The 144,179-nt window shown below is 35.3% G+C and overlaps 1 protein-coding gene across 1 annotated transcript; it reads left to right on the top strand.

Moving 5' to 3' along the window:
- Positions 1–40,138: 40,138 nt before the first annotated feature.
- LOC145680866 (methyl farnesoate epoxidase-like) lies at positions 40,139–115,317 on the top strand. Its single transcript, XM_081752001.1, has 9 exons — positions 40,139–40,288; positions 63,878–63,988; positions 65,515–65,760; positions 81,598–82,013; positions 90,211–90,328; positions 98,467–98,647; positions 100,984–101,101; positions 111,304–111,445; positions 115,085–115,317. The coding sequence occupies exons 2-9, from the start codon at positions 63,898–63,900 to the stop codon at positions 115,267–115,269; spliced, it is 1,497 nt and encodes a 498-aa protein (XP_081608127.1). The 5' UTR covers positions 40,139–40,288; positions 63,878–63,897; the 3' UTR covers positions 115,270–115,317.
- The last annotated feature ends 28,862 nt before the right edge of the window (positions 115,318–144,179 follow it).

Raw genomic sequence — 144,179 nt, forward strand, 5'->3', positions numbered from 1 at the left:
TTATTATGTGTGACTTTTAACACCCTCTTTTCTCCTCTATAAGGGAATCAAAAGCATCAGGCTTCTGAATGGAGTCATAAATTATCGTAACCCAAAACAAACTCAAGCATATCGAGTTGCTTAGAAATCAGATGGATTACTTTCGTGGCACCTACACCAAGCCCAAGCGTGCTACTTGTTATGAAAACGGAGAAGGAGGGGCTAGTTGTGTAGGAACTAACTTCAGAGAATTCATCAGTGTCTCGTTGCTTTCTTTCGTGGTAGTTCGTTTATTCTCCAAAATTATAGTTGACAATGTCTTTAAGCAAACCGAGTACATCAGAAGTTTTATTTTCTGTCTTCCTTTTTCTTTTTCTTTTTCTTTTGCTACGAAGTCAAGTTCGAAGAATTATTTTTTGTGTTTACACTTTTTGGAACCCATAAAAATAAATTTACAAGACTCAGATTCAGACAAAGACGAAATATTAACTGACATAGACGATAGTGAAAGTAGGGTTAAAGATAAATGTTATCATTTCCCCTGGGAAAGTTAACATGTAAGTAATTTAGTTGCTATATATACTTCTAGGATGCACAGTCAAAATTCTTGAGTTTGCTGGAATAGTACATTTGCATTGTGAATAATGTTGCCAATGTATGTGTCATAATCTCAACTGGAGGAAGAGCGAGAAGGGAAACGGGAGCCCGAAATCCGGCAACACCGAGCAGAATATCGTGCTCCATTGGCCACTGCCCGTGATGCTTTACATCTGAAACACACAGTACATGCTAAGACACATCCGTGCTCTACAGACTGTGAAAATATGCCTTATTTGTGCCACAGTTTTAGCACTAGCCTGTTTTACCAACTTCGCCAGTCTAAAATGTCTTAATAAGCCAAGTCTTCCTACACCTTGTCATTTCATTTTCCCACCTTTCAGACAGTAATTCCAGCTGTTCGCAAACACTATAAAGTTAATGTGTCCGAGATGCTAGTTTTCAGCCGTCTGACCATTACCAATTCTTATGTATCGATTGTCGTCCCAATTCTACGCACAAGAACAAGACTGATTGATCGGTTGAGAAGGGTTCAGCTGTGTTCTGTGACTTATATAAGTCCAACGACTTCACTAAAGAGGTAGTGGGTGGTAATAATGATTTGACTAGTGAGTATATATTCCCAAATGTGTAACCCGTCTTCGAGGCGTACAACTATTTGTCTGATTGTTGTCCATATTGTGTAGTATATAGTTGATCATCACATTTTCGTGACTTCGTCCAGCAGACTGTGTCACCCATCTCTGAGACTTGCACACAAGCACACATTTAAAGCATTTTGTATAATGCGAAGTACAAAGATTCATATTGTTTAACATAGTGGTTTCATGTTATTCCAATGTATCGAAGTTAGAGGTGTTTTACTGTTCTGAAATTAAATGAATTTATATGCAGTGTGATCGTGTAACAAATCTATGCTATTTATTCACAGTGTTTTTCTTGATTTTCAATTTTCAGAGACACAAGCATAGTGAATGCAATTCCATATGTCAATACTACATTGATTATTTAGTAGCGATCACTGAGTGTAATTGAGAACACATTTCTATTACTACATAAATAAAAGCCAGATTTGACAAAAGAAAAGAGTTTTGTTAATGAACATATTGAAACTATGTATTTATTTCAGCTAAACTACGATAATGGAGTGCAGCTCTCCATTTATCAACTTAAACCTGTGAAACCTATAAACTTTCCTATCAGTTTAATTTGCCTATATTATGGAGTAGTCGGCAAAGTGATGTAGGAAATTAACACTTTAATTTAACCACTTGTGTACCGTTAAGTTTGACTACATTATAATAAGTAACTTCCCGTTTTTCTAATATTGTAATATTAAAAATTGAGGTATATTTTGGTTGCTTAAATAACAACTGTTCTTACTTACAAATTGTTATACGGTATGTTTATACAGTATAACAAATTGTTATATAAATTGTTATAAAGTAACCTGTGATTTGCCATTAGCTAGAAACTTGTGAACTATTAAGCCCTTTAGATTTTCTTAGTGTATTTTTGTTCTTCAGAATCATTAACATATAGGTGGCTAACTTACAACATACAAACAATTTGCATGGAGGAGATAAGGAATAAACGGTGGACAGAATGAACAACATTTAACGAAATTGTCGTTTCATGTTATGCTTTAATACATTGCAGAAACATTGGTGTATTCGTCCTCCTATAGTAGAATTAAAATGATCTATTTGAAGATAGTGGCATTCAAATGAGTTCTAATTATCACACATACGCCACAAATTATAGCTGACGATAGAGCATAGAAAGAAAGAATACTAGAAAGACAGAGTTCCGTATTCTTTGTAGGACTGTCATCACGTAAGGATAGGTCGATCCACTTTTAATAATGCAGCGCTGATTTTGAAAAGCTTGGAAAATAATAATAATAATAATAATAATAATAATAATAATAATAATAATAATAATAATAATAATAATAATAATAATAATAATGCTAAATTAGTACTAAGGACCCGCATAAAAGGAAAGTTAATGCTCTTATCAGAAAGCTAATATTCCACGTTCTTTGTGGGCGGAGCTGTCTTCACGTGAAGATAGAACCTATGTATTTTTAATATTTACACACAAGCGTTCAACTCTGAAAATCAGAAACGATGCCAAGTTTCATTGAAATACGAAGCTGGAAAATGAAATTTTCAACTTTTGTGCTGCAAACAAATTCTATACAGCATTACTTCGAGAGGCTTTTGCCTCCCAATTTGTTCTTAACACTGAAGTTGCAAATTTCATATTCCGATTTTCGAATTTCAATACACAGTGCAATCAATATGTTGCCGGAGTGTAATCATTGGAAGAAAAATAAGAAAACTGGTATTATTTATTATTATTATTATTATTATTATTATTATTATTATTATTATTATTATTATTATTATTATTATTATTATTATTATTATTATTATTATTATAGTTTGTTCATTTGAGATAGGCTCCACTTGAAGTAATACAATGCTGAGCAAATATTTTAAAGTTTTTCATGACCTTGGAAAACTTTTTCCTGATATCCTGTTTAGCTGATCTGTCACGTCATTTTGAATCTTATTTATGGTATCGAATTTTTCCCCACTTTAGTAGCAACATCATTTGGGGGAAAAATATAATCGGACGGAGACAGGTTTGTAGTGTAAGGGGGATAGTGCAAGCTTGTGATATGCTTTCGAGCCAGACACTGTTTAGTAGATACTGATATATTCAGTGTATCTACTATTAAGTCACACATCACTTTTCAATCTTCTTTGACCATTTTGGCGACAGAGGCAATGCTGTCATCCATTCGGGTTGTTGAGGTCCGACCACTGCGCTCATGTGGCCTTTGCTGACACCCCTACCCGCATGGAATTGTTCGTTCTACTCAAAAGCGATTATTCGACTTAATGCTCCATTGCCATAAACATTTTGAATCATTTTTAGCGTGTGTGTTGCAAAAATATCGTCTTCACAGCAGAATTTAATCCATACACGTATCTTTTCCCCCTTCACATCTACTTCACACTTTAGCCCAGACTAACAAGAGTTGTGTGAATCACACGTCCTGTTTTCTAAACTACTACAACTACACTAACGCCAATTTGCACTCTTTTTATTTGTGCCTACCGGTACGTAATTCAAACATGTTTCCCCTAATAACTTTATTAGGACAGCAGTGAAGTCAGTCCGGAGATTTATGGAACACATTGTATACAATTTGACATAATTTCAGATCTCTGCCCGAACGAAGCGATTAATGCGGGCCTCACATTTATGCATATAGTGGAATAAACAAATTTGTCTCCTTGTGGCAGATAATTTGCATAAAGATAATAACAAAAGAAAGTGACCTTAGATAGATCGTGCATAATTTTGCATTTATATTGTAAACTGACACGTGCGAACGAAGTCTATAATTTGTTTCACAATATGATGAGTTGTATACACAATAAAGAAGGAAGTTTAAAATTTTCTCAGTTGACACGCTCAACATTTATCAATTCCTAGGTCACACTCTTACGTGAAGACATAATATCTAATTTAACGTTATCGATACTACTGAAAGAACTCTATCTAACAGAATCGTAATATCAATTTATTAACAATGGCGACCATTCTTGCCTCCAAAGAAAGAAAAAACACTCTAATATAGCAAATTCATAAGTTCGTTGCGATTAGGTAGTTACATTGTATATTACGTAATTTATTACGTTCAAATTAATGCATATTTAAGGACACGCCAAGAAATGTATTTTCATATTCTGTTAGCGACCCATTTTAAACTCTGGTCACATTCATTTCTGATCTATTCGGAAAGTTGAATGCCAATTTATCTTTAGGAAGTGCCTGCTTCATTATGATGATCTGCCAACCAGTCGCAAGATTCAATAAAAATGTTTGAGTCTGCTCTTTGGGTTATAAGCTGCATACCTGTTTATAATGTGATGATCTGTAAGTCAGTAGTCTTATCAGAAATCTATTTTAGTGAGGCGTGCCTAAAAAACAATGTATCTTGCGATCTGAAAGAATCGCGATAAGTGTTCAGATTTGGAATCAACCATCTTCGTTTAACAGGACTTTCCAATCTCATCATCTTTTCGACACCTGAAATCTACGTACAACCACTTCAACTACATATCGAGACAGGAGAAGGCTTTTGTAAGTAGTCACCAAATTACGTTGGGCTGCCTTTCGATTTACTACAAAGTAAAGTATTTCAAAATGGCTGTGAGAGATTTGGTGATATAACGTAAATCACGATTATTGATGTTACCCTCTGTTCACATGACCTGGCTTGACACTTCCTTGTGTTCATCTCCCTCACAAAGCACTTCTTTAAATGCCTACCTTTACGTACTATGTAATTACATTTCTACTGAACTGAATGAACTTCATTTCTACCTACCTCCTTGCGGTGGAGAGATAGTAGCAAATAATGTGAAGCTTCTTAGGCCTTTACTGTTTACTATTCTGCATCGACTGCAAACAAGAAAGGTGAGGAGTATTAGATTCTCATGGGACTGAATCATATTGTTCATTGAAGCTAAACGTTCTGGAGTACATTTTCGAGGCTTTGTTTGTTTTGCGATGCTAATATACAACTTACTTAATGAAGTTTACAATTTCGGAATTCAATAACACATGATTCTTCCCCTTTTTTGCTCTCTCTCTATGCAAGCATTTAAGTCAAATAACAATGAATATATTCGAACTGCAATTTAAACTTGTTAGCCTTGGAAATTATACTGTGAAAGAAAGTATGAAAGTCACTGAAAGCGACGTGCGTGTTACACGTGTAATTCAAATAATAGAATTCATGCACCACTACGGCAGTGCTCTCATCGCTTGTTTAATCTCTACAGTGCAACACACGCTGATTATCACTGGAATACCACGCCAGCCAAACCTCCACTTTTAAAATTAGTAGCTAATAGTAAATTTTCAAACCGTATAGTATAGATTTCCAGCGGGAGATACAGCCTGGTTTTCAATTCCATTTCCCGAATGAGATGCAATTTTGGATATTCCTCTTGAATATCTGGTTACCAAATGCGTCTTCAGCGTGGAATGCCGGGATTCGATTCCCGGTAGCAGAGTTACGTTAAAAAGTAGGTCTTAGTACTGAAAATAACTAGTCGAATGGATTCCTCATTTGCTTTAAAGACGATGAAAGTCAAATGCACATAAGAATTTCAATGTACCATGAAAATATTATCGTGTCTCTAGTATAAATAGTAAAAAGTCCCTTACCATCCGTTGTAAAATGAAAGTGAGTGTAGATAGCCGGAATTGGTAATTGTACGAACACGTTAGGCCGAGGAGGTACCTTTATGGTGCGTGTCAGGTGAATGGCCGCCATCTTGCTGCCTGTCATTTTGAATCTCCCTCGAAAGGTTTAAATGGGGAGATTGATCATGTGATACATGAAATGAGGTTATAATTGTAACTGAAACTCAATGGTGTAAACATATTTAAGATACTGTAATAACTTTGAAGCCATAAGCTCATGAAACTCAGATTTATCTCCTATTTCCAGGTGTTAACCATGCCATTAGCCACGTAGAACGAATGGATATCGTCAAGATGTTAGATGGTAGAAGTGTTCGTGCTGTAGCTTGTGATTTCAGTGAAAGGCATCCTCAACATGCTCCAATTCCAGCGGCACAATTACAGTCAAGTTTGAAGAGAGAGGTGCAGTCGAGATTCGTCACGATCAATTAGACCCAGAACTACCACTGACGAAGGCACCACTACGGCAGTGCTCTCATCGCTTGTTTAGTCTCTACAGAGCAACACACGCTGATTATCATTGGAATACCATGCCAGCCAAACCTTCATATGCAGAGTGTTGCAGACGTATAAGTGGTAACCTTGTAAGTGGTAGCTACCCCCACCAAGTATAACTCTACAAATTGTAACATCTTTCCAAAGATGTTACAACCTTACAAGTTGCAACATCTTTTCGTAGAATGACCAAGATCGAAGTGTGTAATTTTGTGAGTGGCCAGTGGAACAATTGCGGTAAGACACCAACTTTACAATACAAATTTTACATACCGATGAAGCAAATTTTTATGTTATGGTGCAGGTAAACAAACAAAATCTACGTTACTGGTTTCCAAAAAACACCAAGTGCACAGATTCGTATAAAATAGTTGGTTCAACGAAAATTATGGTATGGGCAGGGATCTGAGGGACACATATCATTTTCCCTCAGATACCATTCCTGACACCTTAACTAAAGAGTGTTATGTAGATATCAGCTTTCCCATATTTTACCAAAATGACGGGGCGCCATCTCATTATGAACTGCAGGTCCTCAGTATCTAGATAAACAATTTCCTGTTTGTTGCATTGGTGAAAGTGGGCTAGTGGAATGGCCTGTAAGATCATCTGATTGATCACCATTTGACTTTTACCTTTGAGTACACCTAAAGGCAATGCTATATGGCAAAAAGATTAGGTATCTGGATTATTTGGAGGAACGGATGCATGTGCACAAGTCACATGTAAGACATTGCTCCGTATTTATTGACCTTAAGAGAATGTCCTCAAACTACAAAACACAACACCGCCAGGACATTAAATACATTTTTAAGAGGTAATCTGAATGTCATGTGCTTATAGCTTCAAGGATACTACATACTTATGGGAAGTCTATTTATGCTCTTGAGTTTCTCTTAAAATTCTAGTAATGTTTCATATATCATATAAACCGCTTCCTATTTTAACTATTAAATGAGATTCAAAATGTTGGCTGGCAGACGCTCACTTGACGCGCACCACAACATTCCCCCTCGGCCTAGTGTGTACCTACAATTATTAATTTCGGTTATCCGCACTCGCTTTCATTTTCTAAGGAGTGGTAAGGGACTTTTGACTCACTTTGTATACTACCGATACCACAGCTACCTCACCAAGGAAGGATCCGAATAGAATACTCGAGTTGCCGAACATATATCAGATATGAAATAGGATGTGAAATTATGTAATATGAAAATCTATAGCGGCTGAAAACAATACAGAGAAGCATCACAGCCGGAAGAAATATGGCCGATCGTAGGGCGAAACAATACAGAACGCTAAGGAATCACTCGTTCCGCGCGAGAATGGTCTCAGAAATTAAGATCCAGTAGCGTAGCTAAATTTTTTCAGGGGGGCCAATGGAGGGCCCAAGAAAATTTTGAGGGGTAATCTCCAATGAATGAAAAATTCTATTCACATAAATAAATACACACACACACACACATATATATATATATATATATATATATAATGTGTGTGTGTGTGTTCAAGGTGGATGTTTTCATCTTTGTTGTTCATGATTTTACTCTTTTACAGTGAAAATGTAAGAATTTACTACGTCAAACAACTAGGATATATTAATAGAATTGAATGAGTCATTGCGATTTGCGAAAAGGCCATCCCACCACATTTTCATGTTAGTGTAAAGTCGAGACGTATGCGAAGAAACGCGCATCCCCTGTGAAAAGACGAATTGTATGGCCACATTATGTTACATATCCTACACTATTGCCTCAATATCATCAATGCCATTCTACACATCGAGCTTGCAATCCAAAGTTCTTTTTTTTTTCTCCTCAGCAGTTTACTTTGGTTGATATATGACCTTTTCGGAATGACTAATTCAATTTATTTCTAATATAAGTAAGTAGTTATTTAACCCTTAAGTACTCGCGTGGGGTGTTTACAGACCCCCAACCAGGTAACTTTTGTGTTGCTAGCTAGAAGTGCTGATGAAAAAATATTAAAAAATGTCTCAAAACGAGTTCAAAAAATCTGATTACAGCAAATACTTTTAAAAACATGTCTAGAGTTACGATGCATTGTCTTCATTATTTAAAAAATATATTTTTATTGTAATAAAACAAATATCAATTTGGGGGGTCTACTGGACCCCCGCGCGAGTACTAGTGTCACAAAAATGGCGCGAGTACTTACGGATTAATCACTGAATTTAAAATATGTGTGGCTTGCTGATTTAAGTGGGAGCAGAAAAATACACTTTTACAGGTAAAGAAAATAAGTTATAGGTTTCTGCTTCTACTTAAAAGAGGATCGTTCTATTTTTGTGGTCAGCAGCAAACTTATCAACAACGTCTTCAAGACCTAACGATTTAGCAATTTTTTTTTCAATATAAAATAATTCTAAGTTTTTCAACCTATCATCACTCATTGAATTGAGTATATGTCTTTAATGTTTTCAAACATGAGAATGGCCTTTCACATGTAGGACTAGAAACTGATATAGTCACAGAGATGATATCTAGCTTGTAGGTTTCTAGGAATGCGTTTTTGTGGCCGCAAAGGTCAACGAAATTCATCAAGGAATCAACTTTAGTTTCTTTCTTTTTCATACAACTTTCATACGCTACACTACGTTGTAATTTAGACAGTTTACACTGTTGGGATGTAGAGTGGTGATTGATCTAATGATTTTGTTACATGATTCAAGCGCTCAGTGATTGCTTTATCAACAGTAGGCAGAAAAATATCTCTTAGTATATTATCTTTAGAAATTTGGTTTTCTGCCTCCAATCAAAGAAGAGATTCTTCAAAAATAAATTTGTGATATTTTGATGGCGAATACCTAGTTCGTGTCCACAAGGAACCCATATAGTCTATCTGTTTCCGGCTCTGGAATTTTAAGACCATTTTCTTTGCATATCTCCAAACATTTAAACCTCGCGGGCCAAAACCTCGCGTTGCCAAAACCTCGCCGCCCAAAATCTCGCCGGGCCAAACCTCGCCACCCAAAACATCGCGCGGCTAAAACTTCGCCGCCAAAACCTCGTGGGCCAAAATCTCGCCTGCAGTTTAATAAAAATTTAGTGTAGTATAACAAAATCTGCTGCTTTTCTTATAAGTAAAAAGAAAAAAAAGGAAGGAAGAGCTTGGTGTGGTGAGAGTAGGGGAGCCGAATTCTACTTCACCCCGGGCGCTAAAATCTCTAGCTACGGCTCTGTATATATGGTCCCTTTTGTTGTGCCTACAAAGTGAAATTATAAAAGACATCCTAGGCTCGAACCTCATCTATGTTAAAAATTTGATTGAGAACGGTAGGATTGCTCAGGAGGTATAATGTAACAAACATAGTCATTTAATTTATATATATATATATATATATATATATATATATATATATATATATATATATATATATATATATATATATATATATATTCAAAGCATGCATTAGAATTTTTCTTGTCATTATTTTAATGTAATTATGTGTTATTACTAAATAAATACATATAGTAATACATTCTACATTGAAGAAATCATCGTGAAGAGGTTTTAACCTGACGACATTTCTTCCCAGACGACACTACATCTCACTTAATTTAGACCAGCCGAGATTCTGTGTCGCGAGATCATTACAACGAGTTTTTGGCAAGGCGAGGTTTTGGCCCGGCGAGATTTTGGCCCGCGAGGTTTTGGCCAGGCGAGATTTTGTCCCGGCGAGATTTTGGGCCGCGAGGTTGTGGGAGGCGAGGTTTTGGCCAGGCGAGGTTTTGGTCCGCGAGGTTCTGGCCTCGAGGTTTTGTACCGAAACCAGAAATAACGCTCAGGCTATTGTCAATATAAATAGTATATTATAGGTGCCCTAGTCAATATTGCGAGAAAAAGAAGAGGAATCTAAACAGATATTTGATTTTAAATCAGAATTTTAGAATTTAAGATGGCTTCTCTGACAGAAGCGTGGCACGTCTTTATGTGGATTCGACAATTTCTGGTAAAGTACAGGGTGCGGCACGTAAAACCGGCCCGTAAAGTGAACACATAAAATGACATGTAATGTATTGAATATGATTAACTACAACACATAAATGAAATATAATGTATTGAATATGACTGCTCACCTTCACAGCAGCCTTCACAGCAGGTGCTGAAAGTGTCCTCTCCCCACTTCAACACACATGTGAGCACGATTGAGGAGATTCATATATACCCTTGTCAGTTCTTGTGTTGTAATGCTATTGGTGACATCCTGTATCCTGGTCTTGAGTTCTTCAATTGTGTGTGGATTTGTTTCGTATACTCTTCCCTTTAACAGTCCCCATAAGTAAAAGTCACACGTGGACAAGTCTGGTGACAAGTCTTTGCTGATTGTCCTCTCTGGTGTAAACATCTCTTGCACAAAGGACAATGATGCAGCTGATGTGTGGCATGTTGCACCGTCCTGCTGAAAGTAACATAACTGACGCTTCTCTTCGGTCAAGTGTGTATAAAACTCCTCCAGGATTCCCATATACACGTCACTGTTCACTGTCGTCTCAAAGAATATGGGCCTAATAAAGCATGTGGCGGAAATGGCACACCAAACACCAATCTTCTCATCATGCAAGGGTATCTGGTGGATTGCGTGTGGATTTTCTGTCGACCAATACCGGTTGTTTTGGTTATTTACGTACCCAGATAGGTGGAACCACGCCTCGTCACTCATGATGAGCATTAGTGGATCCAAGAAACCACTGGCAACATTGCTCAACAGCCATGAACAGAAATGCACCCTCTTCTGCAGGTCAGGCTCCTTCAGTTCTTGCACAACACTTATCCGGTACGGTTTTAACTTCAGTCCCCTTAAAACACGTCTGCAACTTCTTTCACTCGCATGAACCTGATGACTCAATCTCCTGGTTGACTTTCGAGGACTTCTGTCATTATCTCCTCCACCTGCATCTTTAATTCAGGTGTGCAGACAGATGGTCGTCTGTTCCTGGGAGCATTTTGAACCGATCCTGTACGCCGCCATTTTTCAATCAATTCCTGAATGGTGGTTTTTGCTGCCACAGAACGTCCTGGAAATTTCTCCTGAAACAAATTCTTTGTTTGCACAAAAGGTCCAGTGAGAATGAACCCTTCAACAATGGCAACACGCTCGGGTATCGAATACGGCATTATCACACACTGACACTCACCCGGCTTAACACAACGAGGCCTTTTTCTCAACTGGTTTCGACAAGTTTCACTGGCTGCGGATGCACGTGACTGCTGCAGGTTACGTATGTCGACCAGACCTCGACACGCCATCTCTTGGGAGGAAGGTAGATTATTTAAGTGTTGCCAAAAACACAATATACCAGAATATTACGACGGGCAGGTTTTACGTGCCGCAGCCGCAATATTTGATTTAGTGACGTCACTATACTAAGAGATACTGTGAGTTGCAAAAGACAAAAGTTAACCTTAATGGCATTGATTTGGAATAAGGATTTTGAATTTTCTCATTCACGTGGTTTTCTTTTAATGGCAAACTATCAGTGGTGTTATTCAGATTATATTTTAAGCGGCATGCGAAGCTAAAAGAACTAGCGATAAACTTTTCTTACAACAGAATCAGCTATTGTATTTTTCTTGTCGTTTTCTGTCTTATGATATACATGTGTCTCTGTGATATCACAGGAAACTTTCCGTGATATTTAACGTGTCTAACGTTGTTTATCTTTAGAATGAAAACACATTGACAAACAGTCAATTCGCAAACTAGATTCGCAAATTCTTATCATATATTTTAGTAGTTATTGTGTCGAGGTTATTCAGATATCGATAGCGCTCTGTAGACCCTATGTCGGAAAGGCTAGGAAGTGTTGCAAAAATTTTTCAAAACGAAATAATTTCTCTCAAATAAATAGGTCAGTTTCAATGCCAGTTTCTGTTAGCGGTGCCAACGAGAAAAACGACTTTCTTATTCCAATTCAAAACAATGTTTAATCGCTATGGCACCTCTGTGAGTAGAAACATCAAATATTGACTTTAGGAGCGTCAGCTGTATTTTGATGACAAAAGTGATTATCTTCAAATACCTTTAAATTTGTAACAAACATAATGAATTTACCCATTTTGCTATGTGTTGACATCTCTGGCAATGTGTTTACCAGGAATCAATTATTTAACTGGGTCCGCGGTGGCTCAGTGATACAGCGTTCACCTCTGGTGCTTCGGGTCGCTGTTTTGATCCGGGCTCTAGTCACGTGAACTTTGTGGTGGACAAATACCATGTGCGTGGGTTTTGTTGGGGTTCTCCCGTTTCCTTCCACTTTATTCATTCCACCATTCCCTCCATTTCTCATCATCGTCGTCTCCTTTAGCCTAGCTGGCATAATCATGGAACGTACAACTCAAAGATTTCATTTCATTTCACTTCGGAGCTCTAACTGGAACTAGTTGTAAAATATGCAAGAAATAACGTGTTCATAATAAGTAACAGCCTTGGAAGAAAATTGGATGGATTGGTGTTTATGGTCTCTTGCAGCACCGAGGTTATATGAGGTGTGGACTTCAGCTTAACGTAGGATCTGAATTATATTAGCTCCAGCCGGGAATTAAACCCGGGTCTCCGGCGCAGAACACGCATGTGCTAACCAGAAACTCACCAGAAGAGCTCCTTTCTAAGATACATTAGTTGAAATAGTGGCTGGTGGTAAATCAAGAACAACATTTAATGTAAATCTAAAAGCTATAAACTTACTTTTTCTTCTGCAAGGTATATAAATTGAGCATGGCAATTAGTCATGAAAAAAGGTGACAAATATCACGGAGTATTGAATATATTTTCAATTGTTTTAGTAGTAATCAAGATATTTCCGATTTCTATTTTTCTATCATTGGTTGGCATAGATATTCCACGATCATGCATGACTGGACGTTTTTTTCCTTTTGTTTGAAAATTGATGATAGTTTAGGTATATTCCTGTTACCATTGGCGGCGATTAGAGGGGACAAGATTGGGCAGTTGCCTCTCCTCACTTTTTAAAAAGTGACTCCTCAATGTATATGTAAATTTCTGTATGTATTACTGGTTCATAGAAAAAATGGCGTCATAATTATCTACCGTTGCGTGAGTAGCCTAAGTATTGGTTGTTTGTCTTTTCGTGGAGTTAAGAAAGCAATAGAAATTGTGTTTTAATTGCAATTGAAAGCAATTAATATTGCAGTTTATATATTTCTTTAAATGTAGCGTATGCTTGTAGTATTTACTCTATTTCATTTTCTAAGAGTAATAACATACATTAAATAAGATGTGTGGAATTAAAAATATTAGTTGTTCCTTAATCCCCAGTTTTCAGTATAACTTGTACAAAACAAGCCTCATAATTCATTACCATCATTAATATCATCCTTTCTATTTATTTGTTTTGCAAATTTACTACCTAGGTATTAAATAATCTGAATACACAATTTTCCAGACATAATTTTAAGATGTTCATGATCAAGGAATCAAATCTCTTCTTACACTTTCGTTGTTTAAGAGTACAAAGGTCTAGTACATACTTGTGTTGCTCTTGTCAATTTACTTAATGAAATGTGAAATACGATATACGGTATTTCAAATGAAAAAGATAGCGTCCTATTAGTTATAAAGTGTTAGAAAAACCAGGAAAACTAACATTGATATACAAATATTCAGATAATGTCTTGTCCCCCATCCACTTTTAACGAACCAATGGCCGCCACTGCCTTGATACTAACATTATATTTGTGTTTATCTTCGAAAATATAAAAGTTAAAGAGGCATAGGTGTTTTACTACATAGGAAGGCATACATGCTGAAGTGTTTTATTTAAAGCAAATTTATGAAAGTGCCCTGTGTATTTAGTGTTTTGCCATCCTTCACTGACCCCAGTAAGAACGCTTTTTCACTGTAGGCAATAGAAATTGCTTTACGTTAAAATAACCTATGGATCATCTTGGACATTTCATGATCACTTTAGTGAGTGTAATGAATAGTTGAATAGAATTGCTCTCGTTATTATGACGATCGTTTATGTTAAATGAGTTAATTTTCTCAATTAAATAAATTCTTGTAAACACATTGATTTCCAATTTATTTATATTTAACTCACGCATATGTATAGTTCAATCTTTTTTTTTTTAGTGTGGAAATCAACGTGTTCAAAGATGCCGTGATCATATACACATACAGATCCATGGCAGAATCAAGGGGAAGAATTAAATACAATATATTGAGACAGGGATAGTGTCTGGTTTGATTGCTCTCCTTATAATTTGCGTTTGAACAAACATTTTCCAATTTCTCGTTTGATTCCAACGTTTCATATTTTGTTTAAATTTTGTTTATGACTACTCATATATAATGTATACACGACTTCAAAAGTGCATTACCACCTGCAAATATCTTTTTCCTGCAATAGCAGGCAACCCAAAAAGGCTCGGCGGTTAGGTTGGTTGCAAATTCGAAAGGCGTTGCACTAAACCTCAATTTTGTCACAAATATATAAGTGTGGCAAACTGCAAATAAGAGAATAAAACAAATTGTTAAGAATGACAATTTTATTATTGTGACGGAGTTGGATGACATCAAAAGTTACAAAATAATTTACTTAAGCAGTTCAAATAAGATGATGGGAAGAAACATATATGAGAAGAAAGCGTTTCTCTCTTTCCCCCTCCCCACCCAAAAAAGAAACTCATAAAAAGAAAAAGTTATATAATATAAAGGTTTCATATAAAAGCCTAACAGCAAAAAAACAAATAGCTAAACGAAACGAAAAATAGACAAACACAGAATAGGGGACACTAGTGGCGTAGCAGAATGCGGCCCTCCCAGACAAGATAAAGAAATGGAACCCTAGTTGTAAACCCCATTGTTAATAATAATAATAATAATTCTAAAAATGTTCTAAAAATAGTCATAATTCATTGGGCATATTTCTATAAGTACTTTGGTTCGGACTAAGAGCTACAAGACTAACAGAACTAGAAATTACAGATTTCATTCCTTTTTTCTCTCAGACTAAAAGTCTTCTGCATTTTCCTGAGATTTTCATTTTCTAAGTCCCCTAATCTGGGCAAATTCTGGCTACGGAAGTTTCGAGGTAATAGGTAAACGAAAAATTAAAGTTTGTCCACTTTCAACTTTCGACAGTTTCTGAGAAAATATTTCACAGTTCATGTTGTTACTTCTTTGTTACAACAACACTTCTAGTTGACTCTATTCATGGTAAATTACCGAACTTATAAACATTGAAAAATGAATAATTATTTTTAAACATAAAAAGTCGTTACAGTTCAGTAGAATGCCGTAATAGATGAAAGTGAATGAAAATATTGTTTATTTGTTGAGATGTGCAAATTGATTGTGAATAATAAGTGTTTTCCATTCTCTTGTACAGAGGGGGATCTACGATGGACTTCTTTGGGCTTGGTGGCTAATAATACTCCTACTTTTAAGAGCTCCAAACTCCGGATTGGGTTTTATTTATATATAAAAAAAGAAAGATTTCCTTTCTGGGGGCAATCGCCATGATCGCCCCCTGGATCCGCCCCTGCTCTTGTGTAGCAGACTTTGAAGTCATTTAGTTCGTGTATCCTTCTGACGACTCTGATTATAGATGGCCACATCTGGATAATTTTTTATTCTGATATCGGATACAAACTTATCCGGATTTGGAATATCCGGTTGACGGATAACAAAACGGATGACGGATAACGAATAATATCCGGCTGACGGAAGATATCCGGATAACGGATGACGGATAAGATCCGGATAACGGATGATATCCGGATGACGGATGCTGATAATATCTGGCTGTCAGGTAATATCTGGATAATGGATTTATTCGGATAATTTACAAAATTAAGATAAAGGATAATATCTGGAAAACAGAACATTCGGATAACTGATTACATCTGAGTAACGAATAAAGGATAATATGCGGAATATGTATAAGGTTCTAAAAAGATATAATAAGAGAGAGACGTACCAGTCTTTTCTGCTCATGGAGTTATGAAAAGACGATCATGGTCTTTACCATTGAAAGATATTGCTTCTTAAAATGTTTTAGTACTTCCAATTCTCTTATTCTTCCTGTAGGTCGAGGTGGCGCAATGGTAGACCGCTTACTCTGGTGCGTGGGGTCCTTATTGTTTCGATCCCCTAAAAGTTAGTTTGCGGTGGAAGGATCGTATCCGTATGTTCTCTCAGGGTACTCCCGCATTTTCCCATTTTTCATTCCACCAATTCCTCTTTTACATTGACTTGCTTCAATCATTGGACGCGGTGGCTCAGTGGTAGAGCGCTTCCTCTCGTGCATGAGTCCTTGCTGCTTCGCTCCCCATCCAAGTAATTTGTGTAGTGGACAGGATCTATCCGTGGGTTTTCTCAGGGTACTCCCGCAGGTTCGGACACTTCATTCCACCAATTCCTGTATTATCATTGCTTTACATTAATCATTGGTCGCGGTGTCTCAGTAGTAGAGCGCTTCCTTGATGGGCCAAGTAACATTGTGGTGGACAAAATCGTATCCGTTTGTTTTCACAGGGTACTCCGCTTCCTCCCACATTTCATTCCACCAATTCTAATATTATCATTGACTTGCTTCAATCATTGGGCGCAGTGGATCAGTGGTAGAGCGCTTCTTCTGCTGGGCCAAGTAAATTTGTGGTGCACAAGATCGTATCCGTGAGTTTTCTCAGCGTATTTCCGCTTCTTCCCACTTTTCACTGTACCAATTATTTTTTATCATTGACTTGATTCAATCATTTGGCATGGTGGCTCAGTGGTAGAAGGCTTCCTCTGGTGCGTAGGGTCCTTACTGTTTCGATCCGCTGCCTGATAAATTTGCGGTGGACAATATCATATCCGTGCGTTTTGTTAGAGTACTCCGGCTTCCTCCCACATTTCATTCCACCAATTCTTCTATTATTATTGACTTGCTTCAATCATTGGGAGCGGTGGCTCAGTGGTAGAGCGGTTCCTCTGGTGGTCCAAGTAAGTTTGTGGTGCTTAAGATAGTATACGTGGGTTTCGCAGGGTACTTCCGTTTCGTCCCACATTTCATTCCACCAATTCTTCTATTATTATTATTGACTTGCTTCAATCATTGGGCGCAGTGGCTCAGTGGTAGATTGCTTTTTCTGGTGGGCCAAATAAGCTTATTGTGGACAAGATCGTATCCGTGGGTTTCTCAGGGTACTCCTGCTTCTTCCCAATTTTGATTCCAGCAACTCCTCTATTATCATTGACTTGCATCAATTATTGGGCGCGCTGGCTTGCTGGCAGAGGGCTACCTGTGGTGGGCCAAGTAAGATTGTGCTGGACAAGATCGTACCCGTGGGTTTTGTCAAAGTACTCCCGCTCTCTCCCAAATTTCATTCCACCAATTCTTCTATTATCATTGACTTGCTGCAATCATTGGGCGGTGTGGCTCAGTGGTAGAGCGCTACCTCTGGTGTGCCAAGTAAGCTTGTGGTGCACAAGATTGTATCCGTGAGTTTTCTCAGCGTATTTCCGCTTCTTCCCACTTTTCACTGCACCAATTATTTTTTATCATTGACTTGATTCAATCATTTGGCATGGTGGCTCAGTCGTAGAACGCTTCTTCTGGTGCGTGGGGTCCTTACTGTTTCGATCACTGCCTGATAAATATATGGTGGACAATATGGTAACCGTGTGTTTCCTCAGGTTTCTCCCGCTTCCTCCCACATTTCATTCCACCAATTATTCTATTACAATTGACTTGTTTCAATCATTGGGCGCAGTGTTTCAATCATTGGGTAAAGCGCTTCGTCTAGTGGGACAAGTAAGTTTGTGATGGACAAGATGGTAAATATGGGTTTTCTGACGGTACTCCCGTTTCTTCCCACATTTCATTGCACCTATTCCTCTATTACTATTGACTTTCATTAACCATTGAGCGCGGTGGCACAGTGGTAGAGCGCTTCCTCTGGTGGGCCAAGTAAGTTTGTGGTGTACAAGCTCGTATCCGTGGGTTTTCCCAGGGTACTCCTGCTTCCAGCCACATTTCATTCAGCTAATTCTTCTATCATCATTCACTTGCTTTATCATTGGTGGAGTCTTGGTCCCTTGAGCATTGCGCTGATGTCAGAAATCAGATTCTGTTCCAAGCATTTGGGTTGTTGTGTAAACCTTTGCTGTTGTTGAATCTCAGTACTTTATTACGCGAGACAAAACCATCCATACAGATATAAATGTTGTTCTGTCTTACGCAACTAGGTATTGAGTTTGACCAAATTCGGAACCTCATTTCTGGCGCTTTGAGGCCAGGACCAATTTCGGACATTACGCTGTCCTCAAACAACTAGGATCTTTCCAATGTTACCATCCGCATACAACAACTCCATGTTTAAAAGTGGGAATATATAACAGCACCAGCGTTTAAAACATCGGGACCCAGTTTCTTGAGGTTCAAGGCTAGGGTTCGATTTCTGACATCACAATTATTCTCAACGGATGAAAACCTTTCAAATGCCGCCAACACCATCCAACAACTTCACGTTTGATAGGTGAATAGAACAGACCCGAGCCCATAACGTCAGGACCCCATTCTTTGAGCTTCGTGGCCTGGGCCTCATATCTGACATTACTACTGCACTCAGGGCAATTGTAGTCAGAAATCATTAACCTAGCTATGTGGGTGAGTGCGTGTCCTTCCCGCTGGTCAAGTATCTACCACGTGACCCTTTGGTACCCCAGAGTTTTTCAATGAGTTTTTTTTACTAATTATACTAATTTTTATTTAAAAAGGTGCAATCAATACGTTTGTTTATTTAATACGTAGTCACTGTTGAACAAAGTTCTCATTTTTATATCTCGCAATAAGATATCCTCTCTTCTGTCTCTAGACTCAGTCATATAACATCTAGTAAATGCCAAATTACAATTTTTATCAACAAAGAGAAGCTGATAAATAATAATAATAATAATAAAGCATCTGAATAACAAAGATATTTTTCAATCTACTTTAAAATTTCTGTAGGCTTCTCTGCATCTGGATATGTTGCTTTATAGTGTATAATGAAAAAAGGTTTCAAACAACAATCTTGCAAAAAGTATTTGTGTAAAATACACAAACGTCTTATCAGTTGTTCTACAAAGAACTAAAAAACTGACCTTTTCTGTTTGCCTTTAAACACAATGTTACGATTTACAGTAGAGAGCAACGACACAGACAAAAGTAGAGAGCAACGTGACATTTCGCCTAAGGGCAGATTCGTTGCTAAACGAAAGACTAGAACTCTGTCAATATATTGCATAGCTATCAATAAGTCACATCCGCAGGTTCTTTCCAAACGTTTTGTAAAACAGGTTAATCAAACTACGTGGTTGTAGGTAAGGGATGAGACTCTGAAAGACAGATAAGTGTTGGAGCTCAGAGACGGAGCTAGAAATTTTGTAGCCTGGGGCGAAGTAGAATTCGGCGTCCGTCGACACTAGCCTTACCAAGCTTTGACTTCCTCTTTCTGTGTTTCTTTTATAACATATGAGAAAAACCTTTTTGTTGTTATGCTACGCTGACTTCTTTACCAAGCCGCTTGGGCAGACTATTGCAACAGCTAAAAGCGATTGTTATGTATTCTTTAACAAATAAGAGCCACTCTCAAGACTCTTATTTTAGATCTGCTGCTAAACTTGATAAAAATACCTTGTATATAAATCCATTTGGAGAATAATTTTGAAGAAAGCATGGAGTCGATTCTCCTACGTCAGGGGGACCATGTTACACGTGATGACGGTGGACGCGAGTAGTAACGTTGGAAAGGTCCGGGTTCTCTGAGTGCAGTAGTAATGTCAGAAATCAGGCCCAGGCCACGAAGCTCAAGGAATGGGATCCTAACGTTATGCGTTCGGGTCCCTTCTATCCACCTATTATACATGAAGTTGTTGGACGGCGTTGGCGGCATTTGAAAGATTTTGATCCGATGAGCACAATTGTGATATCAGAAATCGATCCGTAGCCTTGAACCTCAAGAAACTGGGTCCAGAAGTTTTAAACGCGGGTCCTTTCTATTCCCCTTATTAAACATGGGGTTGTTGGACGTGAATGGTAACATTGGAAAGATCCAAGTCTTTTGAGGAGAGTGTAATGTCCGAAATTGGTTCCTGGCCTCAAAGCGCCAGAAACGAGGTTCCGAAATGGCTAAATCTCAATACCTTGTTGCGCAAGATAGAACAACATTTATAGCTGGATGGATGGTTTTGTCTAGCGTAATAAAATACTGAGATTGAACCACAGCAAATGTTTACATCACAAACCAAATGCTTGGAAACGAATATGATTTTTGACATCACCGCAATGCTCAAGGGACCAAGACCTCTCCAAAGATTAAAGCAAGTCAATGATGACAGAAGAATTGGTTGAAAAAAGTGTTGGAGGAAGCGGGACTACCATGAGAAAACCCACGGATACGACCTTGTCCAACACAAACTTACTAGGCCTGGAATCGAAACAATAAGGTCCCCATGCTCTAGAGAAAGGGCTCTAAGACTGACCTTCCATGCCCAATGCTTAAAGCGTCAATGATAATAGAGAAATTGGTGGAATGAAAAGTGGGAAGAAGCGGAAGCACCCTGAGAAAACCCACGAATTCGATGGTGTCCACCATAAACTTAATTCATCGGGGATCGAAACAATAAGGACCCCACACACCAGATGAAGCGTTCTGCCACTAAGGCACCGCTCCCAATGATAAAAGCAAGTAAACCATAATAGAGGAATTGGTGGAATGGAAAGTGAGAAGAAGTGGGAGTACCGTCAGAAAACACACAGACAAGATCTTGTCCACCACAAACTTACTTGGCCCACCAGAGAAAACGCTTTACCACTGAGCCATCGCGCCCAATGATTAAGGTAAGTTAATGATACTAGAAAAATTGGTGGAGTGAAATGTGGGAGGAAGTTCGAGTACCCTGACAAAACCCACAGATACGAATTGACCCACCAGACGAAACGCCTTACCACTGATCAATCAAAATAGTAAGGACACCACGTACCAGACGAAGCGTTCTGCCATTGAGCTACCGTGCCAAAAGATTGAATCAAGTCAATGATAATAGAGTGATTGGTCGAATGGAAAGTGTGAAGGAGTTGGAGTATATTGAGAAAACCCACGGATACGATCTTGTCCACCACAAACTTACTTGATGCACCAAAGGAAGCGCTCAACCACTGAGCCACTGCGCCCAATGATTAAGGTAAGTCAATTATACTAGAAAAATTAGTAGAATGAAATGCGGGAGGAAGCGGGAGTACCCTGAAAAATCCACGGATACGATCTTGTACACAACAAACTTACTTTATCCACCAGAGGAAACGCATTTTCACTGAGCCACTGCGCCCAAAGAGTGAAGAGAGTCAATGATAATAGAAGAATTGGTGGAATGAAATGTGGCTGAAACCGGGAGTTCAATGACAAACTCACGGATACGATCTTGTTAATCACAAACTTACTTGGCCCACCAGACGAAATCCTTTACCACTGAGCAACACGTCCAATGATTAAGGTAAGTCGATGATCATAAAAGAATTCGTGGAATGAAATGTGGGAGGAAGCGGGAGTACCCTGACAAAACAAACGGATACTATCTTGTCCACCACAAATTTATTAGCCACGGCATCGAAACAGAAAGGACTACACTTACCAGAGGAAACGTTCTACCATTCTGCCACAGCGACCAATGATTCAATCAAATCAATGATAATAGAGTCATTGGTGGAATAGAAAGTGTGAAGAAGCGGGAGTACACAGAGAAAACCCACATATACGATCTTGTCCACCACAAACTTTCTTGGCCCACCAGTGGAAGCGATCTACCACTGAGTCAATGCGCCCAACGATTGAAGTCAATCATACTAGAAGAATTGGTGGAATCAAATGTGGGAGGAAGTGACATTACCCTGACAAAACCCACGGATACGATCTTGTATACCACAAACTTACTTGACCCACCAGAGGAAGCGCTCTACCACTGAGTCACCACGTGCAATGATTAGAGTAATCAAATGAAAATAGAAAAATTGGTGGAATGTAATGTGGGAGGAAGCGAAGGTACCCTGAAATAAAACAAGAATATAATCTTGTAAACGACAAGCTTAGTTGTCCCACCAGAGAAAACGCTCTACCACTGATCCAAAGTGCCCAATTATTAAAGCAAGTCAATGATAATAGAGGAGTTGATGCAATTGAAAGTGCGAAAAAGCGGGAGTACAATGACAAAACTCACAGATACGATCTTGTCCATTACAAACTTACTTTTCACACCAGAAGAAGCGCTCTAGCGCTGAGTCACCACGTGCAATGATTAAAGTAAGTAAATGATAATAGAAAAATTGGTGGAATGAAATATGGCAGGTAGCGAGAATACCCTAACAAAACCCACGGATACGATCTTGTACACCACAAACTTACTTGACCCACCGAAGGAAGAGCTCTATCACTGAGCTACTGTGCCAAGTGATTGAAGCAAGTCAATGATAATAGAGGAGTCGATGGAATTGAAAGTTTGAAGAAGCAGGAGTACCCTGACAAAACTCACGGATTCGATCTTGTCCATTACAAACTTACTTTTCACACCTGACAAAGCACTCTAGCACTGAGCCACCATGTGCAATGATTAAAGTAGGTCAATGATAATAAAAAAAATTGTGGAGTGATATGTGACAGGAAGCGAGAATACCCTGACAAAACCCACGAATATAATCTTGTAAACCACAAATTCTCTTGGCCCATTAGAAGATGCGCTGTACCACTGAGCCACTGCGTCCAATGATTAAACAAGTCAATGATAATAGAGGAATTGGTGGAATAAAAGTGGGAAGACATGGGAGTACCCTGAGTAAACCCACGGATACGATCTTTTTCACCACAAACTGAATTAGCCCACCAGAGGAAGCGCTCTACCACAGAACCACTGTGCCCAATGATTGAAGCAAGTCAATAATAATAGAAGAATTGGTGGAATGAAATATGGGAGGAAGCGGGAGTAAACTGACAAAACCCACGGACACGATCTTGTACTCCACAAACTTGCTCGTACCATCAGAGGAAGCGCTCTACTACGGAGCCACAGCGCCCAGTGTTTATGGTAAGTGAATGATAATAGTGGAGCAAAAAGTGGGAAGAATCCGGAGTACCCAGAGAAAATCCACATATACGATTTTGTCCAGTACAAATTTACTTGGGTAGGGATCGAAACAATAAGTATCCCACTCACCAGAGGAAGCGCTCTACCACTAAGCCGCCTCGACCAATGATCATAGCAAGTCAATGTTAATAGAGGAATTGGTGGAATGTAATGTGGGAACAAACGGGAGTACCCTGAGGAAATCCACGGATACGATCCTGTCCACCACACAACCTAATTTCCTGGGGAACGAAACAATAAGGAGCCCACGCAGAAGAGGAAGCGCTCTACTACTCAGCCACCGTGCCCAATGAATAAAGTAAGTCAGTGATAGTAGAGGGATTGGTGAAATGAAATGTGGGAAGAAGCGGGAGTATCTTGAGAAAACCAACGAATACGATTCTGTCCCAACCCAACTAACTTGGCTGTGGTTCGAAAAATTAAGGACCTCACGCACGAGAGGAAACGCTCTACCACTGAGCCGCCTCGACCAATGATCATAGCAAGTCAATGTTAATAGAGGAATTGGTGGAATGTAATGTGGGAACAAACGGGAGTACCCTGAGGAAATCCACGGATACGATCCTGTCCACCACACAACCTAATTTCCTGGGGAACGAAACAATAAGGAGCCCACGCAGAAGAGGAAGCGCTCTACTACTCAGCCACCGTGCCCAATGAATAAAGTAAGTCAGTGATAGTAGAGGGATTGGTGAAATGAAATGTGGGAAGAAGCGGGAGTATCTTGAGAAAACCAACGAATACGATTCTGTCCCAACCCAACTAACTTGGCTGTGGTTCGAAAAATTAAGGACCTCACGCACGAGAGGAAACGCTCTACCACTGAGCCACCGCGGCTAATGATTAAAGCAAGTCAATGATAATAGAGGAATTCATGGAATTTAAAGTGGGAAGAGGCGGGAGTACCCTGAGAAAAAGCACGGATACGATATTGCCCATCACAAACTTACTTGACCTGAGATCGAAACAATAAGGACCCAACGCACCAGAGTAAGCGTTCTACCATTGATCCAGTACGCCCCACAACAAGAGCGAAAAAATTGGAAGTTACTAGGAAACATTTTAAGAAGCAATATCTTTCAATGGTAAAGACCACTGCTCGATGATCGTCTTTTAATAACTCCATGAGCAGAAAAGACTGATTCGTCTCTCTCCTATTATGTCCTTTTAATACCATATATGTTATCCAGATATTATCCTTTATTCGTCAACTGGATGTAATCAGTTATCCGAATGTTATATTATAAATATATTATCCTTTATCTTAATTTTATAAATTATCCGGATAAATATATTATCCGAATATTATCCGACATCCAGATATTATCAGTTATCCGTCATCCGGATATCATGCGTTATCCGGATGTTATCCGTTATCCGTCATCCGTTTTGTTATCCGTCAACCAGATATTGCAAATCCGGAAAAGTTTCTATCCGATATCAGAATAAAAATTATCCAGATGTGGCCATCCCTAATCAGCATCGTGAGAAGCATACACGGACTAAATGTCTTCAAAGTCTGCTACACAAGAACAGGGGCGGACCCAGGTGGAGATCATGGCAATTATCCCCCCAGGAAGGGAATCTTTCTCATTTTATATATAAATAAAACACATTCCGTAGTTTGGAGCTCTTAAAAGTAGCTCTAAGTAGGAGTATTATCAACCACCGAGACCCCAGAAGTGCATTGTAGATCCTCCCCTGGACAAGAGAATGGGAAGCACTTATTATTCACATTTAGTTAGCACATCTCAACAAATAAACAATATTTTCATTAACTTCCACCTACTACTGCATTCTACTGAACTGTAACGACTTTTTATGTTTAAAGATAATTATTCATTTTTCAATAATTCTAAATGTTTATAAGTTCAGTATTTACCATGAAGAAAGTCAACTAGAAGTGTTTTTTTTTAACGAAGAAATAACAACATGAACTGTGAAATATCTTTTCACAAACTGTCGAGAGTTGAAAGTCGACAAACTTTACTTTTTCGTTTACCGATTACCTCGAAACCACTGTAGCCAGAATTAGCCCAGAATAGGGGACTTATATTAAGAAAATGAAAATCTCAGGAAAATGCAGAAGTATTTGGTCTGAGAGAAAAAAGGAATGGAATCTCTAATTACCAGTTCTGTTAGTCTTGTAGCTCTTCGTCCGTACCAAAGTACTGATAGAAATTTGCCCAATGAATTATGACTATTTTGTAGAACATTTCACTCTAATATCACAGGAAATGCATCTTCCGGCTTGCTTGGTTGTGAAAAGTTATAGAGTGTATTGGTATACTATGCAAAGTATGTGTACTGTCGTTGATTTGTGATAACAATCAGAAACAGAAGTAAAAGGTAAATTGCACTAATAGATGTCTCTTAATTTTTGTATTCAAGGGGAGACGGAAAACCTACTTTTTTCTTAACATTTGTTTTTCTTGAAATTTCTATTCGGGTTCACACCCTTCAAACTCAACATTGAATACGGAAATGGGGAACTTATTTAGAATTTGATTGTTGATTGCAGTATATTTCAAGCATCACTTCTCGGACCTGAGCATGTGATGTGTCGATAAATCGCTATCGTCGATTTCTATATTATCATATATCAACATTCGATATCGCAAATATATGGACATGAATATATCATTCTAAATTTTCGATATCGATGTTCGTGGGGTGGCGAGGTATAAGGGACCCCTAAGACTTGCGATGGATGAAGAAATTAAACTTACTTTTTAATATTGTTTTCTAAAAATAATATCTTCATTACCACAAATTGCAATGTAAATATATCCACTTGCAAATTTGCAATATTACATGGTATAATTTCTTAGGCGCCAGAACTTTTCTGTTCCCTGAAAAAAAAATAGCTTGCAAAAGCAAGTGCTTCGAACTTTGAACTAGATTTTACCATAAGAAAGTTTTTCTTATTTCTCTCTCATGGAGATTTCCACCCCTTTTGGCCTTTGGGACCGCTCATTGACAAAACGTGCACACATGACCGCTATATGCATTCATACTCTTAGGCAGATTCAGAGATTTTGAAAAGGAAACGACTTTTTAGTAATAATAATAGTAATAATAATAATAATAATAATAATAATTATTATTATTATTATTATTATTATTATTATTATTATTATTATTATTATTATTATTAACAATGGGGTTTACATCTAGGGTCCCATTTCTTTATCTTGCATGGGACGGACGCAAGTCTGCTACGCCACTACTGTCCCCTATTCTGTGTTTGTCTCTTTTTCGTTTCGTTTAGCTATTTATTTTAGTGTTGTGAGGCTTTTATATGAAACCTTTATATTATATAACTTTTTCTTTTTATGAGTTTCTTTTTTGGGTGGGGAGGGGGGAAAGAGAGAAATGCTTGTTTCTTATGTCTGTTTCTTACCACTCATCTTGTTTGAACTGCTTAAATAAGTCATTTTGTAACTTTTGATGTCATCCAACTCCGTCATAATAATAAAATTGTCATTCTTAACAATTTGTTTTATTCTCTTATTTGCAGTTTGCCGCGCTGATATATTTGTGACAAAATTGAAGTTTAGTCCAACGCCTTTCGAATTTGCAACGAACTCAACCACCGAGCTGTTTTGGTTGCCTGCTATTGCAGGAAAAGGAGAATTGCAGGTGGTAATGCACTATTGGAGTCGTATATACAACAGTAATCATTCAGTTATCATTCCATTTTTACTTCTAACTTCGTTACATGAAATATACAGAAATACTTATTATGGTTATGTTCTAATTTAAAGTTATGAAAAACAGAAGTTACTATTTAAATAAGATCTAAAATTGAATAAGCAAACTTGTTTTTATCGTTGTGAATTCCTAACAAAATTAAAACTTGCGACCACGTGCACACTGACAGGTTTTTAAATATATCTATCAACCGTATTTTACTGACTATAAGAGACACCTTAATTTTTAAGCACTTTCCTTAAATGCCGTAACATTTTTACCATTTTTATTATTAGGTTCCAAAGCCAGACTAAAAGAAAACCTTGAGCTCCTCCGTGGCTAAGCGGTTAGCGTACGCGTCTTTGGCGTGGGAGACCCGGGTTCGATTCCCGGCGGGAGCTCATGTGGTTCGGATTCCACGTTAATCAGTAGGTCCACGTCTCATATAGCCTCGCTGCTGAACGGGACGTTAAACTCAACTCAAAATTAAAAGAAAACCTTAATTTATAAAACTGAACTGACCTTTAAAATCCCTGAAAATCGTGATTCGAGCGTGACGTCATGGGTTGTCGACTAACAGATTCACTGGCTAGTTCCGTCATCGCATGTTAGAGGGGCTTCGGTTTACATCTTCTTGCTGAGTTTACGATCTGTATATTCTAGTCTGTGATCCTGGGCTTGTGATGGCGGGCAGGAGGAGACAATGTTAACAAGCTTGTGAATCCCCACAACTACGGTTCCCAGACGTCCCAGTATTCCGGGACAGCGCTGGTTTCCAATGATAAAATTAACTGTTCCGAGAAAGGCTTTCAGGACGCCTGTTTGTCCCGGTTTCTCGTTCTTCAGATTGAAAAAATTCAACCTACAGGAACTAGTATGTTCCGCCTAAAAACTGAAGTTTTCGGGAGATTTGTGTAGCCAGATCATTTTACTAAAAAAAGTTTGAAAATCATATTCATTCTTCCGTCCTATGGGCTATTTAGTCTTCAGAGGGAGAAGAAAGGATTTTAAAAATATGACAATAGTTTCTTCAATATCACTTTCAACAGAAAGGAACTTTTTCTTTCGGTGATGGGCTGTAATCACAAGTTATTCTATACTTAAATCGGTAGCGCGCCCTGCTTCATTTTAAAATCTGTAATCAACAATGTTGATGCTGGTCTCAGCCGCTGCATGTTAACCGCATTTAAGCTGTCGATTTCGTCTTGTGCCGTTTACAATCAGGCGTTTTATCCAGTCCAGTAAGTACACTATCCATATCTTTGAAAAGGATCTAACTTTATCAGGGGAGTCGAGGGACTCGAGGGAATAAAAATAATGACTCGAGGGAGTCGAGAGACTACAAATATTCACTGGAGGGAATCGAATGACTAAAAATATTAATTCATTCAGGGAGGAAAAATATTCATTGGAGGGAGTTGAGGGACTAATATTACTAATTTATTCGGGGGAAGGAATATTCACTGTAGGGAGTAGAGAGACTAAAAGTATTAAATCATCCGAGAAAGGAAAAATATTCACTGTAGGGAGTCGAGAGACTAAAATAATAATTCATTCGAGAGAGGAAAAATATTCATTGGAGGGTGTTGAGGGACTAATATTATTAATTCATTCGGGGGAAGGAATATTCACTGTAGGGAGTAGAGAGACTAAAAGTATTAAATCATCCGAGAAAGGAAAAATATTCACTGTAGAGAGTCGAGAGACTAAAATAATAATTCATTTGAGAGAGGAAAAATATTCACTATAGGGAGTCGAGAGACTAAAATATTAATTCATTCGAGGGAGGAAAAATTTCACTGTAGGGAGTCGAGGGACTAAAAGTGTTCATTCATTCGATGGAATAAAAGTATACACTCAAGGGAGTCGAAGGAGTAAAAATATTTACTCCAGGGAGAAAAAATAATGACTCGAGGGAGTCTAGGAAGTAGAAATTTTCATTACAGAGAGTCGATGGACTAAAAATATTCATCCAATCGAGGGAGTAAAAATATTCACTCCAGAGAGTCGAGGAACTCTCTCGAGGGAGTCGAGGAATTAAAAATATTTACTCGAGGAAGAAAAATAATGACTCGAAGGAGTCGAGGCAGAACAGATAGTCACTTGAGAGTGTCGAGAGACTAAACATATTCACTCGAGGGAGTCGAGGGAATAAAAATATTTACACAAGGGAGTAAATCCCTTCATGGAGTCGAAGGAGTAAAAATATTATACCAGGGTATCGCGGGTGTAAAAAAAAGACAACTCGGCGGAGTAGAGGGAGTAAAAATAACTACTCGAGGGCGTCTAAAAAGTAAAAATTATCACTCGAGGGAGTCGATACAGTAAAACTAATCACTCGAGGGAGTTGAGGTAGTAAACATAATCACTCGAGGGAGTCAAAGGAGTAAAAATGTCTATTCGAGGGAAGCTAAGGAATAAACCTAATCACTCGAGGGAGTCGAGGGAGTAAAAGTATTAATAAGAGGGAGTCGAGGATGTAAAAGTATTCATTGGACGAAGTCGAGGGACTAGAAATAGTCGTCCACTCGAGGGAGTAAAACTATTCACTCGAGAGAGTCTAGGACTAAAAATATTAACTCGAAAGAGTCGACAGAGTAAAAGTGTTCACTGGAGGGAGTCGAGGGAGTAAAAATATTTACACAAGGGAGTAAATCAGTTGATGGAGTCGTAGGAGTAAAAATATTCACACGAGGGTATCGCGGGAGTAAAGAAAAACAACTCAACGGAGTAGATGGTGTAATAATAATCACAGGAGGGAGTCGAGGGAATGAAAATATTTACTCGATTGAGTCAAGAGAGTGAAAGTGTTCACTGGAGGAAGTCGAGGGAGTAAAATATTTACACAAGGGAGTAACTCACTTGATGAAGTCGAAGGAGTAAAAATATTCACTCGAGGGTATCGTGGGAGTAAAGAAAAACAACTCGACGGTGTGGAGGGAGTAATAATAATCACAGGAGAGAGTCGAGGGAATAAAAATAACTATTCGAGGGAGTCAAAAAAGTAAGAATTATCACTCGAGGGAGTTGAGGCAGTAAAAATAAACACTCGAGGGAGTCGAGGGAGTAGAAATATTCACTCGAGAGACCGAAAATAATGACTCGAGCGAGTGGAAGGAGTAAACATAAGCACTCGAGGGTGTCGAGGGAGTAGAAACATTTACTCGAGCGAGGAAAATAATGGCACGAGGGAGTCAATGGAGTAAAAATAATCGCTAGAGGGAGTCCCTCGACCACCACGAGTGAATATTTTTACTTCCTCGACTCTATCGAGTCAATGTATTTACTCCCTCGATTCCCTCGAGTGTTTATTTTTACTCCCACGAGTACCTACTCTTGTTTTTACTAACTCGACTCCCTCGATTGAATGTCTTTACTTCCTCGACTCCCTCTTGTAATTATTTTTACTCCCTCGATTCCCTGGAGTTAATATTTTCACTCCCTCGGGTGATTATTTTACTCCATCGACCACCGCGAGCGAATATTTTTATTCCGTTGACTTCTTCGCGTGATTATTTTCATCTCCTCGACTCCCTTGAGTTAATATTTTTTCTCCCTTTAATGGTTATTTATAATTCCTCGACTCCCTCGAGTGAATATTTTACTCTCTCGTCTCCGTAGAATGACTATTTTTACTCCATCGACTGCCTCGAGTTATGACTTTTACTCTTTCTTCTCACTCGAGTGAACATATTTACTCCCTCGACTCTCTCGAGTGATTGCTTTTACTCCCTCGTCTCCCTCTAGTGATTATTTTTATTCCTTCTTCTCTCTCGAGTGAATATTTTACTCTGTCAACTTCCTCAAGTGATCTTTTTACTTACTTCCTGACTCTCTCGAGTCAATATATTTACTTTTTCGTCTCCCTGAGATATTATTTTTACTCTTTCGACACCCTCGAGTGGATATTTCTATTCCCTCGACTACCTCGAGTAATAATTTTTACTCCCTGTACTCAATCGAGTGATTAGTTTTACTCCCTCAAGTCATCAGTTTTACACCGTAGAGTAAACATTTTTACCACTTCGACTCCCTTGAGTTATGATTTGTACTCCCTCTACTCCGTTGAGTGTTTATTTTTACTTTCTCGACCCTCAATATTTTAACTCTCTCGAATCCCTCCAGTGATAATTTTTACTTCCTTCAGTAGTTATTTTTACTCCCTCGACTCCTTCGATTCATTATTTCCTACTTCCTTTGAGTCAATAATTTTACTCTATAGACTACCTCGAGTGAACATTTTTACTCCCTCGACTATCCCAAAAAATATTTTTAGACACTCGACTCCCTCGAGTCATTATTTTTACTCCCTCTACTTCCTCGAGTGAATATTTTTACACCCTCGACTCCCTAGTGTTATCATTTTTACTCCCTTGACTCCCTGGAGTGAATAATATTACTCAGTCCAGTGTCGACTGATTTGTTTTAGTTCTCTCAACTTCCTCGAGTGATTATTTTTACTCGCAAAACTCCTTCGAGTGAATATTTTTACTTACTGGAGTGAATATTTTTCTCTGTTGATTCCCTCGAGTGATTATTTTTACTCCGTCGACGCCCGATTGATTTATAAACTTCCTCGTCTGATTAAGGTGATTGTTTTTACTCTCTTGGCTCCCTCGAGTGATCATTTTACTGCCTCGACTCTTTCAAGTAAATATTTTACTCCCTCCACTCCTTCGAGTGGTTATTTTTAATCCATCAACTGCCTCGAGTAATTGTCTTTACTCCCTCGAGTCATTATTTTAATACCTCGACCCCCTAGAATGAAACTTTTTATCCCCTTACTCCCTTAGGTGATTGTTTTTACTCCTCCGACTTCCTCGAGTGAATACTTCATCGACTCCTTCCGGTGATTATTTTTACCCCATTGATTCCCTCGAGTTATTATTTTTACTTCCTCGAGTCATTATTTTTACTCTCTTTAGTGAATATTTTTACTCACAGAACTCCCTCAAGTGATGAGTATTACTCCCTCAGCCTCATGGAGTCATTATTTTTAGTCCCTTTTAGTTCATATTTTTTACTCTCTGGACTCCCGTGAGTGAATATTTCTTCCCTCGAATGAATGTTACTTTCAGTGCCTCGACTCCATCCAGTAAATAGTTTTACTACCAAAACTCTATCGAGTAATTGTTTTTACTCCCTGGACTGTTTCTAATGATTATTTTTACTACCTCGACTTCTTCGAGTGAAAATGTTTACTCCGTCGACTCTCGAGTGATTTCTTTAACTCGTTCGACTCCCAAGAGTGAATATTTTTACTCCCTTGACTCGCGTGAGTGATCATTTTAAGACCTCGACTCCCTCAAGTTGTTATTTTTACTCCCTCGACTCCCTCGGGTCATTATTTTTATTCCCTAGAGTCATTATTTTTACTCCCTCGAGTCATTATTTTTACACCCTCGACTCCCTCGAGTGACTGCTTTTACTCCCTCCACTGTTTCAAGTGATTATTTTTATTCACAGGACTTTCTCGAGTGAATATTTCTACACCCCCACTCCGTAGGGTGATTATTTCTACTTCCCCGACTACCTCGAGTTATTATTTTTACTCCCTCGACTTCCTCGAATCATTGTTTTTACTCTGTCGAGTTAATAATTTTACTACCTGAATATTTTTGCTCCCTCCAGTGAATTTTATTTTCAAAGCCTCAACTCTGTCCAGTGAATAATTTTACTCCATTGACTCCCTCGAGTCATTATTTTTAATCCGTCGACACTCTCGAGTGAATGTTCTTATTCCCTCGACGCTCTCGAGTGAGTATTTTTTACTCCCTGGACTTGCTCGAGTAATTTTTTATACTCCTTCCACTCCCTAGATTGAATATTTCGATTCTCTTGAGTGAATAATTTTACTCCGTCGAGTCTGGAGTGATTTTTTAACTCCCTCGACTCCGTCGAGTGGTTATGTTTACTCCCTCGAGTCCTTAGAGTGGATTTCTTTACATCCTCAAGTGAATAGTTTTACTGCTTGACTCCTTCGAACGACTATTTTACTCCCTAGACTTCCTAGAATGATTATTTTTACTCCGTAGAGTTTTGAGTGACCTTCTTAACTCCTTCGACTACCTAGAGTCATTATTTTTACTCCCTCAACTTGCTCGAGTGATCATTTTACTCCCTCGACTCTTTCGAGTCAATACTTTTACACCCTCGACTCTCTCTACTGATTATTTTTACTCCATCGACTCCCTCGAATGATTATTTGTAGGCCGTCGACTCCACCTAGTGATTATTATTATTCCTGCGACTCCCTCGAGTGATTATTTTTACTCCCTCGACTTCGCCGATTGAGTATTTATTCCCTCGACTCACCCTCTGTTAATATTTTTACTCCCTCGACTCCCTTGTGTGAATATTTATACTCCCTCGACTTACTCGAGTGAATATTTTTGTCCATAGACTAACTCAAGTGATTATTTTTACTCACTCTCGCCCACCCATCCACCTACCCTAACAGAAGTAAAATAATGAAAGTGACATTCTGTACTTCAAAAGCAATAGGTATTACTTACGATTGTAATGTAATAGTTCTAGGACCCTGTTTAACTCTTCAATGAACAATGATTTTAAGTGGGATAAACAGTCTTCATCACTCTAAAAGTGAACACTTCCTCTCATTTGAAAAAATTGAACCACTTGCACGTCATTATGATTGTGATGTCGATAGTGTAGAGGTGGAACTGAAACTTCTCCCAAAAGTTTTGAAACGTTATGAGGAGGAAAAGCAATGCAAAATTACCTCCGTTTCTCAGTTTACTGAAGTAATGGATCGTTTCAAAATTGCTTTTCATGAAATTCACAAATTAGCCGTAATGCTGTCACCATTCCTGTCTCTAGTTCACCATGTGAGCGTTCTTTCTCGTGTCTTAGACGGGTTGAAACATACCTAAGAAATTGAATGGCAAACGGTCGCCTAAGCGATCTTTGTTTCCTTTCAGTACAAAGAAAACTTGTAATGAATATTGCTGTAGAGGATGTGGTAAACGTATTTCATGCTGGACATAATCGATGCATTGCATTTCATTAAAGTGCAGGTATAAAAATTTATTGTAAGCTTGTTCGTAAGCTCTTCATAGTTTACAATACATTGTTGTTTCTGTGGATCATGATGAAGTTTTGTTAATTGCTATTTACTTCTTTATATAATTTATATTTTTTAAAACGAATTTCAGTTTCAAAGATTTCTGTGTAAGGTATAATCAGTGTTTCTTCCAGACCTGTTTTTGGGGGGCACTGCCCCCCGGAACTCTGAGAGTGCCCCCTAGAGGAGACCAAAATAACACGTCTATAATATAATAATAAATAGAATAGTATCAGCAGCGTCAACCGGAATACTAACAAGGGAACCTTCCGAAAATGATAGTTACAGTGAAAGATGTGGCCTATGCCAATTGAAAGAGCTGTAACAGACATGAGCATTCCCAAAAAATTAGCTGCCCATAGCAATAGGTTCAAGAAATATAGGGAGTGGAAGTTCGGGAAACAGCAAGGTTGGACAAGGGGGAAAAGTGCAAATTCCGCAAAAAAAGGGGGGGCACGGCAAAATACAATGCTGACAAGTGATGTATAGAAAGAGACTTGCCACAGTAGGGAACAAATGAATTCATGAATTCCACCAGTAGGGTTAACAGTGTTGCCAACTGCAATAAAAGTACATGTTTTGCAAAGAGCACTATATGAAGTGAGTGCAATATTCAGTGTCATGTAGAACATAAGATATGACGTGTATAATCAGTGGTATAATCTAACAAAAGAGAATAGAAAAAAGAGAAGTACGAAAAATACGGAAAAGACGAAGTTGACCATAATGCGCCACATTTGATCACGAGTTGTGCATATTAGAATGAACAAAACAAGAAGCACCGTCTATGCAGGAAACCGACGTACCTAGAGTCGAAAAGAAAACGAGTTCCAAAGTTTGCAACATTGGCCATGAAAATCCAGACAATTCTAATATAGTTAGGCCACTCGCTTCACAGAAAGAAAATTCCGGCAACGGGCATCACTCGGAATGCATCAATGCTAGAGTGATTGAGGCAATGTCAAGTCGGGGAACATGAAATGGTTAGGTTGAGCCAACAACCTATAATAGAAGTAAACGTTATGTCATGGGTCGTATGTGGGAATATACAGGGTGTCCCACCAAACTTTGTGACCTGAAAGATTTGAGAGACAAACAAAAATGTGATGGATCCAGTTGTGCAGGAATGTACCAATGTCAGGGGGTGATAAAAGTCTGTGAGAAGCAAGTGCCCCCAGGATCCCCATCACAGGGCCCCAGGAGCCAACTTCAAACGTTCAAATGGCAACAGGGACCGAGCGGTACCTCTCTCGATAGATCATGGAATGTGCAACAACACATTTAGGAAACATTTGCTATATGAAGCATGTTTTCCAAATGGCCGCCACAAATATATGTTGTGTCTTAACATGGCATCGAATATTGTGATCTCAAATTTCTGCGAAGCGAAAAGAGATGTTGCAAATCCAATTGCACAGAAATGTACTCATGTCGAGGGTCAAGAAAACTTTGTAAGAAGCAAGTCCCCCAGGGTCCCCATCATAAGGCTCGAGGGATCAACCGCAACATTTCAAATGGGAACAGGGGCGGATGATATTTCTCTGGATAGATACAACACCGCTTATAAGAAACATTTGCCATATGAAGCACGGGTTTCAAAATGGCCGCCAAAATGCACGTTGTTCTTGTCACCGAACAGATATTTTTGGCGGCCATTTTGAAATCCCGTATAGTTAATATTTCTGATATTCGTTGTTGCATATTGCATGATTTATCGAAAGAAATATACCTCAACCAATGGTGCTACTAGAAATGTTGAAGTTGGCCCCTGGGACCCTATGATGGGGGACTTGGGAGCACTTGCGTCTCACAGAAGTTTCTCGCCCGCCTGCACAACTGGATGTGTCACATTTTTTCGCTTTGAAACTATTTCAGTCGCAGAGTTAGGTGGGACACTCTGAATATATCATATAGGCGGTGATAGTACTGCAGACAGCAACACATAGCAGATCAAGCCTTTGATTATGTTTGCTTTCTACAGGTGTGGATATGTGATAGAAAGACCACCAAAGGTTCCGACACCTCTACAGTACTGTTTCGAAACATTCACAGGCGATCATTGTACCATGTGTGACGGATTGGCAGTATTCCGCTGTGCTCACTGCAAATGTACCTTTTGTTTGGACCATTGTCTCATCGAACAATTGCACGTACAATGTGGACGAGCATGTACAAATGATGCGAAGGCTAATGCCTCTTGCCGTATTTCTTTTTGTGAAGCGAGTGGCCTAACTATATTAGAATTGTCTGGATTTTCATGGCGTGCTGCCAACTTTGGATCTCGTTTTTCTTTTCGACTCTAGGTACGTCGGTTTCCTGCATAGTTGGTGCTTTCTTGTTTTGTTCATTCTAATATGCACAGCTCGTGATCAAATGTGGCGCATTATGGTCAACTTCGTCTTTTCCGTATTTTTCGTACTTCTGTTTTTTTCTATTCTCTTTTGTTAGATTGTACCACTGATTATACACGTCATATCTTATGTTCTACATGACACTGAATATTGCACTCACTTCATATAGTGCTCTTTGCAAAACATGTACTTTTTATTGCAGTTGGCAACACTGTTAACCCTACTGGTGGAATTCATTTGTTCCCTATTGTGGCAAGTCTCTTTCTATACATCACTTGTCAGCATTGTATTTTGCCGTGTCCCCCCCTTTTTTTTGTATCGGAATTTGCACTTTTCCCCCTTGTCCAACCTTGCTGTTTCCCGAACTTCCACCCCTTATATTTCTTGAACCTATTGCTATGGGCAGCTAATTTTTTGGGAATGTTCATCTCTATTACAGTTCTTTCAATTGGCATAGGCCACATCTTTCACTGCAACTATCATTTTCGGAAGGTTCCCTTGTAAGTATATCCCCCGGAACATTGATTCTGAAAGAAACATTGGGTATGATCAAACAATCATGCTGACGAATAGGCCTTTGCTGTTGCACATAGAGATCACGTCAAAAAATCTAATGTGCACAAATTAAGAATATATGAGAGAAAATATAAATGATTTATACTTTTTGTCTCTTGCTTTCTTGTAATAAATCCTTCAAAGATAAAAATGTTTGCAGTAGCCTATTTTATTCTTGTTTTACTTTACCTACTTATTGTGTATTCTATGTTATTAACGAAAGGTAGAGTATATCTGTTAGTCTGTGTTGTTTGAACTTTCTTTTATTTCTTTGCATTCATATTCATTCTTGGAAAGAGAGGAGGTAAAGCTCTCTTGGACTTCATCGACTACACAGTACACGCCGCTATTATTGTTTAAACAAACTGGTAGTGTGTCTGCAAAGCGGAATTCCGTAGGTCGAGCTTATAGCCACAAACTCCCGCAGCCCGTCCTAAGTCCTGCATTTCTTCAGTCCCACCAGACGAATGCCGGAATTGTACCTTCTATAAGGCCAAGACAGCTGTTCTCCACATCCTTGTTCCTCCCCTATTTCGGTCTAAGCCTTAGCTAACTAAAGAGTATAAAAATGGAAACTCAATTATTGTCAAAAACGTCTACATTGCCCAGTTCTCATTTTCATTGTTCGCCCACCCAGCAACTAGGTCCGCTTTTTCCGCCCGCCTCATCAAACGTTTCTGGCGCCGTCCCTGGCTGTGTTCATAGGTCATGTTTCCTTTTTCATTCCTTCCTCTCCTCTCACTCAGAATGCGTTGTTACCAAACTTAACATTTTAAGGGGCTTAGAAAAATTCGGACATGAAATTATATTTTGGAGAAGTGTACCTAATCCTACATTTGTGCTTTTCTTTCTCACATCCTGTTTAGTTGCGATATTTTATGTTAAAAACGTCTTTGAAATGATTGCTTCATGTAAATTTATTTTCTGACTCTCTCTTTTTATAATGTTCTAACATATCCTTTTGCCTGATATTTGATGTTTGATAATAACCTTCGTCTGCTGTTGTGCTAATCTATTGCAGGTGTGTTATTATGTATTATGAATTACGCATGACACTATATAATCATTGTGTTCTATCATGTCAACCTGCTTTTTTAATGTACAGCAAATGCAATCGTTTATTAGACCTCCAGATTATGTAAGTGTCAGAAGCCTTATAGAAGGGTTGTGTTAGTCCGTCCGTCTCTCTGTCTATTTATTAATAGGTATCAGAACAAAAAACGATAAGAAGTGTCGAAAAACTCTTTCCTTCAATCGTTTCAGCGTCCGAAGAATATGTTTCATCTCTATTTTTAACCCACTATCCAAACCGGAAAGGGTACCGCCACAGAATAAAAGTGGTAATAGATAACGACAAGCGTTTTTCTGTTTGGAATTAATTCAGCGCCTTAAGAGAACATATAAACATACATAACACTCTACGGAAACCGAAAATGATTTAAATTTAAAAGTATTTCCTGTTTTAATCTTGATTTACATAGTGCAAAAAAACAGTTAGATACCTCGAAGCGGGTTTCCGTAACCAATTCTGTGTCTTAAGAATAGTTCCCATCTCTTCCATCAATCGTCTATCTACACCAGAAGTGCTAGAAATTAACTCGTTCCGACGTTGATCACCATAAGACAAAAATGGTAATAGACAGCGCAAAACTTTTTTTTTAATCTACTTAGCGTCCCATTAATAGTTCCATCTCCTACATTGACTCTCAAACTGAAAGTGTTAGAAATAGTCTATTACCGAGTTTAACTTCAATCGCCATAGAACAGAAATGATATTTGACCATTAACTAACAGCAATAAGAAAGGATTGCACCTTCTTCTCTATCTCTCTACGAAGTCCAGGAGTAGCAGAAATTTTCTACTTAACAAGTTTTATCTCTCATTATTTCACTGTTGTACCTGGAAGTTAAAGATTAGCTTCAATATTGAATTCATATAGTTTACAACTCTACCGTAGTTCCCCAACTGTGAAACGAAACTCATTTGTTATCTTATTTAAGAAGTTCATATTATTTTCCGTCGATATTAGTGTAACCTCTCAACCTTAAGACTTGTGATTGTAATGTCACTATTCTCAGTTTACCATGCCTATCCCTCTGAAGTGAATTCGAGTGATGACTACGTTCTATCTGAGCTCTTTCATGGCTAAGCGGTTAGCGTACGCGTCTTTGGCGTGGGAGACCCGAGTTCGATTAGCGGTGGGAGCTCATGTGGTTCGAATTCCACGTTAATCAGTAGGTCCACGTCTCATATATACTCGCAGCTGAACGAGACGTTAAACTCAAAATCACTCACTCACATTTTATCTGAGGATCATGGGAAATACAAGTCAGTGTAATTCTGGTAATTTGTATTCTTGGAACCGTTCTCGTTTCAGGTGGAAAATACTTAAGAAGTTACACTCAGTGCTCAAGATCAAAGTAATGTCATGTGACTAAGTAGAAAGTAACGCGGTATTAACGAAAATATATTACCGTCTTAACATTTGTGATTGGCCTTGCGGGCAAAGGAGGTGTTAGAATTTACTGAGGAAAAAAAAAAGAGACAAATTACGGTATCTTGAGAATGAAAGGCCAAAATAAGTTTATATATTTTGTACACTTGTTAAATCACTTGGATGTGGAAATAAATTTTGTAGATAACAGTATATTCATGCATACCAAAATAATTTATTAATAATATGAGTGGTCTTCGTAAGACTATTTCTGTTACTAACTAGATTAGAAATTCTTGTTCAATCTTTATTGTTTGCCAGTGCTTTTCTTTCTTGAATGTACTACTTATAAATTTCCTTGAAATTTTTAAAAAATGAATTAAGGTTAGAAAAATAAATGACAGCAGGCAAATCATTTTTTTTCTCTGTAGGGTGTGAAAGGTGACTGATAAACAAAACTACAAACATTGTCACACTTAAGGTCATTGAATGACCTGTCTTGCTCACGTGGAGGGAATGCATTGAAACTCGCGCACATTTCCAAAGCGAATCGTTAGCTATGAGTTTAAATATATATATAAACTAAGTTTGAATGAAGAAATCTTCAGTTGATATTTTGACTTGTTCATACAAGCTGCAAGAAACAAAAAATTGAAAGTTCTGATTAATATAAGATTTACTTCTCTGTATTTTGCCTGGTAAGTAATTTCTTTACAAAGTCAACGTATTCAGATTGTTGTACCTTAGAACGTACAGTAGTGGAATTGTGAGCAAGGGGCTCTATCATTTTCAAATATATGAGTTGAGAAAAAATAATCAAGTAATAAGAGTAATTGGAGTATTTTTCAAATTTGGAAATACATTCTAAGAAAATTATTGCAATTTGTACCACCATAAATATCATCTAAATATCATAAATATCATATTTACGTTTTTGTAGTAGTTCAGTTAATACAAACAACAGTTCAGTAGTGTAGTAGTTCAGTTAAACATCAAAATAGTTATTAAGTAGTTCGGCATTTTAGAATATGTTCGAACTTTCTAAATTGTCACAAAGTAACACAGGCTATAGATGAACAAAAATAAATAAATAAATAACTTGTAATGTTTGGTTATGTTTTTGTAAAGTCTTCGATTAGTTAATGAAGTGGATTTAAAAATTTAAATGAACGCTTTCATATTGAATTTAATTATTAATTTACTGGTGTGCACTATCTTTTTCAAGTCATAAATAATTCAAAATCACACAAGTATTTTATTTATTCAATCACGAGTAGAAACAGTATGTCAACGTTATCAACAGAATCATCATAGGTATTCTGCTAATATTGGCAGGTCACTTGTTGCCAAGCCTTTATGCTACGCGGTCTTCATTTAACATCTTCGTCTTTATGTATGATTAAGCACCCTTCTGTTTAGTATCTGAAGCATAATTTTTACTGCATGCAATGTGAGTGAAATATAATACTTACATCTCTCTGTGTTTGATTTCTTAGCCAATGGTATGATGATCATCTTTATGAAATCTTATGGCTACTTTCCTGTTTCATATATTTCATTGTAGAGTCATTATTAGTTTCAAAAATGTAACTCATTATTTTTAAGAGAAATACAGAGTGACCCAAAAGTACGTATACTCCCCTGCATTGATCAAGTATAACATCTTAGTTTATGGATTTATTTGCTTCGGTTGTTCCGGGCTTAAGGTATAAGTAAAAGGACATTAAGAATAAATAATAAAGAAACTAAGTCTATTTGATAGTTAGCAATAAGAAATTATATAAAATGCAATGAGTTGATTAGTATGGTACCGTATATCTACTTTTGGGCCACCTCGTATATATTACGAACGAATAGTTACGTAATTCATTACTATGACAACACTACGAACCACCGTATGTTGGAAAATGTATTAACGCAAAGAGTAGATAAATCCTACCTTTGAATATTATTGTCTCTAATGCTTATCATACTCTATTTAAAACATTTTACAAAATATTATAAATTTTGATAAATACAGTGATGCTCATTAGCATCAAATCAGTTTCAAAGACATGAAATATATACAAATATCAATAATAGTCTATATGTAGAATTTTGACACAATTTTAAAAATAAATTTCGAAGTAATCAGTTTAAATTTAAAGGTTGAGTTGATACTACTAAAATATTTTACGCACATTATGACAAAATGAGTACACTGATGTTTCTCGCTCCAATTTCTTAAACTAAATTTCATGTTATGCTACTGTTCTTTCTGAGACATTTAAGAGTAGTATCTGCATAATAAGTATATGTGCCACAGTTAGGAAGACAGAAACAAAAAAGCTGCTATTCATATGCAATGTAATAGATAAACAGCAATTTCTTCCAGCAAATTCAAAGTTTCAATTATTATTGGCAGTACATAAGATAGATTTTCCCCGTAGAAGTTAGATTTCTATCGAATTTTAGGAACACCACACATGATAAATTATACAGTTTAATATTATCCATCAGTTTCTATAAGTCTCGTCTGTGAATACATTTTTTCCCGTTAAACGCTAATAACGTTGTAGAACTTAAGAAATACAAATAAAATTATAACATTTCCTCTGAAGGAAAGTCAATCACAAAAGTAAATAATCCCTTATAAATTTTTCACTAGAAACGTCTTATGTTATATATTTAGGCTATAAACGAAATGTTTGCTTATAAAATTTAAACAAAAACACTTTAATCGTATTTGATGGAAGAGACAATTAACAAACACATTCTCAAATTCATTGTGGATATTTTTACTATAAATGATTTACCCAACATAAGGGTATAAAGTTATTAACGCAATAATTACGAGTGTTTATGAAATATGAACAAAATCGTTTCAGTCATATTCACGAAAATCAGGAAAGAACTCAGGATTACTAAGAACTAATCAACCCTTCTAAATGTTTTCCAAGGAAAAAAAACCTTATACCTTAGTATAAGGCTGACAATGAAATAATAATATACGAAACGTAAACCAAATCGTAGGAGCGTTTTCAAAAAATTCGCATTGTTTCATTTTTATTTCATGTCCCTTCACAGGTTGCTTGTCTTGACTGGTTTTCGAAGTGGCATTTTTCGGGTGCTATGAAGTGTAAGTTATGCAAACCAATATACTCATGCTGTCAATTTGGTTGCCTAAATAGCTAACACAGTACCTGAAAATAATATATTTTGCCATATATGTTTTACGGTTTGCCTAACTTCAAACTGGCAGGGAAGAAAAAGGCATTGTGAACCAAGAAACAGATATAATACCATTTTCAATTTGATATGAAATCTCGCATAGATTTTGTTCTCCGTTGAGATATCCTATTGTGAGCTTCAGATATTCCATTAGAGCCTTAGCATAATATACGTTCAATTTAAAACATAAATGTTAACGATAGTTTTTAGGAGTGATGTTAGATTAACGATAGTGAAATTTCATTATTCGCACAACTAACATTCGTAACTATTATATCGTGCCAATATATTTGAAATAGGAAACTTGAGTTTTGCTGTTTTAACTATACCCTCTTCTAATTTTAACGACTTCAATTATTGCAATGTCCATAGATAGACAAATAGGTATATTTGCTCAGAATAATGTTCTTCAAAAATGTGTCTTTAGCTTCTGAAACACACAATACTGAAGTTTACTTACTGAAATTTTACTTTATGTATAAATTGTAAACGACAATGTTGTTTAGCGTAATCCAACTACTACATTTTGATTGGAGTTATTGGTAACAGTATTAAAATATTTCCTAAACACTTTCTTCGTTGAAAATTACTCTTTAAAGCTCTGCAATCAATTCGCTGAAACTATAAAATCCACTGTATCCACTTATTTTCCTTTTTTCTCTTTAATTGAGTTACTGATTTATTTTTTATTCTTTATTTTGCTTTGCTTTTTTCTTCAATATACAGTAATTAAATGTTATTTGACGTTATAATAGAGAAAGAAAGAAAGAACACACTGTTATTCGTTTAAAAAGTTATTCGCAAGCCACCATTATATTATTATTATTATTATTATTATTATTATTATTATTATTATTATTATTATTATTATTATTATTATTATTAAGCTTTACTGATTATAAAATGTGTCAGTGTAAGAAATTATACTAGCCACCTTCCTATTATATGAGGGATGTAGAAGAAAATATAAAAATATCAATAACTATTGTCCTGTTTATTCAATTTAGTATATATTGTGCAACCAAAGAGAGAGATATTCTTTGGTTCTTATTAATTTAGTTTAATTGCATATTTACAGACATTTCAACTATAAGATAATGTTTTAGTTGCTTGAACTTGCTCTTGTTTATTTATACAATTTTGTCATTATGGCCTGTCATTTTGATTTATTAGCTGTCAACTGCAATCATGTATTGGACGTGACATGTGAAGTGAACAGAGGTCGAAGTTACATCATTGACATATTCATCCACACTAAGCCTCAGATAATTACACCAAATAAAAAATGATAAAGAAATTGGATTAAGTATACATATAAGATGCAATATTTTGTTTTTGATTGATATCTAGTGTTAGTTTGAGTGATAAGACTTTCGCCAAGAATTAGAGCTTAGTTGGAATATGAAATATAATGTCGTATCTTGTTAAGATACGGCGTATGTGCAATGAAAATTTACTTACAGTCTAGTTGACATACATTGTCACAACGTAAGATCGTGCCAAAACCTACAAGTTTGGTTCAAGTTTGTATAGGGTAAATCCTGGAAAATTGCATATTAAGGGAAAAACAATCATAACTATGTATACTTTTAGTGGAAGATAATGAAACAAAGCAATTGCTGTTGAAATAGCAATCTGTCTACTATTAATGAATGGTAAAATATTAATATTTTTTTTTATTTTTCCAAATTCGGATAGGTAAAAAAGGACCTATAAAATATATATTACCTGAAATAGATTAACAGTATACTTAAATATCGGAAGAATATAGCCTGTCTTACATGTTACCAAAATAAATCCTTAAAAATTATTTATATTGTTTGAAAATGTAAAAAAGAAAACCTAAAGATAATCACAAAAGGAACCTTAACTGAAGATTGTGCTATTTCGTTAAAATACTTTACCACTCTTAAATATTTACACAGCGTAATTGTTCATTGACAATAATGGATTTGTGATTTTTGAATACATAGTATTAGGAAAAATCTATGTATTAAGTTAGTTGGTTGGATTGGGCTTTTACGTCGCGATACTATATGAGGCGTAAACGAATAGTTTAGCGTGGAATGAAATCCCCCAAACCTCCCACTGGATCTGTCTGTAGCACGATAGAACTCCTAGATGTTATGGTTTTAGAAGTAAATACATCATTTATGAAAGACAATATCATTCAGAAATGGTATGATTAAAGTGCTCATCCATATTTCTGCTGATACATGGGTAAATTCTTGAACATGTTTCTCATTTTGATGGGGATTATCTCGAAAATGTTTATTACTATGTTGCTGCTTGGCACTCCTTCTCTCCTATATTACTGACTGATTTTTTGTGTGAAAACTCATGAAGAATATTTTGTGATTTCGCCACTCTATTGGTTATTCTCCCAAGACTATACACTTTCGTTGACAACGACTTCGACAGAAATAACAAGGACATCGTGTACAAAATCTAGTTCGAGCTTGATAAAGAAATCATGTGTATAGTGTCACAAAAAGGGCATATTTTTAGCTCTTATAGGTTTTATAAACATATATAACTTTTTCTTTCGTGTTTCTGAACTAAATAAGATAATAGGACTAGATTGCATAATAGCTTTCATTTCGCGTGCCCTCATCAAAGACAATGAAGTTAGTGCACAATTCATTTGCCTTGAACGCGGAACGCGAAGCTAAAAGAATAAAGAAAATATACATAATTTTTAGACGTGCAAAGTACCTCTTGTCTCACAGATAACGCCATCCAAATTCAAACAAAACCATTTTTAAGATAACATTTGACATGACTTAAGACATCTCTTTCTATACCGTGTTTACACTGAGGTAGTGTCATAAGCTCAGTCACAAACTAAAAGCGATACTATATACTGGTACTTTATGTGTTGAATTGACGAATGACATTTGCTACATAATCAGAAAAAAATGAACTGTTTAGAAAATCATAACAAATGCATTAGTTGATGAACAGTACCTTACTCGGGTTTAAGAAATTGACCATTAAAACAAAAAATCACTATTAGATTATTCTTTCCTGTTTCCAATCCAATTATACTTATAAAGTATCGTGATCGTGATGAATTTATTCTGCAAAGTCACCGTGAATTCTAACGAGATTCCAGTAAAATATATTTTTCAGCGTACAAAACTTACGTATATAAAGAATACAGGGTCTTTCAAAAGTTCTGCAAAAAAGTAAAAGGCTGTAACTTTGTAAACATTTATTGTATTTGTACAAAACTTTTACTGGACTTGTAAGAAAGTCTGAAATTTTGTTTGCAAGCATTTGTTCAACGCCAAACCTCCAACTGAGCACCATTTACGTCCAAACATTGCTGAAGACTTTTCGGGAATCCAAGAATGGCATTTCGACGTGCTTCATCCGTAATACTCCCAATCACATCACGTATCTTCTTCCGGAGGTCCTGAACATCTTTCGGTTTTTGCTTGTAAACTTCTGTCTTCACATGTCCCCAAAGTCACCAAAATACTCTTCTTCTCAACAAAACACTAGATTTTAGCTCACAAAACCACGCCATACACTGCGTTTTCTCTTGAGTATACGCCATCTTTGTCACGTGATTTGCGGTTATGACGTCAACGTTTACATCCACTCATTGTTGCCAACAAAAATTTTAATATTTTCCATTAAATATTACAAACAAAATACAAAATTGTAAGTAGTACTTTCAAAGTTACACTTTTTTTTTACTTTTTTGCAGAACTTTTGGAAGACTCTGTATAATATTTTTGCAACATTTTAGGAATGATTATATTCTATATGTGTGAATAGAATTCTGAACGACTCAGTATAGTACTTCAATTAAAAAATATTAATATATCTAACATGTGTCACTTACTCACTGCTAGCCTATTGCTTAGCATGAGTGCTTGGTTTGATTGCATACCGGGTTAGAAATCTAGTAGCACATGGAATTGAAAGATCGCTTTCGGGAGTTTCAAAAAATGTGTCGTATACATAATATTTTACCTTCTCTTCCTACCAGTATTTCTTCCTAACATGCTTTTGAGGGACACTGCCAGCCCGGAAGACTCACAAATAATATGTCTGTAATATAATAATAAATAGAATAGTACCAGCAGTGCCCCCGGAATATGAGAGTGCCTCCCGGAACTTTTGTTTCTGAAAGAACGACTGCTTCCTACCGATAACAATTTCAAAAATGATACAGATAACGAAAATCCTCTGTGACTCAACGTTCATCATTCCATCGAAAAATGATCATTGTACACAAAAAGAATGGAAGATTATGTTTTAATGTAAAATTATGAGAGATTATGTTAAACAACGATATTGCATATTTTTGGATATTCTTCGTTAGTAGCATATTGATTTGCATGCTTGACTTGTTTGCTCATATGCTATGTTAGCTTTCCAGTAGGATCAGAAATAACTTTCCTCTGTATTTTCTTTCTTGAACATTCACCGAGATGAAATAGAATATTGAACTCGCAATTTTAAAATATCGCATATATCAAATCCGTATCAAGTATGTTATATTGAAATCGTGACACAAGGAAGTAAATCTAACAGACATCACATATAATGACGAAACATTTTAATTTCTTAATTTAAAACAAACAATATCTATGGTTCTTAACTTTTACGAAAATTTAAAATCCCCGGAATATACTGGCGTCCTGAAATATTCCGTAAATTTTGTTTAACCCGAATTTATATTTTCGGTTATCTGGTACAAGTAGATCCGGTCATAACTGAAAGATGGCATGAAATTGTAATTTCTAGAAATCTTAGTTCGATTATTTTCCATAGTCAAGCGCCACATGAGTAGTCTCAAATGTCACTTTAAAATTTCATCTCTCTCTCTCTCTCTATCTATCTATCTATCTATCTCTATCTATCTATCTACCTATCTATCTACTATGAAACTTAACTCTTCAATTTTCTGGAACAGAATTCATCTTTGCCTCATTCTTGATTACGGCAATTCTCTATCAGAAGACTGAAAGCTCTGTATTGTAGTAACTAACTCTACAGAATACGAAGGTTCGATGCTTCTCGCCTGACTTCGCCTGACTCTCCCCTGACTTCGATCCTTAGCCAACTGAATCGAGTTTCTATTTTCTTTTCCCATTTCTGCGAGATCCATCTTAATATTGTCCTCCCATCTGCGCCTAGGTCTCCCTAATGGTCGGGGCCGCGGTGGCTCAGTGGTAGAGCGTTCACCTCTGGTGCTTGGGGTCCCGGGTTCGATCCCAGACCCCGCCAAGTGAACTTTGTAGTGGACAAACACCGCGTGGGTGGGTTTCCTCGGGGTTCTCCCATTTCCTCCCACTTTCTTCATTCCACCATTTCATTCCTTACTCATCATCACCGTCTCCTTTAGCCTAACCGGCATAAATGTAGGACGTAAAACTCAAATATTTAATTTCATTTTTTCCCTAATGGTCGTTTTTCGGTTGGTCTTCCAGTTATTACTTTGAAAGCGTCCCTACCTTCTTCCATCCTGGCTACATGACCTGCCCGTCTGAGCCTCCTAGATTTGATGACCCTTACAATGTCAAGTAAACTGTATAAATTATGCAATTCCTCATTATGAAGTCCCCGCGTTTCCCTTTCCCGTTCCTCTTGAGTCCGAATATTCGTCTTAGGATTTTGTTCTCAAATACTTTAGGTCAGCGTTTATAACGACTCTATAGAAAAGCGTCGTTAACCTGGTTCGTCTGGTAAAATATAAGTTACGAAGCGATAATTACTTTTCTTTATGCAAGAATCAACTCAGATATTCAAAGATCATTAGTCTCACCTTTATTGCTTGATATGTCTTAAATATTCCCTTTTAAAACCATAAAATACATAAATTCACTTGACTAGGTCAACACATAACATGTACATAGCCACAACTATCCCATAATAATCTCTTACACATATTAAAAACATTCTTCTTTTCTGTTAATTTAAAATGAACATTCTACTAAGTATATTACATATTTATGAGCACTTTTTGCCCACGGTACAGGTAAATATTATACAAACTAAAGTATTTCGTTATAGAAAATGTCGCCCGACAAAGGGACTGAATATAAAAGTCATGAGTAGGCTTGGCTTTTATATTCAAGAACCATTGGTCTGATTAGATTAATGTTCGTACATTACATATGTTCTTTATATTTTGATCACACCTCGTATATATCTTCATTACTTTTTGGTTAACCCTCATATATATATAAAATATTAGTTATTATCATTCACATAAATACATTTACAATAAATCTTTGATTTCATTAATATTTCTCTTTTATTACATTATTATTTATTCTTTATCATTAAAAACATCGTCGCTTAGAAATATAATTAACGAGGGTGAAACACAAATTATCAAGATTACTAGTTTCGATCATTATTACAAACGATGATGTGACAAATAATATTTGTTCTTTTCGGGCGCATTGTATAACAAATAAGTTAGATGTTGCAATTGTAATGTATACATAGTAGTACTAAGATGTCCAAAATAAAGAAGAATTTCACTCAAGGTAGTCATTGAATAATTGATTTTATAGAATGGATCTTATTCTTAACATAATCTTTGATAATTAAACACAAATCAATCTGATATAAAATAATTTTTGCCTTTAACTAATTATAAATTGAATTATGATTCTTCACATTAATAAGAAAGAATAAAAATTAAACATAACCTACGTTTGAATAATCAAATGGAAGTAAATAAATTTATTTTACAGAAACAAAAGACACCTTTTTGTTATTAAATAAACATATTTTTCATTATTATTGTTATTTTTCATTCTTATTTATTTGATCAAGAATGTTGGGTGCTACTAACTCTTTAACTAGATGCATGTCAAATATTTATAACCATCGTTTTCATTATTAATATTAACACAAACTTTAAAACGAAAATTCATAAGAATCTATAACCAACATGGGTTTAACCTAATTTCGTTAACGTTAATCATGTTACATTCGCACTGGCATATGAATCTAATAAAGTGCACTGTACTGCACAATCGTGATTATGTTCTACATTAGGTTGTACATGTCTTTCATCGTGATTTGAATTTTGATACGAAGTACCATCTCGTGAACACTGATTATGTCTATACATAGGATTGGTAGCATCTCTAGGATTTCGACATGTATTTCTATTATTTTTGTGTCTACTTCGGTTGATTAGGTTAGGCGGATTCCCTACATAGCCTTGTCTATTTTGTTCATTTTGATTGCTAGAGTAGACTAGTCTTAGGTTCGGTTCATTATTATTCACACTTCGGATATTCAAATTCCGAACAGGGACCAAATGATCTGTATTATTCTTATTTTTACCCATTCCTGGTTGTGTTAGATTCATAGCATGGTATTGAGTTTCGTAGCATTGTACCAGCATTAATAAATGACTGAAACTCATACACTGTGTGGAAAATAAGATCTGCTGTAATTTAAATGGAAGCAAATTGCGAATCGATGCAATTATTCTTGATTCCGATTGCAAGGGATTAACGACCTTTAATTCATTATAGACATTTACAACAAACTCTACAATAGATTTGTGCAATCGAGGATTGAAATGTTGATTTCTAAGAGTGGCATCTCTGTTTGCCAGCAAAAAGTCATTTTCGTAATTCGCGATCAATGCCGCTTTAAATTCCTCATATGTACTAATGTGATCACGTATTGCCTTAAACCATAAGGAACAAGGTGGGAGTAATACATGGGGTATTAATTTCATGTATTGTGATCGGTCGATAGACATTATATTACATTCGTCTTGGAATTTCTCTAAGAAAGAACTAGCATTTTCATTGCACTTACCACTAAATTTACTCATGGCTTTGATTTCGCTCATCTTGACACTTAACTTTACCTTTCTTTTCTCACTCCTTGTTCTTGTGGTGTGATTGTTCCGGTCCGTAGCGTGCTGTGTCATGATACCATTTATATTTCGTTCATCAGTGATCTTCGGACAATTTTCCTCTAATATAATATCCTCCTCAGATTCCGGCGAAGGCGTATTTATATCCGGTGATTGGGGAAACTCGAAGCGATCACTGCCCAGATTATTGCGATAAATGTTATCTCTAGCCTGTAACGTTTTAATTTCTTCCTGCATAGTAGCCAACTGGATCTTTTGATGTTTAACGGAAGATTCTATTAACGTTAAATCCTTTTTTACAGCACAGATTTCATGATCTTGATGATCGTGCTTTTCTTGACACTCATCGGCTAACCTTTTTAACTTCTCTTCAAACTGCGAGGATATGTCGTTCATCACCTGGACGATTGTTTGTTTCGTATCGTCTGATTTCAGTTCTATCCGTTCTATTCGTTTACTTAATTCTTCATACTGCTTGCTAGCTTCGTTGAATTTCAATTCTATCTTCTGTTCCATGGTCTTGTTAGCTTCATAGAACTTCTGTTCCATGTTTGTGTTAGATTCATTGAGCTTCTGTTCCATGGTTTGTTTTATCTCAGTCGTCATTTGCATAATTTGTCGCTGCACAGCTAACAAAAGTCGATCCTCAGATGACAAACTTGGTGTTGCACTAATTTCACCTGGATTACTGGTATTTGATTCCTGTTGCACAATTTCACTATCCATTATTCTTTTGATGACCTTACCGCTTCGTAATACGGTTAAGTTTGTATTCATAAATGGTAATATCAAAGTAAATTCAGCCCTACTTTCCTTCTTCGGGAACTGAATTTTCAAAAGTCCCGGGTTTGGTAAACCAAATTTTTATAACGACTCTATAGAAAAGCGTCGTTAACCTGGTTCGTCTGGTAAAATATAAGTTACGAAGCGATAATTACTTTTCTTTATGCAAGAATCAACTCAGATATTCAAAGATCATTAGTCTCACCTTTATTGCTTGATATGTCTTAAATATTCCCTTTTAAAACCATAAAATACATAAATTCACTTGACTAGGTCAACACATAACATGTACATAGCCACAACTATCCCATAATAATCTCTTACACATATTAAAAACATTCTTCTTTTCTGTTAATTTAAAATGAACATTCTACTAAGTATATTACATATTTATGAGCACTTTTTGCCCACGGTACAGGTAAATATTATACAAACTAAAGTATTTCGTTATACGTTTGTCCCTCAGAGTAAGCGACCATGTTTCGCAGCCATACAGAACAGCAGGCAATATTATCGTTTTATATACTTCAAGCTTCAAATTCCTCGGCAGTATTCGAAACGTAGAAGGATTTTTATCTAAATAATAACACGAATTCCCTGATTTTAGACGACATTTAATTTCTTCGTGACTATTGTTTTGGTCTATTAATATTGATTCTAGATATTTTAAAGTATCCATTTTATCAAAAGTATTATTATATATTTCTTAACGCATTCATAAATTTCCGTATTACAATCTCGACGAACTTCCATGTATTTAGTTTTCCCCGTATTTAGTTCTAAACCCATGCCCCTGCAAACGTTTAATAAGACCTTTATATTTCTTTTCATTGTCTCCCTATCATCCCCTATTAACTTTACATCATCAGCATACACTATAACCTGGTGAATACCATTCAACTCTAGGCCAGGTTGCTTTCTTTGATTTTCTTTATAGCGTATTCCAGGAGAAAGTTGAATAATAATAGCGACAACACATTTCCTTGTGTCAGACCATTCTGGACGTGAAAGCTCGTGGAGAAAAATTTTCCTACCCGGACTTTACTTTGAAATTCATTTAAATATATCTTAATTAATCTAATTAGCTTTCTCGGTATTTCAAATTCTGTAAAAACGCTGTACAATATTTTTCTCCTAACAGAGTGGTACGCCTTTCTAAAATCAATAAATGATTGATGTAATGGGCTATTGTATTTCCATTTCTTTTATAGTATTTGTGGAATCGTATATACTCGAAAAGAAGTGGGAAGAAAATACCCCCGTTTATTAATTATGGATTGATTTTAGAAAGGCTTACGACTCGGTTCTGTATTATAATACAGAACAAAAACCTACTGACACCAAATTCCTACACATGAGAACCATGCAGCTGATTCCTGCTCCATTTTATTATACTTATGGGCATCATTTGGTATCTTTAACACTAAATCTACTTTACATCCATTATTAATTAATTTTAATGGTATGTTCTGTTAATACGCGAACAAACTAATCCAGATGTATAAGGAAATCATGTGGTATTTTTTATATGGTTCTTTGTTAAAGTTTAGTGTCTCTCTTCAGCACCAAGACTATATGAGAAATGAACCTAAAGTTCCAGATGGAATCCAAGCAGCAGAAATGCCTTCAATTCTTTCAGTGTGTATAATTACATAGTTACCACTTGACTGAATGATTAAGATTTATAATTTATTTTCAAAATCAGACTGTTAGGACGCAGACCTATCCATATTAAAGTAGGATCTAAAATGCATGAGCTACCACCGAGAATCAAAGGCAAATCTCTTGTGAGCATATGTCTACTAATCACATAAGGACGAATTAGCTATATGCATTCTGTTTTCTACTCACTCATTACACATATTATTATTATTATTATTATTATTATTATTATTATTATTATTATTATTATTATTATTATTATTATTATTATTATTATATCCCTCATTATAAATTGCGCTTCCGAGTTATATTGTAATTTATATGGAGTTTCTACAAGGATAACAACCCATTTGAGCAAATTTTAATATCAGCTTCATTTACTTTGTAGGCCTACCATTCTATATAGATGAAAATATATATAGAAAATTTAAATCCGTTTAAAGGACTGTATGAATTAAAATCTGATCTAGCTCCACCTTTGTAAGGATTGAAATTCATTTGAATCGGAGAAATATAACATACAATTTTGCAAGCGGAGACAAAGAAACCTAACGGAACCAGACTAAAGACGAATCGTTTACCGCGTAGCGATCGCGGTTCAGTGGTCAAGGTGCTTATGCGAATCCACGTCGCTTTTTTTTACTTTAGGATTTTTGATGGCGATTGATCGGCAATGACATACGCTTTATTATATTCAGATATTAGAATACTCGGATGTTTCAATACTTGAACTATCAAATCTTCAGGAATAATAATAGTAATAATAATAAACTATTGTTTTCTCGTAGAAGATTAAAAACTAGGAGCTAATTATCGCTCAGGTCATACCATTACAAGCAGGAACGTGACATTTGGAAAGAATATTTCGGTTTGGTTTAATATTGCCCAGAGAAGAGGAATTTCTCAATTCGTTTCTAAAACAAACAAAATAACATGAGAGTTAACATTTTACATTCGAGACGGGACAAGGCTAACTCAAAATTTTCGTCTCGCTTTGGAGATGAGAATCGAGACGAGACAAAAAGTATCGTAAACATTTCCCGTATTGTCTCGAATCTCGGTGTCCATTCTTTAAGTAACAATTGCTCTGTAGACTGACTCTCATAGGTTATTTCTTTACATTGTATTTCAGAGCTCATTGAATTATGGTCTCTGTACGTATTTTTGTAGCAAAGCTTTTATATTTACCTCTGCATATCCTAAAAATTAGTTTATTATATGCCTTACTGTTGCGTGATATTCAGTTTTTTTTATTACAGTTATTATACATGAAACTTCAGTGGAACGCCCTAGTTTCACTTTTTGGTAGTTGCAGAGATATGTTTTGATTCACGACTCCCGTGTAAAGGGTCCAGCGTTCGATTCCCGCTCGACTCAACTTGTTTTTGCTTTTTACCAATAAAGTAGTTATACTTGCCCCTTCGGAACTCAAACCCAGAACGTGACCGATGTCCTTGCCTCCTGAAGACTTCTCGACGACCGAGATCGAGAATCAATTAGGTTTTACTATTCAAATACAAACCGCATATCTTTCAAAGATTATAGAGGGTGTTGATATAATAATAATAATAATAATAATAATAATAATAATAATAATAATAATAATAATAATAATAATAATAATAATAATAATAATGGCAAAACTTACTTAAAAGTAGAGATCTTGGCGAAAGCGTTCCGTACCTTCAGATATGACAAATTGAATCCTCATACTCTCCATTTCTTTCAAAGCAGTCACCGTTACCTGGTCAAAGACTTATTTCCGCCACGATTGATATTAACCAAAATAAATTCATTTTTCTGAAACGGAACTTTCACTTTCCGGATTTCGGAAAATTATGGAATTCAGTTAAAGTCCGGAATTCAGAAGAATTCCGGAACTCGGAAAGAATCCGGAATTTAGAAAACTCCGGAATTGAGAAAAACTCCGGATTTCGAAATATGTGGATTTTTCGAATTCCGGGGTGTTAACGAAATCAGTAATTTCTAAATTCCGGATTTTTCCGAACTCCGGAATTATTCCAAAATCGAAATTTTCCGAATTCCGGAATTTGACCGGTTTTTACTTTCGGTAGTCCGGAAAGTAAAAATTCCGGAATTTGCCATCCCAATTTATACACAACCTTTCAGAACACTAAGCTAGTAGCTGTCTACAAATGAACAAGTAATGCAAAGCATTTTGTATTCTGCAATACGTCATGGATTAAAATCCGACAGGAGTTTCACTATCTAACCAGAAATTGCATGTATCTAGCTACTGGAAGCTGAGGTATGAAGAATTGTATTGTGTCTTATCTTTTTGTGTCTTATACAACCCTGCAAATCACTCAATATCTAAACGGCTTTCGTTAAATCCAAGTTGTAGTACTCACAGTTACATTCATTTGCGTCTATAAGATCGTGTTACTAAAGCTTAGTATATGATAGAGTTAGTAAGTCTTTCTCTGCTCTCCCGTAAAGTTGTGATACGATCTACTACAGGATACAGAACGAATTATCAATTTAACCAAGTTGTTGTATTACTACACATCTGCTTTCAACTCTGTCAACTCTGGTCGATCTCGTTGACGCGACATACTTGCCTTTTTATACCCCTTTCTTCGTTTACTGAACTAAACAGTAACTATTCTGAATTATACTGCATGCCTCGTAGATAAATTTTTCTGATGCCAATAGTTTCCGTTTTGTCCAAGGAATGTTCTTTTTCTTATTCCCAGCATGGCCCTTTTATTACATTATATGAAGAGCATGTAGGTCTAAATACTTCATGTATTACATAGAACGTAGGTTTAACTCTTCCAACAAAGAAGGAACATTGATCATAGTATACAACCCAAAGAAGTGATAGCTGACAATACAGTGGTCGTAATCCCTAACGACACAAGGGATGAGCGGTGCCCTCCCCGCTTGTCTAGTGGCTAGCACGTGCGGCTTTGGTGTATGGTGTCCCGGGTTCGATTCCCGGCGAGAGAGCATTTATTATTTTTAACTGGCCTCGATGTTTCTGTGTTCGTGTCCCTGTCATTATAAGATATTAGGAAAAGCATGTAAAATTAGCAATAAGTAAGTTACTGAAACACGTTCGGTGAGTCAGTTAAAAAAAGTGGACAAAACACTGGCTTTTCGCGCCGTCCATACGAGTTCGAATCTATCTCGGTTTGATTTGTTATCCATTTGAGAGAAAGTATTGTTTCTTTTCGCTAGAGTTAGTCACTCTTTTCGTATTTTTCGCCGCCCTTCACAGTTAAAGTAACTGTTTATTCTTATTCTTTGTACGAATGATGGATCTTCTCTTTGGTTTTATGTCAAACATGCACACGTAATGAAAAGACGCTGTTGATAATAATAATAATAATAATAATAATAATAATAATAATAATAATAATAATAATAATAATAATAATAATATGAAATATTACTAGCTAATTCGTGTGTGTTTTTCGACAATATTAGTTTATATTGTTTTGTGCAAACAAGTAAGGCTGGCTGGCACCCCCACCTATTTTTTTCAATGCGCCTTATTGGTCCACGGTGTCCAACGTTGGTCCCATCCCCCTATCACCTTCTGTTCTCTCGATATAAATGATCGAGATTTTGCCTAAAGAGGGCTCTGCCGTGGCCCCATGACTCCCCATGGCAATGACTCTTCGTTCATTTTGCATTGAAATCGCTTATTTTTCTGAGTACTATGATTGCATACTGCCCAACGTTGCTCCCATCACTCTACATTTTTCCGTTTTCTCGATATAAATTGCTAATATTTTGTTTGTAACGGAGATATGGCGTTACAATCATTACGTTTGAAGAAGAATTGAGGAAAATATTGCCTTGCCACAAATAACACCTATTATTATTATTATTATTATTATTATTATTATTATTATTATTATTATTATTATTATTATTATTACTATTGTTTTACTTACCACTAATGTTGCCTACCTTTATTTGCAACGCAGTGTGTTTCTAAAAAGCAAATCAAATAACATTACTCACCATTCACGCTGCCGAACTCATGATTTACAGTTCATGATGAAATACATGATTTACAGTTCTCTGTATTAGGGGAAAGCACATTTATTATATTATTCTTTCAAATAACACGTTTCACAAGTTAGTTCACTTTCAATGTGTAATTTCATAGCATCACTAACAATCATCTTGTTCCGATAGGAAAATATTCCCCCTCCCTGCAAAGGAAATGCCTGACCGTAGCGAAAGGGCGTGAACCTTCTTTAGGCGATTAATCGGAACCAATATTTCAATAAAAGAGGATAAGTCCCTGCACCTAAATATTTCAGTAAAAGAGGAAAAGTTACTCAACTTTTCTAAATACCTATTTATGAACGAAATTTGGTTCCTTTTGGAACTTTTTAAGAGTATGAACTGCCGCCATTTTGAACATTTTCATCTGATTATTCTGGTTAACGAACTCATCAAGATATTTCAACAACTAATGTTTGTGCCAAGTTTTCTCTCAATCAGCTGAAAATTAGGGTGGTTATGGCATTCACAAATAGAGTTATATATATATATATATATATATATATATATATATATATATATATATATATATATATATATATATATATATATAGATAGATAGATAGATAGATAAATAAATAGACACACAGAGAAAGAGAGAAAAAGTGTTTTGCTCCCTTCTCCTTTCTTGCACCTGAGCTGCGTGAGAACTAAACCAGGCCTCTTTGGAAAACGTATTGACCAACCTATTCTAAACATAAGTTAACTTAGCAACATGGTCGAGAGGTGTAAGACAGGTAGAAATTGTATTTTTAATAACCATGAGTATGGGTTCGAACCCCTCTACCTCCATGTTTTTTTTTACTTTTTGCAGCTACGTCAAAACGTTCAATTTTTATTCTTTACTAATGGCAAATGGCGTTTACATTCAAAATAAGAGGAATTTTGGTGGCATTTGTTCGGATATTCTTCTCTTTCGAAATGAAGACAAGAATAAAAGCAATACGCAAAGACAAAAGGTATAATTAAACATTACCAATAATAATTGCTACGAAAGACTAAATACGAACTCTTTTACCATCTCTCATGAGCTGTATGTATTATTAACAAAAAACTTTAAAAATGTCCTTGACGGGGATTAGATTTGTCGTTCTTTGCATTTGTAAGCCAGCACCTTAACCACTACACCAAGATCATGGCGTGGTGAACGTTTAGTTGTCGGCGTATTTGTTGTATTTGTGTTTTATGTTCCCATTTCGACAATTTTTACTCTTTTTTCTCCGTTTAGCAGCTGTTTCTGGCTTTCTCTTTCGGTGTCGTCCTTTATTTACACTATGCACTTTTCGTATTCACAGCTTGTGCTCCTCTGCAATGTCTTATTCAGATTAGACTTTTTTCTTGTCCCTCAGTAAACATTTGATTGATTTAATTCTCATACCCTCCACGGATGGAGCGCAGGAATGGCAGACTCGAAAAAAAAGGTTTACATTTACTTTCCTGACAGATAATACTTTTCACCATAGATACATATGAACTTTTTCTCTTATTTTGATGTGAGGAATCACCTCTTACACTTTGTCGGTAGCCCACTCTGTATATATAAATACTTCAAAAATGTACTGCTTCATTCCTATTTGACTTAGAGTTATAGTTCAAAAGCCATTGCCTTTGGCATAACGAACCCTTTCCAGAGGTATGATTCACATGAAATATCATACACCTAAATCGAGGAATTAGGAAAAAACCTGGATTTTTTTAAAAAATCCCACTAAAACACTTTCTGCCTGATTCAGAGTCGTTTTCATGTTATATTAGTGTCATACTAAAGGACTAACTACTGCAGGAGACATATGTTAGTCGAACTCTTTAGTATGGTAATAATAACGCGTCAGAACGACTCTCCATGAGGCCCTTTGCCTCTGTGGCCCAGGCCTGGGTTGACGTAAGGATCGGATTCTTTTTTCCAAAAATACGTTGTTACGTACATAATACCGGTGCCAAATTTCAATCTTGTATCTTGAAAACAAAGAGCGGAAAAATTGTTGAAAATCTGAATTAGGCTATCTCTATATATACACACATATATATTTATACATATAAAAATTTATTCTCTCATTACTATTTGACCTAGAGTCATGGTTCAAACGTTATTTTCTTTTGTATAACGATCCCTTTTCAACGGTATAACTCCCATGTCGGTATTATATACCTAACCGGAAGAAGCGGGAAAATCCGGAAATTTTTCTGAAAAGAAATCACAACCTTCGGGCCCAACCCCGGTTTCACGTCTTGAACTCAGAAAAATTGAGAAATACCCAAACGTACACACATATTTGTATGCAAAGTTCCAATCTGATATCTTGAAAACTAAAGTCATGAATTTTTCTTTAAATTTGTCTTAAGAAAAATAAATAAAACTCGCCAATCCGCCCGCTCTTGGCGCCACCAAGTTGATAATCAGTTCGAAAACGCATCTGGGGTGTTTTTGGTCCATCCGTGATTTGACTAATAAAACAAAAACCTGGCTTAAATGCCTGTTATAGAACCTAAATAAGCGGTCAAAGACGATACTACATCATGATCAACATGATAACAAAAGCTACCAAAGATCCTGAAAGGGTTAATCAAACCAATATTAATTTCTTCCCTATTTGGTTGTAATACAAGAAGTATTAAATGCACTAATGAAGAACTATTTCAGGTAATGCTAACCTGCAATTAAGTTACAGTTTCTGTGCACCAAATGCAGACAAATGTGTGTGTGTGTAAAGAACTATTTTGTTTGTAGAGAACTAAAGAAGTTTGTTTATCTTGTGTTTAACGCATTACTCTTTTATATTAACACACCTCTTAAAAATCATTAAAAAAAGTAATTGAAAGCTATATCTCACTTTCGATGTCATTCATAACGGCTGTAAATACTAGACCAAAGAGCCGTACCTACGAGGGAGCAAGCGGGCCGTAGCCCTGGAGCTGATACAAAGAGAGCGTAGAACGAGCAAAAAAAAAAAAAAAGTATTAGAAAAGAGTAAACGACGCTGCGCCCTGTAAATGTATTGGCGCCTTAATTAATATTGTTGTCTGTTTGCAAAGAAATAAATTTGGAAAAAAATTTTCTTGCTCCCTACGCTCGCAACTCAAACGTTTTAAGGACAGTCACAACTTTTTTACTTACTACTTTAAAAAAAGTTATTATATATGATTTGTTAGTGACAAAGTGATATACAAGGCGCTCAGTAATATCTTATAGTGTGCGTTTCCAATATCAGAAACGGTCAAAATCTGAAATATGTCTACTGCGCTTTGATATTGATGAGATTGGTTAGTTAAACCCGCTTTCTACCCAATCGGATTAATCACGATTTTGAGAGTGAAGCTATGAAAAGGAGAAGGATAAAGAGACACTCGCAAGCTACTGTTTGCGCGGGAGTATTAAAAATGAAGGGAAACAAGGGGAATAATAACATTTTCGAACTTGAAACATCTGTAGAATACGAGGTTAATGGGACGGAACTTAATGAATTTCTCAAAGATTGATCGCTAATACTATTTTTTTATTCCATTGATATGTGATATGTGAAATGATTCCAAAGTGAAGAAATTTACTGCGATCATTTCCTAAATACTTGTATAGACAAGATATATACATACGTACATAACCACACACACACACACACACACACATATATATATATGAGAGAGAGAGACAGAAAGAGAGAAAGTGAGAAAGTGCGGGTAATTTGGACCCCCATTTTTCTCAAACAGAAATTTGTCAATATACAGATGTATTGTATACTACTAGAAGAAAACAATTCTTTGTTTACTTGTACAATGTTTGAACACAACAATTTCACTTACGTTGTATTAAATTTTAAGTTATTTCTTGTTAACCAAAAATTGGCGAGTTTTACCCGTTTGCAAAACGTTCGGATAAAGTGGACTCCCGCCTCCAATTTAACCTGGAAATTTTAACTGTTACCAAAATATCATATGTTGTTTCACTTTCCTGATACGTAACCACAGAAAATCACTAGCTATCACAAAACCATAAGTAATAAAAATAGAAAAACAATAACTAAAATAAAAATGTACTGTGCGCGCTTCATTCACTTTTATGTAAGAACAATTAACAATTCAGATTTATTTGAGCAATACTTAGCTATCTCGAGCTGAGCAATATATTATTTATTATTTACGCAAATCAGAAATATAACGCTCAACAAAATCTAATCCACTGCATGTCTTATGCCATCACTCGAAACACTGTACGCAGTGCACCCATTTCTCACCTTACAATCTTCGCTAAATATTTACTATAACAATATAATGGTTAGTATCACTTATCACTATAATCGCTAATTTTTACCATGATGCATCACCTTTAATAGGCACCTACTTTTGTATAATAGGCATGTACTTACAACAACTTCACAAATTTTACGTTATTCATGTAATAAGTAGTAAGTAACACAAACAATTAAACACTCTATTGTAAAGGTCGGGCAAAGTGGACCCTACTTCAGTTTAGTCACCATATTGGGGTCCACTTTAGCTGCCAATAGTAATGTTACATGTTTCTTGAATAAATTACATGGTATTTATTTTAAGGCCACACCAAGCTAATGTAACATACAACGATATTTTATTCGTGATACAACATTGTTTATATAATCCTGCATGTACAGATTATAAGAAGAGAAACGGAAACAAACATACCTATGCCAAATGTTAGAATCTTCATCACACATATAATAATACCTCACAACTCGACTGAAACTTTACTTAGATGACTAGGGAAAGGAGTGACACCTTCTGACAGTATTACCAACTCGCTGTTCTTATTTCTTCCGGAGAAAAACAGAGGGTCTATTAAACCCGCACTTTCTCTCTCTCTCTCTCTCTCTCTCTCTCTCTCTCTATATATATATATATATATATATATATATATATATATATATATGTGTGTGTGTGTGTGTGTGTGTATGTGTGTGTTAGTGTATTTTTAATAAGTTAATAAGTAACCCTAAGTTCAGAACATTCTTACAATAAGAAATTAACTAATTACTGTAATTTCAAAGATTTGTAATAGCTAAACTACATCTTGGATTTTAAATATAAACTTTGAACATATTCTTCAGCTCCATCAACCAATATTGAGGTTCCTTTTGAATTTCCGTTACATGTCACAAAATATTTTTTACCGTGAAAGGATCGAAATTAAAATGCTATTTGTGTTGTCATGTATATGATAACATTTCAGAAGTTTGCAATTAATACTCGATACTTTGAAACGTTGTAAATAGTTGTACTGTATTACATAACTCTTTTCTAAGTGGATCTGTATGTCAACAAAGGCAACAGTTTAGAAAAAGTTCAAATAGTAGCTCTAGCTCTTATTTGTAAAAGAATACATGATGATATTCTGGCTGTTGCAATGGCGTATCCAAGCAGCTTGATAAAAATTGAACGTAATATAACAACAAAAGCTCATTCTCTTATATGTATAAAAGCTTGGTGAAATTCGTATATGGAACACAGAATTCTACTGCACCCCTGGCGCTAAAATCTTCTAACTAGGGCTCTGCTAGACTGTAAACATAACTTGAAAGTATATTTCGTAAATAATTTTACTCGAGTCATTAGACTACTTTTTTAACTTGTACAAATTAAATATTATTTTCTTTTGAAAACATGCATGATGTAAAGGCTTGTCTTTGAAATAATTTGAATCATCCAAGGTAACAATTAATAGTATTTAGTTCGTATTCTATATACATTTTCATACACGTTTCAGACTATATCTGGATCGTAATGTAAGATTACTTGACCAATATAAAAATGTAATCCTAAGGAAAAGATACTTCAATAACATGTGCACAGTTTCTTCAATATGTATAATACTTTTGAATTGGCGTCAAGCGATGTTCAATTTACACCACCGTACATTATAAACAGAGGACAAAAATGTGTATTCTTAATTATTTTACTCATGCTATCGAATACTTCATTAATTACTATCCACACAACTTAGCAATTGCTCTAATTTTGCGATGGCCTACCTCGGGTTGTTTAATATTATTCGTGTGAGTAATGTATACTTTGCTAAGCTAGTTATAATTAAATTAAGAAAACATCTAATATAATATATTATTTATATTACGTTAACGTCAATATATTACATACGATATTTAAATGTGTGCTTGTCTTCAACGAAAACTTTTCTTATAATCCTCATTAGAAACAGTACTGTTTCTATGATGCATAAGAAAGACAAACGAAAAATGGAAGAACAATAAATAAGATTTTAGATTGTGTCATGTTCCTCTTCCATCGATACTTCTTCTCTTTGTATTACACAAATGATTATTTTCTTCTCATTTTACATACCTACTCCATTTTCTTGCATACTTCACTTATCTTTATTATTAAGTAGTTTGACGTTTTTATAATGGCCCTCAAAATAAAAAAAACATGAGAGTGTTCTTCATATATAGGTAAAGGTACAAGTAAAAATGTTAGTACATACGGTACGTATATTTACTACTCACTCAGACAAACTCATTATACTGGAAAAGCACGTCTGGAAATCTGAAGAAATGTTGTATGAAAGGAAAACTGATATGCAAATCTATGTATGTATTTTACTGTGAAATTTAATATAATATATTAGTGTTGTTATTCATGCTAAACACACAAAATGCTGCATTATATTTCAAAGAAAACAGTCTTACTTTCAGTTTACAAATAGATTCTTACATTTGAATTTCTTTATTTTCAGATTAGTGAAGCTTCCGCAAGATGTCGCCACTCAGTATTGTTTTGTTATTATTACTATTTATTGTTGTAATTGTAAAAAGATGCCTATCTAGACCAGAGAATTTTCCAAAAGGTATTGTATCTTCATAAAGAACGTTTGATTAGTATTCAATTCATTTACAAGTGAAACAAATTGACAGTAAATTTTCGGAACTTTTACTCACTCATTCTTTAAACAACTTCGGTGTTATATGTGTTGTAAATTTCCTTTTCGCATTTGTTTGTCTAAAAATGATATCCAAGTAGGCTGAACCAATATTAACAATAACGTATTTACTGAAACAAATCACTCTGTTACAAATATTAAAGAGTTTGATAACACTGACGACTGAAATCTAAAGATACGAAAAAGAAATGGGGTCAAGTTACAGACTTTCTGTACATGAATGTTGAGCAAGTTATAAATTGATTTTTAGATAGTATCTCCAACAAAAATCATTATTATTTTTATTTTAAATTCATCAAAAAATATAGTAAATGTTATTACGTTGCACGTTACGGAAGGTTATATGTATGTGTTAACAAATTACGATAACTGATTGAATATTTACTATATTGATGCTTTGTATTTATTATACCCATATACACAGAATTTTAGTCATGAATTAACAGTAGTCAGTAGAAGAACCACATTTTGAAATTTTCAATCACATTACATATCATAATAATATCCACTTTGCTTTCCGATTGTTATTATTTAATAAGACCGAACCACATAAGTTACAGATATACTCATTTGTTCTGTAACACATTTGTTACGATAAACCAGTCGTTTCTACTAACTTTTTCCTTCCATTTTATCTTTATTAATTTTTGTTTATCTTCATACTTTCTAAAATAACTTACACTTCCCTACACCAACTAAATACTTTGCTAAGTGCTACTTACATTTATCCTTCCCTGAATTTTGCAAATGTTGATCAGTCTTTTTATTCAGTCTCTAAACACAAGTATTACATAGCACAGACATCAGAATGTTTGCTAGTTTCTCGCACATGTTCTTACACTTTGCAACTATTAATAACAAATAGTATAATTTATCTTTCCTCGTAATATTAAATGAACGATATATTTCTGAGGTTGAATGGAAATTTGGAAGGGGTTAGAATAATAGAAACAAGGTTTAAAATCTTTGTTTCCATCTATGTTAAAATCATTATTTATAGTGAGTGATACATTTCTAAGAAATGAAAAAATAATATTATTAATAATATACGAAAAAGAGAAAGAAGAATTGAACTTTGCATGATTAGTTCTCCTAATACTTTCATTTGGTGTAATAGATATAATGATACAAGAGAAATATGAATTAAAACATGCAATTATATGTTAAAATATTGCGGTTGAACTTGTAGCAATGTTAATTGAATTAAATATTATAGAAAGTTTAAATGCGTTAATTATTTCAGAGTAATATTTATTATTGCTATTATTTGATACGACACACTGGAAAAGACATTCTCAGATTACATTTAGTTTCGGAAATTCGCCTTGTTGAAAAGATAAACAGAGATTCGAAAAAAATCAACCTATAAATATTTTTATTTAGACTGAACATCTTATTTACGTAGATAGTGACTGACAATATTATTTCCACAGGACTTCCATGGCTACCAATATTTGGTTCGTACCCACTGTTATTTCTCTATCACCCTTATCGACTAGATTTAGCACTGAAGAGATTAAAAGAAACGTATGGAACTATAATGGGAATGTATATAGGGAGTGCACCAGCTATCGTATGTAACGACTACAAAAGTGTGAAAGAAATTCTCGTGAGGCCAGAATTCCAAGGGAGAGTTAAAGGATTTGTTGCAGATTACCGTGCATTTTATAAGAACATAGGTTGGTATATTTTTGATAATTTTATTCTTCATAACAATCACGTCAACTTAAAATTATACTAAATGATAACTTTTTCTATAGCAGTTAAACAACAGTTAACAACAGTTAATATAAAATTATATTAAAATACATAAGAATAACTTTCTCACTTACTTCAAAATGACACATTTATAATAGTAAATCTTTCACTCTTCAGGATAAATTTAATATATATATATATATATATAAACACTTCGAAATTGTTTGAGCTCTACAAGCAGCCAAAAGATTAGTAACGAAAGTAATATGGTAAGAAAATGTATAACGAGAAACTTGAGGAACAAGAACACTAAAAAACGTATGAGAAAGCCAATAGTGTAGAATGGAAAGAAGCAAGAGTTCAAGAAATTGATGAATACGATGAAAAGAGGAGTAACGAAAGTAATCTGGTAAGAAAATGTATAACGAGAAACTTGAGGAACAAGAACACTAAAAAACGTATGAGAAAGCCAATAGTGTAGAATGGAAAGAAGCAAGAGTTCAAGAAATTGATGAATAAGACAGGCAGAATATCAAGTATGAAAATATCTTCAAACATATGTGAAAAGGAAATTAACCTGAGACCATTTATGGACGGTAGGAATAATACTTTTGAACCTTCAGAAGAAGAAATAAACATGATTGAAGAAGCAATAAGAGCAGGACAGAAAAGTAGACGAGAGAAAATCACAGAAGAGGTTCAGAGGAAGTTTAGAAGAGATAAGAGATAAGAAAGGAAAAAAGTTCTATTCAGTATAGATGTGTAAGCAATATTATTGAATTCGTCATAAAGGCAATAGAAGGGTTAAAAAGATAGAGGAGACCATGTGAAAGTGGAGTGCTAAGAAAATTATAACATCTCTAAAGTTCATTTTGGAGAATAGTATGGGTAGAATAGTAATCGAGAAGATAACAATGGTAAAATTCGCTATACCGTACCACATGGTATAAAGTTGTATTCTCTGCTTTTTATTATGAAATGGAGTGTTGTCTTTCAAATTCTGATTGATTCCACCTTGGCATCCTTGGGCAATCCTCAACATTACGTCATATATGACGTCACTATTTCACACCTCTAATTTACGGAGTAAACGCTGATGGATGAAATAAAATCTCAGTAACACAGCAACTATACAGTCAAAATGCCATTTTTGACAGGATACATGTAGTCAAACATTTCCACAATTTGGAACAGTTTGGTGACCATTCTTGGTATGAGAACAATATAGTGACGTCACAATTTTGGAAAAATATTAATTTAAAAAATACACTTTAATAATTCACTATGAACAAAGTATTTAAACAAATTGGACCACACTAAAGGAAATGACAAAGAAAAATATAAAATATATATTTCTTACTCATGAAAACACTGCAATAAAACTTGTATAAATATGAAAAGTGGGATAAAGGTGTTTATATTACGCTAATATGTACAGTGTACAGGAATTGCATACACCCGATAACACGAGACGATCACATGAATTAACAATACCACGCCTGAAACGTTCATATTTTTGTAAGCTCAAACTCAGTGACTTGCTACAAGTAACGCCTGTGCTATACCGCGGCCTAAAGGAATTATGTCCACACTTTGTGGCCATCAGGAAAGATCCACCTCTCTATACTATTATCAAAACTTCAAAAAATATTCCTCATGCCATAGAAATGGATATGCAGTGGTTGTAAAATATTCAACTGATGACGATATAGAATGGCCGGGCTAAATGAACACAATTGTCGAACAAACAAATTGTACGTCAACTGCAACACTCTATATGTTTGAGCCACTTATTGATTCTCTACCCATTCAGGTATTGTGCTTAAATCGTTTGTTATGTGGAACAAGTTGTCAGAAAAACATCCCTATATACATAGCACACCAGACATGTAAATATACAGTCATAACGAATATCAAGTGATCTGATATTGAGCGCCGTCATCACCTTGTTGCTAGACCAGATATGATGCACACATTAATGTTATTCATTGGATCCATTGGATATCTTATGAAAGGAAGCAGTTTGGAGGATTTGGAGGTGTGAGGAACATGCTTTTCGGAAAAGTATGGTTGAAAGCAGTGCGAGGGTTGCGTATGATGGCATCCATTCTTCTTGATGACTTCTTTTACAATGGTACTTATACAGTAGAAGAGCTACAGTGTAAACTTGACAAAACAAAGGAAAATCCAACTAGTCGTTAGTGGGTTGACATGTTAATCGTCCCTGTTGTCATTATTCAGTTGTTTATTAGATCACAAAGAGACGATGACTGATTAATTGAGGTGTACTGTCTAAAGCGTATGATTCCATATTTTTTGCAGCTGCACATTTCAACTATGCGAGATACATAATGTGGCATATTATTAAGATGGAAAATGTTCAATCTTCTGAGATTAAAGACACCTTCTTAAAAGATCATAGTGTTTGCCACCATAGAGCTGGACCTTGGAATGGTGTTCTTTGTAGATCAGTGAGGTGAATCAACTTATATTAGAAAAAGGAAGGCAAAAAGAGGTCTCATTGGGATGACTTTTTCTCCAGATCAAGTTGCTGGATGAATTCTTTCTTACCATATCTGCAACACCGTGTCCATGACAATGAATTTGATGGAAGAGGAGAATACTTATAAAGAGGAGGGAGCCAGTCGTATAGTTCGTGATCAAAATGACCGAGATAGGATAAGAAACGCTTTTCAGCAACGCATTCATCCACTAAATACTGATATTAATGATATTGTCAGCATAAGTACTGGACAGACAGGCAACGTTAATGTAAATATACAAGATGCTCTGGAGATTGGTGATAAAATGGTTTCAGATTTCAAAAATAATTTGCCGCATGGATTCCAGCACAGCCTAAGAAAAACCATGAATACCACTTCATCATTGAAAAAGAAAGTCAAACTTAAAAAAAGGAAAAATATGTTTTGAAAAAGTATAGAGCCACTTATTAGTTATATCACAGAAGAGGTAAGTGGATCTCTCATATGTTCTTAATTTTGAACTATGTCCTTTTCCATTTAGTCTTTTCGGTGAGTATGGGAACATCAGGAAAGGCGATAAAAGTGTTCTTATGAAGAAACTGGCTGTGCTGTCTTCCGAGATCATATCTCCAGATGTTAAGTTAATTGAGGGAATTCGATATTGTACCACATACAGCAGCTTAACAAAGGAATTTTACGTGATTTGTTCAGGAATTTCAATTACTATTGTTGTAGAGAGCATGATGTAATTGTTGTATTTGATAAATATAAGCCAGTCTATTAAGACTCATGAAAGCAAGAGTGGGTCGAAAAAAAACGATTTCTTTCAAATCGAATTCTAATAGTGCGGAAAATTTGGACCATCTATCGAAACGTTAGTTTTTTTTTTAAATCGCGTAACATCTTCAGTTCGCGCATCCAGGTTAAAGTTTTACCTAATTGTCAAAAATCGTACTTTTTTGGAACACCCTGTATAGAACACAGGTTGCTTCTGATAGTTGTAATAGAGCGCTAATTCTCAAGTAGACATGTGACAATACACAAAAGAAAAGAAAATCAACATCGGATAAATCTTCAGTTCTTGCTCTAAGGTCAAAATCTCGTGAAATTGTAAAAAAAATCGTCCTTTTTTGGAACACCCTGTATAAAATAGTTTATGTTGTTATAGTTTTAATATGGCGGTTATATTTTTTCCAACCATGCGGGAATATTCAGAAAAAATAAAATAGAAATTTGATAGTATCTTCAGTTCGTGTATTGGAACTTAAAAGTCTAAAATTTTACGAAAGGAATAATTTTCTATGTTTTCGACCTTAGCGTGCAGCTCTTCGCTCATTTCTGATCTTAGAAATGACCCAGGACTCACCACGACGAGGTGGCTGCAATTCGACTTCCACCCACACCCTTCCCAACCAACCAACCATTGTAGAAGCTTTCCAATTTATTTCTTTTGTATTTCGAGCATAACTTTAAAATCAGACTTCTTACTAAAATCTGGCATTATAGAGCGTGACAAAAGTGTGGTCCAAATAAAACCATCTCTGTTTAAGGAGCCACACACTTTTGTAGCAGCCTCTGTTACAAGTTTAACACATATTTCAACGGACTGCGTGTGACATGGAAATTTTACGTAGTCAAACTCTGGTAGTTATTTTTGCCTTTAAAATAACAAAATACTCGCTGTTGTTACATGGACCATTATTGGTGGTGATGAAAGTTTACACGTTGTTGCTTCAAAATTGAGATCAGGTGGTAAAAAATTTCTCATACTTTTACCTGAAGGTGGTTGATTCCTCGATTTCAACAATATTCTGTAAGATTTTCTTATGTGTTTCCGTTCATCCATCGCCATGGCCAAAATAAGGTTTTCAGGGTGCGCAAAACGTTTCTCTGTATTACAGGGTTGATAATTTCTAATAAAGTTTTCGGTAGATATCGTGATGTCTGAATCAATTTAAACACATGTATTGCACCATTTTTTCAGACGAAGTTTGTTTAATAGCAAACCAAGCTGGAGCAAATGTTTTTACAATGTAAGTCGCCAATGTCTTCAGCTCAAATGAAGGATCTTCCGTCGAAATATGTAACCTTAAAATACGATTCGCTATAGTAAGCCACCTACTTATTGGGCTTGGATCCTTTACTGCAAGATCACTTGGACACTCGTCGCTGTTTATAGCTCTAACAATATCAAGAAGATATTTTTGGTCTTTGCTCAGGTCATTTTCTTTTACGGAGATATCTTCGGTCTGAATATTCTCATAACCAACAACAGGAAGCTGCTCAGAGTGTTTCAATTGTTTGCCGATAGTTCCAGAAAATGATTTGGGGTCTGAAGTGTCACCATCTAGGTACTTGAAATGATGTCTGAAAGGTAACTCATTAAAATGTAATAAACAAATGAACTACTGGAGTGGTCTTCCAAGTTTGACCTCAATATTATGAATAATTCCAATTTTCCATCCGTAATTAACCACTGTCCCATCACAGCCGATAGCAACAAGATCATTTAAGTCCACGTCTTTGTCACTTAAATAAGAAAGTATACTCTCAGATATATCCTTTGCAGATCTAGTTCTAGGCCTTATATGGCCAATGAACTGACTATCAGGCTCTTTTCTTATTCTGCGATACATTTTATTGCTTATCTTTTCTTGTACCAGAGTTTCATCCTTCCTACCATCAAAGTATATAGCTTTAGGGCACATTCGATCTTTATTTTGCAATGCGCTACTAATTTTACTTTTATTTTAACCAAGAACTTGTTGCATTCTGTAATTAAACCAACGTTCTGTAGGACACTAGAAAAGCAACTGCTGCGGTCGATTTGTCCGATAAACCGAATCGATCACTTGCTAAGGCTGTAGCGGTCAGTTTCAATCGCATCTGCTGTTGTGCTGGGGAATATTCTGCCTGCATACTTTCTTCACTGTTATATTTCACTTTCTCCGTATTCTCTTCGTCCAAACAAATCTCAGAAGACGTAGTGACCTCTTGATCCTGAACAGTTGCAATTGCAGCTTCGTGTTCCTTTCTCTTTTCCTTCTTCCTAATTCTTGTAGTTTCCTTCAGTCGGCGTTACCGATGGAACAAAGTCTTTGCGTTCTTTGATCATGAAGAAATTTTCGTTCGATAACGGAGATCTTATTTTCCTTCTTGTAATTATAGTTCATCACAATTGGGCATGTGCAAAGGCTTTTTCTTCTGTTACAAGAGCACTTTAACGTCATATCGCATTTGCAGGAAGATATCAAATAGTTTACCGTTTGCATGAATGGTGAACTTTTCCACTTTATTTCTAAACGAATCTTTCCCTATATCACCATTGTAATATTTTCTTAGTGCGTAGTATTTATCGTGGTAAGGTTTTATCATTTCAACCACTCTAGTATGTGTCACAGTTCGAATAGACGCCTTGTTGTATAATAGTTCAATTTGTGTAGCAACAGCTTCAGACACTGTGGAGAAAGAACTTTTTTTTCCGACGCAGAAGCTACAGATAGTTTATACGATTCTTCAAAACACGACCTTAACACATCTGCATAAGTTGGTAAAGTATTTTCACTAAGTTTTTTAGGCAATCCAAATATAGGACTGCTATGAGATTGTCTTGTTAACAAGTTTTTCCCCCCCGCTCCATTTCGGTTCTAATACGGTTTCACATGCACAGTGCACACACAAAAGGACACCGAAACACTTCCACAACAATGATAACTTCGAAATAACGCCAATTCGTAATACTTAACACATCCACTTGTACAAGCACAAACCAAACATTCAAACAACTCGACAAGAACTGCCTGAATGAGACTTCAAAGCATAGACCAGCACATTGACGCCGGTTTGTGCATCGTACTGTCGCAACAAATAACTCAACTTGGCGCCAAAATTGTCAAATGATGTTGTACAATTAATCAAAAGCGCGTTTTAAAATCCAAGGTAATACAATCATTTCGATTACAGATTAGTAAGAAATAAACTGATTTCTCAAGAAAAAATATACATTTTACAAATGGGGATATGAAACACTATGGAATTTCTATTTTTCGTGAAGAATGTATTCGATCTCTTTTTTCGCATGCCTGTTGCTACATGCTTCAAGAAAATCACAGTCCTATTAGGGATATAACAACATAAGCTATTTTATACAGGGTGTTCCAAAAAAGGACGATTTTTTTTACAATTTCACGAGATTTTGACCTTAGAGCAAGAACTGAAGATATTATCCGATGTTGAATTTCTTTTCTTTTGTATATTGTTACATGTCTACTTGAGAATTAGTGCTCTATTACAACTATCAGAAGCAACCTGTGTTCTATACAGGGTGTTCCAAAAAAGTACGATTTTTGACAATTTGGTAAAACTTTATCCTGGATGGGGAAATATACAAAAATCAGTAAATTTAAAAATAAAAGTGACTATGTTCGTGAATGAATTACTTTTGAATCACCCGATTGATCTCAATCAAAGTTTCAATATATATGAAGTTCAAACCTGGTACAACGGTACGTTGTATATTTTTATATTTTTGGGCAATAAGATTTTCTAAATATGTACTAGGCTGGCTGATTTTATATATCTGAAGAGGAGAAAGAAATGTTTTAAAATAATATGATTGTCAATATATAAAAGATATATTCAAATGTTGTCAATATATAAAAGATATTCAAATGTTCAAAAATAATAAGGTTTTGGATAACAGGTTGTCAGGAGCAACCAGATATATAATATAAATAAATGGAATCAATATAAAGGACGAAGTGTGTGTATTATTTAATGTGGCTCAAATTTAAATCAAAAAGGAAGAACCAGTGTTTATATTTATATATATTATCGTTGTACTGGGAAGTGACTGTCTTTGTGGCTTCATCACGTTTAAATCACCCTACCGATCTTAACCAAATTTTTAACACAGGTGAGGTTCGGATATGAGGTGGTTTTTATCATATCACCTCAACTGTAGAACTTTGGGAGGGGAGGGGAGAAATCTATAAAAATAAATAAAACTGAATAACTCTTGAATCACCAGACTGATCTCGATGAAACTTCAATATATATAAGATTCGGGCCTGGGATGTTTTCTTCATTTCACTTTTATAACATAACGATGTTGAGGGAGAGGGGGTAGATATATGTAAAAAGAATAAAAATAAAAGTGACCGTCTTTGTGACTTCATCATGCTTTAACAACAGGATCGATCTAATCAAATTTTCAATATGGATGAAGTTCGGACCTAGGGTGTTTTTTATAATATCACTTTGACGGTAGGCCTTAGGGGAGGAGAAGAGAGAAATATATAAAAATAAATAAAACTTAATAACTCTTGAACCACCCAACTGATCTCGATCAAATTTTCAACATAGATTGGAAAAGATGGAGGAACTGGAGAGGGAAAAGAGGAGTGTGATACAAAAGTGAAAAGGATTTCAATTTATTAAAGAACATGGGAAGAATGTATTTATGAAATGGATGAGCGAGCTTGTGATATGTGATACATACGTCATGGAATGCAGTGCTGGACAAAAGAAAAATGAAAGAATTAAAGGGAAAGAACTGAACAGTAATCGCTGCCACATGGGTAGGTCATCAAATGCAGAGGTGTAAAAATAATTAGAGAAAATATGTAACAAGCACCCAGTTAAACGTTTACGTCTTGTACAGACATATATTAAAGAGTTAAGAGAAAACTTGATTGCATCTGGGAAGAGTGAGTGTGTCCTACGTTCAATTTCTATTTATACGGTGCTTACGTTCTTATTCTAGCATTGATTTTTGATGAAGGGAATATTACATTTCCGAAATTGTTACATAAATATTAATATATAGTATTTATTGCTTTTGTCAGTTTTGTGTTATGAATATAAACACATCAATTAAACACATTATATTATTGTTATAATATTTTGCTTTATTAGTATGTAAAGTGCATTTTTCATGATCAAACACCTTACAAAATTGTTTTTTCATTTTTATTTGACCAAAGTACTCAAGTTCCATATCTTCATTTAAAGTGCATTTTCAAATCAGTTTGATGCAGACGATAAAAAATTTATGGCTTCTCACAGTTTAAATTATCATGATTTACAAAGCAAGTTTTGATTTAAAATGTGACATGCAATTCTACCAAGAATCTGTTTAACCATCACTCTATGTACGCAAGGTTGAATTCACGCAAGTCAGTTCTGTTATACATTTCTCACAAACTAAATGTTGATTCTTTACGTCCACCCATTCCAAAGAAACTTTAATAACAATAATGTTTATTGCTTTAATAATTTTTGGCAAAAAATCACATTGAACGATGGAAAAAGAAGGACAGAACTTATAATCTACTTAGAAGAGAAAACGGGTAAGAAGACTCATTTCATACTCAGAAGTGTGAGTACACAACGTATCAATTTAATAGTAATAGTATCAGGTGTAGAAAAATTAATGACTTTATTGAACAAAAAGAACTGCTAATCAAAATACCCAACAAAGAACTTGTCACCTCCATTAGTAATTTTCTCTTACAATAACAGCAGCAGAATCCAATTTTTCTTAAATCAGAAGATTTCTACAGAAAATAATTCACTTACTAATAACAATATAAGAAAGCTTCTACACTATTTTGTATGCCAGCAACGCCAAACGATATCATCCCTCTGCACGTTTAACCAAAAATCACAACACACTCTTATCCATCAAATGAAGAATACATAATTTTATTCAATTTATGTTCACATTGGTATTAGCTATTGGAAAAACCAGGAATGCAATACGATCATATTTTTCGTAATCAAGAACATAGACGAGGAGAAGGAATGTTTAAGTAGATCTATATATAAATCTACCGAGGACTAGAATATATAACCAGAAACTTTCGCAGGTGGTCAAGAAGAAACGCTAATAACACACACACACACACATATATATATATATATATATAACAAAATCACAATATTATAATTAGGAAGTCATGCAAGTACATATACTATGTTGACTTTAGAAGAACTTTCCGAAGACAGAATCGTATCTTCCCTTCTTAATACTTCATAATAATTCCTGTTTTCAACATCTCAAACGTTGAAAGAATCAAGGAGAGAGAGAGAGAAAGAAAGAATGCATGTTCGTGACTATGTTGCTACCGTACGTGCCTTTGGTGTGGGAGATTCAAGTTAGATTTCCGGTAGAAGTTGAGCTCATGAAGTTTGCATTCCATATGAAGTTTTGGGTCCATACCTCACTCTCGGGGCTGTAAGGGATACTAAACTCAGAATAAACCAACCCAAAAAGAGAAAACTTTATAACAGTACTGTGTTTCTTGATGCTTATTTATCAGTCCTTTGCGAAGTTATGCAACAACGAGACTGCTCTCAGGATCTCGATAAATACAAGAAAATATTTTTTGTGCATGAAAATCAGAACCTAATCATTTCACATAAATAGAAATTTGAAAAAATGACACATGCAAAAATGTATTTACGAAAATATTACGGTTTTACTTAACAAACAGGAAAAGAGCAGATTTTATGAGATAAAATCGTCGGCATCTTCGTGTTTGTAAATAACTAAGCCACCAGTTAGAAACAATTCCTTGGCTTGATTCATAAAGTTCACACAAAATGCACAAAATCTTTCTTTCTTCCGTAGCCACTTTACAAAACGCCACTTTACAGAACAATCAAATTATATTTATATAAAAAAGCGAACCACAATATAAAGGAAAGTGCACATAATATATATATATATATATATATATATATAGATAGATAGATAGATAGATAGATAGATAGATAGATAGATAGATAAGCATTATTATGTGTCATATAGGTCTACTTCTTGAACAAGAATTGCATACGCCTTGGTTCTTTCCCAAAAGCATCCAACTCATCTGATGTGAATTGTGTTTTATTTTTATTTATATGTTCCCGACGGAGACTAATCATAAACAATCCTGTCAATCTTTCTTCAGAGATAGTTGACCTTAACCACTTTCCACACGTTTTAGGGTGCTAAAACGTCTCTCAACACTACATGTTGTAACGGGGAGGGTAACCGTTACTTGTATTCCTTGCTTTATTACCGGATAAAATGTGGCGTGAGCCATCAAATCAAAAAGAGAGAGTTTCTCTAAACTCTCTGCATCTCGATTTCTGTGTTTTCAAAAATCGTACCAGCATTCAGCTTGAGGAAGGAAATTATCAAATTCATAAATTTCATTTATTTCATCCATCATCTTCATGAATTGTAGTTTAGAGATGTTTTTTATGTAATGTAATGTGAAGAGTGAAAAGCCTGGATTATGTTCTTCCGAAAATCTATTATTTAGCGACTGTAACAAAGAATCTATGTACGGTATAAATATGGTTCGCCGATAATATTCTTCTGCATTTGTGTATGATGGATTAGCACGATGAACTTGTCGAGATGCAAGTCTGGGAACTGACAGCTGAATATTCAGTTCATCAGCAACACGAATACACTTTTCGAAGATCGAATGAAATGTAATTTCAGCTGTATCTCTCTGTTCTTTGAACATACAAATCAACTCCGAAATGTGTGATTTTACCGCCATTAAGTTCAAGTGAACTCCTTGCAAAATTTGTGCTACTGGCTCAAGGTACGAAGAATATTGACTGGTAACTGACAAAGAAACAATAAATGCTCCTTTTGTTCCTGCACAAAAAAGACGATAAGCATTGATTCTAGTTTCAGAAACTGTAGAATTTATTGAGAGTTTTTCTAACTCACACACTATTTCTATGAAATGTTCAGAAAATTTTCTGATGTTGCTGTATTTGGAAGTCCAGTGGGTTTCAGAGAGAAGTGGGATATTTGGAGTATTTTTTTCTTCTTAATGGGCTCTAGCGAAAGAAAATTGTGATTTCTTTGATAGTATCCACTGTGTTTCGTATGTAAGAAACGGAACATAGCTTATTAACGACAATATTAAGCTTGTGTGATGCACAATGGTAAAAACACGCTTTTGGGAATTGTCGTCTAATAATGCTTTGTACACCGTTACTACATGCAACCATGGTGGAACAATCATCGAAACCCTGCCCTACAAGTTCACACTGAGATAATCCACGTTCTTCCAATGCTTTTAGAATTATTCTAGCAATATATGTGGCGTTTAACTCTCCTAATGGAATGAAACCTACGAAATGCTCTTGCATCTGATTTTCAATAGTGTCATAAAACCGAATACCTAGAGACAATTGTACTACACCCCCAATATCAGCTGTCTCATCTGCAAGCACACTATAATAGTGGGAAGAAACAATTTCAGCCTTTATATACTGTTCATAAAAAGTGTTGCCTGCAACTGATATCAATTCATTTTGAGTCTGCACAGATAAGTATTTTGCATTTTGAGCAACAGGTTCAAAGTGTTGCTTTAATGTTATATCTCCTGAATCTACTTTAAATTGGAGATCGTAGAAATTGCCAGATTTAGCATTCTTTCCTCGTAAAGATAAATCATGTGTCCCACTAAAAACAATTGTCTCAATGATTGATGACAGTTTTCCTCAACTTGCTTCCGAGCCGCTTCATCAATTTGAAAATCAACGGGCAAACTTTTCGTAGACATAACATTCGAAAATAACTGAGCACGTTCTGTGGACGCCCGATGCCTTTAGATTATTCGATGTCATCCAGATGCAAAAAAATCATTTTATTTCCTAAACGGTGTTAGTATAAAAGGCCCTTGCAATCCTCTTTTTACCGGAGATCGAAAAAGAACACACTCTTTGCACAATCCCCCTCGCAACTTTCTAGAGTATGCTAGCCACGAAAATTCAACAAACCACTTATATAAAAAAGGGCATTTTCCTGGCATAACATCTTGTTTAAAGTCACATGTTTCGGTCGGGTGCAACGGCGATATCAATATTTCATATCAACTAGTGTCCGACAAACTTGACTTCAAATTTAAGTTTACATAATTGCTAATGTCCTTTGGGTCACAGGACGTCTCCTCACCTAATAAAGTTGCACAAGCACAAGGGAACATTTGGGGAGAAGCTACGCTAACGATATTGCCCTCCGGTAACTCTTTTTCTTCGCTCAGATTTTCAACACTTAGAATATCACGTTTGGTATTTTCCAAATTTGAAGACACTTGATGTTTTAGAAAAACATCGTATTTCATTTGCTTATGTTTATGCATGATTAATTTTTAAAAAGCAATTCTTCTAATTCACTCACGTACACATGAGATATTAAATAAATTTTAAACTAAGGGGAAAACACCCACTAAAATCTGAAAGAGACCAGAGATCGAAAACCACACACATTTATCACTTTCCGACACTCCCGAGCAACTTTGAAGTTTTGAAAACGAAAACCGCGTATATGACACACCAGAAACACGGATTTCCAATAACTGTGCACAACCAATTATGCAAAACTAAACCTTTCTCTTCTTGAAAAGGGTCAATCTCCATCCTCCCCGCAAAAAATAACGTTGTACTTTTAAACCGCGGGGTCTCATAGGATAAAACGCTCAATTTCTTTCTGCTCAGAACGCTACTAAAAGCAAGGAAGACAATCTTTGACAGCAGTACAATCATTGTCCCTGCTGCTCCATTTACAGTTTTGTCTTCTCGACCCCTTCCCCTCTCTGTAATCCATCAAGATTCTTGGTTTAAAAGGAGGCGGGGTCATTCAGGATCATCTTGCTACAGCCAAAGGGCAAACAGGTGCAGAGGAGTCGATGACATTGTTGCCTTCACAAACAGAATTCTTGGGTTATTTTAAACATCAATATTTGTTAAATGCTCATACTTTTCCGATTGTTGCAAAGATCAGACAAATGAGTCAGAGAAACACTTTTATTCTGCTTTACAAAGGAAACCACTGCAAAAGTATTTAAAGTTGTGGCTTTTCATTTTCTATGGGAACGATTGAGGATAACTTGCTTGATTCTTTCAACGTTTGAGATTTTGAAAACAGGAATTATCGTGAAGTGCTACAGAAGGAACATACGATCCTGTCTCCGGAAACTCCTTCTAAGTTCAATATATATACTTGACTACTTCAAGATCAAGGTAACATTACTAGATTTCTAGGGTGGTCGACCGACCCCTTCGACCCCTCTGCCGACGCCCATGTATAAACACATTCATTAACATCACCGTACAAGACACCGATGAGGGCTACAACAATCTTACGTAGAAGAGAATACAAGAAAAGGAAGAGATGATGTTCACTAGAAGAAGCAAATAAGCTTTACTTGACGCACATACACACTAAAAGGATATATATCACAACTATTTCCTCATTTCCATCGGGTCTGGATATCATCATGTGACCTAGTAGAGAGGACAGACTTCTTAGTAATTTTGGTTAAAAACCTTTTTAGATTAAAATAAATATTACACCAATTACAACGGGAAAAATTAGTATATACCTAGGTATTACAAGTCACCGGATACCAGTCCCAAAGTATAATTTGGGTAAATAGAAAACAAAGAGGCACGCGAAACCACAACTTTCACAATAATACATTTTCTTTGTCATATTGGCTTGAAGAACTTAGAATGAGTATTGCCAATATCGCCAATATCCTAAAACGGTCCCAAATTATAGATGGACTAACAAAAGAGTCTTTGAATTGTTCTAAACCAATGTAAATTATCTTGCTAGCAAAATATATCTAAGAAAATGCTGAAATGAAGTTCATTACATCATTGCAAGAACATTCAATTATACTATATAGTAGATATTGTAATTTAGTATCTACCTCAGATATACCTACAATAAAAATGTTTGCTTACTGAATTTTTACAATAAACATTCGAACCAAGAACTGAAACATTCTTCTGAATGAATCTCATCAAGAACCCACGTAGTCTTACGAAGTTTCACTATTTTTCAGCACGTATATTTGCTACTTAAGACGTTAAACACTTGTTATGCAATATTAACTTTATTTCACTAAAGTTATTTAAGTTTGTTTGCACTTACATTGTATTGAATTATGATGAAAACGTTTGGACTTATGTATTTATTACTATTTACTATATTCCCATAAACTATATATAATTGTCTCACAAACACAGTAAAAAACTTCATTGAGAAGTAACAGAAGCACAGTCTGAGAAAAACAAAGGAAATAAGAACTTACCAAACGTACACGTACTTTCTCTGTGTATTGACATGAAGCAATTGCACTAAATTATTCTATGCTACCATGTGTAAACTTAGATCATGAAGAACAGAGCATACTATTAGAGTGTGATCCCAATTATTGCACCTACAATTTCTTATTTTATTCAGGACATTTCAATTCTTCAGATTTTTATCATGTACAGTGATAAATTAAATATTGTCCTTGGAAAGTACATTGAATGAGCGAAATTAATCGACTTCAAAACCAGAATATTTTAATGAATGAACTTAAGAAATTCGAACATACCAATACTGTTTTATATTATTCGTATGTGAATATTAGTGCAAAGACATTTGAACGACTGTATAAAATAAAATTACACAAAGTACTGAATGTATTCTCTATTAAGATTGATAAAGAGAAACAAATTTCAGTAGATTGAGTAGAATTGCAATTTTTCTAAAAAAAGAAAAGACAAGAAAAATGAAAAAAGAAATATGCTATCTTGTAGTTTTTAAGTCATGTCCCAATTTTATATTCAAGATAACAATACAAGATAAAACTAAAGAAGAGCTCTATTTTCAATGTTTAGGTTTCCTACACAATTTAATAATGGATTGTTAATTGTTAATTACTCGTATAAGAAACAAATATCTATTCTGAATTTTCCATTCTCAGGGAGGTATAGTTCAATAGTAACAGCATGGTTCTTAATATGTATTTAATTACAGAAAAATTATTTTTTAATTTTCTTCCTTGAATTTTAGCTCTTTTTAATTCATGAAAATATGTTATACTTCAGAGTAAGGTGGAATCATGCATTTAATACATGCCTAGTCAGGTGAGATGACCAATTCTGTTTACTTCTTCTTTCCACTTATTGGAGAAGTGGAAAGACATTAATTACGTTATAAATTAGGAGACATTAATTACGTTTTCTACAAATTTCTGATGTACGTGTAATTTTCAAGTATATGTGTAAATGTTGGTTTCCCTTGCACAGAGAGGCACGAAACAAAATTTCAGAGGACATAATTAATGTTTCTTTTCTACATTATATCATGTTGCGTTAAATATTTATTTATTTATTTATTTATTTATTTACAATAGGTTTCAGATACAACACTAGGCCATTTGACACAAACATTTTAACAAACAAAATATTAAAATGTAAACTTATTTCCGGATATTACTTGAACAATATCAAATTTTAACTTCAATTTTTTCTTACTAGGACTCTTCTTTGCGGATGGGCCACATTGGTTAGTACAGAAACGCTATACGTTTAGACATATGAGAGATGTTGGCATGGGGAAGAGCGATATGGAATCTGTTATTCACGGAGAAGTTGAGTCTCTAATAGCAGCATTTAAAAAGAAAGCTCTTGCAAGAGAACTGGTGAACGCCCCAGAAGATTTCGCTGTTCAAACAGTTAACGTTATCCTTTATTTGTTCACTGGAATAAGGTTCAGTGACAAGAATGAAATGAAATTAAGAGAGGGACTACACTATGCTACTGAGTTACAGAAATCGGGGAACGTGACTGGATCATTTTATGGCATAGCTCCATGGACAAGATTTATATCTTCCAAATTATCAGGTTTTGATCGCTACAAAATAGCTGCAATTGGACTCCAGAATTTCGCCAAAGTACGTACTATGTTCTGAAATATAAAATATTTAGATCACATAAAACGTTCGTAGTAGAAATAACTGCCACTCGACATCTAGTAATTATGAAGTTTTTGTTGCTGTAGGCTTGTTTCGTTTCAAAGTGCAAATTCCTCGAATGACATAATGATAATTAAGGTTTCAGTTCTAAAAAAGTAACATACAGTTTATTACATTCTGACATTGGTTGATTACACCTGATGGATTACTTTACAAAAGTTAACTTCTTCATTCCTCGTTCTGTGCGTTTATTTAATGTATAAAATGTAAGATAGATAACTGACGTTTTAAATGCTTTATAGTGCAAAGTGCGGTTATTGTATTGTGTCCTTCGCATATATAAAAAAAATCGCAGACTGTAACTTAAATTTGTAATTAAATAACTTGTACAAAAGACCCAACAAAACCTCCCAAATTTTAAAGGCTAATAAAACAAAAAGTGTTGCAAATAGAAGGTTGTTTATTCGGACATATAAAGTTGTATTGATAACAATTTGTAATTACTATGTTCTGATTTGAATTACTCTGTTGTCTTGCGTGTTACAATTACACATCAATAGACTATATAGTTACTGTCCATAGTATCCACTTCTTTTTATCTGTTGTAGCGATGTCAGTGGTAGAGCGAGAAGGGAGAAGATCTCTTCCGCTCAACACTCTCCTACTGTTTTCAGTCGTCATTACGGTTTGGTCTGGAGTTAATCGCACATATGCAGCCGAAATCTTCAAAACAAGCAGTTCGGTGCAAAGAACTTCTCAATTAAAGTTTGCTATTTCATGTAAGACCAATTTACAGTGGTTCGAGAATTTCCGAACAACGGGTTCAGAGTTGAAAAAATTTGGCCGACCTAAAAGTGCTCGTATTATGTCTGTGAATATTGAGCACTTACAAACAGTAATTTTCAAAAACCGTCTCCAAATTCTATCGTCAATTGTTTCGTTTCAAATAAGAACAAATTGATTACAAACTGTTTCCAATACACTTTTATATTTTTAAATGAACACATTTCTTTCTTCACTATTTTTTTGTTTTATTAGCCGTTAAAGTATGGGAGGTAATATTGACTCACCCTGTATAATAATCAACCTTATAGCGAGTGGCTCAACGACTCATAATAATAATAATGAAATTACTGTATGCACCGAGGTTCAATGACAGAGATACATGTCGCATCAGAAATTCGCTCAGAGTTTAGGATTTTAGTTTGTAATCTGTGAAATGAAGAACATTAGAGTGCAGGATAATTCGGTAAGATAACAATGAATTGAGTTCGCACAAAACAACTTACAACATGTAGATTTTGTTTACGTAACATTACTTATATAAGTAGACAAGTACTATAACTATTCACTCTTTAACATTTTTGACTGTTTGGCATGTTTATAGTATATTCCTTTAAACGAATTCATTAAAACTTTGATTTTGAAAATTGTCTTCATCTCTAGCTGCTATTGCAGAAATTTTACATTCATAAAACTCAACAAAAATGAAAATGCTACACGCATATAAAATAATATTACCTTCAATTTCATCAGTGCTACTGACGGGGATGAAGTAATGTACAGTTACCAGCAAAAGTAATCTTCCCTCAGCTGCTATAATTTCACTAGGTCGGGTCCAGAACTTTTGCTAGTGTTGTAGACGACTGAAGAGATGTAACACAACTTCCGTCTAACATTTCAACTCAGTAGCGACAGGTGGTAAACTTATGGAGCACTAAATCAGGTTTTTCTTGTGCAGCTGATTCACGAAAATATATCCTTTTAAGACCAATCTTTATTGCTTGGTACGTTTTGACCAATGAGTATCATACAAGAAAGACATTATAATTTGTTGTATGTATAATGTATTGTTCCACTACATACTGAAAATTAGAAGAAAGAAACAACACTGATTGTGTATAAGTCAAATATCATATTGAAATAAACAGAAAATATCAAATCCAGAACAATTGAAGGAAATAAGTTTATCGTCATTCATGATCCTACTCCGGTACCTGTTTTCTCACCATTCCAAAGATCTCTTTCCTTCTTCACAGTAGAACATTTTGCTGATCACACTGAGTATGGATTGAAATTGAAATATAAGCATGTTAAATGTTCAGACCTGCGGAACAACAAACCTGTGTCATTTACGATAAAATGGAATGCGGTAACGACTTACCTACGTTAATTACTTCCATCAGTTCGCACACAAACTGTTAGCTAATTAAAATTCTTTCAGAAGAGTCCCGAGTAGACACTAAGAATCTATGGAGAGACGATCAGTAGTTGGGTTAATTAATTTTCTTCATCAAATACTATAGGTAATTCTTAATGGAATTCTATTATTGGTTTATTATTATTAACGATCACTTCAATCCCAGTCTCTCACAGACTCAACCTTAAGTGGTAGGTGTAAGTTAGGTTGCGTCTGTCCAGGCGTTTGTGATACCAGCGAAAGTACTGGAACCGACCTAATGGAGTTATAGTAAAGTAAATGAAACTGTGGTCTGGGTGAAACATACGTTTATACATTGCACGAGAAGTAAATCCCAGTTAATTCCCTCTATCGCAGTCATACCTGACTGTAAACAAAACTATAGCGCGGAACAGAAAGTCACTCACTTATACAAAAGGATTTCAGGCAGCATACCAATTGTTCGAGTGAATAATTTGTTAATCATGTATTCGTGTATTTAAATCCTGAAGTAGGTGATGTTTCTTGCGTGTTCTTAGTCTAACCTGGAGACTGACATCATTTCTGTGAAAAACTCTTTTTTGACCTTTTTTATATTAACGATTAGGAAGCAACATTATAAGAGTTGTAAACGTAAAGTCCAATAACTGAAAACAGGGTATTAAGCATTTTCAATATTCTATTATTATCTTCTTCAGCCTGAGACACAAATGTTCGACTCTCGGTAGGAGCCATAAAATAAATTAATTCGGTAAAGTATTTTTAACAAGTAGAACAATTTATGTTATTATTGATATACATATTGAAAGAGCAAAACATATTTTTTCGGAAATGAATGAACAAATACTTACGTTGTTCTCATTACATTTAACGTATATAATAACAAGACAAATTTAATTCGAATTAAAATTTAAGTACTCTTTTGTATTCCACTTTAACGTCCTCTCTCATATAAAAAAATGTTGGAATAAGACATTTAGTTAGAAGTAAATAATCAGTCAATCAGCTTAACACTGAAACAAGTATGGCACGATGTATCATAACAATAACAGTAATATCGAGTATACATATGTACAGTCACGAACAGTAATAAATGGAGGCTGAAGCCATTATTTTTTATTTCTCCAACCTCCAATTATTAATGTTCGTGACTGTACATAAGTTAGGATTTAGTAATGTCACGTTGTCTAAAACTTATTGAGCATTTGAAGATCAAAATTAAGAACAAATTTATCGTCACTTGAAATTAACATTATGAAACCTTATATGCATCATTATATTCGATGATCTTATGTGGGGTCTGGTGTTGTGAGCGTGGTATACGACACTTGACTACTTCCGGCCATTTATTTTCAATTGCTAGATGCACTCGCTTTAAGTATCGACAATACGTGTCCGAGTCTATTGTTCGCCCCGGCGGCAACAGTTTGCGAACCACAATGCTCATCCAATCCCACCAAACGCACACCATATCTTCTAGGGAAGCAGTGTGGGTTTTGACACAGAATCTGGAGCTTCACTTCGACCACGACCTTTATCGTACTTTACCCAAGTATTTTCAACATAAACTCTTAAAGGGGGTATCTTAGAGAGGTAGGGGAATTCACAATTTATGCTGAAAGAACAGTATTATCTTATGGGTGTACATAATTACACTTTCATTACAATACTGTTCTTAGGGCTCAAATATATTCCAAGACTTCTTTGCTATGTGCAAAGAATGGACATTTTAGCTATTTACTGTAATTCTTGTAGCCATACAGCCCATATTGAATAACATTTTCTTCACATAAGAAATAATTGTTTCGACTTATTTAAATGTCAGATGCTTTTCTTCATACTTCAACACCTAACTGCGAATTACATGGTAAAGTCCCTATATTTTGATAGTCTTTTGAAAATCACAGGCAATGAGAATCAATTATAATTGTTTATGTAAAACTAGTTGAAGTGCCCTTTCTTGGCACGAAAATAAAGGGCTTGATGAATATGAAACCAAAAGCTTGCATGTTCTCTCTTCTCTTTTCTCTTTAGAAGTGAATATTTCGGAAACGCTCCAACAATTGTTCACTCATTTTTAAAGAAAAGTTTATATACCAAATTTCTCCCGTCCTGTGTAAACAAATTCCCACATGGGACATTTACTAAATAAAGAATCACACTATAGAGACTGATATCTCTCTTCCTAAAAGCAATTGTTCAGTCATTTGTATTTAAGAGCTTATCCAAAGAATTATAAATCTCTAGCATAAGTACATACTAGAGTGAACATTGTGTGAATATAAATTCGGAAATTATATTACAAAATTTAATCATTTTGCTCCTTTAGGTATGAAAGTTTCAAAAACGGTGAAATAACAAATCCTTATACTAAAATAAAGACTCCAAAATTTTAACATCATTCAGAATTTGTGAAAACCTGAAACGTGTTTTTGCTTTTAATGGAAAGTTTATATCTATGCCTAGTTTCTTTTAGGCAACTTTAGACAGTCTTGAGACTCTATTCAAAGCGCAAAATAGGGTTCCCTTTCACTACCATAGTATACATATGTATTGGAAAACGTTTGTTAACTCTTGTTTTCAAACAAACTTTGAATAAGGAAATTCAATCTCTGCTTTCCTCCATACGGGAAAAAGCGTTTCACCACTTGCTGTATTTTGTTTTTTCAATTACTCCAAAAATTGCCTAATTTCATATTGCACACAAAAACTCCGAAGTAATCTCTGAATTGCAAAGATATCTGGAAATAAAAGAAAGAACATGTATATCGTTGGGATGTTTCTTTGATGTGCCTTTTGATATAATATGATTTTGTATTCAAACATTTCAATAATTGGTAATTCTAGGGGAATAATAATTCGCTAGGATATTATCACTCACTTCGTTGGGATGTTTCTTTGATGTAACTTTTGATATGGGTGATTTTCCGTTCCACCCTTTCAAATAAATGTCAATTCGAGGAGGTAATAATTCCCGGGGGTAAAGTTACTCTGCTACACCGGAATAATGATAGATCATCAAATAAAATGATCGGTATATGGCTTCATAATGTTATTTTCAAGTGATTGTATCTTTGTTCTGAGTTTTGACCTCAAAATGCTCAGCGCGTTTTAGACAACTTTATAATACTAAATCTCAACTTGCATATACTAAATATTGCCTTATTATTTTTCTATGACGCACTTGCCATATTTGTTTATGTGGTAAGTTGATTGAATGATTAATTAATTCAGACATAATGTTTTTGTACCAATATTTATATGTATAACTAGCAGCGTTCACCCCGCTTCGCTGGGGTCACCCCGGAACGCAATAAACTTTGTTACTTAGATAATTTTTACTTTTTCGCTTTCAAGTGATATGATAAAAACCATAGAAGATTGGAGTAAATGTTAACATTATATCGCCTGTCATTTATGTTAACCCGCCGAGTGACACGGTCATGTGGGTTGCATATAAATACGGTTAGATTTAGCTATGATGAGCTAACAAAGGATTTGTACGTTATGGACACTTGAATGGTCAATTATCTCAAGACACTGGTAATTGAAAATTAAAGTGATATGATAAAAACCATCTAGGGTCCAAATCTTAATAACCCCCCAAAAATGAAAGAAATTGGTTCAGCCGTATTAGCGTGATGAGCTAACAAAGGATTTGTACGTTCTCTTTTATATATAAGATGGTACTTTCAAGTGCAATGCGCACTTGAGTTTTAATTCGTGTTAAGTATCTTTCCCGTGTGGAAATCGGTATTATACATGGTAATTATAATAAGAACAACATAAATATTACTTGACTAGCAGCGTTCACCCCGCTTCGCTGCGGTCACCCCGGAACGCAATAAACTTTGTTACTTAGATAATTTTTACCATAGTAGATTGCAGTAAATGTTAACATTATATCGCCTGTCATTTATGTTAACCCGCCGAGTGACACGGTCATGCGGGTTGCATATAAATACGTTTATTTTTACCTATGATGAACTAACAAAGGATTTGTACGTTATGGACACTTGAATGGTCAATTATCTCAAGACACTGGTAATTAAAAATTAAAGTGATATGATAAAAACCATCTAGGGTCCAAATCCTAATAACCCCCCAAAAATAAAAGAAATTGGTTCAGCCGTATTAGCGTGATGAGGGAACAAAGGATTTGTGCGTTCTCTTTTATATATATAGATTTATTGCCAAAGAAATTCTGATTTGCCGATTTCAAAATGTATATCAAAGAACAAATTAACCACTCTATTAATAAAAAAAAAAAAAAACTCGTGGAATGATTGTACGTTATGACTCAGAGAATAATAGTTTATTCGTCCCTTTCAGCAATGAGTAACATAGGATGGAATAAAAACGAAATGCAGAATTTGAATCACATGAGCTCGTATCAAGAACTCAACATAGTCTCTCGCGCTCGAGAGGTTAATAAAGAATAGTGTACTCACAGAAGATTAGTGTAGAACAGAAGTCTGTAATACTTAATACCCTCCTTTTTGTTATTTTATGTTTACATTTCGTATAATATTATTTCCTAATCGAAAGTTCATTATAGGTTCTTTAAACAAGTGTCCTCAGTCTCCGGGTTAGATTAGAAGCACACAATAAAAGCTTGAACTATTCTAGGATTTAAACACATGAACACGTGATTAACAGATTATCCACCCGAACCACTCTATTACTTCGTGCGCAATCTTAAATGTAATTTGTGTAACGTGGTTTTCCATTTCACACTAGATTTTGTTTACAGTCAAATACGACTGAATTTGAAACGAATAATTGGACGATACACTTCTTGCAATGCTTAAATGTATTCCTCGCACAAGTCACATTTACTTTCGCATTATAATGATCGATGTACAATGTAAATCAGGTATAATGTATGAAGTGATAAGGGTTGGAATGATCGTTAATAATAATAAAGCAAAAATAGAATTGAGGGGGTTAGCGCAATAGTGGTCTAACCCACATTTTTAAAAATGAAGAAAAATAAAGTTAAATTTAAACACGTGTTGTTTTTTGTAGAATATACCAAAAGCAAGCACAACTGGTTGAATATGTCAGACATTGTGCATACATGTATTGTACAAAAAACCACGTGTGTTTAACTTGATTTTTCTCCATTTTTAAAAATGTGGGTTAGACCACTGTTGCGCTAACCCCCTCAATTGCATTAACAATTTCCTAAACAATAAAATTTGGTGAGGAACAATATTTAACTCAACTAATGATAATCTCTTCGCTGGGTCTTAGTGACTCGCCGAGACTATTCTGAAAGGATTTTACGTAGCGGTTTTTGTGTAAATTGAAGGAACTCATTAGCATAGGTAAGTGGTTAGTGGGTTGGATTTAAGTGCAGACGACTCAGGGTCGATTCCCTGCAAGTTGGAACTTTTTATAATGCTTTAATTTCAACTCGTACTCAATGGGATATGGTACTCATTGGAGAACGTGGTCCAAACAATAGATAATAATAATAATCTTTGAGTTTTACGTCCCACGGTTATGCCGGTTAGGCTAAAGTAGACGGTGATTATGAGAAATGAATGAAATGGTGGAATGAAGAAAGTGGGAGAACCCCGAGAAAACCCACGCACACGGTGTTTGTCCACCACAAAGTTCAGTTGGCGGAGGCTGGGATCGAACCCGGGACCCCAAGCACCAGAGGTGAACGCTCTACCACTAAGCCACCGCGGCCCCGTCCAAACAATAGAGTTTAATCTTACGTGGAGATTTTTTTTAAAGTCCGATTTAATATTGTACATACTTACCAACTGTTGTCACCTGGTTGAGATGTAAGGTATAAGTTAAGTTGTATTTCTCCATACATTTGTGAAACATCCACAAGTACTCGACCTGACCTACAGGAGTTATAGCAGTAAAGTTGTGTTACTTTTTCTGTGACTCTACTATTTATGTAGTAATTAAGATTTATATTTGTTACTATATATAATACACATAATTTACGTTGTTTCTCTTTCGTGAATGTTACAGGATTTAGTAGAAGAACGCCAAAGCACGTTTAATGAAGACAATATTAATGATTTCATTGGACTTTATCTATCAGAAATTAATAAGCAAGAGCAAAATGATGGGGATAAATCATTTACAGGTAAATTATGTTTATTGTGATCAGAACTTCCATTGAGAGCATTTACAATTCTTATCATTGCGTTGGTGAATACACTGGCGAAGCTAGAACTTCTTCCGTTTCCCTTCACAGAAAACATCCCTTCCTCTAACATTCACAAATATTTATAGCTATTTAAGTATATACAAGGTATATTCAAATTTTAATGAATCTATACGTCAGTGACTTCCAAAGTATGTTTCAACGAAGTAAAGTTCTTACACAACGAAAATTTGACAGTTTTCATTTGGATTCATCACCCAACTCTTAGGTACGATCGCACAACCCACGTCCACTCACTCTTGCCGTCTTCTTTTACATTTGGACGGTACTAATTTGAGATTTTACAATCACATCACTTATCTTGGGCATGAGATGGTCAGGTCTGACATTCTCTTTCTGTCTTTACCTATTTCATAGACAACAATAATTAACGTTAAGCTTGGACATTTTGCTGGCGAAAGTGTGATCTTCTGCAGACTATCAATCTATCTCCAAAGAGACTCTTAAAACTTAAAGCTACAAAGCATATTAAATACCATCTTGTAAAAGTGAGCATCAGTGATGACAAGTTTCTGTAGTTCGCGAAGAAAGAATGTCTGCTGCATGCTAAGTGGTGTTGTTTACGGTGTCTTCCGCAGAAACAATTGGGCCAATAAGAAAGTCAATTGAAATAGTGCATTACACATTGATCGTTGGGTTATCCCACTCATTGGTCTTGAATTCCTTAGATGTTCACAATTTCCCAGATTCTGTAGTTGTATCTGTTCGCTTTCGCAAATACATGGAGCGCGTTTGAATGTGATACATAAATGCGCCATCGCAATTGATTTCGCAAGTATTATTAAAAAAGAATATTGCTTATATAGTAGTCCCTCCCTATTAGACCGTATATAAAAATTATCATTTATGGTATGGATTTTATTTTCTTGCGTACGATACTGTGCAACGTTTGATCATTTCCAGTATAAGAAACTTCTTCAATTAGTTTACTGAGGTTTCTTTCCGTGCTTTTCTGCCCTTTATTTACCATCTCGTTTTGTATTCTGGGTCTCTTACTACTTGGCAAATCTGATAGCTTCCACTGCCTTGATTTTATAGTACCATCTGTAGATGCGTATTTGCTTTGAAGATGTCTTTTAAATCATTGTTTGGAACCCTCCTGCAAATAAATGCAAGACGACAATTTGACAAACCATAACGCAGATTGCGCCATTTTCTCAATTATACATAACAATCGATTATGTAATAATAGGGGCGTAATAATAAGTTGTAATCCTTGACATGGAACTGTCTAGTATGTTTTAAAATATTTAAAGCACTAGTTTTCGCTGAGTAATCGTTCAATTGAAAATAAATTAATAGTTTCAGAGAAAGAAAGAAACACCATTGAAAATGTACATTCCACGAACCATGTGCTATTTACAATTGTAAGTTGATGTCACTTACATCTGGGTGGAATAAATTTAAAGCGTTTAAACAGTTTTGTAAATCATCCTCTTTAAAAAAACTTGACGCGTTTTTGCATTTCTCACGAATAATTTTCACTTGATGTGGTAATATCACGATGTAAAGTTAAATATTGGCAACCTCAAGGATTGCTTGTTTTTTCTCTAAATAACAATAATTATGCGACATACCGTAGAGGCTAGCGGAAACCTTTTTCATTATTTGGAGATAATTAGCTCTCTAGCACTGATTAATTGGTAAAAGAAATAATATAATAATAACAAGACAGAATGTTTCATGAAAATAAGAAAAGTTTACAAGATAAACCATGAAACTTGGTCGTAGAGCTGTAGTTGATTTCATCCACCTGTGTCTGACCAATTTCAACATCAAGTAGAGAGCCTCGCAAGAAACACGTCACACATTTCATGAACATTTTGAACTTTAAAGAATTATTCAAACCTGTGTTTCAACTTAAGTGTGGATTAATCCGAATCTGCTGATTTCATCCAGAGGCAGCAACATTCATTCTTAAGTCTTAAAAGAAAGCATCCCATTCTGCGATAACTGGAAAAGTTATCTAGAAACATCTTCTTAAAGTACGAGCTGAACCTCTCGTCTCAATATGTTCGAACCACAAGGAAATGTTAATAAAATAATTTTAGTGCATATTTTAGAATGAAGTGAATTCACTTCATTCAGTGTCTAATTTCAAGTTCAAGCATTCAAGGAAACATTCAAGGAACATTTAAAATACGTGTGATGCCTAGTGATGAAGCATTTACCTCTAGTGATTGCCAGGATGTTTCTTTTAATATCTGATATGATTTTAAGAAATGGTTGTTACAAGTTTTATAAATAATTCAGTTTTTTTGTTTCGGACTAAGGTCCGCCTCAAGAAGAGTGATTCAAATCCATATCTTTCAAAGAAAATGTACATTAGGTTTCAGAATACTGCATTCTGATAATCCTTAACTCAATGACATATCCTATTACTCTACAACGTTTCTTTTTTTTTTTTTTTTTTTTTGGTAGTATAGTATAACTCGATGTAAGATCGATTTTTCTCTTTAGGAAAATAATTACCGTCATCAATTTACTGAAATGCTCAATGGTCTATGAAATGATACAACATACATGGTATATCTTATAAAATCATTCACTAAATCTATCACAATTATCCTTACTCTACAAAACTATTACTTCTGAAACCAATATTTCTGCTTATAACATTTCATGCATCTCGATAATTATTTTCACATTACAATGCCTCATAACTTCATATTTCTTTAACAAATATTGTCGGTAATTACAAAAGTATGACAAATTTAACCTACTAAAATCTACTCTCATCTACATTTTGTATAAAATCTAACCCTTACTTTAGCAATCAAATTATTAACACTCGATGGTTACGTTCCTATTAACTATTTGTATGGGCTCGTATCAACTTCAATATTACATTAACAACAGAAAATTTTAAGAGTACATACCGGTATCTTCAAGCTAGATTAATTTCGTACCCTTACTTTTGACTGATTTTATCTATAGCAGTGGGAATCACTGGAAATTCTTGGGGAAATCATATGCTGTATATTGGATTATAAGAAGGTTGTTTGGTTTATATCCGAACGATTTGCAAATATGCTGTTGTCTGCGTAGCTCCACCACAAACACGAAACCGATATCATTATCAGTATGCTTTTTCACTTTTTCAAGCTCAGGAATGTCATGTTGGTGTTAGTACAATAGAATTAAAGTAAAGAGTTATTGGAAAGGATAAATTTTAGCTGTTTTTCGCATATATTGTTTATATAGCCGAATGATAAAATGTTTAGAAAAAAAAATTCATCTGAGTGACTACAGCTAAAGTTACTATGGCAGAGCAAACAAAATTAGGTTATTTGCAGAAACATTCGACAATCAAAGCGGTCCACCCGAGAATAACAGCTATAGTTGTAACTCAATTGCTTCGTGGAATTTGTCGACTGTAATCCTAGAAGAATCCAGCACACCAACATTACATGGCCCAGGGATTATATCTGGTACATTCCACTGTAATAAACAACTTTCGTGGATTCATATACTTCTCAGATGCCACATTGCTAAATAAAAAATGAACTGTATCAAATTATAGTACAGACGCTTGCCACATTAGATGGTGTCTACATGTATCTCATGTGTAATGATAATATTCGAACCCTTATGTGCAGTGACACCTTATACAAGAGAAGTGCTTGTTTTACCGTTCTTATAGAGCAAGTTTCTTACCAGAAATAGGAATCATGATTATCACCGGAGGGAATGTTACGAGCGAATGTTTGGATCTATGTAAGGTAGACTAAAACATAACGGTGAATGGTGCCTATTTTCAGCAATCTGACATTCCATCTATTGAAGATACATTCCTCGTTTGTATGGAGCTAACGGTAATCAGGTGTGCAATCACATGAACAAAGTGTCCACCTATCCCTTTTGGTTCTATCGTAACAGAAAGCAGAAAGCAAGAAATAGCGTTATCTATTTAGAGTCGATGCATTTCAATTTACTTCTGCGCATAGGATGTTAATAGGGCTCCCATATTATTTTACAATAGCTGGCAATGAAAAATTTGTTGGAAAGAATGGGACTTGATCTCTATGTCTTTGCTCCACTGTAGTTTGTTGCAGTGTAGAAGGAACAACGCTGAGTGACAATCCTTATTCTTGGGATCCAATAGAAACGTCAGTAGTGATAGAGAGATTTCTTGTTCCGTAAGTGCCCTTCAAATTCGGTTCAATTTAGACCGAACTAGGAGCAAATACAGATAGGGATAAATAGTACATACGGCAGTTTATCTTATTTTATAATGGACAAAATAACATATGAACGAACTTAGTCTGCTTGATCAATGGCTACACTTATAATATTCACAACCATACTGTCACTTAATTATTTTGTATATGAATCGTTCAATAGTCACCCTAAAATTGTATGTATCACTATTTCTTTTTCATCTATTTCCCAAATAACGTTTCAGTTAGTTTCAGATATGTATTATGATTTGAAGATTACATTCCAAACTCAATACTGTACTTAAATGACTAACGTTAAAACGAAATTAAATTAAATTAACAATAGAAATTCAGCTGATCTCTATAGTTTCTAACAACATTGTTTTCGTGGTTTGAAGAATCAGAAACGTAAATCAATAAGAGTTTGGTATATATGTATGTATTTCAATTTTTTTAAAAAAGTGAATTTCAAATAATTTTAGAATGTATATTATTGTGTTGAAAGCCAATAAGTTTTAATAAAATACTAACAAGATAATTCAAAACAAAATCCTCTAGTACATAAATACAAATAAGTGAAGTAATTTTTGAAGTTTTATTCATAAACTAAGTTAAATACATTTCATGAAAGTTACTTGAAATATAAGTTTTAAAAATATATTCAATTTTAAACATAAATGGTTCATATTGTAATTGATATACATACATGTACTATGAATTGCAAACAATATATTTTAAATAGTACTAATTTTTAGAATGAAATACTATTGTTAATTCAGCAAATAGAATAAGTTTTTATACAAAATAGTCAATACCAAAATGTAAAGTGTGTAAAATTAAAGAGGAACAAACTACGAAAGTTAGTAAAAATGTATTATTTTTTTCTGATGGTTTCAAAGTATCCATTTTATTTCATTCTATGAAAATATTTCTTTTAAAATACCAGTAGCAACTAAGCAACTTCAATACTCATACCATTTCTAGTATTACACCTTTCTAGTTTCTTTAACAATTTCCAATAAACATTCTTAACAAGAACCTAACAAAACAGAAGAATATAAGGAATGTTGATTATTTAACAGTCAGACTGTATAAAAAATACGAAAATGCATTGTTATAGAATTCAACAAGTGTTATTAACTGGAAATTTGTAATAGCTTAAAATTAGACTGCACAAAATACTCGTCAAACACTTACAAAATTAACGTGCAGAACATCGACAATAAATAAAATCAACTTCTTTTAATATTACAGTACGTAAAAGAAATAAGAATACTTTTTGTATGCTTTCAATGAACTCATGTGTTTACTTATGCATTTGGCTTACTGTCGCAAAGAAGCTGCTGCCGATCTCTCAACTCTGGATCAGAAACAAGAAAGAAAATGTGTTACCCCTGTTATCCCTATATTTTCTGAGGATTATGAAAATAGAGAAGAGTATGGATGTAATTGCTAGTTTCAAATCAATTTATTCAAATTGCTCAATGAGTCGAAATACAGCATAGAGGCTAAATGATAGAGGTCTCGTCTCTAGTGTAAAGGGTTCTCTTCCAGTGCCATGTTAGTTTGTGCTGGGAAACATTGTGTCTGTTTGTTTTTCTTTATTTCTTTTTTTACCAAATTTCTTCCATTTTCTCCCATACCTCGTTCCAAAACTTATTTTATAATTATTCAGTGTCACTAATTGTCTGTCTCTATTATATTAGACCTTCATGTTTGTTGTCAGAAGAATAAGAGCATAAGTATGAAACATTAAACAATATTAAAGAAAACATAAAACTCTCTACTTCTAAACTTTCTCTGTTCGTGTTAATTATATTGAACGAAACATGGTGTCAGGAGAATATACAGAGTACGTTTGTTCGTTCTGTATTTGTTATAACTAAATTTTATATTGTTCCCTATTAAAGTTGTAGACATACTATTATCCCAATTTATTTATGTTGCATTACTTCGTACGGGCGTTTGTTCTTATGATTACTGACCTCCCTATTTGTAGTACAAAGATCAAATATCGCAATAGTAGGACGAAAGAAAAAAATAAATAAACATAAACAAACTACATATTCTTAATTTAGAGATAACATACGCATATACGGACAGGGTCATTGCTTCATCTTCTACTCGTGCATTAATGATATTGTTTACGTAATCAAGCTCTTACTTGTCAATTCTTTTGCTAAACTCATGCGTGCAATGTATCTTGGTGATTTATTAAATGAAACAAAGAACTAAACAGTTCATATTGATAAAATCTCCATATCCATTGTTGTTGTAAATGATTACTAAATCTGGTGTGGAAATTGTACAATATTATTAGGGTTTACAAAAAAGCAGTTAGCTAAAGGTTATATTTACATAAAGCGATAGCCCTCATTTAGCTGAAAAATAAATACATGATGTTTCAAACAACACCAACAATGTTTGCGAGCTGATTTCTGACACTAAGATAAAGCAACAAGTATAGACCAACCTGGGTGCACAAATGCTTCCTTTCGGAGTTATAGGCTGCCGAAAACATGAAAAAGGAACTTTAAAGGTCTATAGCTCCAAAACCATGGGACCTACCGGGTTGAGACGGGTCGAGACTTCAATTAGAAAGTAATATGTGCGCTATCCAAAACTCAATCTTTCAAAATCCTAAGATACTCACGCAGCAATTTTTATAAAGTGAGTTTGCCTACGGGCATATACTGTAATATGAAGTACTCACCAACTCCCTCTATAAAAATTGTTGCGTGAGTACCACAGGATTCTGAAACTTGTATATTTGGATAGGGCACATACTAGTTCTAAGTGAATTCTTGACCCGACTACGGTAGGTTCCAAAGTTTTGGAGCTATAGACCTCTAAAGTCATTTTTCATGTTGTTGGCAGCCTATAACTCCGAAAGAAAGCATTTGTACACCCAGCTTGGTCTATACTTTTTGAATTATCTTGGTGTGAGGAATCACCTCCCAAACGTTATCGGTGTTGTTTAGAAACACCCTGCATATATTTGTGAGTGCAAATCCCCACGCGTAATCTTAGAAAAATCGAGAACAGCGAAATATTTGGCAAATATAAATAGTTGTGCTCTACTTTAACAATGCAACCTGTTAAGATTAAATTTAATATTGATTATTCTCATTATCTTTCCATTACGACACTACCAAGACGATAGTGTTGAATATGAATAAATGAGATATAATTCTGATTCATGATTAACACTAAAACGTTTTTTTTTTTTTTGTTTGTTTAACTAGAATGTTGTCCATTTATAATATGTATTATTGATAGACCATATTGAACTGAAAAAAATAAATTCTCGAGGATAAATTATATCGTGTAAGTTTAGAAAAAGTAAAAAGAAAACTAATTTTTGACGGTTTAACAGTATATTGTTCTTTTTTTTTTAGTCAAATGCAGCAGAAGGCTCCTTTATTTGGTGAAAGAGATTTTTTGCTAATTTTCTCTGTATGAACAATATGTTCTATTAGGCAGCAGATTATACGTATTTTTGTTCGTTTTCCCTTAACAGTACGGTCCTCATAGAGACACACACAATTTTTACAATTACACACAATTCCAACAGTGGTGCACCTATTACAATTATTGATTATGAATATATTGCTGGACTGAAAATGAAGAAATGGAACAACCTGAGAAAAGTCAGAAATCAATATCGTACATTACAAACTCTCATAGTCTTGGACTAAACTAGAAACCCTCGACAGGAGAGAGAGAGAGATTAGTATTTTAACAGTGAACTGTTATGCCTAATGTTTTAGTAAGTGTGAAGCTTATTTTTGGTAGCCAAGCATTAATTTATTATCTATATAACGTTGGACAGATGTAACTTTCTTACGAATATATCTTTCAAAATTTATCATTAACTTTCACTGTACTTTAATACAGAAGAGCAGTTAATAGTAATACTCAGTGACATCTTTCTGGCTGCAAGTGTTACGCCGAATTCTTCCCTGGGGTATACTTTCGCCAACCTGGTGCGCAAACCGGAAATTCAAAGGAAGATACAAGCAGAGTTAGATGAAGTAGTTGGGAAGGACCGATTGCCATCTCAATCAGATAGATCGAGGTAAGTCTTTCCTATTACTTACAAAAATGTACAGCATATGAACATAATTTCGAATACATAAAAGAGATGCACTTTAAATTTCAAGCAACAATTCTAAATGTCCATGAAGAATCAAACATTTTAAATGTAAAGTATATTCTGCACTGAACAAGAACCCAATTAAAAAAAAATCAGTTTAGTGTCCAGTGTTTATGCCTTTTAGGTTAAGGGAGACATTTGTCTATTTTTTGTCATTTTACAAAGATGTGGAACTTTTCTGTAAGTCTGCACCATTGGTTTGAACTATAAACCCGTTGAGGTTCAAACATGACGTCGTTAAATAATAAATAAACTAGTAACCACCCTTGATATGAGCAAACTCTTTAAAAATTATTGATGCTAAGATAATATTCAGAAATCAGTATTCAGATGTACATTCAGATTTAGATATTACTATATATAAAAATTGTTTGTTCGTTGCAGTTTATTACCAATGTTATGCTATACGCGGATTTATATTGATACACACGTTTTCTAAAAATTAAAATGCGTTCAACTAAAGTTCTTCGGTGATTTTTCAGAAATATTTACACGCTGTACATTATACTTTATAATAATGTAGGACTAATATGGAAGTTATGGATAATCATGGTGGTTATTAATGAACAATCAAAGTACATAGTGAAGAAGCATGCAACATATGTCCTAACATTTGAGTTATAAAAAGAACGGGGCGGAGGTAGGTGAAACGGAAAATTTCCGCTATTTTAAAGAGTATTTAGGTAGTTTCACACACTTTCCTATTTGGAAGTAAATACATATATAAATTAATGAATAGCCAATTATGCATGGCATGTCATAGTTATCGCATGTAAAACTGTATTTCAAAGGTTGATAATCAGTTTGAGTTACTTCCACTGTTCCAGTGATTTCGAGAGATAAACTTACCATGTATTATCTTGAAATAGCCATTGCACGATGCTTATACTTCTTAGAAGGAACCCTGAACGTTTGATATGCTCATAAGTTATAATTAATCCTCACACAACAACAAGGTATTAATATCTAATTTTCAGTCCTTAGTAACTGAATTTGCTTCAATTTTCAGTTCCTTCTGTGACTCCTTTCCTTTCTTCTTTCGTCACTTCTTCGTTTTTGCATTGGTGTCTTCCTTACAACGATGTTGTATTCAAGTAGATATAAGAATAAATTGCGAAACAGTATAGCCACTAAAATAATATAAAATGATGTACGAATGTAACTGCTTAAAGCTTAAAGCTACTGAACATTTTTACGTGATTTCTCTTAATAAATAGCGCAGACTCAAAATGATCTTGATTCTTATTTACCACTATGTTCAAACAAATCCATATTCTGTAAATGATATTCAGTCAAACATATGTCCTTTTTCTTTACGTATATTCGAAACATTGAAGCTTTCAATAAGTAAACAAAAATAGTGACATATTTATATTCAATATTTCTTGTTCAATTAGAGGGAAAAGACTAAAATTAGAAGCAAAAGATTTAAATGAAATAATTTCCTTCCACAATAACACTGTTACAAAGAAATTTCGTAGAGGGAAAATGATATTGCTTAGCACTGAACCTAAGGCTATCGTGGATTCAGACCTTCGTACGGGACAATTTATCAAACTTACCAAGTCTTTTTCTGTCACGAAATTATCATAAATATTAGCTGTAGTATTACAGCATTTGTGTCTAAACATTGCTGCACAGATTTATGAAACAATTCATGAAAAAGTTGCATAGATTGCTTTCAGAGTATGTATTTTAAGAATTTTTATTACAGTATACTGTATACATTATTATGATTTTATTTCGATTCTTGCTCAATACAGAATATACATTTAAAATGCATTTAATGCATGATCATGGACATTAAGATTTGTTGCTTGAAATTTCAAGCAATAAATCCAGCGGGACTTTGACAAAAAGTGTAACATTATATACCAATCATAAAAGTTCCAGCTGGAAATGGAATCCATGTTCCTTCCATTAAGTTAATAACGCTAATCACTAAGCTGCGATAAATACCATTGGGATGCTGACAAATCTGTTTTGTATGTGTCTCTGTAAGATAAATAAAAATTCACTAATAACAACTATGTGTAGTGAGCTGTGCATGAAATATAAATTTTCTTTTCGGTACCGTTCTTCCAATTTTCAATCATCAATAGTGCGGGATTATGTATTTATTTTTCATACAGCATGCCTAAATTTTCATATTAAAGCAATGATTTTAGATGTGCAATAAGAAAACTACTTTTAAAAACATGAGTTTATGCTGAGATACCTATCTTTGAAAAAGTATAATATCTTCATATATATTGCAGGTTACCTTATTTAGAAGCTACAATCTTGGAGGTTACTAGACGACATCCTTTAGCTCCACTTATGGTATTACACAGAGCAACTGAAGACACCGAATTCTTTGGTTATGAAGTAAAAAAGGTTTGTAATAATTTATAGCCTTGCTTAAAGTTAAAATTCATATGAATAATATCGGGAAAAAGAAGAACCTGGATTAGAAAGATTACAGTTTTTAATTCCTTTCAAATTATTTGAAAACGAAGAATTTGCACGATTAAATATATTTCCTAATGTATATTGTAAGGATCCCCACGTCGCAGTACTATGCAAAAGCCATGCGTACTACACGTGTTAATAATAAACACAAACAAACAGACGACGGTCCCGAAGAGGAATCGCCAACAGTCGGAAGGACGAGGATCACCAAAGGAAGCCGACAATACAGGATAAAAGGGAGCTGCACGCCTCGACCAACATCAATCTACCCAGGTTGATCGAACCACCTAAAACCCCTTTCACGACGCTTGGTCATGGAGAGGTACCCATCCTTAAGCCCACAACGCTTGGTCACCGGGTTCCTTTCCTCTTTCTCACGACACCTGGTCACCGAGAGAGAGGCACCTAATCTAGACCCATCTCACGACGCTTGGTCACCGAGAGAACCTCACCTGCAAAACCCACGACGCTTGGTCACCGGGTTTCTATCTTAATCTTACCCAAGTAGATGTTAGAGAAATTACTTATTATAATTTTTGTATATAAGAAGACTTTTATAATAAAAAGGTGAAGGGAAAGTCCAAATCCAGAGTACATTCCATTGCTCTACCCTTATAAACTGAAAGAATTTTACATGGTAGATGCGTCGGCGTCTTTCCAGACATTAAAAGGACTTTCCTACGGGACACTCTTTTTATTAACGAAAAACGGATTTAGAAACTTTTAAAAGTACAGCGTATTAGTGTTAGTGTTACTAAAGCAGGTTCATCCGTATTGTTATATGCGCTCTCATTACTCTTAGCGGTAGATTGATTCGTTTAGGCTTGCAGGTATTTATACCGGCAACTAGATCTGGAAAAGTACGTATAAAGAGGTGATAATATTATGGCAGAATAAGGCCCCGTATACCTGTTAATATTCCTCATCTAACTAGATATTCTGGTCACAGTACAGACGACCCCGACCGTTTTTTATGCTGTTCGATCATTTGGCTTTACTCCAACCATGGACCCCCGAAAAGAAGAAAGAAATTTTCCCAATGTATGTGCAGTACGTAGCTCTCGATTTTGTTTTACAATTACAAAATCAGAACTAATTCGACACACTAAGTTACGATCAGCTTAAAACCAAATTGATTTCTCTGTCCCGCCCAAATTTACCAGTATATAAGGCGGAATTAGAAATTTTCCAAATACAACAAAACGAAAATGAATCTTTTGATTCATATTTCTTAAGGAAATTAAGGGTTATCAGACAGCTAATGCCAGAGGCTTCAGAGGAACAGAAAATTCATTTTCTTTCATTGGGATTACAAAGAAATTTACTACAAAAGATAGCGTTAGAATCCTTTCCAACAGTCCAGCGGCTACAGGATTGATTTCATGAATTGGAAAAAGCTCAGGATCTTTAAGAATTATGCAGAAGAGGAATTATGTGGAATTGTCACAGGCAATTCATTCTTTAATCGGCCAACCTAACCATCTCTCATCACTCCCTATATACGATTATCATAACCAAACGAATCATAATTCTTATTTGCCAACCTAGGTACAATAACCAACTTCTACTGTGCATCGCACCCAACCTGTTCCTTGTTATTCGCAATCGTTAACTTCTGCACCTCCATCGCAAAATATCTTCCCTCCACAGTCAACTTCCTCTCCACCTGAAGTTTCAAATCCGTATCCCACCAAAGTCAAAAGTCGCCCTCAGAACCTCCCCACACGGACCTCACCAAACTAGCTAATCAAATGGCCGAGCTATCATTAATGGTGGCACAGAATGCCATGAAGAACAATTTTAGGCGTAACATCATCATCATCATAGGTATTCTGCCTTTATTGGCAGGTCACTTACCGCACCTGAGAAGCTTCCATGCTCCACGGTCCTCCGCTAACCTTTTCGTCTTCGCGTATGATCTTTCTGTTTTAATATCATCCATTAATTGTAGTCTCCTTCGCCCCTCCCTCTCTTTCCCGCCACCATTCCCTCTATGACGTCCCTCATGATACAATCTCCTCTTAGGCAATTTCCCAACCAGTTTCTCTTCCTCTTTCTAATAATGTCTAAAAGTGTTCTTTTCTCACCCACCATTTCTAACACTCTCTCATTCGTTTTCCGCTCGACCCAACCAATTCTTTCCATTCTTCTCCACACCCACATTTCGAAGGCTTCCAGTCGATTTTCGTCACCTTTACGTAATGTCCACGTTTCCGCCCCATACAGTACAACACTCCACACGAAGCATTTTATGAGTCTTTTTCTCAACTCTTTGCTCAAGGTCCCACAAAACAGACTTTTCTTTCTTTTAAAGGCTTCTTTCGCCATTCCTATCCTTTTAGGCGTAACAATGGAGGAAGAAACCGGAAAGGAAATGGACAAAAAGCGGATAACTGTGGTAGAAAAAAAAACAATTTTGTAAAAGGCGATAAAATTTCAGTATTCTCAATTTGTTATACGAAGAACCACGGAGCATCCACGTGTTGGAATAATCCAAAAAATTCAACCAGGGAAACGCATAACTGGGCTCGCAGGCCAAAGCCAAGCTTCGCGGGCCATACCAGAAAAGTCAGCGCGTGCCACACAGACACCAGCACTATCAAAACGTAATAACGTTCAAGAACAGCAGGCAACAGTGGAAACTTTTAAGCATACGGACAGCAATTTTTTCACCCAGACGACCTATAATGAACACCAAGAACATGTTATGCTGGGAATAGAAAATAATAAATTATTGCTCAATATTAGTGTAAATGCAAGCAATCTTCCAGCTACCATATATACAGGGACTAGTCTTAGTCTATGGTCAAGACGGGACGTACTTCCAAATTGCAAATTGATACCGTTTCAAACTCGTATCAAAGGCATTGCTAACAAAGTTCTCTCCTTGAAGGAAGTAGCTTTATTTAAATTTAAAATTGGCACCACCACCTTCTCACATTACTTTCGCGTTATAGATGCGGACTTTAGTCCAATTTTCGGGAGCGACATTCTCGCAAAACTTTTTGCTCAAATAGACCTGGAGCATAATTCCATATCATTATATAGAAAACCTAGGAAACCTTTGTTTCCAATAGAAAAGAAGAATCGGAAGAAATGTCACAAGAAACTACTCACTCTTTGCACTTGTAAAAGGCGATTAAAATCACGGCCATCACAGCCATGGCCGTGGAAACGTCATCACAGCCATTAAAATTACGATTCCGGCGAAATCACATTTCTACTTTCCTGTACCGATCCAAAGAAAACATCATGACCCTGCATTTTATATTACTCCACTACAATCATTATTAGACCGATACGATTTACAGGCAATGACCATGAGAGTACCGAGTAACGACCTTATGTTACTAATTTCCAATCCCACGGCACGAATAATAACGCTAAATAAAGGTACACTAGTGGCGTATACAGTGGAGGACGTGGAAGAATTTTCATTTAGAATAGAAGAAGACGAAAAGAAAGCGTACCAATTTCGTGCTCAAGAAAATAGAGGAAAGAATAAGACAAATCGCTAAAACCTTTAACATTGACCTTCCTGATATAAATCTGGATTTACCGAAATACCAGCGAATAGCTGTAACCAACATATTGTATAAATACAGGGATGTTTTCATACAGCCCAGAGGATATAGGTTATTTTAGAGGATATGAACACAAAATTCGTATAGATAAAAGTGCGTCATTCCATCATCGCTCACCACCTATTCCATTAGGAATTAGAAAGCAAATTGATAAGCAGATATAGCAAATGCTAGATGCCAAAATCATAACTGAGACACAGACGAGTAATTTCTCTTCACCTCTAATTGCGATCAAAGAGCCAAACAGTTCAGATTTCAGACTTGTGTTGAATCTACAGGCATGTAGTAGCTATACCAAATACTTGAGCATACTGTTTCGGTCTACAGAGGACGGTTTCGCAGGTTTTAAAAGGGAAAACTAATAACAACGCTTGACATTTCTCTGTCGTATTTCCAGATAATATAAAATCCAAAAAGCATTAAATGCATGACTTTCGAGGTAAATCATACAAGAAAAAGCTATAAATTCCTTAGATGCGTAATGGGCCACTGTTCATCTTCCCAATCTTTAACTATAGTAATTAAAATGCTATTAGACTGCCTACAAAAGTGCATAACCAATTTTGCTGACATCGTGATCGGTTCGTATACATGGGAATTACAACTTTCAGATCTGCAGCTTTTAATCCAAAAATTACGGAAGCACGACTTCCGAGCCAACCCCAAGAAGACGCACCTGTTATATAGAGAACTCCCAGTATTAGGATTCCTTGTATCCGGAGAAAAGATTAGCATCTCACCGAAAATAGCAAAGATCAGGAATTTTAAAAAGCCGACTACTAAACAAATACTTAAGAGCTTTATAGGTTTTGCTCTTACCGACGAAGTCATGTTGAGGACTTCACGACCAAGGTAGAGCCTTTTCAACAGCTCCTTACTTTAAAAAAAATGCTAAAAAGGTTTTTAGCTTGTTAAGCCCCAAAACAAACGATGAAAGAATTGTTTCCTATTGTAGCAGACGTCACACAAAAACTGAGACCAAGAGCTCAGTCTGGCAAAAAGAACTATACGCTATTATTTATGCTCTGCGTAAATGCAGATATTTCCTACTTAATCGTAAATTTAAATTGTTTACAGACGCAAAATGTCAAACTTCTTTGCGTACGCACCCGGACAGAGTAGGAAAATACACACGCTATAGAATTTTATTAGCTGACTATAATTTGGCATTTGCCACATTGAAGGAAAGAAGCATCCAGCCGACATTATCGGCCGCTTAGAAACAAAATAGTGAGTATACTCCAGAATCCTCAGACCAACATCAGTCGACCGAAGATTTGCATGCATACTGGTCCAATTTTCTAGAAGAACCCATTTTTCAAATACTGCAACCAGGATCTTTGAAGAACTTACGAGAAGAATAGCGCAAAGATGAAGCATACGCTGACATAATAGCAGTTTTGGAAGGGAAAGAACCGACAAAAAGTTCTACCACGAGAGCAGTCAAGTATTTTTGATTAAAGGAAAACCTATTGTACCGTACACAAAAACATCCAGAACTTGGATTACCTTATCTTTTGTGTATCCCGAAAAGCTTGGCAGGATATTGGTTCTAGTCTATTCATAAAGACTGTCAGAGCCTCATATTGGATTTTCAAAGACAGGCAGGACTGCCCTTAAGAAATACTACATGCCGAACATGAAATCATACTTAGCATTTAGAATCAAGAATTGCAGAGCGTCAACTCCTAAAGTAACTCCCAAAAAAGCCACAAGGAGAACTCCTTCATCACTCACCAGGCCTCATAGGAGAAAGATTGATGTTTGACAGTCTAGGACCTTATCCACACGAAGAAGGGAAACCAAAATACGTTTTAGTAGCCATCGAAAGAAATACACGTTATGTAGTGACGAAGGCTGTTAATAGCATCACTGCAGATACAATTGAACAGTTCTTACTGGAAGAAATTATTTTAAAATTTGACGTATTTCGTTTCCTTCATCTGGACAAACACCCAGTCCACAGAGCGAAGAAACTTCAAAAATTAGCAGAAATATATAACTTTGAATTTAAGTTCTGCCCTGCTTTTAATCACCAGGATATAGGATTAGTCGAGGTCATGAACAAAACTATACAGAATTCTTTAAAATTTTTCCTCGAAGAAAGTCACGAAACATGGCCAAAACTGTTACCTCACATCACTTTTGGTTTAAACAGTTTCGTCCAATTGTGAACGAAGGAATCCAGCTTTTTTTAAAATGTACGGATACCAGCCTAAGAAAATCAGCTATTGTCAATTACAGACCGCTCCTCAGCTACAGCGTGAACGAGATTAACTTGTAAAACTTCGAGAAAGACATGGTAAAATTTACTAAAGGCCAACGAACAACAAAAGAGGTATTTTAATAAAAACATAAAAAACAACCTTTCCACAATGGAGATAAAGTACTCATTTACTTCCCCTCTGGAAGAATTGGAGAGTCATCACAATGGACCTATAGATACTGTGGACCGACTACAATAATCTCAAAACTAAACAATAATCCCTATCGATTTCGCATGCCCCATAATTTCAGGGACAAAGAACAGAATATCTGAATCGACAGAATCAAACTTTATCATAATGGCGAAGAACACATACCACACGACGTTAATGAAAAACACAGCGGATGTAAACGAGCAACACGCAAAGCGTACTCTTCATATTTCAGCGGCGGACAAAGAAGAAACAGGGAGACAAAAAATAAAACATGGAATAGCAGAAAACAAGATACACCATATGATACAGCTAACTATTTGAAGTGACCAAATCTAGTACATACCTTAGTATTCAAATCGCAAGCGATCCCTTGTCCTTTTTTCACTCTTATTATTTCTCAAGTCCCTGCATTCTCTCACTTAAACAATAATCCAGAAGTACAATCTCCTTCAGTGCACAAAATTGCAAGCTAGCATTTTCTTTTCGCTTCGAGCGAACGAACTTCATAAGGTCAGCTACAACATTTTTTCTCTTCGCTTCTCTGCTGCGAATCATATAACTGTCACAAACATATTGACCTACATATACAGAGTGTTCAGAAAATCAGGACTTTTGATTGGCAAACTTTTTTCCGGCGTGACTACATTTATCAAAGTATTGACTTTCACCGTTCTGTAAGTGTGTTCTGTCATCTATTAATTAGGACTAGTAAGAACTAGACCAATATTAGAAACTTTTCTATAATAGCACTCTTTGACGTACGAGCTTCATAAAATATACTACGGACATTACCATCAGTGACGTAGTTATAACTACTAACTATAATCACAAGAGCTTCGACAGCCTCTCCTTTGAGGGAAATGACGTGACATACGTATCCTGCTTAGGCTCGAGGACAAACTGTCAGTGCTTTAACATCAACTTTTCAACTTTTTTGTGTGATAGTGTCTCATACAATGATATCACTGACCATTCCTTTTATCTTTGATTTTTTGTTTCAGAGTTATAGTGCATTTCCAGTGTATACTGTGACCAATATGCAGATTCCACATCATGGCACACAAAAAATAATCCAGTGGCTTATTTTTATTCTACGCCCCAGTGGTGTAAGGCTCCCCATGTGTCAGTACCATGGAAAAGTAATGCGTACTACACGTGTTAATAGTAAACACAAACAAACAGACGTCGGTCCCGAAGAGGAATCACCACCATCGCCAACAGTCGGAAGGACGAGGATCACCAAAGGAAGCCGACAATACAGGATAAAAGGGCCTCGACCGCCTTGACCAACACCAATCTACCCAGGTTGATCGAACCACCTAAAACCCCTCTCATGACGCTTGGTCATCGAGAGGTACCCATTCTTAAGCCCACGACGCTTGGTCACCGGGTTCCTTTCCTCTTTCTCGCGACGCCTGGCCACCAAGAGAATCTCACATGCAAAACCCACGACGCATGGTCACCGGGTTACTATCTTAATTTTACCCAAGTAGATATTAGAGGAATTATTTATTATAATTTTTGTGTATAAGAAGACTTTTATAATAAAAAGGTGAAGGGAAAGTCCAAATCCCGGGTACATTTAATTGCACTACTTTTATAAACTGAAAGAATTTTACAATATTGTAAATGTGTTGTCAACAATGTGTATTTTATAATCGTAAATACTTACCACAGTATACACATATCTGTGTCTATGTCTATCTATCGGTATATCTATATCTATCTATTTATGTATATATATAAATTCAGTTTTAAAATCTTGAGTGTCTTCCATGGGAGAGCTGTTCATGTTGTTCTCGATATGGAAGACTTGCTTCGAATACAACTAGAACAAAGTTTTGAATTCCACATTAACGGATAGATTGTTATGTTCTCGATGATTCAAATGAATATTGAGTTCTAATCAATCAAAACTTTGAACTTTTCTTATTACGAATAATTATTTAAGATTGAATGTATGAATAGACATGATTGAAACATGATCTATCCTGGAATCGTCCAAATGTTCTAATGGCCAATATTTTGTTAATTCATTGTTAGATTTTATGTTAGAAGTATAATTCATGATTGAAAATCCTACAAGGACTGTATACTTAATCATTCTTTCCATACTAGAACTGTATTAAATAAAACTGTTATTATAGTCTTATGCTTCACAGAAACCCTGCAAGATCATTATGTCAATCATTTAACATAGGCTTTGGCCATTAGTATTTAATATGTCTAGTTCCTTATTCTTAGATATTTCTTTGATAAATATGTAGTACCTTATTAACCTTGTATAAATATGTATTATCTAACTTAGTATAGAGTTCAGTTGAGTTTATTTGTATGTTACTCTGAAGCTTCAGCCTCTTTACCTTGAGTAAACATTTTATTTCTTATATTTAGTTTTATTTGTGTATTAGTAATGCATGATAACCTTTCGCTACTAAAAAAAAAAAAATTGGCTGCCAATAGCAAAATATCCTTTAATATAGGGAAGATTGAAAGTTACTATTAACATTTTCCAATTGAAGTAAGGATTTTGCATAATATACATTGCAATTTCAACGGCGAATGAGATATTCATTTGAAATTAAATTAAAACCTACTTGTAGGCACCATATTTAGAGAAGTGACATTTCTTGAAACAAACATTAACTCACAAGCAACGGGCATGAACGTGTCATCTGTACCTACGAATCACATCTAGTCCATTCGATAAACATAACAAAAATATGTTTATGCACAAAACATTAAGTGGGATGGACAACCGAGTTAACGCCTGGGGCCCATTAACACTGTTAATATAAAGAAAATCGTAGACTCGCAGTGAAGTAGCTATTGGATCAACACCGTTCACTGAAAAGTCATGGCTTATAGTTCATTCTCTTCAGCATGAAACAAGCTTTCTAGGAGTGCTTTGTATTGGCGCTCATAACATACCTGAACAGAGAAATTTGGGAGAATGTCGGGAAATTTGGGAAAATGCTCCCCCTACCCGCTCTGCAGTGGCCATGGGTGGAGAAACACGATTCGAATGAATCTCGAAAAATACTATAGGGGATAGGAAATGGGTGTACCAAGTTTCGTTTTGATAGGCGGAATAGGTATAAGGGGAATGTTTTATACCAATACTCTCTGTACATACCAAACCGAACCAATGACCAGGCCTCAACGAGAACATAGAGTAATATAAAAAAATATGAACGCAGTACTATTTATCCTGATATCAAAATTTATACCACATTATCTGTAGAATGAAGCAAGCGTTTTAATAGTTATCACGCATATTGTTCCATGACATGTGGAGGAGGAAAATGGAAGGTAAGTCAGAAAATAGCTTCCAAAATAGCGTTATTGTGAAGTTGTGCGTCCTCTGGAGCGACAACGGAGCCGGTGGGATTCAGTGTGTGAATTAAAGGACATTTTTCAGGGAAGGTAAAGTGCACATCCGAGAAAATTAACTTGGGGAACTTCAAAACTTATGGAGACATAAAATTCTTCAGAGGGGGACTTTGGTATACCTATGCAGTCTATCAAAACAAAACTTGGTATATCCATCTCCTATTCCCTATAGTATTTTTAAAGATACATTTGAATTGCGTGCTTTCACCCGGGGCTACAACAGAGGGGGACCCAAATTGATGGGAGAGATTTTTGGAAGGAATTTTCCCGACATTTTCCCAAGTTTTCCTGTTCAGGTACGTTATGGGCGCCAATACATAGCAGACCTGGGATGCTAATTTTCTGCTGAAGAGAATGAACTATAAACCATGGCGTTCTAAAGAACAATGTTGACGCAATAGCTATTTCATTGCGGGTTTCCGATTTTGTTTAGACTAACAGAGTTAATGGGCCCCAGGGTTTACTCGGATGTCCATGACACCTAATGTTTTGTGCATGAACATATCTATGTTATGTTTATTGAATGGACTAGGTTTGATTTGGAAGTCCGTATGACAAGTTCATGTCCGTACCTTGCCAGAATGCTGAGATTTTCCAAAATAACGAACTATTTTTATACAAGAAACAATCTACCCTATAAGTATAAAATATTTATTCAATAGTATCAAGTATTTTGTTACTAAATGTTATGTAAAGCTAACGCCTTTATATATATATTTTTTAAATGAAGGATACTGTTATGGTACCAAACCTGGAAGCTGTTCATATGGACAAAGAATATTGGGGTGACCCAGAAGAATTCCGACCTGAAAGATTTATTGATAAAAACGGCAAAATTATTCGAGATGAGCACGTATTATCTTTCGGACTAGGTAAGACATAGTTGTTACTTAAAGGAATTTAATTGTATAAAACCGTGAACCAATAGTACTTTTATTTTCTGGATGATTTAACTCTCATTATTCTGTCATACATTTAAATAACAAATACAATATGAAATAAATACTTATTCAGCATTGTTCTTTATAACTACAACAATTAGAATAAATCTTCCCAATCTAAGATGATTCTTATTTAGCGTTATTAAAATATTGATATTTATTTGTTTATTTGCGTTCATAGATATTTATTAACGTTTCCAATTATAATCTTCTAACAACATTCTTTTCAATTATGTGATATTGAGTGCTATATTTATTATCTCCCTTCGTTTCCATCTAATACAGGGCGCAAAATTTCCAATCTAAAAATGATGGTCGCCAGTATATCTTACGTAGAAAGTATGATATACCCCCCTCCATTCGGCCTTTTGTTTGACAAAGAAAGAGATTACATCAGAGAATAAAATTTCAAAATTACACAATTAGATTCATAATAATGAATTTTGAATTGGGCAATTCATATACATGTTAAAAAATATCTTACCTTAAGACCTTACGTTTGTGTAACACTCTCTGCAGTGAAGTACCAGTTGTCGATTGCAGTTTCCGGATCAAAGTCACCGAAACCAGATTTGGTAAAAACCGAACCGGTTTTGAAGAAAACCGAAACCGGTTTCGGTGAAAAACCGAACCGGTTTTCGAGAAAACCGAAATGTCGGTTTTTCGGATTTCGGCTTTTTATAGAAACCGGTTTTCGGTTTTTATAAAAACCGGTTTTGCCCATCCCTAGTTGAGACTGCTGAAGCCTCTCTTACATGAAGCAGTACTCACAGGAAAAACTGCACAACATGTGACAATTGCAAGCAAACTTGGCAATCTCCTATTGAAGTTTTTACTGTAAATCTGTTTCACACTCCATGTTTTCTGTCACTCCGTGACAATTATTTTCCCTGTGAGTTTAGGCAGAAACCACTCCTACTGAACACTGGTCGCCAGCTCTAAATTTCTAGTCGCCAATGGCAACCTGGCGACCGGAAATTTTGCGACCTGATCTAATAGCTAACTTTATTATATGATTATTTTGTAACCCAACAAAAGACTGTTTTGTTGTGATTTTGTTAGCACTATTTATTTGTTTAGAGCTTAAAAACAGTTTTCATCATTATCGATATCACACAGTAACCTTAATGTAAAATCTTAGAAAAGTAATCTTAACGGAAAAGTATATACTGTAGATTGGAGGAGCAGCTATGCTTTCATAAAGCGAAGAGGGTAATTATGTATTAACTTACATTAAAATATAAATGACTGGAAAGGCAGTCGGGGCAATCTTAGTACCCAGAGAGACATTCGCTCCCTTGCTACCCTCTGGAGTCGTCACAGCTTGTGATGGAAAATGATGTACCACGATTATTTAGAATACTGTTAAATAGTTGCCAGCACATAAGTTAGTCAGAGTGTCTCAACTTGAAAGTTGAGACCCTAGAGGCTCGCGAGTGGGTTTCATGGGGGACACGAAGATAAGCGGAAAAGGTAAATATAATTAGAGTCTAATACCGGAAAATATTTTTAATATTTTGAAATTTGTTCTGAAAGGCACGTTTTTATTTTTATACATACTGTTAAGAACAACAAAAATTAGGTCTGGTAAATATTTTCATGAGGTTCATAGTTGGTTAAAAATCAATTGAAATGAAAGCGGTATGATATGAAACTAATGAGAACTGCATATCGAAATATCGGAAAAATGCAAATGTAGCAAAATCTGCATATTGAAATAAACTAAAATTGAAAACTAATGAGATATCTGAGCATGGTATGATTTCACTGGTGCGGCAATATCCGGTCAATCTCACATTATCAAGTCATTTAAAATACTCAATAACTTCTTAAACAACTGTCCAAGTTTTACTTAACCAAAATTAGAAATCACTTTATATTTTTTTTATCATATGACCCAAAATTAAGGGAGTTATGAAGTTTAAAAATTTTCTAACAGCCTCCTTTTTGAAACAGTATGACGGATAGGATTGATATTTGTAATATCAATGAACTCATCAAATCCATTATCTTTTAGGGAGGTTACTGCATCTACTGTATACTAGAAATTGCTTCTACTATTATAGAAATAGATGGGTATCGTGAGATTTCCACAATAGGTGTGTTAAAAATCACGCTCAAGCTTATTACAAATCAGAAATTATAAGGGGGTCACTGGCAAGAGGATGCGATAAAATGGGGGTCGTAATAGGAATTAGGTTGAAACCCACTGTTAGATGAACCACTATCCATACGAAGTTAATGTGTCAACATTTAATGTGAAGTAGATTCATTCAATGTAGTGAACATAAATGCTTCATTGTTGAATTTCATGTTCTATTAATTTGTTTTATATTAAAACTTTTTTTTTTATTTTTTAAATTTAATTTAAGTTTTCATATGCATTACAGTATTAGAGAGATTCTAAATTGCAACAAACACGGTCGTGGTCGATTGCGTTTAGGGCTCCAGGATGTTCCAGCTTTACCTCATCTGTTACCTCAAAAATTGTTCAAAAGTCCACGTGTTACGAAGTTTGCTCAAGAACATAAATTAATATCACTTGCGTGGTATTTAGGAAACCGCTTTTGATATGTGCTATTAGTCACCTTAGTGAATGTTGGCCGTTTATTTCTTAAATTTTTAAACAAAAATTTTTGAGGGGCTGTAGTTAGAAATTATAGAATTGTGGTAATAGAGGAAGAAGACCCATTGATGACTGTAATATCATTGAAGTGAACATGAGTTATCTTTATTCAGTATATTTATGTTACAGGATGTTGACAACAATCATATACTGCTGGCATTAAATGCAGTATAACAGTTCATGCTGCTAAGTTAGGCTAATGGTGTATTTGGTCTAGTAAAGTAAAACTGTGGTAGACTTCAAATCTATAGCAATCTATAATTGAACGCAAAGTGGTTAAATCTAGCACATTTTGCTTGAACACAGAGATAATACCAGAGATGAAACCTACTCTTATGATGCAGAGTAAATCTAAAAAAAGAATCTCTACTTATGAAGGTATGAGGACTCCTGGTATGGAATTCCAAGAACAGGCTATATCTTCACTCTCATCCATGTATTAGAACACAATGTACAAGATTAATAAATTTCAAGTTTAAATGTATTATTCCCAAAAATCAAGAAACGTTAAGAGGAAACTATTTTTTGCAGTCTCTTAAAGTTTATGACGTGGTACATATTGACAAATAGACACAGAGAGTATTTTCTATCTTATAGGTAGTATAGGTGGGACGTTCAAATGAGGATGGAAAAAAAATTATAATTTTGTTAGTGCAGTTACTACCTTTTAGTAGTATTTGATACTTAAGAAGTATAGCAAATAATAAACTTGAAGTGTGTAAACTATTCTAATAAATTCTCGTAGACACGAAGTCTACATTGGTAATTTTCTATTGAAAGGAAGTTCATAGAGAAATATTGAAAAAGTTTCTACTAAAGTATTTCAGCATTAACTTCTACCAAAACTGTATTTAAAAGCATTGAAAAACCTGATTTCGTAAGTTATTTAGAAATATATTTTGTAATGATAAAAATATCACGTATAAATCTGTTTTCTATTTCAGGCAAACGGCTGTGCATTGGAGAGATGTTCACAAAACAAACACAATTCTATTTTTTGTCTGCACTATTACAGAATTTTACTTTCACCATACCTGAAGGAGACAGTATGCCATCCACAGAAGAATGTCACTTTGGATTTGTAAATATACCCAAGTCATACAGAATCAAATTAATTCCAAGAAACTAACAAATTGTGAGATTGTAATAAATTTAAAATGAATATGTAATACTCTGATGAAGTATTTTTATTGTTACAATACAAAAAACAATTACTTGTCTAGAATGAGAGGTCTCCATCGTAAGTAGTTCATATTATTGTATAACTTCATTCCATATAGCATATACTACAAAAAATATGTGCAAAATATAAACATACAATTCTTTATAAATATTCTTATAAATACTCTGCCTTCCTAACCTCATTGAAACATAGCAAATGAATACATACATTTTGTAAAAAAAAAATATCTATAAATAAACTAAAATATCATGATACACCAAGTTGTAGTGCTCTAATTACAATGTTATGTATTGATTATGCACTTAAAATTTTATGAACTGGAAGGCGCATGTAAAATGGAAGAAAATACTAATTAGGAAGTACTTGAAAAAGATAGTAAATATGATGGTGAAAATACATTTAAGAACACTTAGAAGAAATGTGATAATTCAGACTACTAGAGGACTGCTAGAGCTGTTAAGGCGTAGTGTCCAGAATATCAAGATGAACTACTACATCTCCTCTGGTATGTCCGATCAAAATATCTCAATATTATTGAATATCTGTAGTCAATTTTGGAGCTTATCCTCCTTTATCCTCACAAATGATATTGACTACTGTGTTGCGTGAGAAATGGTAGAGTATTTCTTCAAGGGCTAATCATGATTTATATACTTGCATTCTATGACGTCATACTTATTCTCTAAGCTAACGGTGGTCGCACGCTATATCGATATTCATATATACCTTGTCCTTCAATTTGATTATATATATATATATATATATATATATATATATATATATTACATAGTATAAATATTAACGAATGAATTATTTTACACACTCGTCATTTCCCAATATTTATTTCACCTCAATAACAAATAGTTTACAATTAATAAAAAGAGTATTCTAAATTATTTAACCTTGATAGTACGTAACTTCTACTATAATAGTCAGATTTGGTTGTTTTATATTCAAAAATTCAGTTGTTATATTTTTGTATCTTGTTTTAGATGTATTTGTGTATCATTTTTAACTATACTTTTTGAAGAAGACGACGAAGCTAAAATGTTTCAGTACTTGCAAGCTCTCAAATAAGCGTCTTCGTGCTCATTTATGCATAATAGTTTCAACAACAAAACAGATAACTTATGAACAAATAAAAAAATAATATAAATAGGATGAAATTAACAAAATTTGGCATAATCTAACTTAAAAATTAGATTTCAGAATAATAAGTAATATTAAATAATTATTTACAAAGAGATATACGATGATGCTCTAGGAGTTGACAAAATGTAAGCAGTAAAAGTGACTGTTAAATATTGCAAATACATCATCTGAAACGGAACAGTAACAGGTATGTTACACTGGTTTCCACAGAACCTGGTAAAACGGGGCATCTTTACACGGGGCCTGTTGCTGCAGCTTCAGAGACTGCTTAACATAAGTATAGAAGACTACAATGCTGAAACAAACGTTGCCCATCGAGAGACCATCCTCTTTCCGGACCAATTCCCTTTCTGTTTGCAGCATCATGATGGCTCTGTCCATACCGTGGCATTACGTTGTGACACGCCTCTATTTTGCATACTAATGAAAATTTTCCTTAGCCTACACTATTGGTGTACCGTAAAGTTTAGTTGTAATAGAAAACTAATTAAAAATAGTTACATAAATTAGAAAAGTAACAATTCTTCATATATGGAAAAATATGTTCAAAAAGTGTAATATGATTTTCCCATTATTCATTTTTGATCACAAAAATCATAATATCGACGTTGTATCAGTTTCATACGCGTTATATAATTTTTTTCCTACAACTTTACTACTTCTCTCCATTTACATAGTTCCATCTCATATAAATAATTAGGATGAATATAAATTTCCAAAAAATATATATTAAATAATTAAATCTTGAAATTTTACAATATCGGCATTTGAAAGCATCTGTTTACATTCATGTAAATAAGTTAATCCAATAATCGAGATTTGAAAGCAATTAGATACAACCATAAGTAATTACATATATATATTAGATGTAATATATACATAGTACTAACTAACTAACTAACTAACTCTATGGCCTATGGAACCCGGAGGTTCAGTGCTGCGTTCACAAGAGCTCTCCACTGACTTCTATTCTTAGCTAATTGGATCCAGTTTCTACTTTGTATTCCTATCTCTGCGAGATCTATCTTAATATTATCCTCCCATCTGCGCCTAGGTCTTCCTAATGGTCGTTTTCCTATGGGTCTACCAGTCAAGACTTTGAAAGAGTTTCTACTTTCTTCCATTCTAGCTACATGACCTGCCCACCTAAGCCTCCTAGACTTGAAGACCCTAACAATGTTGGGTAAACCGTATAAACTATGTAGTTCCTCGTTATGAAGCTTCCGCCATTCCCCATTCTCGTTCCTCTTGGGTTCGAATATTCTTCTCAGGATCCTGTTCTCAAATACTTTCAGTCTATGTTCTTCCCTCAGAGTAAGCGACCATGTTTCGCAACCATACAGAACAACAGGCATGATTATCGTTTTATATATTTTAAGCTTCAAATTCCTCGACAGAATTCGCGACGACAAGAGATTTTGAACCGAATAGTAACACGAATTCCCTGCTTTTAGTCGACATTTAATTTCTCCGTGAATACGATTTTCGTCTGTTAATATTGATCCTAAATATTTGAAAGTATTCACTTTATCAAAAGTATTATTTAATATTTTAACGCCTCCACAATTTGCCGTATTACGGTCCCGACGCACTTCCATGTATTTAGTTTTCTCTGCATTTACTTCCAAACCCATGTCCCTGCAAGCGTTTAATAATATCTCTGCATTTATTTCTACTGTTCTCCTATCATCCCCTATCATACATAGTACATGAATATAAATTATGTACTATAAGATTATCATTACCATAATTCGAAAGTATTTCCGAAGTAACTCATTAAAACAAATACTGAAAATGTTCAGAAAATAAAATAAGTTGCATGTATTCATTCAGAAAATAAAGTAAATTGTAACTAATAGATAAGTTGATATTTGTTCTTTAATATATATATGAAAACACGCAGCTGTAAAACGCAATAAGTAACTTCGTTTTAATGTATAAAATAAAGAGAAATTATTTCTTACTCTTTAATTATATACGTATTTTTCTTATTATATAACGTTTATTTTATTATTACGTTATAAAATTTTTATAATTAATAAGAAATGTATTTTGAATGCAAGGTTTCTCTGACTACATGTTTATAACCACAATTTATAATAATTACAAGATTGTTACTGATGGTGCTCAGTGGTAGAGCGCTTACTTCTGGTGCGTGGGATCCCTGGTTCGATCCCCAGCCAAATAAGTTTGTTATTGAGAACATCGTGATAGTCCCGTTTCCTCCCACATTCTCATTTCGCAAATTTTTCCATTCAATTCCCTTAATCATCGTATCCCTTAGTCTAAAGCGTATATACTTGGGACATTAAACTGAAAGAATTAATTTTCATTTTTATAAACAGATAGATAGAGTGTGAGTGTGAGGGAGTGAGAGAGAGAGAGAGACATATCTAAACCATTGTTCCGAGTTCAGACGTTTCCGGGAGAGGTTCAGTACATCCTTGTTCATACAATCATAGAGAAATAGATATAGTCATACCTAAAATAATATTTATAAGGAATTTCATGTAATTCTTTATCAGATAAGTAACTAGTTTCTGTGTGTATTTTCCGTGTATTTTACACACACACACACACACAGAGAGAGAGAGAGAGAGAGAGAACAGTAGTAAATTCAATATCAAGCACGGAATAATATTTGAAAATGTTCTAATCATGAGAAGTTTGTATTGGGAAATTATAATTTGCTGTTATTTAATAATGCTACATGCATTCGGCTTATTCTACAGCTTTACGTAGAGAAATACTTGGCCGTGATATTTGTGGTCATTAATCTTTCGTATCAGCCTCACACTATTAACTTCGCATCACACGTCGGTATAACACTGGGTGTTAAAGGTGGAATGCTATTGGATTCCATGTTCGTCTGTCCCTCCTGCGCATTGGCGAATATTTGACCAACCAATTGTAGTCCCTTTATAGAAAATCCTGCAATGGACTACACTCCAACATTATAACGTGCCTCCTTATTTTGAACGTACTGTCCAATACTTCCAGACTGGACACAATGTTCCTTTACTTCCTTGACTGATGCGTTCCTCCAATCCCTCCCCCATTGAAAACACCTTGTCAATGGTCCCACAACGTTACTGAGAAATTATTTCTTGCAAACTCCGCATAAAAAAAATTGCGACAGCTAACGCCGTGCAGCTAGGCCACCCAATATACACCTTCTTATCCCATAATCGTGTGTAGTAAAGAGACCCCCTCTCACTTTCCTTTCTTCTCTCCCATACTAAAATTAGCTAACAACATCAACGCAATTCTAATCTCAAACTACACATGTATTAGTATCGATATAATGAAATAACAAAACCGAGACACAACAAGATTCATATATTGATTTAGGGAGAATCTCAAACATACACAATGAAAAATTAAAACCAATGGATGACTATTACACAGAGGTTCAGAAATGAGGCAGAGAGAGAAAGAGAAAGAAGGCGAGAGAAGAAGAAAAAGAAAAGTGAGAACAGATAAAAATGTGTTATTTTAAACTTAGTAAGAAAAGAACCTGACATTATAAAGTTCCGTTACCAGAACTCCAACAGTAATATAGAAATAACGTTTGTTTATATATATATTTTTCTCAGGACTGTTCGAATATATAGAACATGCTTGAAACATTCATTAAGTATCTTTCATAAAGAATAGCATACTCAATTTCCAGTAGAACTGTAGATCTCACAAACACATCTAAGATAATGTCAAAAGTTTAACACACATGCTTTGTTTCCGCGTGGTTCAGTTGTAAATTCGGTAGTGTTCATTGGACATACTGATACAAATTACATTCTAATAAACCCAGTAGGTAGCGTAGGTCTTACCTTCCACTCCACACTACTAATACAAAGTGAACAAAAACAATGAAAAGAAAAAGGAAGAAAGAAAGAAAGGTAAAATTGAATAAGTGCTATTTTACTGCTAAATTTATATCAGAAATATCCTCTATTAAAAGTCCAAATCGTATCATAATGAAAAGTCACAAATCTTCAAATGGAAAATTGGATGTTCCTTATAGATGTAGCAGACCTTGAATGTTTCAAATTTCAACGTGATTCAAACCTGTAGTCACCCGGTAATTCGACTGAGACTCGGTAACCCAGATGACAAAAAACATATTTTGCTTATTCCCTTGCGTTTAAACAGTATTTTTTCAGACATGACCAGTACTGGAGATGTTATGCCCAGAGCATGAAAAACTCGACGCTGAAGTTGCCTGTTAAATACATTCTCCAGACCAGGTCTACCGGTCTCTTGCTCCGTTTCAACTTTGGAACACGCACACGCACATGAAGTGCGTGTGTACTTGAGAGAGAGGAGAAGTGAAAGATGTACTACTGGTCATGTCTGAAAGAAATACTGTTTAAACGCAAGGGAATAAGCAAAATATATTTTTTTATCATCTGGGTTACCGAGTCTCAGTCGAATTACCGGGTGACTACGGGTTTGAATCTTTGACCCAGTGGTGATCCGTAATATAACCAACATCATTCGAATGACACTATGATCCGTTTGAGCTCTAGCGTGTTCATTCTATCTGTGCAAATTACAACGTTATATCCGCAAGAGATGAAAGTGGTGCTGGATGTTCGGAACAGATAAATCTTCGAAAAGACTAGAAAATGGCAAGCTCTTTGATTATTTGAAAACAAAATTGTATTTATACTAATTCGACACAACTTTGTTTCCATTCTATAATTCAATGTGATTTATTCACGTTGAAATTTGAAACATTCAAGGTCTGCTACATCTATAAGGAACATCCAATTTTCCATTTGAAGATTTGTACAGGGCGCGAGGGATAGCATGAACTATGACCTTGAAATCCGCCACCAACACACTTGAAAGGATCAGGCAATCGTAATAGTGTTGCTAACTGCCACAGCGGTGAACTAGATTTGGCGATTTGAATCATTTCTGGGAAGGGTTGACAAAGACACTTTGAATCAATCTGCAGCCTGCAGCCTTTCTCATCTTCATTTAGAAAAATCTGAACAATAAAGTAGCATATTTATTTAATAAGATGTAAAAGTGCACTCGATCCGTTAAAGGTTTCCTTACTCGTTTATTTTTTTAATACATGATGATCGTAAAGTAAGCTAAAATAACTAAAAATTATATCACATAACACCACCTATATTTGCAATCCATTCATTCTGGGGACCACGACTCATGTCCTAGCCTTAGGGAAATCGTAGCTACAGACCTGCCAACTCCTTCTTCTCTCATACAGGGAAGTTAGTCATTTTCTCTGGTAAAACAAAGTGTTCCTATTGGTACCGTCCCTCCCGGGGTGGTTATTTATGACACAGATGGGGGCGTCTTAAGAGACACATGCAGAAGCCGAACTGGACACAGTGTTCTTGTGTTCAGTGAAGAGTGGTTCTTCGAGCATAGTTCTGTGTTGTTTTAGTCTGTGTTGTGTGCTGGTTTGTTCCTTTTTTAAATCATAATGGAGGGTAAAAAGAGCGGAAAACTTGGAGGATCGAAAGTAATTCACAACCAAAGCAAAGAGATTTTGGTTAATGTATATGATTTTATGACGAGAGAGTCTGACAGTGAAAATCCAATTAATGTAAAACAAGTGCAAAAGCGAGTATCTGAAGCTACCGGTGTTTCAGTAAGTACACTAAAACGTGTTTTGAATGAGCGGGAAAAAAAGAAAATCACGGGAACGAGCTTTTCTACTCCGAATAAGAAGCGAGCACAACGAAAAACAAAAATCTCAGTGGATGGTTTTGACAAATGCGTTATTCGTCGAACAATTAATGGATTTCACATTGCTCACGGTCAACGACCTTCTGTAAAATCACTGTTGCGAGTACCTCGAGAAAAGATTAATTTTAATGGAAGCACTTGGTCTTTACGGAAAATAATCCGTTCCTTAGGATTTAGATGGATTAAGGCTGAAAACAATAGACGACTACTTATTGAAAAAGATGAATTTCGGTCAAAGAGGTTGGCTTATATGCGAGCTATAAATCATTACAGAACGCAGAACTGCCCCATAATTTACATGGATGAGACGTACTTGCATTCATCGCACACAAAACAAGACGCGTGGAGCGATAAGAAGAATACAAGTTTACTCACACCAATTTCTAAAGGACAACGCGTAATAATCATGCATGCTGGCGGAGAAAACGGTTTCATTCCAGAAGCGTTAGTCATGTTCAAATCTGGAACGAAATCTGGCGATTATCACGGCGACATGAATTATGAAAACTATGAAAAGTAGTTGAAGTCGCGGCTAATTCCTAACTTGCCAAGTAATTCAGTTCTTGTGATAGACAATGCACCATATCACAATGTCTGTTTAGATCCTTCACCGACATCATCATCTCGTAAAGCTGTAATGATCGATTGGCTTGTAAGACACAATATTCCTTTCAGAGAAAATATGTACAAACCAGAATCTTATAATTTAATCAAAGCCAATAAGGCTCGTTTTCGGACATTTAAAGTAGATTCGCTCCTTGCTGAATATGGACATACAATTCTTTTTTTTTTCGTATCATCCTTATCTAAACCCGATAGAGTTGATTAGGGCTGCAGTCAAAGAATATGTAGCAGCAAGAAATACCACTTTCTCCATTATCGATGCGATGAAACTCGCCGAAGAGAAATTTACAATGATAACAGCGGAAGAGTGGAAGGCTAGGTGTGATAAAGTACGAAGATGTGAACAAGCATATTTGCAAATGGAACCTCAGTTAGACGTTCTTACTGAAAACGTTACACTAAACTTAGCCTAGGAGAGTGACAGTAAGAGTGACTCTTCTGAAGAAAGTGACGACGAGACGGAAGACGATGATGATGAGATGGATTGTATAGACGGTATTGAGCCTTTATCAATACCTGAAGCTACAGGTAAGCCTATGATAATATATATAAGTTGCGTTAAGTAGTTATTATCCATTGTTGTTACTTATGTTGGAGGTTAGTATCGGCATGGGTTAGAAACACTACCAAGAAATCTTCCCTCTCTCTCCACTGTCACCCTCGCAGCGATTAGCGTTCTTCCTACCTCCCGCTTCTCATACCTCATGCTCTCTCTCGCGCTCTGTAACTCTTCATTATGATACGATTTGGACTTTTAATAGAGGATATTTCTGATAAAAATTTAGCAGTAAAATAACACTCATTCAATTTCATCTTTCTTTCATTCTTTCTTTTTCTTTTCGGTTTTCTTTTTTTTTTTTTTTTTGTTGATGTTGTTGTTCACTTTGCATTAGTAGTGTGGAGTGGAAGATAAGACCTACGCTACCTACTGGGTTTATTAGAATGTAGTTTGCATCAATACGTCCAATGAACACTACTGAATTTACAACCGAACCACGCAGAAACAAAGCATGTGTTAAACTTTTTAATATTATCTTAGATGTTTCTGTGAGATCTACAGTTCTACTGGAAATTGAGTATGTTATCCTTTTTAAAAGTGACTTAATGTTTCAAGCATCCTCTATATATTCGAATAGTCCTGAAAAAATATATAAAAACAAACGTTATTTCTATATTACTGTTGGATTTCTGGTAACGGAACTTTATAATGCCAGGTTTTTATCTTACTAAATTTAAAATTCCACATTTTTATCTGTGCTCCCTTTTCTTTTTCTTCTTCTCTCGCCTCCTCTCTCTTTCTCTCTCTCTCTCTCTCTCTCTCTCTCTCTCTCTCTCTCTCTCTCCCCCTCTCTGCTTCATTTCTGAACCTCTGTGTAATAGACATCCATTGGTTTCAATTTTTCATTGTGTGTATTTGTGTTTCTTCCTAAATTAACTTATGAATCTTGTTTCGTCTCGTTTTTTTCATTTCAATTTATCGATACTAATACATGTGTAGTTTGAAATTAGAATTGCGTTAATGTTGTTAGCTAATTTATTATGGGAGAGAAGAAAGGGGATCTCTTTACCAGACACGATTATGGGATACGAAGGTGTATATTGGGTGGCCTAGCTGCACGACGTTAGCTGTCGCATTTTTTATGCGGAGTGTACAAAGTGTTATTAGAGAAAAAAGCTTTCTTAGTCACTTAGGCGGGTTGTATTGTATTAATGGCAACTCCAGGTAATTTATGCGTTCACAAGATTTAATAAATTTCTAAATAATTAAGCATAAATATACAACTAAATATAGTACATTTAAAAGCATTATTGTGCAAATGCAAATTAAATTATAGAAGTTGTTTACATCTGCAACAATGGCTGGTACTTTACAAAATGTGACGTAAATGGAACAAAAATCAATCTTTCGAATTGTTTATTTTATGGCCCACTCGATAAAGCTTAGGTCTTCGCTCGACCATGTAATCAAGCCCTCAAAAGTGCCCTAACATCTTTATGTTTATTCTCGTTATTTAGGTGTTCAGGATTAAGTCGATTTAGTGTCTAAATTGCAAATTGTGTAATAAAACTTGTTGCCAGCTCTGCAACTCAAATTTATACATAAAAATGTTTTTCTTTCATAAATGTTTCTACTGACGTGAGTGCATTAGAAATTTCATACAATCTATTTATGTCAGACATATTTGGTCTAGGAATTAATTCGTGCGGGTGGACAAGAGATGGCGCAACGAACGGAGCGTCCCACAGTTCCGTGTATCCACACATGTGTTGCAAACCCCTGTCATCGCGTATCGTTCGTAGTATAGGGCAGTGGATTAAAGCGTCAACAACACCAGTTTGTAGTTAAGTGAACATGGCGCAATTTGTGCCTGATAAAGTGTTTTTGCGGAGTGTCCTGCTGCATTACTTTAACATGCAGAAAAGTGCGACTGAAAGTCATCGTATTTTGGTGGAAGTGTATGGTGACCATGCTCTAGCTGAGCGGAGTGTCAGAAGTGGTTTGTACGGTTTAGAAGTGGTGATTTCGGCTTGGCAGACCACGAGCGAGCTGGACAGCCAAAAAAAATTCAAGACGAAGAATTGACAGCATTGCTCGAGCAGGATTCGTGTCAAACGTAGGAACAACTTGCAGCAGCATTAGGCGTTGATCAAACAACAGTCTCCAAACGCTTGAAAGCCATGGGAATGATTCAAAAGATGTCACATTGGGTTCCACATGAATTGAAAGACAGAGACGTTGAAAGACGAAAAACCATTTGCGAATTGCTGCTTCAACGACAGAGCAGAAAGGGGTTTCTGCATCGAATTATTACGGGTGATGAGAAGTGGATCCATTACGAGAACCCTAAACGAAAAAAGGCCTGGGTGAAACCAGGTGAACCAGGTCCATCACAACCAAAACGAGATATTCACTGTGCAAAGGTTATGCTGTGCATATGGTGGGATATGAAAGGTGTGGTGTACTATGAGCTGCTGCAACCGGGTGAAACTATGAATGGAGAACGTTATCGACGACAATTAATGCGTTTGAAGGAAGCTCTGGCCAGAACACGACCAGAATGGGAGAACAGACATGATAAACTTATTCTTCAACATGATAACGCTCGCCCACATGTCGCAAAACCGGTCAAAACCTATTTAGAAAATGTCGGATGGGAAGTTTTACCCCACCCGCCGTATTCACCAGACGTTGCTCCTTCGGACTACTACTTGTTCGATTGCATGAACAACGATTTGATTGGACAGCGGTTTACTTCTTCAGAAGATATCGAAACATGGGTCTCTGACTGGATCGCTTCCAAGGATGAGGACTTCTTTCGCCACGGAATCCGTACATTGCCTGACAGATGGGCGAAAGTGGTGGCTAGGGATGGACAATATTTTTCTTAAGGTATTTATGTATTTTGTGTTTGTACTATAGCTTCAATGTGTGCGTACCAACCGCACGAATTAATTCCTAGACCAAATAGAATGGGTAAAATATATGACAAACCGGACTCAAACGAACTCGGACAAACCCAGTAACATTGGAACATTAAGTGAATGTAACAAAACCGGTACTGTAAATGTGCGAATTATGGAAGTGTATAAAATCAGGGTATGTAGGAAGTTCGTTAAGATTCGGGAAGCGGGGTGCATAAAGAGTGGACGAATTAGCAGATGTGGTCGATAGCCATGCTTTACACAGAAAACACGTACAATGTGTGTGCGTTAGGCCAATCCTCACAAGGGAAAAATGACGCAAAATACTGTTCACTTATGAGACAAAGACAACATCTATGGAAATGGTTCACGTGACAGTGCATCGCAAGTCTGGTGAAGTACTTAGTTCTACGCGCTGTTAAAACTTTGAAGTACTTTGCAAGTGTCATGATTTGAAGATGCTTTTCTTCCAGTAGGGTACATATAATCCATATTTATGATGGTGTTATTAATGCCAAACATACAAAATGATTATTGAGACCAAACTGATTCCTTATTCTTCAAGACGATTCTGTCTTGTCATCGTGCCATAGTTATAAATGATTATATTCTATCCTTATGGTATGATACAGCGCTTCCTTGGCCATGTAATTCCCCAGACTTATACCATATCGACAATTTATGGCGTGATTTGAAGGCTATGGTTCTTGCAAAGACATCTACAACAAGAAATCAATTAATTGAAATAATACACGACTTCTGGCAACATTGCATCCAAATAGGGACACTTTGAAACGCAGTGAACTCCATACCAAAATGATGCAATCTAGTTATCAAATCATGTAGATATCCATTGAAGTATTAGCTTAAGTTAAAGTTACTTTTGTACAAAGAAAACTTAATTTCCGTTCACAATGGCTGTCACATTTTGTAAAGTGTCACTTATTGTTGCTTATGTTCTGTAAGCTTGCATATCACTTCTGTAACTTTATTTGAATTCTGCATAAAAGTTCCCTTAAATTGACGTATATTGCATTGTATGTTTATGCTTTATGTTTACTTGATATGTATTTCATTGTATGTTTATGGTTAGGTATAAACTTCTTATTAAACCTTGTAAACGCATAAAATCACATGCAGTTGCAATTAATTTCTCCATTTATATATATATATGTGTGTGTGTGTGTGTGTGTGTGCGTGTGCGTGTGCGTGTATGTGTGTGTACAGGGTGATCCCTGACACCAAGATAAGACAAAAGTATGGACCATCCTCGGTGCACAAATACTTCCTTTGCAAAAGGTAAATACAAAAGGTCAATAGCTCCAAAACTATGGTATCTACCGTAGTCGGGTCAAGACCTCACTAAGGGACTAATATGTTGGCTATCCAAAAATACATGTTTCAGAATCGTAAGGTACTCACGAAGCAATTTTTATGGAGGAAGTTTGGCTACGGGCATATAATTTGAAGTATTCTCCAACTACCTCTACAAAAATTGTTGCGGAAGTTACACAGGATCCTGAAACTTAGATATTTCGATAGGGCATATACTAGTTCCTAAGTGAAGTCTTGGCCCGCCTACAATAAGTCCCACAATTTTGAAGCTATGGCAATTTAAAGTTCAATTTTCCATATTTTCGGCAGCCTATAACTCCGAAAGGAAGCATTTGTGCACACAGAATGGTCTACACTTTTTGTCTTATCTTGGTGTCAGGCTCTCAAACGTTGTCGGTGTTGTTTTGAAACACCCTATATGATAGAATTGTATATATATATATACATATATATATATATATATATATATATATATATATATATATATATATATATATATATATATATATATATATAGAGAGAGAGAGAGAGAGAGAGAGAGAGAGAGAGAGAGAGTCCTTGTTATTCCGTTACTATTAACAATGAGCCTCGAAATTTGAACTCATCATTAAGCTTTGATAGTATGCAAAAGCAAACTGAAGTATTTCACAGAAGTTGGGCTTCAAAGGAAATAACTTTGAGCTAAGTACTTTAGAGGGAAGGAACTCTAACATCAACGCAAATACGTACACATAGAAAGCACATTTAGAAGAGGTAAACATGGAACTCTCATTCTGTAAATGTGTCTCGAGCAACGGAATATTTTAGTAGTTCATGAAAAGGCACAAAAGTGGTTATGCAGTAGTCGCATTAACACTAAACGAGTTAAATGAAATATTAATTTCTAATTTCATTTAAAAACAACTAGATTGACGCTAAACTCTTCTTACAATGAAATGAACAAAACAAGTGTAACAAATATTAGTATTAAGTTGTAAGACTTAATTTGAAACCACAAGGAATTACAATATATATAAATATATACAAGGTGCCTCAAAAATCCCCTGACATAGGATAACTCTGTATTGCTATCCTATGATGATAAATCTGGGAGGATGATAAATCTTCTAAGAGTATGGTGAATGGGGTATGTTTGAAATGGGGGCTGGCCATCGACACATTAGCGTAAAAGACAGTACTATATTCACTTATGTTGTGGGTTCAGGTAAATGGCAACGTTGAATTATCATTTAACATTGGCCGCATAAAGAGTGTACAGCCCAAAAGCTCGTCTGATTTAAAAACTTCCTTCACTTTAGATGAAAACTTTATATTTGGAGACGGCTTCCCCTCTTACATTTTTTTAACTGATAATAACAGTTATCCTATGTCAGGGAACTTTTGAGTATAATACGTTTGGCAGCCAAAACTTTCTATAACATCAATATAGATTAAGTTAACATTCCGTTTCTATAGAACAGAAGTGTGACTCACAAACTACCTTTCATTGTTTTCCATAACTTCTTCTCTGACAAGAAAAAAGCATTGCTTGGATGTACAGATCTGCTTTTAAAATATTACTTTTGAAAAGGGTATTTCATTCTCTAAAAAATGGACAGAGTATAGATTACGCTCTCTATCGCTGCAGAATGTGTTAGATATCTGGATTTTATTTTAGGATCTCTAAGTGGACATTGATTTACGTAACAATAAATAAATAAATAAATAAAGATACCACATTTTTTTTTGTAAAAAAACGTATCCTCATAACCATAACCATAAACAGTGGTAGGAAACTGAGAATAAACGGTCAAAAATCAATTTTGTCAATTTCGCCTCCTATGAAATTGTTATTGATATTTGATTATAAGAATATCTCCTGTTTCCAAATCCGGAGTTTCAGGACATGGGTCTATAAAATGCATGTAAACATGAACAAATAAAAGTGCCGAAAAATCAGTAAAGTATTAACCAAACAATATGATATGTTTTAATCATTTATATCGTTTCTGAGGTCGATGAAAGCGGTTGGATAGTACAGTATATTAGACTCAAATACTTGTGTTTAGTGAAGTTTTGTTTGTTATCTATTGTCATATCATTAATATGATAGATTTGTTAGTGTTACCTAGAAGTTACATATGCGATGTTACTAGCTCTGCAGTCTAAGCTTATCCTTGCTTATCTGTAAAATAGGGTTTATTGAGTTGTCCATGAGTAGTTCAAAGGTTGAGCATTGGAAATTGCTGTACCCAAGTGCACCTCTAGGATTCAGCCCTATCTAACTGGAAATGCGTGATTAGCAATGTTGTTGTGATCGCAATCGGGATCTGCCATCTGAGCCTTACAAAGCAAAAAGGCATATTGTCTGGTACTTAATTTGGATTGCCCTTCATACCTGAATCAAAGTTGTAGTGAAAGCCATGCCATGAAAGCCACTGCAATCATACATCTTGCAGTGATAAACTTTTAGTCATGTGGAGTTCCTGTATAGAACACGTCAGTGCAGTAGTATACATGTTAGTATACATGGTTGAATCTTTTAATATTATCGAAACAACGTAATCCTGAACTAAATTACATTCCAGTAAGAATTAGTGTTTTATTGAAGATGGTGCAGGTGCAAAACCGCGAACTTTAATTTTGTATCCTAAAGACAAATACAAATTTGTTTTACACTGTCTATTTATTAGCTGCACATACAATCAGAGGGAGAGAACATTGAACCTGTAACCGCTTCTTGGATGCATACCTGTCATAACTTTGTACTTGCTAGCGACGTTCAATTCACATAAGGCGTCAATATCTTACGTTCTCAATTTATAAACTATACATATGATTCACGATGGTGGATTACAAGATGGCTTCTTACATTGTTCTGTGTCCTGCCCAATTTCTCCTTACTTTTATTACATTGTTCCTTTGATTATATTTTGCAGTATTTGACATTTATGCGAGGGGTTTCCACACTTTTGGATCACTCTGTATATATAACTGCACGTATTGCAACAGGGGTTCTTCGAATCACTTTCACAGTAGTTGCAATTTAGAAAGGAAAATTACGCATAGAACGATCGAGAGACGTCCATCAACTTCCAGGAATAAACTATTTTTGTGAGCTTTTTTTAAGTTTCCGACTACTGTGCGGCGTACCGGCACCTTCTTAATGCGAACGGAGTATTTTCTCTTCTGTCTTATAACGGGGTTGACGGGAAACTTCGCAGAAAACAAATAGTAAATATATGGTTTTAGAGAAAGAGTTTCGAATCTTTGTTCCTTCTTGAACTCAGTTAATTGTATTCAGGAATTAGAAATATTTGAACTCTTCTGTCTCTCGCCTGCTAGCATGTCCTCGCGCCTCCTTGTTTTTCATTCCTTTTTCGCACGGCAATATAAACTATGAAGGCTCTGAACCGATCAGATTATTTTTCTTTAAAAAAAAACCGGTCTCTCACAATGAAATAACCCCAACAAATGTGTCTGTGGCTGAAGTTCGACTCAACTGAAAACCCGTACAAATATTCTGTTGGGACTCCAACTCTGTACTTTCTCCGCACAGGAGAATTAGCTCAGTTCTTATTATATGTGTTCAATTAATTGTTGTAATTCATAATTATGAAGAGTATTAAGTGAATACATCCACTAGATTTTTTCTCCAAAGTTTATCCATTAATTTAGTAGATGTTTTTACAACATTTTGGTAGCATGACTAGCACTCTGAACAACATTATGTGAACAATGTATTGTATGTGTATTGTTATTGAAATTCAGTATTTGGGGAACTCTTGATGCCTTTTGAAAACTAACAATAGCAGCTTACTTTCGCCCGTTTACAAAAAGAGAAAAGCCAAAAAAACAAATCACTAAGAAATATTGATTACACTAGTTAACAAATTTAAACTTTTTGTTTGTTACATGAGAAAAATCACCTGATCTTAAAAGAACTTTTTGCGCTGAATTCGAATATGCACTCAGTTTCTCTCCATCACGTACAGTTTTTCCGTAACAAAGGGATTTTCGGGAAATTCCCTCAAAAAATTCCCTTTTTCAGATATTTTATTCCCCTAGCTCCTGTCCCCTTACATATAGTAACATAGAAATTATACCTAAGTATACCTTGATTTATATTTAATAAACCCTAAAAGTTTCGTAAAAATTGCTTTGTTCTTTCTAGAGAAATAAATATATTTGTATGTATACTATGTGCACTGTTTATTGCACCTGATAGTAATGCTTTCAGATCTCCTGAGTTGGGGTAAAAACGATTTGCTTTATTACTACAAACACAGACATAAAAATGAATATTTACAATAGTCAACAACACATTTGTATTGCTCTCTGTAAATTAGAAACGTGTATAAAAATAGAATGTACTTCCAACGTATATTTTTTTAAACGTACAGTATATGTATATCTTAATACATATATATACAATTCTCCAAGTTTTTTCGTTTTGTTCATGAAATGGTTATCAATATTTGTTATCAAATGTAACAGAATGCAAAAGAAAGAAAGAATGGAATAGACTCATTGTTGACAACAATGAACTAATGCAGTCTGAATTTTCCCCTACTGTATCGTTTCCCCCCTCCCCCCGCGCATTTCTTTCTTTCTTGTGTTCTTGACACCTGGTGAGGGAGTTTTGTACATTTTTATATTGACGTGTGGTTTAACACTACTTCACTTTCAAAGTTGTCTTTGCTGCTAAGAGTGCTTTCATGTTTGGTCTTAACGGCATTATACCCAACTAAGACCAGAAGTTTAGTTTGTGATTAGTACAATGGCGTCAAGAGGACGGCGTTCGTGTGTTAACTCACCAAATAGTTTTTGTTATGTGTGTGGCCAGTTTGTAGTTAAAGGACAGTGTAGATCCATTACGCCATCGGTGAAACTAGCATATTATATATATTTCGGATGTCGTGTGGGAGATCAGGACAAAACTTGGGCACCCAACATAATTTGTGCGTCGTGCTACGTCACTTTACTTGCATGGGCTAAAGGAAAAAGCAGGTTCATGAAATTTGTTGTACCAATGGTGTGGAGAGAACCCACCAACCATCTGGATGATTGTTATTTTTGTCTCACAGTAGTTAAGGGACATTCTAAGAAAAGCAAATACACAATAAGTTATCCCAACGTTAAATCCGCAATTAGACCTATGCCGCACGGGGATGAACTTCCACTTCCCGAGCCCCCTACCAACTGGGAAGAGATATGGCCAAAAGACTCTGATGATGATCATGACCTTGATGAACCATCGACATCAACATGTACATCCAAGGATCCAACGTTCATCCCTGACTGTGTTCTCGAGCCACATTTCATCCGGCAATGTGAACTTAATGACCTAGTCCGTGATTTGCACCTGACAAAACAAGAGGCGGAACTTCTGGGATCAAGGCTCCAGCAGTGGAACTTATTGGATGCAGAAACGAACATATCAGTGTACAGGAAAAGGCATGTTCAATTTTCAAGCTATTTCTCAATGCAAGATAATGTGTGCGTATGTACGGATATAAATGGGTTGATGGCAGAGCTAGAAATTCCTTACGTTCCAGAAGAATGGAGGTTATTTATCGACGCGTCAAAGGTCAGCCTTAAAGCTGTCCTTTTACATAATGGAAATAAAAAAAACCTTCTATACCACTTGCGCACTCAGTGAAGATTAAGGAATCCTATGACACCATGTCAACTTTGCTAAATCTTATAAATTACAAGGACCATTGTTGGCAAATATGTTGTGATCTCAAGGTAGTTGGTATTTTATTAGGACTGCAGTGCGGTTACACGAAGTACCAATGTTTTTTATGTTTATGGGATAGCCGAGCTGATGACAAACATTATGAAGCGAAGGAATGGGAACCTAGAGTGAATTACGTACCTGGAGAATGCAACGTCAAATACGCTCCTTTGGTAGATCCTAATAAGATATTACTACCGCCACTTCATATCAAGTTAGGACTTATGAAAAACTTTGTCAAAGCCATGGTCACATCTGGTGAAAGTTTCAAGTATTTGCGAGATAAGTTCAATAACCTGAGTGATGCTAAGATTTCAGCAGGAGTGTTTATTGGTCTCCAAATTAGGAAATTAATGCTTGATGATAGCTTTGACAGCAAGTTAAACAGTGCTGAGCTAGCTGCCTGGACAGCATTTAAGTGTATTGTGCGCAACTTTCTGGGCAATAACAAAGCTGAGAGTTACACAGAAATTGTACAGGACATGATACAGAAATACAAAGAGTTGGGTTGTAGGATGTCTTAAAAAATCCACTTTTTGCACTCCCACCTCAGCTTCTTTCCTGCTAACCTAGGTGCTCTCAGCGACGAACAGGGGGAAAGATTCCACCAAGATATAATGGCAATGGAGAAAATGTACCAGGGACGATAGGATCCTTCAATGATGGGGGACTATTGTTGGGGTATTGTTAGAGAATGCAACATTTCTTACAAAAGAAGGAAGTAGTGTACGTTTTTGTAACCCAATGGAAATTTCATATATTGTGATAGTTTTGATTGTCTTTTCATGATCTTTTGGTACATTTGTATTATTGTTTATTGTAAATTGTCATACTTGTAAATTATATTGTATTATATATGTGTTTGTGGTAATAAAGCAAAACGTTAATTAACTACTAGTATTATGTACACTATTCTTAGACCATGCTTATATTTCCTCCCCTCTTTTTCATAGCAGTCTAGCAGTAAAACTCAAAGAAACAGAAGACCAAGAAGGGGTTGTTCCAAGAGAGTCAGACAACACATACTACACGGAGCCAAAGGTTAATTCAATATACAAATAGACAAACCAAACATAATAAAACAACGATAAGATAGATATCGTTATTTCATTAGCCTATTACAGTACATCTGGTATTACAACTTTCAGCTATACATTTCGATTTTCATTATGTTTAAATGCCTTTCCTTTCATAAATTTATGAATATTGTTAACGAAACTGCTTCATGCCATAAGCGTCGCTGGACCGCCGATGGGCAACTAGCGATATCTAGCCAAAATTTGGCGGCCCTGGAGCGACGATGTGGCCCCACTTCCGTTTACAAAATTTGACCACCTGCGGCAGAGAACCGACGAAACGTCAGTGAACAACAAAACTGTTCCCCCAAAATATGATAAATCCACTGTATGCGTAATTTGTTTACGTTATGGTGAGTCTACTAGACACTAAGAAAAAAGTGTATATAAAAAAAGTACCAGGAGGTGGGCCCGAACCACCAAACTTTGGATTACTAGGCGCGTGCTATTCCGACTTGGCCACGGAGGCAATGAAGAAAACGTCGCTTGTAGAAGGATAAATCGTTGAAGTCTTTTTAATTTGGCTAATCAGAGTACTCCTGTAACCGTGCATATTCGATGATAACCGTTTGGAATCAGATAAAATCCGCTTGCCTTGTAATTTTATAACAAAATGACGCTCGTCTATTTACTTTATTTCATGGTTCTTCCATATTCACTTTCAAACGATCTGCGACAGTTGCCATCTAAATTCATACAATTTTACGCACTCATCTCAAGCTTTTTCACTTCATGATACAGACGCAGCGGTTAGTCTTGACTCCTGGAGCTCACTTCAGAAACAATTCTTCAGGAGAAAATAATATATAATAATAATAGCGTGCACATGACTGTCGATGGTTCAGTTTTTCATGGTAGCTCATGCGATTCGGATTCAATATTTTAGGTGCAGGTCTATGATCCACTTTGCCTTGATTCTGAACAGGAAAGTTAAACTTGTAACGAATCAATCAATCTGCATGAAAATGAATGAAACATGATACAAGTCACAGAATTTAGTAACATTTATCATAATTCTATGGTCTATAACAATATTACAACTTGTGGTATATCCGTAACAGGACTTGCGATTAACATATTTTACGAGAGTGAGTTCCGTTATTTTTTCTTTCTTCTCTCTTTCTTTCAACTGTTGCGGATTTGTCATCTACATCATTATATATTTAATTTTGTATTTTAATTTTTTTTGTGTGTGTGTTTTGTCTCCTTATGGAGCACCAAGGTTACGAAGGACTAGATTTACTATTAATGGGGCTCTGATTCACCACAAGGATGAATCGGCTGTAGTTAGTGGGTCATTCCATATCCACAAAGAAATTAAATATCGACTGAAAACAGGGAATTCGTATTATTATTCAGAATTATATCAAAGAATTTTAGTCTTAAAATATATGCAAAACGAACTTATGTCTGTTGTATTGTATGGCTTTGAAACACAGTCGCTTGCTTTGAGGAGAGGAAGCAGACTAAAAGTATGTGAATAATATTTGTACCCAACAGGAAGATAATGTTAAAAGACAAAAAAACTTCTTAAAGAGAATAATCTTTTAACTAACATTGCCACGGTCATTAAGTTTAGGAGCTTCAGGTCTGCAGTCATCAGGGGCGGACTGGCTCACCCTGCTACCCTGCAAATGCAGGGTGGGCCCCCCAAGCAGGTGGGCCCCTCCACCAATTTTAAAAAGATGTGCTCAATTAAACCTACCAGCATAAAAAATATGGCAGGGTAACTCCCGCAAATTTGTGTTTTGCATAGAAAAGACGTAAAGTTAAACTTTCATGAACAGACCTTATTCTTCTTCACGTTTATCGACTTGAAAAGGTTCCATCTATGAGACAATCAGGCTCTAAAACATTGCGGGGTTTGTGATACAGCAGCTGTTAAAAACGAACACGTTAACTACTACTTTTTTAAATATAAGAAACAGTAGATTTCAGGCTGTTATTGCATTTGGATACCATTGGCTACTCCGGTCCTTTTACAAGCCAGCGAGTGGCGATGTTTTAAAGAAACAATAGTTTGGTAGATATTGTTATTGTGGAAAGTGGAGGTGGAGCCGGAACGCTTTTGAACTGCATTGTCTATATATAAAGTGCCATATATTAACAGCAGATGAATCTGTCACTTCCTAATTAAATTCACGTCCATCACTGGTGTAATATTTTTCGAATGTGAATTTATATCTATGTATCTACTGTGACAATGATTACATCTATTTACCTTAATATCTGCACTAGTGCATTCAATTGGGATCAGTAGGCCTATGGATACATTGGAAAAAAAAGAAATGAAATTTTGAGTTTTACGTCCTACGGTTATGCCGGTTAGGCTAAAGGAGACGGTGATAATGAGTAATGAATGAAATGAAGAAAGTGGGAGGAAACGGGAGAACCCCGAGAAAACCCACGCACACGATGTTTGTCCACCACAAAGTTCACCTGGCGGGAGCAGGGTTTGAACCCGAGACCCCTAGCACCAGAGGTGAACGCTCTACCACTGAGCCACCGCAGCCCCATGGATACATTGGAATCAGCTGAAGTCGGAAATTGTAAAAAAAAAGTGAACCAAGAATTACGTCCAAATGATTCAATACCTGATCAGCTTCAGTCAGAATTAGCAGAAGATCAGTTTGGAGATGAAGTATTGGATAGTGATACTGAAGACGTGTTTCGTCAAGGAAAGTCGAATGAAACTGATAGCATGGGAGTTACAGATTTGTCCAAGTTTGTACCCCCTTCCCGACATTCTTCGGTTTTAGAGAAACTCAATTTCCTTAAGCAACATCCAATTCAACCCACGGAAAGTCCTGATGTGATTCTTCCATTCAAGCTTATGAAAACATTTTATCGTACTACTTCAGATAGCACTACTGAAAAGAGAATGTGGTTTTCCTATTGTATGGAAAGACACTTGTGTTTCTGTTCTATTTGCATGGTTTTTGCAATTGACAGCGAAAGTCCATGTGTAACAGGCCAGAAAATCATTAAGAAATATTTCTATAAAGACCTTACAGTTCATGAAAATTCAAAAGTACATATCAATGCTTCCGCAGCTTATGTAATCTCCACTAGAAGTGCAGATATAAATACACTTGTAGATAAAGGTCTCATGGACAGAAGAAAAGCTCAAGTTGAACTGTGGAGAAACATTTTGAAACGTATATTGGACATAAGTACTTAGTTGTTTTTCTTGGACGACAAGGACTAGCTTTTCGAGGGAAGCGCGGAGAAGCAGCCGCTGATTTCAACAACAAAAAAGTTAATCATGGAAATTTCTTAGAATTGGTTTTATTGGTAAGCAAGTATGATGATATTTTAAAGAACCATGTTTCAGAGGCGATTATGAAGAGTCAAAACAGGAGATTGCACCAAGACAAGTGTGGTGAAGAAAGTTCACAAGGAAGAAGTTCATTAAAAACTTTTTTGTCGAAGACATTTGTTAAGAAGTTAGTAACCTATCTTGTTCTTCAGATTCAAACTAATTGTGTTAACGAAATATAGCAGGCTGGTGCATTTAGTGTTGAAGTTTACTGTACCCAGGACATTACTGTTATTGAACAGTTAGCATTGAGTGTTCGGTATGTGCTCCATGGTGAAGTAAGAGTGAAACTTCTGAAACTAATTCCTGTCGACAAAGCTACTGGACTGGGTCTTTACAAACAGATTGAGGATGAACTTAGTAAGCTGAAACTGTCAACAGCGCATATTGTAGGCTGTTCTTTTGATGGTGCAGCTAACATGAGTGGCCAGTATAACGGTGTCCAAGCACAGCTCAAAAAACTTAATCCGAATGTTCAGTATGTGCATTGTCTCGCGCATGTTCTAAATTTGGTAATAATAAATGCAACAGAATGTTGCAAAGTCGCAAAAGACTTTCTTGGGTTACTTCAAATGACAGTTACTTTCATCTGCGATTCATATAAAAGAATGCAAGTGTGGATTAAGTACAATGAAGAAAACTCAAGTGGTAGATAGCTACTTCGCCGATTACAAAAATTAAATCTGACAAGGTGGAGGAGTAAAGATCGAGCTCTAAAGAATATCTTTGATGATTTTTCGACACCTTTGCAAGATCGGAAGAGGTTCATGACGGTGCTTCAATGTCTACTCACTATTGCAAGTATGAGTGATTTTCAAGCAGAAGTCACATTTAAAGCCAAGTGTTTGGTTCAGAACTGGTGTAAATTTGAAAACATTCTTGTAGCTTTTGTTTTCAGTCAACTTTTTCAGCTATGTACACCTACTTCTCAGTATTTGCAAAAATCTGGTTTGGATTATCTAACGGCTACAAAAATGATTTGTACGTTACAATCAGACTTAAAGCAAAAACGGAACGTATTTTGTTCTATTGAAACTAAAGCTATGGAGTTTGCAAAGGACTTGAAAAGACAATTGAAGGATGCAGGATACGAGGTTGCAGTTGAAACTTCTCTACTTGCAAAGAGAATACCAGTAGCAACTCTTCAAGCAGACGAGCTTTCCCATGATGAGGCAAGAATTTTAGATTCTCCATCAAAAGTGTTTCAGATAAACGTTTTCAATGTTATTTTCGATACTGCAATTGAGCAATTACATTCTCGGTTTATCTGCAATGATAGTCTCATGAAGGACATTGCATGGCTGGATCCTACCCGTTTCCATGAGATAAATACTTTAGAAGAACTACCTGATTCAGCTCTCAATACTCTACCACATTATTGCAAAATGGAAAGAGAACAAATTCAAGAGGAACTGCTCCAATTTGCTAGTCATTATAGAGACTATAATCCACCAATATGTAAAAAGCACGATATTTTAAGAAATCAGCATGGCAGCGAGCAATATGCTCATAGTAGTGAAAAAAGAGGAAAACGAAGAAGAGGAAGATAATGAAACTGAGAGTGAGGAGGAAGACGAATGGAAATGCAAACCTGCAAGACAGTGTAAAGTGTGTCTAGTTTGTGCACTGCACCTGCTTCACGAATTAAATCTTTATGGTCCATTATATTCATCGTTGTATAAAGCGTATAAGTATGTTCTAACTCTATCGTGTACCCAAGTATCATGTGAAAGAATTTTCTCGATTATGAAAGTGATCAAAAATCGGTTGCGTTAATCGCTTGGACAAGATTTGTTGGAAGAATTTATTCTTGTATACATAGAAAGATCATATACGTTTGATTACGACACAGTGATTGACGATCTTGTATCTAGCTCCAAAGAATTAGGTAGATATTTGAAATTGTGAGTGTAACCGGGGCATAATGAAGATATTAATATTAGGATACATTTCTGGCATTCGTATTAATATTATATTATATTAGGTTACAGTATGCAATTCAGTAGAAAATTTCAACCAATTTGATATTAGAACTGATTTATGAGGAAAGAAACTTAGATTATTTCTGTCAGTGCTTTAATTATTTAGTGTTTCAAAGTTGACTTGAGATTAGTTTTTACTTATTGCACATGTATATATTTTGGGTTTTCTAAAACATGACACTCATTTGTTTAAATAAATGGTTTAAATTTTTACATAAAAAACAATAGCACTATATAAATAACTGAAAGCACCAATTCCGGTATTGTGTGTATTTACAATAAAAATAATAATGAAAATTACACACTGTAGGAGTTACTATTAAAATGTTCCTACTTCAGATTTTTTGTAATTAATGTTTTGCTTTTGTATGAATATATGGCATACTATTTATGAGTTCGAAGATGGACTTTTATATGTAATACATATGAAGAATGCCAAGTTCATTTTTTACATTTTTATACAGTGGGCCCTCATTTCAGTTTAGCAGGGTGGGCCCTATGGTTGCCAGTCCGCCCCTGGCAGTCATGTACCCAGAACGGAAGAAAGTAGAAACGCTTTCAAAGTTTTAACTGTAGACCCAATCGGAAAAGGACCATTAGGAAGAACGAGGAAGAGATGATAGATCACTATTAAGATGAACTTCGTAGAAATAGGAATACAAAGTAGAAACTGGATTCAGTTGGCTAAGGACAGAAGTCAATGGAGAGCTTCGTGAACGTGGCATCCCACTTTCTTCATTCCACCATTTCATTCATTATTCATCATCACCGTCTCCTTTAGCCTAACCGGCATAAGCGTGGGACGCAAAACTCAAAGATTTCATTTCATTTCATTTTCAAACTTCAAGTACTACATCTACAACTAAGGTTACAATAGATTAACAAGATTAAAGATAGAAGCTGTTCCTCGGAAAGTGAATCCATCTCAAAAAGCCATTACTCATTGTGCCTTACTAATCTTGATCTATGGCGATAAAGGTTGAAACCAGAAATCTTTATTTTGAACTGTTTCAAAATTAAATTGATAGAGTTAACGGAGGAGAAACAACCTACTCTTGAGAAGCTTGCATCTCGTTATCTCTTACAGGTTTTGCTTTACCAAAATCAGTATTAAAACCGGAAGGAGAAGTAAATTAGAACCCTTTACGTTTTCTGCAGTGTATTGTATATTGTAATATTATGTTCTTTTGACACGCTAAATCGACTGCAGAAAACCACTTGCACTTGTCGTTATTACATTTTCGTTCAATGACGATAAATATCGAAATTTTAATAATCTCTAGTTTGAATACTGAATCAATTGCAAAAAAAAAATCGCATCTCGCAAAAAAAATATCGCTTTCGCTCTACGAGAATCAGTATTGTAAGCGGAAGTAGTGGTAAATTTTAACCGCTTCCGGTCTCGGTAGAGTTTTGCCGGTTGTGAAGGAATGATCTGTTGAGACCCTGAATTGTTTGCAGGAAACCGTTTGTCTCTTTCTAATGCCATTTTTGTTCTATTGAAACCGAAAATAACGAGCTAATTTTAACGACTTTTCGGTTGGAGTAGGCCTTTAGCGAACGAGATAGAATTCATTCTTAGAACGCTAAGTCCATTTTAAAAATGTATCTCGATACCTCTTATTGTGTTTGCTCTATAAAAATCAGTATTGAAACCGGAACTAGTAGTAAATTTTTACTGCTTTCGGTTTCGATAGAGTGTTATAGGTTCTCAGTAGCTGGGTAAAATTTGGTATCTCAAGGCCCGAGCAGTCTAGAGAGAGATCTCCACAAGGAGATCTAGAACACCGAGCAACAAAAAAGATCGGCGTTAGGTTCTTTAAGAGCTCTAGGCAAACTGAGAGAGTGGATTTGACCAATGAAAGACTGACGTTTGCGATGATGTTCCTCTCGGTTACATAACTGCGCCAGTGTGACGGTTTCGCTGGTGGTCCTTCTTCGCCACATAACTAGTAGTGTCGTTGGTGTTCCTGTTGTCTGCCACTGTAATGGTTGTAGCAGGACGGACATATTGTTCCTTATAAATACTAACATATGTTGATTGTATGTACACAGAGCCATTTGAGGAATATTACAATAGCATAGTTTGTAAATATAATGATTCCTTATTTTATATGATCTGTGGCAATGAAATCCATTAACGTATTTATTGTTACAAAGATCTCTTCTTAATCTAAGCGAATATCGAATTTAATAAGCTGTATTGTCTCCCCACTTTACCAAATATAGTGTGGAATAAATAGTTCCTACTACATATTCCTTAGAGTCGAAATTGATGAAGGATAGAGGAGTGTAATGACTCTAACCTAGGAGTTTCTCCATATTTATAACAATACTCTGACTCGTATGAGGCATTCCTTAGAACTTACAGGAATGTCAAAGGTAAGAATTGAATGTGTCCCATTTAAAACAATCAAAATGGTCTATGTATTTAATAGAAATTATCAGATACTTGCAAAACATTTCTATAAGTTATTCGATTTTGATACAATGTACGCTATATTTACTTCAAAATTCAAATATGTATTTATGTTTTACAATCAATATGGTAAAAATTTCAGATTTTAATTAACCATTGTGTGTGTTTTATTTGGAACCAGATTTACTAGTATTCAATTCAGTTGAAATTAATCAAACTCAAGGAAAAGAATGCATTGTATTTTTTAAAAAGCTTAAATGTATTCGTGCTAGGAATTATAATATTTTAATGAACTATTGTAAGAACTTTGTTCTAAGTTCTCCGTGGAACGTGTTGACACCAATTATAAATACCAAGTAATCTCAATGAAAAATTAAGAAAAAGAAGGGTAAATTCCGTAAGCATGCTCTGACTATTATGAAATGTAGTATATAGTTATTTCGAAAGTCAATGCTAATTAAGTTTAAAAATACTCAACACAAAATGGTAAACTCACTTCATCCTGAAAAAAAGATGTTAATATCTTTCCTAAAACTACTTCATTTAGAGAACTTACGGTATGCTTATTCGAAGTTAACAAATGCGATATGTCGCTTCGGATTGGAATAAATTTTATGGTAAGATAGTCAACCATACAAGTGAAAGGACATTGGATTTCCGCAAAAAGAATCTAAGTTCATGAAAATGGCGTAGGTGTCGTAGAGACATAAAAATTTGTCTTACTGATTGATAGTTAAGTTTGCTTAAAAGTAAGGGTTGGAAAATTTCCAACAAAAGTATAATAAAATCTTGTACAATTTTAAAAACGCAGATAATGCTGTTTTTATTGGTAAACATATTTACTTGTTGGTAGTCGGTTTGCCAATTCATTTTTAAATAAACAAATAAAAGTAATAAATAGATCGTACAAATATATGGATAGAAACAGTATATAAGTTCAGATGAGCATTTTTTCCTCGTACACATTAACTGCAATTAAAGATGGAAGCATACCGCGGTGGATCAATGGTAAACGTTCTCCTCTGGTGAATGATTTAATTCTTCATTTACACTTGAAGAAATTCGCATTATTAGTATTATTTCAGTAGTGTTTAGAGGATATGTTAACAAGATTTTGTGTTTTGTTTAGTTTAGGCCTATAATAATTAATACTTTTTTAATTTTTGAATTTGTTTATTATCCTAAATATTTGTAATGAACAAGTTGAATTTAAACTCATTGTAAATAGACGTCGAATAACGTGATTTTGCAAAATATTGACTTTTCTCGGAACCATTTTAACTGCATTACTCAAGACATTCCTGTAATATATTATCCTTCCTAGCTTCTGCGGTGCGCGATACACTTGTTAGCATGACTGTATTGATCATATGATTCTCTATTGCAATATAGTACCAATGTCATGGATGTAGATTTACGGCCAATTTCTAATTTTGGAAAAAACGCATAGTGTATTTTATACAGCATTTTAATATTTTTCAATGTATTGAGCTAATATTATCTTCTTATTTAATTCTGGTGATCTCAAATATATTCTTATATGGCATTATTTAGATGGATGTTATTAAAAGCTAGTCATCAATTATACTACCATAATGTGAATGAAGGAGAAACATTTCTTTTAACTTCTGTTTGTATACTACAGTGGACACGTGCGAGTACATTGACCATTTCTTCAAGATATTATTATTATTATTATTTTCAATTTCAACTTCCTCTAGAGGTCATTACAATAAGTTTTAGAACTGTTTCCCTCCTGATTAACCCAAATTGTCGTAGTTATATTTTACTTTGATATTTTTATTTAGAGAAGGGGAGGAAATTACTGGATAGCTTTCGTTTATTTTATACAAGTAACAGTTTTTTTTCCTTGGAAAGTAGCACATTCAATATTTACACGATGTTTTACACGAATAGTTCTGCCATTTCCTTGTAAATATACTTTGAACTTTTTCACTGACTAGCGACAATCAAGTTTTTACCAGTTCTCTCAACTGAAAACCTAATCAATTAATATATATATATATACGTACAGTGGCGATACTCAGTAATATCTCTGTGTGCTTTACTAACCATGTCACTC

The sequence above is a fragment of the Thermobia domestica genome, chromosome 3, assembly GCF_964235325.1.
Source record: "Thermobia domestica chromosome 3, izTheDome1.hap1.1, whole genome shotgun sequence".
In the NCBI taxonomy this organism is placed as follows: Eukaryota; Metazoa; Arthropoda; class Insecta; order Zygentoma; family Lepismatidae; genus Thermobia; species Thermobia domestica.

Bases quoted from the DNA above. Each gene is read 5' to 3' on its own strand.
- LOC145680866 (XM_081752001.1), top strand. From the start codon at position 63,898: ATGTCGCCACTCAGTATTGTTTTGTTATTATTACTATTTATTGTTGTA. The intron at 82,014-90,210 runs GTACGTACTATG...TGAATGTTACAG, and splicing joins GACTCCAGAATTTCGCCAAA to GATTTAGTAGAAGAACGCCA. The intron at 90,329-98,466 runs GTAAATTATGTT...ACTTTAATACAG, and splicing joins TGGGGATAAATCATTTACAG to AAGAGCAGTTAATAGTAATA.